Raw genomic sequence first — 144,179 nt, 5'->3', positions numbered from 1 at the left:
CGAATCCACTTGGGTGTCCCAGCACGACTTCAGTAAACTACAAAGCCGCACCACCCACAGCGCACGCAAACACGCACGGAGCAGACAGCGACTGCACAGCGAAACACACCCATAGCCACACTCATTACTCCACGCGGACGAGGAATGGAACGGACGAACCGAAAAAGCGAGCTCAATGTACCTTTCTGAGCCACAACTGAACAACAGAGTCACTGCGAACAACCAACAGTCCAGCGGTCCCAGACAGCACCCTCCCTACATGCCAAAACTGAACAAAGTCCAGAGTCACAGTGAATGCGCCAAACAAAGTCCCACTGACCCATCCAACTGTTGTGTTTCGTTTAAAGTCTGGTGCGGTTTATTTGTGAAAAAAGTTCAAAAATAGACCATTTAATGACAGTGCAGTGCATCTTATAATCCAGAGCGCATAATAGCCCGTAAAATACAGTATGTTTTTGATGACGAAAAACATTCTAACATGACTTAAAGTTCACAAGACTCAATTTTGCATAATATAGGACCTTTAAAAAAACATGCAGCCTCAGTTCAAGATTAAATAATTAAGGCCATTACATTAGCTGTCTGAACCATGTGCTAAACCCTCTCAGAGTATTCATTTATTTACATTTCTTAGCTAATATGAATCTGTCATTTGAATCTTCCAGAATTAGTCTGTTCACTAATGGCATGTTTATGAGTATGTTGTGGGAAGAGAATGTACAGGCACGTGCTCGGAAATGAAAGAAGCGTGGATGCGGTTGGATCACTGCTCGTATATGAGGTCAGATTTGCTGCATTGGAACTGATACGACTACAGCGTCTTCTAATGAGGCTGAATCATGTAGTAATATATGAGTCCATCCGAAGCCCATTTATGACAGAATCAATCTCCATACAGCAGAAAGGCGTAGGCACTTCTTTGTAGATATGTGTATATGTGTGTGTGTGTGTGTCTGTGTGTGTGTGGGATGACGTGACAAGTTCAGTCACCCCTCAGACAAATTTAATAGCGCTGCCTCGCTCTTGTTTGCCACTGAGCCCTCGTCCATATTATTACCGAGCCTTCGAGGAACACGCACCAATCAAGGCAGAGACACAGAGAGGCAGCCAGCCAAAAGAGGAGACTCCCAGCCATGCTCTGTCACATGCAAACAGACAATCACTCTTACTGAAATAGAGAGTGTGCAGTAGGGCTTGGAATCACACGGTTCCTCACGATTCAATACAGCACGATACATGTCACTAGAGCCCGACCGATATGGATTTTGTTGTGGCCGATATGAAACCGTTATAATGGGAGTTGGAGCTGCCGATATAATTGCCGATATATTTAGTGATGTAAAAATTCACTGTAAATGTTGAATTGTTTAAAAAACTTAGGTTTGGCTCTAGTGGATTCTAAATTGGGTTTATTTAGGCAACATTTATTGTTATTCTGACTCTTTACATCATATTTACATACAGTAGATTGGCCTAATGGAATTTTTGCATCACATTCTAGCTACTAGTGATGGGTATTCCAGGTTTTTTTTTTGGAGAACCGGCTCTTTTGGCTGGGCTCACTAAAGCAGCTGGCTTTCGGCTCCCAAGCGACTCTTGAGATTGTTTTGTTGCAAGCAGGACTAAACCAAAACTGAACCAGGACTGAAAAAGGACTAAACCAGGACTAAAACAGATTTAAACCATGTGTAAAACAGGACTAAACCAGAACTGAACCAGGACTGAGTGTCGGGACTCGGTCTCTATCTCTCTCTCGAGCCCATGATTAGTCCTGCTTTATTCATTTTATGCTGAACTACAGCCAAATATGCACTTTTTTTAAATTCTGTGCACACGCATATTTCTGAAAGTTTCGTTTTCAGCCGCTGCTGCTGTCAAACTACGGGTCTACATGCGGCTTGAAGAGAAAAAGTGAGAAAAGAGAAAACACGGCTCCCAATAAGAAACATGCTCCCGTTGTTCGCTTCAAAGAGCCGGCTCTAAGAGCCGCTTTGATCGCGACCGACCCATAACTCCTAAATAGTAAAGAAACTACCGCTATTAGCCTTTAGCCGTAAAAATGTGCGCACCGCGGTAATTAATTATATGCATAAATGTGGATCATTCACACGTCTATTCACAGCTCATTTACATATCAATGCTGGTCCAGTAACAAATGTACCACCAATGTAGTCACTTTACAATAGGCCAATAGAAAACAGCCTGTTTATGTGCGGGAGCTACAGCAGCTAACAGCTAATCACAAATAGCCAAAACTAGCTTCAAAGTCGATGTATTTCCAACACTCACCTGCTCACACAGGCTCCTCCTCACATCACAAGTCTGCACTAATAAATGTCCTTTTAATCCAGAGTCAAACCGATTGTCCGTAAAAAGAAAATAATCTCAGTGTTGCGCACAGCTGCGGGTCTAGGCAAGGCAAGGCAAGGCAAGTTTATTTGTATAGCACAATTCGTACACAAAGTAATTCAAAGTGCTTTACAGAATAAGGAATACATTAAAATCATAATAAAAACAAATCAAAACATAAATAATCATGAAGATTAAAATTAAAAAAGAGAGACATAAATTGGAGAGAAGAGTGCAGAATGAAAACCTTTCAGTTATATGCACAGTTAAACAGAAATGTTTTGAGCCTGGATTTAAACAGCGTCACAGAAGAGGCCTGTCTCACATGTTCAGGAAGACTGTTCCAGGTTTTAGCTGCATGAACCTGAAACGCTGACTCCCTTTGTTTAGTCGTGACTCTGGGCACGAGCAGGAGGCCGGTCCCTGAGGTCCTCAGAGTGCGAGATGGTTCATATGACACTAACATGTCACAGATGTACTTTGGTGCTCGGCCATGGAGAGACTTGTACACAAGCAGAGCTGCTTTAAAGTCTATTCCCTGAGCCACAGGAAGCCAGTGCAGAAACCTGAGCACAGGACTTATGTGCTCGTACTTCCTAGTTCGAGTAAGGACCCGAGCTGCAGCGTTCTGGATGTTCTGCAGCTGTTTCACAGCTCGTTTGGAGAGACCAGTGAGCAGACCATTACAGTAGTCTAATCTACTGGAGACAAACGCATGGATAAGTTTCTCCAAGTCTGCTTTAGACAGTAAACCTTTGATTTTTGCTATGTTTTTTAGATGGTAAAAGGCTGCAGATGTTATTGATTTGATGTGGCTGTTAAAGTTCAAGTCTGAGTCCATTATTACCCCGAGATTTCTTGCCTGATTTGAAGGTTTTAGAGAGAGAGACTGGGTCTAAACAATAGCACTTGAGTGAAGTGGCGTGACTCTGGGGGTGTGTACAGGGACAGTACGGACACACACAGACAAATTACACCGCAAATAAATACTGATGTGGAGCCACATATTAGGACATTTATCTGTCTGTAAATTGGATTAAATGAACATAATGTAGAGCACAGGTGTCAAACATAAGGCCCGGGGGCCAGATCCGGCCCTCCAAGACCTTTAATGTGGCCCTTGGGTGATTTTCTACTAAAATATTTTAATTATATTTTCTATTAAAATATTGGTAATTTTCTGTGGTGTTTATCATAGCAGCATCTCCAGCGTCTATGTACGTGGCCCCTCCCACCAGAGCAGCACAAATGAAGACTTGTCTCTTTCCAAACGCTCTTAAAGGACAATCATTTTGACAGTTGACCGTGACACCCTCATCAGCAAAATGTCCAAAATGAGAAAAGTGCAGCCGAGTGCAGGATTTTCCAAGAAAAACTGACTTATTCCTATTTACATACAAGTTAATGTTAAAACATTGTGTTGAAATTGAATTTTTCTTAAAGTTTCAGGTTGTTCATAATATTATAATATTACAGTAAGAAAGAGTTCATCAATTAAAAAAGATTTCTGTAATAGATTGTATTTCTCTGCACAAATATTTGAACTTATTGTTATTTTTTATTTTATATGCCATGAGTTTTCTGATCCGGCCCCTTTGGGATCATAGTAGGTTGGATACAGCCCCCAGACCAAAATGAGTTTGACACCCCTGATGTAGAGAGTCTAAGCTTTATAATGAGGTATAACATGCTCACATGAAATATCAGCCCATATCAGCAAGCATATCAGCCGATAGCCGATATGTCTCCAGGTGCCCATATCGGCCAGCTGATATCGGTCGGGCTCTACATGTCACATAATACAATATTATCACGATATGGCGATACATGTGATAATCGATGTATTGCACATGATAATGTGCTGCTTTTTAAGAACCAAAGCAACAATATTTCTTTGTTAAACCAACACTTGTGCAAAGTTAATATAAAACACATGTACTACTACTTTACTCATCAAAACAGTGAATATGTCAAGTGCATTGCATAAATAAAGCAGTAAAGTTGCAGTGTCGGCATTAAAAAAAAATAAAATCCCAATTTTACCCAATTTTAATCTGGATTATTTGATCTGAATGTGTTATGTGGATATGTTTTTCTTCTGTTTTTCAGTGTTCATGTTCACATTCTCATATCATTTTATAACACATTTTGAAGCAGAATATATTGCTAAAGAGAAATACTGCAATAAACGATGATTTTGAAACTACTTTATGCCACTAACACAATAACAAAGATGAATAATCCCAGTAAACCATTTAAAAATAGACAGTATGGTTCAAATGCTCTGAGTTGCAGCAAATGAATAACAGATGAACCAATAATTAGCCATAAAAGTTAGTTATTCAACCCAGTACAGCTCAAATCTTATCGTATTACAACTAAAATAACAAAAATCTCCCCACTTTTACAAAGATAATGTGCACACAATACATATTTAGCCCAAAATATATTGTTCCAACTTTTATATATTGAATGATTGTTGAATGATTGTTGAAGTTGATATAGTAATTATCATGACAGGTCTATTCAGAAGCCACAACATCCTATGAACTTATCAGAACTGTAAATAATAAACTAGGACTAAACCAATCAAAAGTATCAATGATCCAGCTGGGTGTATATATGTCTTATATATACACCCAGATATGGGGGCTGGGGCTATAATTTGTCAAAAAAATAAATAAAAAAAAAAAATCTGTGCTTTCGTTAGTTTAACCTCTGTTGAAATAAAATCCCATCAGTCAATATTCTTTTCTATAGAGCCTTACAAAATCTACAGTTAACCTAAGTCTTTTACTAAACTATTTAAAATAACAATTTCCTTTTTTTTTCTTCTTACAACAGCAAAAAATGTAAAAGTCAAACCAGATTTCACACAACCAAAAATCAAATCAGATGAGTGGAGGTCTTTAAGTTCTTTTTTTGTGTCTGCTTCTGACTGAATAATTGCATCTCAAGCACAAGGGGAAAGTAGTGAAGTAGGACATAATGAAAAAGTTGTAACTTGTGCATTCAAATCCATATTAAAAACTTATGTTGTTGTTGTTCGATATCTGCTAAGTCTGTTTTCATTAGAATAGAGCCCAGTTCCAGCAGTCCACTTTTCAGACTTGAGGTTTTCATGTTTACTCTTTATCCAGGTTATTTTTTTTTCTGAAATGTTCCACAATGTTGCATTAAACTCTATTTGGCATTTATTTAACCACAGCTATTTTTCTTATTCTTACAGAGAGCAGGGTTGCCTCGCCACATATCTGACCAGTATGTAACGTGAACCAGTGTCATCATCTGCTTGTCTCCATGGAGATAGAGAAACGTCTTGCCATGCTGTGAAGCTTTACGAATAAAGTTATAACATCGCCCTGGAAACAATTAGGTAGCAGGCCCTCTACCAGGAAAGTAGCACCTGTAACAGGAATGTGGATGTATTGACTTTATTTCACCCTGCCCACTTTTCCCGTAAAAACTCAACCATGCTTTCTTAGTGGTGGCATTTCCATTTATGTGAGATTAATTTCAACTGAGAATGTGGGAAAAGTTTCACCATTAAAATATTAAATAAAGTAGGTTTATTTGTGTAAAACCTTGAACGTTCATATACATCAACAAGTCAACAGTGCACAGATTCTCTGTGAGGCTTTAAATGGCTTTGTAGTCAGGATAGAATTTATTTGCTGTGAGATTGGCAGACCCATGCAAAATAATAAAACCCCAATGACGATGGCGGCACCCACGGGAACTTCCGGAATAAGGTGAATAATCTAGCAAGCAATGAGAATGAGAATATGATGACTGGAATTTAGACATGGAAAGTTCAGGGCTCACGTCACAGCGCCATCAGCTCTGATATTTAGCGTCACTTTTAAGGCCCTATATTACGCAAACTGACTCTTGTGAACTTTGAGCCATGATATGCTGTTATTCCTCAAAACATATCCGGAGTTGTGTTTTGTTTCATTCATACATGTTTGAGTAATCTTTTCTTATTATTCTGTCTGCATTTTGAAACCTCAAAATGCTCTGTTCCACCTTGTGATGTCATTAAGTGACAAGTTAACAGCTACATTTTACATTTAATTTAGTAGAGCTGGGCAGTTCTAGGGCTGAAATCATTCAAAATGATTTCAGTGGAGGTGTATGAAGTTTAAAGCCACAATGGAGCATTTCCAGTATTACCATATGCCATCACACAACGGAACAAAGTGTCTGAGAGAAGAACTCAGACACTTTTATATGTGTGAATGAAACAAAATAATATAGATCAGAAAACAGTGTAATATTGGCCCTTTAATCATGCTGCCTATACTCACAGCTCATTACAATGGAGGTCTAATTGACTTCATGCATTCTGATGGGGTTCAGTTCATTGTGTGAATGACAGGACGATGGAGGCTATAGCTACTGCACATGACAGCTCAAATATGGAGAGTGACTGATGAGAAGAGATGGCACTGGTCTCCTAAATCTAAATCTGGGTCCAAGTGACATAACAAAACATAACAAGAAAAAAGCAGACAGGATTAAAAAACTTTTTTTTTTTTATCTCTTTGCTATTTGAGTTAAAGGTGCAATGCACAACTTTTCTGGCGGAGGGTCCATCACCTGCTTATCTCCATGAAGATGTTATTGCTTTGCCAGGAATGTTCCTATGACATTAAACATGTCTATCTAGCATTTATTTTTTTATATGCAGGTTTTTGTATTGCTCAAAAATACAATAATTCTCTCTGAATACAGTTGCCTCTGTACAGATCTGACCTATAATATAGACTATAGTTGTCTCTCTTGAGATGTATAGGTTCAATCTCTACCATGGAATATTCTAGACAAACCAATAATATCTCCACGAAGACAAAGCAAGTGACAAGAGCGTCCACCAGAAAAGTTTCACTATGCACCTTTAAAGTACAAGGATATACGAATATAGAATTGGATCAAACATTGAAACTCTGTAATAATGGCACTTTTTGTTGTTTTTTTTGTTTTTGTTTTTTTAAAGCACTGTGAAAAGCCTAACTTTTAGTAAGGCAAGTGGTTGATTGTTATCCTCTGGGCATGATGAACAGATGAGCTAGTATTTGTTTCCCCAAAAAAGATTTCAAAATATTGTGTTAAAAATGTGGGCAAAATAAAGACTCCAGTACAGCATCTGCTTTCACTGGATTGTTTTTTGTACAGTCTAGGGTGTAGGAGGCAAAAGAGGTCCCTGTTTTTTGGGGGTTTTGTGTCTGCTGTGGAGGACTGTTTTTGGCTTCATTTCTTAATCCAGTTTTCAGCTTTTTCTCATTTAGCACAAATCACAAACCCACAACTGTACAACATATAAAGGTTAATGTGGGCTAAAAATTCAAGGCGGAGGAAACTAGTGAAAAACATGAATTTGGTCCAAGAAACAGATTCTTCGATTTAGGCAGATTACCTGGGTGTTTTAAATAAATGTTTTTCAAATGTATTATTATTTATTATAGTATTCTTTGTGCTTCCATTGGTGTAGTGATTTACACAGTGAATGCGAATACATGTACATCAATATCCCGGTTACGATCGGGTTTTTAAGAGTATCCCGGTTTAGTCATGGTGCATGTATATGCAGTAACCCGGTTTCAGTATCCCAAATAAAGCAGTATCCCGGTGATGAGAAACCGGGACACTGTAGCTGGTATATTCCGACAGTAACCGGGATACTGTGGCACGTATCCCAGTTACTGCAACATAAAGTTGAGTGCACATGTGTCCAAAAGACGAATACTTTTCAGTCCAATACACAAATAAAGTGACCAACATAAGTAAAGTGACCATACATGAGTGAAATGATTGTGCTAAACCTGCACACGAATATGCACTCGTATGACCTGCACATGTATGATTGCTGAAAAGTTAAACATGAAACTTCTCCTATACAATACACGCACAGGAAAGATTTACCATGATCAGCACATCCTCTGTCACAGAAAAAAAACACATACAATCCACTGAGTCATGTCCTTTAGTCCGACAGAAACTGAACCGCATCAGCGGCCGAAGGAGAACTGTTTTTATCAGCGCTAACAGTTTATGCAAATTAGCCATGCGGTTTTAAGTTTTGTTTCTGTAAAAAGTAAACAATTGTGGCAAAGCTGAATTATATTATCAAACGGGCTGATGTGGTTATGGTTTCTATGTTGTAAAGTTGAGTTTATTTATGCAAAAGATTTTAATAAAAAATCTGCTGTAGTGCTCAGTTTGATCTGTGCAATGGATTGTGGGATACTTCATCGCTCCCTATCCTTACCACTGATAGGATCCTCCCAAGCTTCCTATGCTGAAGGAGCTCATGGCTGTTTGTATTTTACCTGGTTTATTAAATTACATAAAGTTACATTTTTATAAGACTATGTCAATAAACCATGATACTCCTTTTGAACATCCCTGTTTCTCAGCGCGCATGTATACGCAGTATCCCGAATACTGCCATAACCGGGATATGGCTAATACCCGGGATACTGATGTGCATGTATACGCACTCAGTGTCTAAACATTCTGGGCTCCACCTGGAACATAAGCCAAAAGTCTATTGACCTTATGCTGCTCCACCCGCCCACTTTTGCCTCTAAATGGTACTAAACTGCACTTTTGCTGTGGTGGCACTTCCACTTAAGTGGCAATCCCATTCATTTCAATGGAGAATTAAAGAAAAGTTTAACAAAATATGATAAAAAGTATGTTTGTTAATGAGCATGAACACTGAACATTTTACACAAAACTCAACACTCAAAGTCTGAGAGACTTTAAAAAGGCTTTGTAGTCAGTATAAAACTTATTTGCTGTTAAGATCGACTGTCAAAATAACACAACTTACTATTTATAATAAGGATAAACCTCACCCCACTTTACACTGCAACTTTCCTCTCTAACAAAATCTGGAAGCCAAAGTTAATATTTAGACAGAGCCTGTAACACCTGGTAACTTTGAGCTTTCTATTTCTTTTTATTAGTTTGATCTAATTAACTTCACAAAGATATGAGAGTAAATAAAGAGTGATTTTCATTAATAATGCTCTAAATTAAATATCCAGATCCTGTAACTTGGTCTGGTTTCGTCTTCATGAAGATAGAAAGGGTTAATGCCATACTGTGAAACATTCCAGACCAAGCAATAACATTTCCATGAAGAAAAGCATTTGGTGAACCCTCCACCAGAAAGTTAGACAATGCACCTTTAATAATGAATAAATATCCACCAAGGCGAGGCTTGGTGCACCACACAGAGTCTTAAAAACAAGCACAGTGGTGTTTTTCCGCTCTTGACCATTAGCAAACACTTTGTCTTGACGCGCAGATGGAAGTCGCTTATCCAATTTGTGATGTTGCCACAATCCAATTTGTGCTGCAGGAACATTATCTGAACATAATTCCTGTCCGCAACAAATGATTTGCATCACGGACTTTATGCTCATTTCAGACAATTTTACGACTCTCATTCAGCGGCTTTGGCATTTAGCTCATTAAATACTGAAACACACTGCGCTAATGCTCCACCTGGGGCTGCATTAGCTGTTATGACTGGGAGAAATTATTTAGGCGAGTCCAGTCAAAATACCTGCATATCTAAAAATGGTCAAATAAAAACAATGGTGCAGCAAGGGCAAGAGAGGTCTGCCTTAGCTGAGATCCACTAGTTTTTGTCTGATTTAAAAGTTCAGGTTAGTCTTTTTGCCAAGTTTTGAGATAAGCTTGCCTCGTCCCCATTTAGTCCCAGTTTAGTCCCAGTTTAGTTTCAGTTTATTCCCAGTTTATTCCAAGTTTAGTCCCAGTTTATTCCCAGTTTAGAACCCTGAGTAAACCAGGACTGTTCACATTTTAACTCAGTTTCTTACCATTTCAGCCATGCATTCTTTAGTCTTGGTGTAGCTAGAGCAGCTTGATTGTAGAGAAAATAATCATTTCATTTAAATAGTAATTTAAATCATGATTATTCAAACTATTATTTGCTCAAAGTAAAAGGTCAGCATGCTCAAAATTAAGGAAAAAACTGATGAAATGAAAGTGACGTATAACACAGAAATGGACTGCTGTAGCAGACAATATAAATAGAAAAGTACAAGCCGTGTGCAATTTTTCCACAAATGGAAATCTGTGCATTGAGTTAATGTTAGTCATCTCCATTACATGATTTCTGTAAATCAATTAAGGCAATAATCATATTTGTATTTGAAATTTGGTCCTGGTTTGGTCCCAATTTATTTATTTATTTTTCTCATCTTTGAAGACGTTTTTTTGGTTGACGATGACTGCTGTAGTTGATCTTTGAGAGGGGAGGCTAATTGACTAAAACAGTGAGATGTGCCTGGTTGGCTGTTGTGGCTTTCTTCTGTGATAATTAACACGTGACTCTAGACGTCCTCATCGCCGCAACAATAAACAAACCAATTACTGACTCTCCTTCTCTATCCTCCTCCTACATCACTTTGAGAACTGCATCCACTGAAATAATTCTGCACTAATAAATTAGTTGTCATGCATGTTTCTGCCTGAATGTCACAGCTTTCACAGGTAACCATGGCGACTCAATGGTCATGAGTCGTCTCTTTCTATGAGACTTCACAATGCATTCTCCTGAGCAGCAACAACTTATTTTGTCACTTTTCTTTTTATTGAAAAGGAATAAAGCAAAGTTGCATTCATAGGTAGAATCATTTTCCCTAATAAAGTTTGAATTAGAGCCCGACTGATATATCAGTTGGCCGATATTATCGGACCTGCCTTGATATATAAATGAGCTGTGAATAGAGGTGTGAATGATTAAATTTGCACATATAATTAATTACTGTGGTGCACACGCATTTACGGCTAAAGGCTAATAGCGGTAGTTTCATTACTAGCTAGTAGTGATGGGTCGGTCGCGAACGAAACGGCTCTTAGAGCCGGCTCTTTCAAGAGAACGATGGGAGCCTGCTCCTTATTGGGAGCTGTGTTTTCTCTTTCTCTCACTTTTTTTCTTTTCACGCCTCATGCAGACCTGTAGTTTGACAACGGGCAGCGGCTGAAAATGAAACCTTCAGAAATATGCATGTGCATAGGATAGGAAAAACTAAAACAGATCTAAACCATGTGTTAAACAGGACTAAACCAGAACCAGAACCAGGACTGGGTGTCGGGACTCTGTCTCCATCTCTCTTCCTCTCTCAACCCCAAGCTTACTCCTGGTTTATTTATTGTATGCTGAACTACAGCCAAATATGCACGTTTTTCTATCCTATGCACACTCATATTTCTGAAAGTTTAGTTTTCAGCCACTGCCGCTGTCAAACTACCACGAGTCTGCACGCGGCGTGAAGAGAAAAAAAGTGAGAGAAAGAGAAAACACGACTCGCAATAAGGAGCAGGCTCCCATTGTTCGCTTCAAAGAGCCGGCTCTAAAGGCCCGTTCAGACCAAAGCGTCAAAGCGTCCACTTTCTATGTAAAGTCTATGTGGACGCGCGACTAGAGCGTCCTGCGTTTTTGCGGCGCGTTTTCGGCGTCAGCGCGGCGCGAATCTGGCGTCGACGCGGCGCGTCTTGAGCGTTTTGGCGTCAGCGGCCAAGACGCGCGTCCAAAGCGTCAGCGTCAAGAAGTTGAAAATGCTGAACTTTTCGCGTCAGACGCGCCGCGTCAACCAATCAGGGACGAATATCCAGTGACGCAGCGACGTTATTATCAGGAAGCAAGACCCGAGAACCAGAGAGAGAACCACAAACACGAGCGGAGAATAAATATATACGCCACAATCACCGAGCCGATCGCGAGGACTACACCAGGACCGGACCAGGACCGGACCAGGACTAAACCAGGACTAGACCGGGACTAAACAAGGACTAGACCGGGAGTAGGCCGAAACTAGACCGAGACTAGACCGGAACCAAACCAGGACTAGACCGGGACTGATCCAGTGTCATTAGCGAAGTATAAATATATATACGCCCCAGTCGTCGACCCGATCTCCTCCGCTGATGTTTTATGTCATAAAAACACTCTCTCAGTCTGGTCTGACATTGTTTCGGGAAAAGAGCGGGACCGGGCTCTTGTTTCCAGGGCAACGGACGCGCGTCAAGTATTTTTGTCCCGTTCGTCCACGGCGTCAAAGACGCGCGTCGAGGGCGTCTAAACTCAAATGCAAAGGCGTCCAAATAGAGGCGTCAAGGCGTTTTTTGACGCTTTGGTGTGAACGGCCCTTAAGAGCCATTTAGTTCACAACCGACACATCACTACTAGCTACTAAAGAAACTACCGCTATTAGCCTTTAGCCGTAAATATGTGCGCGCAGCGGTAATTAATTATATGTGTAAATGTCATAATTCACACATCTATTCACAGCTCATTTACATATTAATGCAGGTCCAGTAACAAATATATGGCCAATACAGTCACTTTACAATAGGCCAATAGAAGAGAAAACAGTTTATGTGTGGGGGCTACAGCAGCTAATCGCTAACCTATGCGAAAGAACCAAAACTAGTTTCAAAGTCGACACATTTCCAACACTCACCGCTCACACAGGCTCCTCCTCACATCACAAGTCTGCACTAATAAATGTCCTTTTAATTCAGACTCAAACTGACTGTCCATAAAATGACTATAATCTCAGTATTTGGATCTATGTCTGTGGGTGTAAACAAGTGCACGTGAGTTACGTGACTCTGGAGGTGTGTTCAGGGACAGTACGGCCACAGACACATACAAATTACTCAGATAAATACTGATGCGGAGACACATATTAGGACCTTTATCTGTCTGTAAATTGGATTAAATTAACATAATGTAGAGAGTCTAAGCTTTAGGTATAACATGCCCACGTGAAATATCAGCCCATATCAGCAAGATATAGGCCGATCGCCGACATGTTTCCAGGTGCCATATCGGCAGACCGTCGGGCCCTACTGAACACTATTCAGGAAATATTCATCGTTATCTAATTTATTTTTCCCAGTATCGATATTTGTTTAAATACAGTAAGTATCTAGTTTCTATACCAGTTGTACTATTGATTTGTATTTTTTTTTTTGTATTGAGCAATTCCCTGCCATACTATTGTTGAGTAAATTCTTAATTGGAAACACAACACTGATGTATACAAAACACATATTTAATAACAACAACAAAAATTAATACTACATATTGAGGGGCACGCCCTGTAATTCTGGAAAAAAAACAGTAAAACGTTACAAAAAACAAAACAAAAACAAAGCCTACATAACACTTGCAGCTCTAGAAAAAAATATAGGACCACTACAATTTATTCTTTAATCAGACCTGTTCTCCAGGTCTGACAGCCAGTCCAGTCTAGTCTATGAAATATATTGAATTGCCAGGTTCTTGCCATTTCACAGTCCTATAACAAGCACTTCTCTCATACACTTCTATACAAGGATCCACTCTGACCACTGGAAAACCTCACTCTCTCGTCCTAATTAGCCACAAATCAGAAAGTGCATTGGAAAATCATCACTATTACTTTACCAATAAAGAACACCAGTAAAATGAGCGCATCTTCGATTGGAGACTTTAGGGCCTATATGTAAAGTGGGCCACTGAAGTACATTAAGTGATTGTAGAGGTCTTCTATTGGCATAATGTAGTGGTCTTCTATTGACATAATGTGGTGAAAAGAAAGACGCACGTACGAGACAAGGCTGCAGACATGAGCTACGTAATCCTGATCATTGCTTCAGTGCTAAATGATTAGTGCCACTCAAGTAAACGGCTTCTCAGAAATCTAGACTACATGCTCCTCCTTCAACTCTTCAAGGCTGGAAATACTTTCCAGTCAAACCTGATACAGACGTGAGATATTTCAATCTAAAAAAGTGTTGTTTAGGTTTTGAACAATTTTAAAATCAAGCATATGAACTAAAAACTATTTAAAAAGGCTGACTAAAAATGTAAAAGAATATAAACTTTTCAGCGCAATTTTCCTTATTCCTAATTTCTAAACAGATTTTGTTTTTCCATCCATTCATTTGCTGGGCCAACAGCAGGCCTGCATTAGCACAATATCTGGATGGGTCTCTAAAATATTGTTTGAATATCACCATAGAGATAAGTCTAATAAATACTGAGATATTCATTTTGTAACTACAAGGTATGGGTGCATTAGGGGTAATGTAGTATCAGGTTATATATCTCAGGGGACTTTTAAAGACCGGGAGCTCCCAGGGTCACTTTTTTAGTCATTTATGGATACTTCCTTACATTCAGAAGTGAGACCTTTACAGTGTTGAAAACCAGGGGTGTTACAACCAATTATGCTGAACAAATCTCCAGGAGACATAACTGCAAAGATGACAGAGAAAGATACTATATTAGCATAACCATCAGCATGTTTACAGCACATACAGTGATAAGAGCTGTATCCCTCTAATGAACAGATATCAGAAGATGTTCAAGTGCAATTAGCTGGAAACAAGAGGACCTGCAAACATAAGTCTTTATTATTATTGAAGGCACCTCTGGTCTGATAGATACCATCACCGCATTAGACTAATTATAGTGTAGCTCTAAGGGTTAAATAGTTACAGAATATGCCACCTGCTTGTCTCATGGATATACTACAAGTTGGACTAGAATGCTCCACCATATGGCATTGAAGTTTATTCAACTCCAAGGAAAGCATCTAATGCCACCAGGTCAAGTTACAGGATAAATCTGTGGGGATGCGCCTGCTAACCGTAAGATTGCATATTTTTGAGCAATAAATATTAATCAAGTAAATGCAAGTTTTATGTGTAGTGTGGAGCATTTCAGGGGAACCTCAAACCAGAATAGTGACACAGTGCATCTTTAATTATCTTCTTAGACAAAATAAACTATTAGAAGTCTTGCATTAAATATGCTAGAAACATTTTATCATGATGATTGTTAAGTAAATCCAATCAGTAAAAGCAAACAGAACAGACTATAATCAACTAAGCCCGTTTTAACACAAAAGAGCCAACAGCAGCCTCCATTCGTTGCCTGTGTAAACTCCTCTTGACCCGTCACATCTGTCTCCAGTCTCGCTTATGCAACAACAAACAAACAGAGTCGCTCTGGCAGACTGCTAACCGCCAGCAAAGACAGAGGAGGACGCCTTCCCTCAATCTCCAAACCAGAGAATGCGTCTGGCTACTTGATGAATGCTGCAGCTGCGAGCTACATCTAATTGTGAAACGTGGAAGAACACTTCCACCGGGAGCGGAGAGAGTGCATCAGGCCCTCCCCCTCCTGGAGAACAAGGGAGAGGGGTGCACATTGGGCTTCTCCCTGGAGAACTGGACATAGAAACTGGTTTATGGATGAAGCACAGACTTGTATACCAATGTATACTTTGTCAGCCTTCTTCAGCTTCAGCTGTAGAAGTTTGGTGCAATTTTTAGGATAAAACTGTAGATTGTAGGCCATATGTGAGAGTTCAATAACTTTGTAAGGAACAATTCAGTGTATTTCATTCATTTCATGAACATAAACAAGAGGATTGGCTGATGACTCACTTTTTAAAAGACCCAAGATGATTCACTATTTGAAATACCTGGATTTGATAAATAATAATATGAACTGCATAATAGTTTAATAAATAGTTTCATGGGTAGAGTCTGTATTTTGTGGAAGCACAGGAAACTAGTCTACCCCCATCAAGCACCTCCCTGAAGAACTATGAGGTACTAGCGTAAGTGCTAGCGCGAAGTCAGCCATATCTTGCTCCTGCACATACGCCCTGGTGCCCCCCCACTGCCAAGACCTTCATGCAGTTTTGGGGTTCAAATAGTAAATCTGACACACTTAGCTTCTGTATTAGCCATGCACGGACAGCCGGTGGGCAATGCGTCCCATCCTTGGACGTGATTGTAACTGATGACTTGAGGAGATATAAATCACAGTTGAATTGCAGCCCTGAGATGTCAGCCATTAAAATACAGTGCTGGCTAAAGTGGGTAGCAGGAATACATACGAGATGATTGGTAGTCGGCGATGCAGTATGACATCCAGGGATTACCTTATGCAAAGGTAGTCGCCTGAATCTTTAATACATGCTGCTGTTTAAATAGCTGTCACTATGTATTTGAAGTATCGCGCCTATGAGTACCACTGAGGGATATTTTTACTACAGGTTCGAAACAAGGTACGGCACAAAAGTTTTGGTGAGGTGTGTAAAAAGTTGTTAACTATTCCATGGAGAATTTGTATTTCATATTTTGATGTGCTTTGCAGAATTTCTGGAATTTCTGAAAAGGGCACTGTTAAAAATGTAACAAAGCTAATAATACATTTTAGTGAGGATCCAGATGATGTTTGTGTAAAGGATCTTTTAACTATTCAGGAGATGAGGCACAAACTTACTTCATGAGGTTTTGTGACTCAAAGGAAAACTTTTAGTCGTGTATGAGAATGTGTGAATATTTGTTTGTAGACAGTGTCAACAATGTCAACAATGATACTAGGGCATGTTCTATTGTTCATGATCTGTGGTTGTTTGCTTTGGGGGGTTATGAAATTTTAATATCGTGATATGATATGCGCGCACACTACCGCTAACACTAAGAGCCGATTAAATACTGATTGTCGAGGCTGTGCAGATGCTCCCTTTGCAACATTTGTGATGAAGCCACTTTTTTTAAAACACCCAAAATAAGTTAGCATAAATTCTGTCTATTGCCAGTTATATTATCTCTTACATACCGTAATATAGAGGTCATATTGTCTCATAATTCTCTGTTGCTGGCCCCAGACTTTGGAACAAACTGCCCATCATCACAGACTTTGGCCTGTTAAAATCCAGGCTCAAAACTTATCAGTTCAGACTTAACAGCTTAACACCTCAGTAATGCAGTGATACTTTGCACAATATGTTTTATTTATTCATTATGTAATGTTTTGCATGTTTTTATATTGTATTGATTTGAATGTGAAGCACTTTGGTCGCCTTGAATGTTGTACAGGGCTCTATAAACAAAGTTTGATTCATTGATTGACCATGACAAATCTTTCATTGCATATAAAACCCAACACTTGGACAGTACTGTCCTTAGCTTTAAAAAAAAAAAAAAAAAAAAGACTTCCACACCAGGAAAAGCCAAGGCACTGATCGAACAAGTCAGCAAACTGGATTTAGGTGTTTGCAAATAATCGTCTGGCCTTGACTGAAGACAACTGAAAAACTGATTGCTGCAAATCACCAGAGCCAAAAGTCAATTAAAGAGATGGCTAAAAAGCATTTTACATCTAATTAAGGCTCACAAATCGCCCTGGGACAGCACACACGTGTACACTGGAGCCATTTATTTGTGATACCGTGACAGAAGACTTGCGTCTGGGCCATCACAGATTCTATTACTTTCACTGCTTTTCTGTGATATCTTTGCAGCTGATTATAAAAGAGACTCTATACAAAATGATAGTGCTCCTTTGAATGCTGCCAGTGGCTCATTGGATTACACAGGCTCCCAGGGATAAGTGCCCCGAGCCTGCACTGTGCCATTACAAAAATACAGATTTACGCTGTAATACAACTTCTGACTATCCAGACAGTAAATCATGACAGTTCGACAAAATTTACTATAAATCTCAAAGGGTTCTGTCAAAATTCACAATAAGCTGTGAATTTAAAGGGGACATAATTACACTATTTTCTGATCTCTGTTATAATGTAGTTTCCTCATCAAAAACATAGTTGTGTTTTGTTTCATTCACACATTCACATTTACGTGTTTAAAACACACAACCTGCATATTTAGGTTGAGTTCTAAACAGAAAACTTTCCACCTTGTGATGTCATGTGGTAATACAGGGAGTGTTACACTGTGTTACACCTTCACTGGAATCAATTGGGTAATATTAATCCTCTAAGGGCCCATCACTGTTCAACTAAAAGGTAAAAAGAGATGTTGAACTTGAAGAACTTGGAGAACTTGAAAACTACCTTCTCATGAGATCACAAGATGGAACAGAGCATTTTGAGCTTTAGATATGAAGACAGACTAATAATAAAATTATTATTCATATATGTGTGAATGAAACAAAACACAACTCCAGGTATGTTTTTGAGGAGATAATAACATTGTAACAAGGCTTGAATCTCTTAATTAGGGATTGGCATGATTAATCGATTAATCGATAATTGATCATTAAGAATTTCATCGATTACGTTCATTTTAATCGACAAACCGAATTTAAGTTGCTGTGCGTAGCGTAGAGTGACCAAACATCCGTGTCCGGGGACAAACAAGGGTCCGTACATGTAGCTCTGCACTCAGAAGGAGCGAGCAGACACAAACAGTCGGTCAGCCTGCAACGTGCCGAAGCAAAAATGCGTATTTAAAGATGACTTGTAAAAGAAATTCCACGCTTTCCGGTCGGGACAAGTGAGAGGTCATGTGCACAGTGTACAAAGCAGCACATATGTTTCGGTGTCCAGTGGGAAAAAGTTCACCAGGACACTGAAAACATGAAAAAGTTTTGCCAGTTGAGAGTAGCACAATGTCGATGACGAGGCCCCACCTCCCGTACAGGGTCCTGGTTTTGACAAACGCAAATATGGTCACCCTAACCTATATTTCACTGAGTCGTGCCGCGTACAAGAGCTGTTTTTTTTCTCTTTGCTTAGTTTATGCAAATTAGCCATGTAGTTATAAGTTTCGTTTCTTTGAGACTTGCGCAAAGCTGCATTAAACACATTATAAAGTCAAACGGGCTGATGTGGCTCTAGAGTGGTTATGGTTTATATGTTGTAAAGTTGAATTTATTTATGCAGAATAGTAGTGCAGATAGTAATAATAATGATAATTTTAATATAAAATGTTTAATGATTAATCAATAATGGATCGTTAATTGTCTCGACGATTGATAAAGAAAATTTAATCGAATGCCCATCCCATACTCTTAAAGGTTGTATGGAGGATTTTTTTTTTTCAAATTGTCAATGATAGCATTATAGAGATGCAGTAGCCTTGTAATTATGATGACCACAAAAAAGAGAATAAAAATTCATCAACTCTGGACGTGGTGGGGCCAACTAAACATTTGCCAATAGATAACGAGACTGCCTCGTTATCTGTTAGCTGACAGGCTGTCAATCAAACTCCCTACGTTTCTAGCGTAACTGACTTGCCTGCGTGCTGCCATTATGTGGTTTACGTACGTCTGTCACGCAGTCCACAGACGCAAGACGCACAGACGCTGTTTACTCCACCAACGCAACGGTTCTTAGTGGATTTTTTGACCTATATCTTCCTCGCAGTTCGCACAAAGTTTGTTGCAAAGATAGACAAGAATCCAGGAGCAGTTAGCCGCAAAAGCAAGTCCGTTTTTGAGTCGTCGCTGAAAGAAGAAGACAAGGGGAAAAGCAGCGAAGCCAAACTAAGGTGATTCTTGAAGATTCATTCCAGCGATGGCGCGACTGAAGCAGACGAAGGGTCTAAAGACTGACGCACTGGTCGCCAAATTACTCCTGGACAGGTAACTTCTGCTTATTATGAAAACGTACTTTATTTCCAAGAGCTAGACAAACGTTTTTCAGGACACGAATGCGATATCCTATGCCTGAAAACGTAATTTTCAAGGCAAAGAAAGAGTCCGCTTGCTGCTGCGTGTTGTAGCTAGTTCATTCGCACTGAATCTCCGCGCACCCTTCTCTGCACCCTTTCCTGCTCCTGTCCCCGCTGCCCGTTCCGCTCTTCCCCCTGCTCATCACTTCTACTCCGCGCACAGAATCTCCGCGCACCGCTCCCCGCTCCGCTCTTCTCCCTGTTCCTCACTTCTTTTCCGCGCACGAAATGTCCGTGCACCCCCTCCCCCCGCTCCTCACTTCTCCACCTTGCCTAACCAACATTGTAGTTCGTTGTTTACAAGTCATGTGCAGCGCACAGGCTGTAAACAAACCTGTTTCTGGCGTAAGGAGGAGGCGGTAGGAGGCGTTTCTACGTAGGGAGCTGTGGGCAAGGGGGGGTGGTTTCATGCATGCGCAACATTTGAAAAAGGACAAACAGTCGCTGGATTTCTCGTTCCTTGGAAAATCCTCTATACAACCTTTAATAGTCAATTTTGTGTAATATAGGACTTTTAAACATCACTTCCATATTAGGTACAAAAAGCAGCAAGTAAAATTATATAAATGCTAGCCTAATTTCCTAATACCTAGTCACGAACATGTTTGTTATCCTTTGCAGAGAAAGAGGGTCTAAGGTCAGGAGATGCCCGGCAGTTCTCATTCGCCTGTTCTTGTGAACGCTGGTTAAGCTGCTTGCCTGCTATTGACCAATAACTGTTTCACTGTTTGATTTTCTAACTTTCTGTTAGTTAAATCAACAATTTTGTGAAGACCCGCCAGGCGACTGTTGTTGTGATTTTGGAGCTCTACAAAAATACATTGAAATGAATCCTTATTCCTTCAATAGGCGATGGCAAGTACCATTTTCCAGCTGGATACTTTTTACTTCTGGACACAACCATATGTCTTTATTTATCAGTTCTTTGGACTAGCACAAGGTGCAAAACTTACAGTTTTGCATAGCTGAAAGATCAGGATTTTTATTTATGAACACATCTATACCACTGCACATGTGCACACACACATAACACTTGAATATTCAAGACAAGCTCATCCTAACAAACACATCCCCGCCACTCCCTCCCATTTCTCCTTCGCTTTCTTTTCCTTCTCTACATATCTGAAGTACATGATGTAACTGTTCGAAATATAAAATTGTATATTGTTTCACCTGGTGTGGCTTAAATAAAAGGTAAATAAAGGGATTTTTAAGTCTGTTGAATGCCTTCCCCACTCTTTATCTCCAGTTTCACTTAAATTAATATTGTCCTGTTTTGTAACTCTCACAAAATGATCAGAACCAGAAATTAAAACTGTTGCTTGACACATGCTCCAACTTAAACCATTGCAATTACTATTTTATACCACAAATAAAACAACATTATTCCAATAAAAAAATTTAAATATAGAGTATCATTAAAAGGGCATGAATGGCAAAAAAATAAATAGCTAATTAATTCACAAATAAAAAGCAAAATAAAGCAATCATTAGATACAGAATTCACAATTTTTTGTTGTAATGCGCCAACTGAGCTGTAGAAGGTTGAAGGTGGGAGATTTTTGTTAAAGAAAAAGTACTCAAGATAAATACTGAGCCCCTAAATAAATTGTTTCAGCCATCATATATTAGTCGATATAGTAATTATATTGTGACAGGCCTAGTAATGAGCATCACATCTGCTACCAAGATCACTTCTCATTGTGTACTCTGCTTCCACACAAAAGCTCCAAGATGGCGGTTCAGCATTTGAATCCATAATTTGAAACATAAAACAAGGAGTCCTTAATAATATCCTTGTTAATTAAACAATGGAGGCATATTTATTTGACATAACTTAGTAGCATGTTTCCCACTCCTATTTCTGCGTATTGCTGACCTCCTTCCCGTCTTGGCGACTGCAGTTTGCCATTGGCAGAGGCCCCCTATAAAAGCCCTGGCCGTCAGACTCAGCATTCACAATAAAACCCTGCGCTCATTCTGCGGGGCTCAGTGAAAGCCCCAACCCGCCGCACTAATTACACTCCACAGTGCAAATCTAAATGAAGTCTCCCTGAAGGACAATACTTCCATTAGGCATGATAAGTGGGTTACTGTGCTACCATAAAGCCAACAATGGCACGTTAATATTAGGGACCAGGCTTAAAGTGTTACTCGGGGTGGAGCACAGGTAGCTGAAGCTTTGAGGACCGGGTGGAACGTCTCACCTCAAGACAGCTCCTAGTGAAGAATGAGTATGAATGAGCAGACTCTGATAATGATTTTCATAAAGGTTAAATCCATAAGGTCAAAACAGTGTCCCGAAACTGCAATCTTCTTCGATGCTCCTCTTTGCTTTTGTATGAGCGCTAATGGGGGAGACCTGGGCTGTGCTCAGACTACCAACCTACTCATCTGAATAAACAAGACTATACCTCATTTAAGGCTCTTAGAAATCACTGCTTGCATTGATTTTACCACTAACAGCCTAACAGTGTCTGGGCTGGGTCTTTAACGTAGTCCCAGGGAGTGCCGCTGCACTCACTGGCCCCTGGAGCCTCAGAAAATTCTGCCATTTTAACACCGCTCAGCACAGACAGAGAGGGGAGTAAAAAGTTGCACTTAAGAGTCAACTTTTACCTGCTAAAATTATACATGCATATACATGCTATTAGACATGCATTCTGACTATGAATGGGATCACCTCTCCATAGATCTGGCCTGATGTCATCATCTGTTTGTCTCCATGAAGATAAACTATTCTATTGCCATACTATGCAAAATTCCAGGTAAAGCAATAACCTCGTCATGGAGACAAACAGATGGCAAACCCTCCAACAGAAAAGTTATATATATCAACTATTAATTATATCATCTCTTAGATTAGTTTTATCACTGTCAAACATAAAAAGTAGCATTGGATACAGCATACTGACACCACAGTAAACAGAAATGATAAATATGTGCTCACAAATGTAATTTTGTGTCAAAATATAATTTTTGGCCTTTTATTTTCATATTTTATTGTTTTTGTTATCTTGGTAATGGACTCCAGTGAAAGTGCATGAAAACAAATAACAAATCATTTTCTAAACATTTTTCAAAGTGTCTCCATTATCAGCAATGTTTGTGGACCACTCTTCCCACAGTCTCGACCTTATCTAACATGTGCATTTGGCCCAAACTGAGCGCACGTTTCGGAGGCGGCCGCCTGAGTGCTGACAGCTTGCCACTCCAGCTGCTGGTGTTTACAGCCACTCGCTCCTACACGCTGCTTCCCATATTCAGGTTTATGTATAGCTCATGGACACTGCTATTAGCTCCACCTGCACCTCCACAGCACCTGTTCAGCCTCTCGCTCGCTCATCATTCATTCAATCAGTGCATTGTCTCTCTGCTTATTCTTAGTCGACTGTGAGGAGCTGTAGCAGGCCTGAACAACTTTGGACAAATATGAAATTTTTCTGACTCCAGTAAGATTTGCAATTTGTTTTCACATTCGGATTATTTTCAGAGTGCACATTTTAACCTCATGCAGACTGAAATGTGAACTGCTTAACAAGTATAGAGGCCTAAATAACAGAGTTAGCCGGTTTGAATGCTTTTTAAATAAGACTTTTGTTTGTATAAAAGGTATTTGCAAATAGCTTATGGGAATCTTTAAAATGGGAACTTCTGTCACAAGGACTTCACTTTATTATTTAGAAATTATTAGGTTCATAAAAAAAAACATGCGCCTACTAGAGCAATGGTGATCTATTAGATAATGTGAATGAAAATGGCTAATGACTTTCACCGTTGTTCAAATCCTTCATTGTAAAAATGTGATGTTTTTTCTCACAGTAATCTTAACACTAAAATGTGATATTATGACATCCATATTCAGTGGAGGGGAATAGATAATCCATAAAAAACATGCCTCTGGAAGTTGGGAGGAAGCCAGGAGGAACCCAGTGCAGAAACACACACAGGAAGATCAGATGATTTCAGATATAAAAAATATGAGTAGTCCTCCCCCTATTGATTAAACTGTCACACGTGGCCTGGAAGATTGATAAAACTTCGTTCAAACGTGTCATGTGCAACAGAGCAGCGTGAGTGACACAGCAAAAAAAAAAAAAAACAAAAAAAAAAACGTAAACCAGAAGAGGGATTTGACAAAAAGGGCTTATCCACGCTGTCACCTTTGGAGCGAATCTGCATTTGAACGCCTCATGCGAGCACTCGCTATTCTTTTATTCAAGGGCTGAGTGAATTTAGGTCCCCCTTCTTACACATCGCAGAGGCAGCCCCTTGCTTATTATCTGTCAAGAGGCCCCATGGGATAGCTGTATTTACCAAGACGTGTTTGTATAGACCACAGACAGGCATTGTGAGGTGGGTTAAGGTAATAGTACAGCGAGCAAACTTCAGCAGGTACTATTAAAGTCAATGATTCTGGCAATTCTCAGGCAATTTAAAAGCTAATTATAACTTAATTTGTGCCACTACAGACGAACTATTGCAACCAGGAGTCTCACCAGAAAACAGCAAAGGGAACAGATGCGATGGGAGAATTAAACCAGCCAACCACTTTAGAGAATAGACTGTGTATTTTACTTAAACAAATCAAATCAATTATTTAACAAGCATCAAGGTGGTTTCCGAAATTATGCGAGCTAAGGGTGCAGTTTTGTAGATTTTAGGTTATCACAATTGAAATTTAAAACATGAAAAAGGAACCAAAAACCGTGTTGGTGGTTAATGGTTGCTTAGGAACATTAGTGTAATTTGGTTCAGTACTGGGACACAAACCGAGCCAAAATTTGTTTGGCATTTTAAAATGAGGGCACTGTGAAAATGAGTAGCACTGCGTTGATGCCAGGTGGTTAACTAGAAACACGGAAAATTGAAACGTAGTAATTATTGTACAAATGTAAGGTGGGTGGTACTTCGCAGAATGACATCAATTATTTGTTTTCATATTGTGATGTGATTTCATACCTACTTTTCTCCATGGAAATGTTACTGCTTTGTCTAGAATGCTCCACATTAAAAGGTATCCATCTTGCATTATTCAGTTATCATGTGTTTTTATTGGTCAAAAATACCTTTAAAACATGTATTCTTACAGTGGGTCTCCTTGCCTCTCCAAAGATCTGAGACTGTAACTGGTCTCTATGGAAATAAATATATTTTATGTCACATTAGGGGACATTTCATGTAAAGCAATAACATCTCCATGGAGACAGTAGGTGGTAAAATGGACACTCCACCAGAAAACTTGCATAGTGCATCCTAAAAGGAAATCACAAGGCCAAACATAGTAACTTATTCTCTCACATGCACTTCTAAGATGAGTAATTTGCAGAGTTCAAAATGGTTAAGACAAAACTCTTAATAAAACATGGCATATTTGAGCTAAATGTACCATGTAGGGAAAGATTGTGAAATTGACAACTGACATAATGAAATGCAGTCAAACTAGGGTGATCAGACATTAACCCTGGACACACCCAGTTTTGAGCCCTGTGTGACCTGTCCCTGTGGAGTTATCCAAAACCATTGATTTGCCCCAGTTTTACACTAGAAATGTCCCACGCGTCCAGATTTTGGACCAATTTTATACACCCCAACAGTAAAGAGGGGAATATATTGTCATTTGTTCAACTAAAATACAGAAAACTGTGCATGAAAATAAGCCCAAAAAATGCACCGACAATATTATGACGAGAATGCACAATATTGAGCGGTCTTTTCACTATTTTATTTATACCAACAACACCAACCCCGATGTGTCCCAGTTTTGAATTTTGAAATTTTGGTCACCTTAAGTCAGACCAGTCAGTTGCACAGATACTGTACTTACTCACTCACAGATAGGCTGATAGTCCTCTTTGTTGCCCCCGTAGATGTGATGACTTCCTCTTGTAGTTACATATTATATATACACTTCACCTTTCTGCACTTTTATCATGGTTCTTCATTGTGATTGAAGTTCTGAGGCCTGGATGGATAACATTTGCTCAGTTAGTAAAATACAAGTAATAAGGCTACGTGACGTGTTCGCTAAAGGGATGCTTTTTTATTTCCATTAAATTTGCATATACACATACATGCAAATGATTTTAAACATAAATACATGCAAACATATGAACAATATGCAGATTATATTAGTCCAACCCTTTGATACTTTGCAATGACATCAGACTGGGGCTGTCTCCAATGGACACATTAGCTAACACTGCCAAAAAAGATTTAAGATTGTCTGAAAATGCATCAAAATAGATTTAAACAACACATTGATCCATCCAAGCATTCATGATCCTGTTTATCAGTAATAAGGTGAGACTGATGGCCAATATTAGCTAGCTTGTGACTATAATTTTATGGTTTAGACTTGTTTAAGAGCACAAATCAGCTCACCTGTTGTATGTAGAGTCAACTAAGTCAGTTCTTTATGGTCAAATTATGTTAAAATAAAGCTCAGATTAAAGTCCAATTAGATTAAGAGAGCTTCAGATAGAGTAGTACCTTTTCTTAGCATCACATTAGGGTGATCAGACATCCTTTACCAGGGACAGTCCCAGTTTCGAGCCCTGTGTCCCCTGTCCCTGCAAATTTATCCAAAACCAATGATTTGTCCCAGTTTTACACAAGAAATGTCCCAGGTGTCCCTATTCTTGACCAATTTGACACCAGCCAACAGTAAAGAGAGGCCTAAATTGTAATTTGTTAAGGTAAAATACAGAAAAGCTGCTTAAAAACGACCAAAGAAAACGTGACTATACTGACTCACATGTTAGTCATGAAGGGTCTCTGCATAAGTCTTCCTTAATTACGCACTTGTTTCACAATTTTATTATTACCGACCACCAAAAAAGCGGAGATGTCCCAATTTTATTTTGAAATTCTGGTCACCCTAATTAATAGACGAAATGGCTAACAAGATTGACTTAAGTTACATATTATTGCATAGATTGTACATTAGCCATAGTTAGCAAAGTCCATCCAAAGCAAATAACCAAAACAAATGCGATGGGAGCACGTGGTTCGGATTTTTGTCTTTTTTTTTTCTTTATCACGTTCAGACCATGGATTTATTAAAATAAGGTTCAGACACTCGTTCACTCATAAACTGTACACATTAGTTTGCACTCACCCCATGTCTAAGAGTTGGCTCTCTCTCCTTCTTCCAGTGAATCTGTACATTTACAATAGATCCATGAGTAAACACGCCATCTTTTAGCTCATTTATCATTTATTTTAGCACGTGGTCGTCGTTAGCCCGTGACCTTTGTGACCTTTGGCATCACTTTTTTTTTTTTTTTTCAGATTTTCAGATACTATATATGTATATATATAAAAGTATATAATTCACAAGAAAATTAAATAAATGCGTAAAAAACAGTGAATAAAAACATGTTCACATCAAAACAATTTCAAAGTTAAAATTTTAAGGAATAAATTAAAACAATTCAAAAAGGACCTAAGAAAACCAGCCTCGTTTCTCTTAATTAGGCCAAATGAGTTAGCAAAAAGTTTCAGGTCATTCTTCAAGTGTGTTATGTTTGATTTAAACTTTAAAAAAAAAAAATATCTGTGAATAAAATGTTTGCCTAAAATCAATAAATTGTTGATACCAAATATCTTTATAATCTACTAATAACCATTTTCCGTTTTTTTTTTTTTTTTTAAATAATACAAATCCACTTTTTTACTCAAAGTGAATTAAAACCATATGCATTTGTAGCACATTTAACAGCGCCCCCTAGAATATGATATAGAAAGCCAGTCATAATACACCCCAGTAGATGTTGGTAGACTATCTTTTTATCTTTACATGAAGGCACACCAGAAGGAAGGGTAAACACAATTCAATCAGTCAATAGGTTTTAAAATATTTTATTTAGATAATGCAGGCACAATATAAGAAAGTATGCTCTAAAAAGCTCTCAATAATAAAACAATGTTCCACAGCAAAACTGTTATCTCCAGAATAAAACAACACAGGTTAAAATTATCTATAAAAATTGGGGGAAATGGAGATGTTTTGTCTAAATTAGAATGCATTTGTCAAATAGAAACAAATCCTTTGTTCTGGCTCAACATAAACATTGATCCCCAACACAAATCAGTCACGGACATTATCTCACAACCCTTAAGCTAAACGAGCCAAACTAGTCAGCACAAGTAAAAAGCAAATACTTTCCCCCATTTTAAAGCTCCAACACTGCAGCAAGCTCCTGGGTTTTCATAACGATTGTGCACAACATAAGTCTTGATTAGTGTTCAAGCTTCGGGACAAGAACCCAACAATAAAAACAGTTTAAAGTGAATGAAAAGTCAGCCCTCTCTCTCCACCTCTAAGCGGTGGAGACTAAACATATTGATCCCTCATTTAGATGCATTCTAAAGATCGTAGAGGTGTTTTGGTCTCAGTGTTAGTTAATGAAGCTTGTCGGAGCATGGTCTGCTCATTGTTTGGCCCACTGGGTTTTCTCTTCCCACTCTGGATTTGGGACTGACTTGCCAAGTTTTAGACACTTAATGCCTCAAGTGACTTCAAAGTACTGTCTAAAAATCACAAGTCCGATGTTTTTTGATAGTTCACGTTAACATAAAATAGCATTATTACAAGTGTTGTATAATGTATTTGAGCAATCAACTACTGTAAGATCGGGCACATGAAAAAAAAATCTTTTTTATTTTATTGAGGCTGTTATCCCAGTACAAAATATTTTTTTACAGACTAGTTATGAATTTGCATAGTTCAGATCAAACTAAGTGGTGACAGACAATATTATTACTAGACAATGTTAGCAAACCCAAAATTAAAAGGACTCTTGGCAGTTAAAAAAGTACTGTTAAACTGTAAAAAAAAAAAAAAAAAAAAAGTGGAAACATATTTCTGAAATAAATTTTGTCCAGTTCTTCCTAAAACACCCCATTAATGCTACAACAGCAGTTACAGCAATAAGTAATACAACTGAGTGATTTTAATTGGTCTGACAAGCTGTCTACAATAATGAAAAACATTTTACAGTATTGAAAACACTTGTAGAAGCTCTATATAAAATCATTGGTCATATATATGTTCTCTATAGCGTAATACAATATAATGCTTAGATGCTATCCATGGCCTTGAATTCGCTCAGGGCTTGCACAGGGTTGACATGCTTCTTGTGGGACGATCTCTTGACTCTGTTGGTTTGGCCGTCATCCTGCTTCTCTCTCTTCACCAGTGGTTTCTTCTCCGGTGCCTTCATCCTCCAGGAGACAGCGGGCATATTCAGGGCCTCCATTCCTTTGTTCTTCTGGTATTTGGTGGAGGCCACGTAGGAGGCCTTCACTGTAGACACCACAGCGTTCATCAAGTTCTTGGCAGCCTGGATCAGTGACATGGCACTATCCAACTGAAAATGGGAAACAAAAAAAAATATTATTAGCAATGAAAAATTACCAACACAGTGAGATAAAAGAGATTAGGGCTGTCAAAAGCATAGGAAATCAGATACGAAAACTAGTATCCAAAACTAGATATTAGATACTGAAAAAATGCAAACCAGGACGAAACTTTTCTTGAACAATTTCAGAATAATCTTTATTTGAGCTACATGGTAACCAGTAAGTGCCATTTATGATGACATCAGAATTTTTAGTATTGTAACAACACTAGTGATAAGATAAACCCTCTTGAATATAAACACAACTTTCACAATTTGAACCAGAGCTGGCTTTTGCTATAAAGGCACTTAAATAAACCACACACCAGTAATAGAATTACCTCTATTAGAGATCTTACTAGCTTTATTTTGCCAACTATATTTTACTTCAGGGCAAATTTTGCCCTCTGAAACCTTGGCCTGATTTGAACACATGTTAACACTTTTATTAATAATAGTACTCATTTAATTTAGGAACAAGGCTCTAACTTTACCACCACCAGATGATATGATCATTTGTGATAATCTGCAACAATAGACATTTTCATCAACATTGTGAATGAATAGAATTAGCAACATAATTAGTAATACTACAGATTTCTGAAAAATATTTTGGGACAATGTGTCAGATCCACATCCAAAACTGTCTACTTTCTCTGGGTCCAAAACTAAAAAACATCATAAAATTTGACCACTCCCTTTTGAGCAATTTTGCAGAATACTGTGCGATAAAAGGTCCAGCCAACTGAGCGCGCAGAACAGTCTTTGGCAAAGGACAATATTTATGTTTTGTAGGAGGTTCATAGTTTAACATCCAACTGAGCCATGAAGGTCTCAAACAGTAACGAGCCCTCAGAGTCTGGCACAAACAAAGGTGATTTGAGGAATATTGAAAAAGGTCACTCTAATTTAAACTCCAGTGTTTAATGGGCTCTGAGGCTGTAGCTGCCACTGACTGGAGATCAGATGTCAGATGTCCAGTCAAGATTATTCAATAGAACCAATAAGGCTTAAAGGTCCTATATTAGGCAAAATTGACTCTAGAGAGCTTTAAGCAATATTTGTATGTTGTTAACTCATTAAAAACATACCTGGATTTGTGTTTTGTTTCATTCACACATTTTTGACTAATCCTGCATTATTGGTCTGTCTGTGCTGATCTACCTGTTCCTGTATTACATGACAGACCATATTTTCTGTTTGAGAAAAGAATTCAGCCTAAATTTGCAGGGTTTGTGTGTTAAACATGTGTGAATGGAACAAAACACAACTCCAGGTAAGTTTTTAATGAGGAAACATTATACTATAGATCAGAAATTAGCGTAATATGGGTCCTTTAATTAATATGAACAATAGACTTGCGCAAGTTTATCTACACATTTAAGAGATTGTTTCCAGCACAAAAATGCCATTATTTCCCTTATCTCTTTATTGTATACAAACATAAACCTCTAATTGCAATGCACAGTGTGAATTGCTGACTTATCTCTGCCAACAGCCCCCATACTATTAGAGCTTAGTATTTTTCATTTATCTGGAAAACAACAGATAATAGGACTATAATAACAACGTAGCCAGTGCATTTCATCAGATTAATCCCCCCATTTGGAAATGAGAAGTATCCAGCAGAGAGTTCACTGTAAATGGATGCAGTCGTTTTGTTTTCAAATTAAATAGGAACCCGCAGAGTATTAAGTTCTTTACATTATAGTAAATCTAGTGAAGTTTGCCTCTACGGGGCTTTGTTCATTATTTTAACACCGATGTAACTTTCCAGGTGGAGGGTCTACCACAGAGATGTAATTGCTTTGCCGGAAAAGTTCCACTTTATGGCATTAAAAGTCTTGTATTACACAAATCCACTCTTGTGAGCTTTAACTCTTTCCCCAATGAAGACGACATTTGACGACCCCCCCTGTTTCCTTAATGACGACTTTTGACACCTCCGCTGTATCACTAAAGACGTGATTTGATGACCTTTAGAAAAAGATTTTTTTCCGAAGTTAATCGAAGTAGTGACGATGGTAGCTTCCGGAAAAAACACAACACGAAACACGTGCAATGGAAAGATCGCGGCGCTGCGGCGCACAGTTTTAGAAATAATGAGGAGCGGACGTATTTTATGGATAAGTTTAGAGAAAGTGACATTTATTGATTTCAAAGTGATGATGAAGTTGATTATAAAGTGGAAAACTGTGATAGCGACGGACTTACAGAGAGTGAATCTTACGAAGATGAGAATGCCGCTGATGCGTCTGTTCGGATATCGCAGGACTCCATACAAACTATCCGGGCTTTATACTCGATTATGAACCAAAATTGCCCTGAAATCTGGATGTTGCCCAGGCTAGTCCTTTAAAATATTTCAGTCTTTTTTTCCAAGATGCGATGTATAACAGAATCGCTACAGAAAAAACGCTTATGCAGAGCTCTGCACACGAGAAAATAGACAAGATGACAAATACTGGACACCCACTGATGGGGAAGAGTTTTATTATTATATTATTATATTATAATAAGCTGAATTAGTTGAATAAGCTAAATGAGTTGAATAAATTAAATAAGTTGAATAAGCTAAATGGAAAAAATGAATTAGGTGCACACAGGTGTACAACAGGTAAAAACAGGTGCACACTTGGCTATACTGTATCTGGTGATATGAAATCTGTTTAAATACTTTGACAAAGTATATTTTTAATTTTTTTAATGAATATAGTACTCAGAACATGCAGATATCAAATGCTGAATGTAGTTTTTTGTTTTCGATTTTGCACCTGACCAGGTAAACTCTCATTTTTCAGTGAGCTGTTATACACCTATAAATGAGTTGAATCACATTTAAACATCCATAAATGAATAGTTCAGAGTCTAAGGTTTCCAGAGATACCAAATATGTCTGTGTTACAATTAAGTTCATGAGTGTAAAATTAATTCATAATCACTCGTAGAAGTCTGTTTTCTTTTATGCAATTATGCTCTATGGGTAGCCTTAGTAACATATGTATGGGTTGTTCCTAGTAGGCGTCCAGGGGGGAAAGCCATGCTGTAATGCTGTTACCTCTTCAAAGGCATACCCGGAGTTGTGTTTTGTTTCATTCACACATGTTTGAGTTAGGGCTGTCGCAATAACCGCAAAAATGAATCACCGCAGTACTAAGAGGCCCAGGACTAACCCAGGACTAAATCAAGACTGACCCAGGACTAAAGTGCTCCCGCATAGACTGTCTGGTGACCACAGGCAAAAGGACCGGCGCAGAGCTCGGCACCGCACGGAGGCAAGTGCAGCCGTCCCCTGATCACGCTTTGTGGACACTCTGCTCCGTGTGCTTGTGCTAGGGGCTCTCCCTCTTAAGTCCGCGGGTACCCGAGCCGGAGCAGGACTCTGACCTGAGCTGCCACAGTGAGAGCTGGAGAGATGCAGCAGCACTTGTTCCAAAGCCAAATGTTACTTCTCCTACGCTACACATGCTATATCCATGTGACAACCAAGGTACATGTGCATCTTAACAACAAGCCCATCATCGGAGAGTTTTCAGTGCCGCTAACTCCGGGGGATGTGGGGTGTGGGAGGGGCTGCGATATCACCTCATACCGCGGATGTTGAGCCGCTATACTGCACCGCAGGAGAAATTCCCTAACCGCGACAGCCATAGTTTGAGTAATTCTGTCTACATCTCCAAAACTCAAAATACTCTGTTCCACCTTGTGATGTTTTTTATATATTTTAGAGATTGGCAATTCTACTTCTGAAATTATCCAAAGAATTCTAGAGAAGTTTAAATACACAGAGGAGCATTTCCTGTATTACCACATGACATCACAAGGTGGAAGTCTGAGAGAATTCTGCCTAAATGCAGGATTTGTGTGTTAAACATGTGTGAATGACCCAAAATGCAAGTTAGAGGTCAAATGTTCGACTGGTGATTGCACTCACAGTAAGAATGAACGTTTTCCAATATATTTTAACAATAAAAACAAATATGAAATTTAAATGAAAAGTCTAATGCTATACTGTAAAACATTTCAGCATGTAGCATAGTAACATTGTGCAGTCTACTAATGTTTGCTATAGCCTGCTAAAGAATTCAGTCTGGCTAGAATAAAAATTGTAATGCCACCTCTAAACTGCTCCCCTGCCCTTTAAGTTCCTGAGGAGGTGTGCGGAAAGTAAACCAAGGACAAAATGATGGAGGGACTTACTCCGGACACGACCAGCTCTCCTCCCAAGTTCTGGACCTCGGCTTTGACTTTGCTGCAGATGTTGAGCTGGTGGCAGTACAAGGCAATACGCTGTAGGTAGGCCAACAAGTCCTGTTTACAAGTGGAGTCTGGGCACTGAAAGACAAGAGAGGAGAAAGCAGTGAGCGAATGTCTACACAGTTTTAGCAGGTGGTGAATAGATGTATAAATGAAAACAAGATTAAAGATTCTAAATATTATTAGCTGGTGGATCTTTGCAAAGGCACTCTCTTGCAATGACAAAGATAGAATGCTTAAGCCGCTCTCTTCTGGTAGATTCTCGTTTATCCACTGAGCCATAGGACTTATAATTAAGATCAAGATTAAACTTCCTTCTTCCCCTCACAAATGGTACAAAATCCCCACATTCCTTGAAATTGAGTACTATGTTATCCAGTAGGAAATGCCAGATCATCGAAGCAACAAATGTACCAAAAAAAACATTTATCAGTAATTATGAAGTGGAGTGACTTATATTTTTAACTGTTATACATTATTTTATCCTTGGCCCAATTCTGATCTTGGGCAGGACATTAGGGTACTTGCACTGGTACTTATTGGTACTTTCTGGTAATTACTCTGATAGTTAATACCAATACCAGACTGTATTTAAGTCCTTCCGAGTTATCAGTAGGCATGTCAAGATAACAAATTCTGAAGCTTGAAGAATGATATATTGCTACAAATATTGCAATAAATGATAATGCAAAATCTACTTCATGCCTGACACGATTAAAATAAAGCAGGATAATCACATACCATTTTAAATAAACATTATCACTAAAAGGCATGAGCTGCGACAAATAAATAGCAAATAAATGAACCAATAATTAGCCATAGAAGTGACTTATTCAACTCTGTACAGCTCAAATTTTTATTGTATTACAACAAAAATAACTAAAATCTTTCCACATCTGCAAAGAAAATATACCCACGATAAATACTGAGCTCCAAAATATGTAATTCTAGCTTTCATATATTGAAGTCGCTATAGTAATTATTGTAACAGGTCTAGGTACCAGCATTCTGCACAATAGACTGCAAAGAAAATGTCTAATTAATTAGCCTGTTACTATGACGTCTTGTGTTTTTAAAACCCAACAGAGGCGACAATGAATCAACTTTTGTCACTTTTTTCATTTTGTGGCACCACTCAATCTGAATATTTATGCGATTCTACAGTCCCCATGATAGTGCACTTTATCAAGATGAGTTAGGAGCAGTGTGACAGCTAAGGTAGACACCCACATTAGGGACGTGCTCACAGCCAAAATGACAAACACACGCCCACAAGCTAAGAGATTGATCACTCATCTTCTCCGGGTTAAGTGCATTCAAGATGAGCCCAGATGTAAATTTTTATTGGGATTCGACTGTCAATCAGTCTCTCTGGTGAGAAAATGATTTGGTTTGCAATATAAGACGCGAGAACTCCTTTGAGAGGTGGTGTGAATTTGAATAATTAAAACAATATAAACAGTCTCAAATTACTTAAAGCTGATTTTCACACCACAGAAGTAGAAAGTAGGTATTTAAATCGGTCTAGCTCGTCTGTGGCTTTGACAAACCCGTTGTAATAATACTTTTTGGGTGCCTGCATAGCTTTATAGCAGCTTTTTCAGACAGTGAATTGAAACGGGGGTGGAAAGCCCAAACACAATCAGAACACTGCTTTCAGCCCTTAATTCCAGCCCAGGTTGACAGGAATTACTTTTACTTTGTAAATGTAGTCTTATCTAATAATGTTTACGTGATTAGCTACAGACAGTGCTCAGTGGCCACATTTTATCACAAATTGCTGCTTTTGCAGTATAGGAAAACGGAGAGTGCCCCCACTTAAAGTTGACCATACAAAGATAGCAAATACGTCATTTGTGACATGAAATATAACACGTGTGTAAGTCTAAGAGGTTTGTCAAGATAGCAGGAAAAAATATTGAGGCAGTCCACTGTAAAAGCGTCAGACTAAGAATTTTGTCAATATAGAAGAAAACAATATTTTTAAAAAGAGTGAAGTCATATTTTTAAAAAGAGTGAAGCAATAAAACATTGCTTCACTCAGGTACTACATTGACAGTAGCAGTGAAGCAACAACATGTTTAAGAAACTGAATAAATTATCATAAAAAGCTCTTAAAAGCGGCAGGTGGAAGTACCTCCCAAATGCACCTCATTTACAACTGGCACCATTTGAATGTCTAATTATGTATACAGACTTGGGCTCTTCCTTCTGAAAGTGTTTCCAAGCCTTTTCCAGAGGTGTCTAAACAGCCTCCTGCCAGGACACTAATTAGGCCACTGACTGTTCTCTTATCTGCCAGTCATCCAGTTAGGAGCAAACCCCCCCAATACGCCTTACTCACTTAACTATCTCCACCCTAACTGCCTAAATCAGTCAAACACTCTGCGGTGACCATGAGGGTACCAGGCAAACAAAAAAGTCTGAAAAGTGCAAGTTCTGCTGGTGCAGCGCTGTCTAAAGGACGAGTCCTTCGGCAGCTGTTAATTCTGAGAGCAGGGAAAAGGTGAAGCAGAGGTAATGGAAGCCAATCTTTTAATTGATGGTCTGTTCACAGAAGGAGCTGGCCGAGGCAGCTTTGTGCAGTTCTGCAGTACAAGTACAGAGGCTCTCAGAGGCAAATGACACAAACAGTGTAGACTGATCATTTGTACAATCGCCATCACCATATTTATAACAATGCCAGTATGAAGAACTAAGGTGTCATTGGAGACTATAAAATACTTTGTTCTTTTTGTCATTGTTGTTAAAAGGAGTTCAATATGGAAATGAACCAAATAGCTCAGTTAATGTAAAAAAAATCTAACTCCAAACTTGATATGTAATTAATGCTTCATTTTATTAAACCGAACACAAACTGAGTTTTAACCTCAGTGCAACCATTGCCCTGAGTGCAAATGAGAAAAGACTATTTTAATTGTAATGTTATTTCCCCTCTGAAAAGATAATCAGGCTTTTCTTTCCCCAATCCTGCTGGGTCTATTAGGTCTACCTGGGTGAATAGCTGGATCTTAAACATAGAAATTAGCATTTAGAAAGAATTACTAATTACTACAAATACAACTGGAACTAGTATTGAATTATGTACTAGTGGAACAAAACACTTGTAGTACAAAAAGCGCTACATCGAGGCGGCTCTGATTAATAAAAGATGAATGGGCCAAGCGAGCTGATCTATTGAGGACCGTTATGCCAGAAGATGCAGGCTAAAGTAATCATTCATCAGTGAGAATGGGAATAACACATATATGCCCATTTTTTTAAAAGAAGGGTACAAAAAGTAAATTAGAAAAATAAGAAGTTTAAGAAGTGGAGGGGGAGTGGGGAGGAGCGCTTCAGGGGAGCAGTACGGAGCAGTAAATAACATGTCTGAATCCCACTGGGTACAGCAACAGCCTAAGGAGACACAAGAACTGACTATTCGACATCAATGTGTGGGATCTTTAAGCCAGTCACAGCAGCGCGAGGAGACTGAGCGTGCATTAGAAATATATACAATAGGAAAAGGCTGGAGAGATGCTGCCCTAATGCAGTGGTCCATGCTAATGAGGCAGTCCACTGTGAAAGCGTCACTTGTGTCCATACTCAGCTGCACTCAGGAAACCCAGCCACACACGTGAATACATTAGCGGTGCACAGAGGGGACGGTGACATGTTGGACTCTTACTCAAATGGTCAAATTAGTATCAGGCAGTTTCTTAGGGATGCAAGATTAATTGAAATTTGAAATATGACTTTGAATGAATGCAATTACCGTAATAAATTTGCAACCTTTTCCTATTTTATTGTACATAAAAAGTGCTAACCCTGTAGTTTACAAACATGTACAAATATGTTTTGAAATGTGATTCTTGTATTAGTTTGTCTGTTCATATTTCATTCTTTTTTGTCAATTCTTCTGGATGCATTTAAAATTAAAGGTGCATTGTGTAACTTTTCTGGTGGAGGGTCCGTCAAATGCTTTTCTCCATGTAAATGTTACTGCTTTGCCTGGAATGTTTCACAGTATGGTATTAAAATTTTCTATTTTCATGGAAACCAGACCAGACCAAGTCACAGGTCAGATCTGTGGAGAGGCAACCCCACTCACAGTCAGAATGCCTGTTTTTCTAGATATTTTTGAGCAGTAACACCACCTGTGATTGAATAAATGTAAGGTAGAGCTGCTTAATGTCATGCTCTGAACATTCCAGGCAGAGCAATGACACATCCATACAAACCAAAAAGTTACATAGTGAAGTTTGTAACGTATCAAAGCATCAAATGGTACAATGCATATCCAATCGTAAATGCAATGCTTGTCAGAAAAATTGCAACTGTATATATACACGGTAACTGTAATAATTCTTTTCCAAATCATGCAGCCCTAGTCAGTGTTTTTTCATGGTGTTAAAATGTTGTGTGGTTTAAATATGGTAGTATGACCTTTGAAAATTAGCTCATCAGAAGTTTGGATAGAAGCCTGTGTTCTTGATTTTCAGTTAAAATAAATTGCAAGTCCTTGAGCTTGGTGGGGTAGTTATATCAGGGTTTTTTGAACAAAGACATCACACACCTGTTATTTTATTCAGGTACTAAAAATCAACATCTCTGATTTTAGCTGTGTGAGTCTTTTCCAGTTACCTCCTTTACACAGTACTATTTAAATGCCCTCTGGATAACAATGAGCCAATTCAGACATTGAACAATGTTTGAGGATTGTTTCAAGTTAAAATATGAAAAGGGATGAAGCAAATCAAATACTGGCAGCACAAAAAGAAAGTATGTATGCAATGTTTATGTTTAACATTATATATGTGATGGTGACGATGGAAAGGCTAGGCCCCATTATTGCAGAACAAATGCCACAGAGTTCCACTGAATCCCATTATAAGCAGCAGACAGAGCCGATCCGCCTGACTCTGACCTTTCAGGACATTTCACCCCGAGGAAATGCCAATTTCCAATATTTACTGACACGCTGCATTCAGATGGGCTGCTGCCAGTAACCACCGGTGCAACACCAAAAAACAACAAAAACGGATTGTTCAAGAGGAGTGATGCTCTGATATGATATGCTGTTGGGGCCAATATCCAATTTGCCTGTGTGGAAATGGCCAGTGTGAAGGCAGCCTTTTCTGAGAGAGCTGGCTCTGACACTATAGTCCATATCATTTTTTTTTCTAAAGGTACCCATCAAAAATGGAATGAATAATAGTAGGTGGGAGAGGTTTGAAATGCATTGTAAATCTGCACTAAAGGAACAGTACTGTTACTTCAAATAGTTGCAATTACTTATACATCCAGATTATCCCCTTGTATACCAAAGGAAGACACAGTGGCAGTAGCTCAGTTGGTAGTGTGTTTGTCTACGTTTGTCCACTGATCCGAAGGTTGGCAGTTCGAATCCCGCTCTTGACATAAACATCATTGGTTGAGCGGTCAAATCCACTGACCCACAGGTTGGAGGCACAATTCTGGCTCTCACAGATGAATGCTGTCTTTATGTCCCTGGGCGAGACACTTAACCCACCTCGAGTACACTGGTGTGTGTGTGAATGGGTGAGTGGTTCCTTGTTATAAGGGGCTTTGAGTGCCTTGAAGGTGGAAAAGTGTTATATAAAACTGTAAATAATAAAAATAAACAAATAAATAAATAGGTACTTTGCAGGGACATCATGCAGGGGGTGTATTACTATGCATTTCTACGGTGTAATGTTCATCAGTTACCATAGAGACACAATGCACACATTAGCAATAACAACCAAAAAAGTTTTAAGATAGTCTGAAACTCAAGAGTAAATACAAAATGGATTTAGACACATCTTTTCAGAAGCCTGTGATCAATGTGAATGGCCATGGTCCTGTTCACGAGTTTGATTTTCAACAAAAAGTTGAGAGGGACCAACTGAAAAACTGTTTGCTAAACCAGCTCTTTATGGACAGTTTGTGTTAAATAAAGCTCAGATAACTTGAGTAACAGAGCTACAGACAGAGCAAAGCCTACAGTCAGCATCACACCTCCAAGGAATATTGATGGCATCAGCTGCAAAGTATGAAGTAAGTATTACAAGAGCCGAGCAAAATAGCTGAAGATGTTTAATTAAGCTAAGAGTGCATGTTGAAAATACAACAGGAAACCAGTCTAATTTTCTAAGTAGATCCATAACTGCGACTCAGACCTACTAATCATTTGTTTTCCCACCAAAGTGACAAGCCAATTTGTTTTCCTGCTGCCGTTCAGAGACAAAGGCAGACAAAACAACACAATGAAACCTTCATTTAGAGCGCTTTGACAGTGGCTACAAGAGGAACGGCGCACAGATTCAGAGCCCCACTTCAATAGGCATGTTTTAATTTGAGGCCTTACATTCAGGTGTTAACAGGATTTTGTTGCCATGGGGAATTCAGTGCAAATGAGATCTGGGATAGAGATCTAGGAAACTTTATAATGTCATCTTTAGCTTGAATCAAGTCATAGAAATGTGCATTCACCTCCTAGAAAGGGTGTGTGGGGGCGGATACAATATAAAAGCACTGCCACTGCCACCATCTTCAAATACATGTTAGATAGATTGGTTTCTTTCTTTGTGTTATACAGTCCATTCCTTTCAAACAAAAATATGACTTTGAATTTGAAAACGCATAGAAAATTTGTAATAAACCAGCTCTTGACTTTAAGCCGGGAAAGAAAAGGCATGCTTAAAGGTCCTAGATTATGCAAAATTTACTCTTGTGAGTTTAAAACCATGTTAGTATGTTGTTACCTCCTCAAAAACATACCTGGAGTTGTGTTTTTGTTTCCTTCAAAACCAATAAACCAGCTGCTCAGTGGCAGTTAGGTCAAGCATGGTGGGTGGTCTTGCCAAAATGTATGGTGATAAATTAGATGAGCTTTTTTCAAACAATCAAAAATGTGCTCAGATGTCATAAAGGTAACTTTCGCATCAAAAGTGAGTGGGTTGCAAACCTATTCATAACAGTGTGTCTCTGTTTAATCCCCGTCAACCAGGTGTTCTATAGTAAAAATTGCTCATTAACATTTTGCACATTTTTAAAACAAAACTTAAAATATTCTTGCTATTTTAATATGAATATATCACATCCCTGCATACATTTTAAGGAAATCCTCTTTGTTCTACTAAATAAATAATCAACTTAACTTCTCCCTGGACTGATAAATAAACTATTATCTTATACCAAGCACTTAAAAAGTGCAACAGTTTTGCCGATGTCTGCCCACCTCTGTGTGGCGTTAATATTTGAAGGGATTTTGACATAGTGCGAAATGACAGGGGAAATCTGAGCTGAGGGCAAGCCAAAAAGGCTCACTTTAGCGCCAACCACAGGGACCAATTAAATGGCACTCATCAATGTTTAATGTCCGCGTTGCAGCTGTCAGTCAGAGCCGTACTGTAGCACCTGTAAGCAAAACTCAAACCAGTGTGGATAAAGTCATTTTCACTGTGGGGCATGTTTGACATTCACAAATTTGACTTTGTTCACACTAACCTCAATTTTCAACTACATAATTGCTACATGAAAATACAACTGCAATAGTACATTAAAAAGTATAACTTTTATAAAACTGTCAGTACAGTGTATCCTGAAATGCCTTCCTGTTTTGATATTTTGTGCTGTTTTCTGGGTGATAAATGCACCTGATTTATTTTTTCCCCTTCACTTTGGGCACAATGGCCTTGAGGATACTTCAGAGTTCATAGCTGTAGTTTAAGAAGAGGACTATATCATTGCTTTCTGTAAATCTGACTAGCATTAAACGCAGCCAGGGGCATTTTTAAAAATATGCTTCTTATTTAACAGTCATTCTTCATGCGCGAACCCCCTGTAGTACAATCAACTTAGTCGCTGGATAAAATACAGCATTACAAACAATAGTGGCTTCTGATTGATGTTGTGGTGGACTCGGACATGGCATCTCTTACTTGAACTGGACTGTAGTGGACTGAGGGCTGACCCTTGAACTGCTGAGCTGAGAATTTGTGTGCTCCCTGGGTGAGTTTGCTTCTCCACTGCAGTAGGTAATTTACAACCCTGTCTGCTGTAAAGCGTCTAGGGCCGGTGCGGGATTAGACTGACCGGCCACACAGCCCCACGGATCACCATAAATCTCTCCTGATTGAATGCAAATTGGAAAAGTACACTATGTATGTCAGTATACATCATGAGAATAAAGCTCACACTACCAGCACATAGCAAGCACATGGCTCTTCTTTAAATATGCAAGTTTCTGTGCACGTGTTAGCGTGTGCATGGAAACTGTTTATGTGGTGAGCCTGGGAGGCTGTGGAAATTTATGGGCTACACAGTGGCTAACACATTTGCATTATAAATCTCAATTACATAGCATTATTTGTTTACTAGTCGCCCAGATGGAATTCTCATAAGGTGCCCTGCAGAGGAGGTCATAAATTGTTAATAAACTGCAGTGCAGACCTTTGTACGGTCCTGACCTAAATCCTGCAGCTCATCTTCGCGCTACACTCATTGCTTCAAACTTTAATGTGGCTCCATTACACATATTTAACAGATTTTCAGAAATCCCAAACTTGACATTGTCCTCCTGCAGAATCCTGATGGAAAAAGTATGTTGATGCTAAAGTCTACAAAAAGAAGCAGCGCTGAGGCGATGTAGTATCAGACCAAGACCATCTGCCAATGTGTGTTACATGAAGGAGAGAGCCTGCAGGTCCTGCGGGCCACAGGCACACAGCACAAGTGATTAATATGCCTGGGTTAATGAGGAGTCCCAGCATCGCCTCTGCTCATACAACTGTGTCAGAGTGCCAACATCTTGATGATGATTCGCTTAAATATTTCTGCTGCAATATGCAGACCATCCACAAATGCCAGGGCTGTGGGCCTGTGGCGTCTCCTGCTTTGTAACAGTATGGACCTAAATATAAACCACATAAATAAATCATTAAAAAGCTGCCACCTGGCAATTATCGTGCTAATTAAAAGGCGAAGTGCTCATAATGGTTTCATCTCTCAGGAGGTTCATGGGCCCCTTCTTCCTCTTATCACTCCATATCCATCCTTCACTCTCCTCTCTCCCCCTCCCTCCTCTCTTTGCCCCTCACCAGGGTCCTGGTGCTGCTGGCATGTGGTGAGTGTCGCCTGCTCCTCTGTTTGGTCTGTGTTGAGGGAGAAGAGGCTGAGGAGGACAGCTGGATGAGTTTAGAGGATGGAGGGGTCTTTACTCTGGGCAAAGAGTTGTGCTCCAACAGCCAAAGCTCTTCATTTATTCATACTTTGAGTGCTTCAATCCCCAAATTCCCCTAATAGTGCACACACAAACCAGTACCTACAAATAGTGGAGTGGGACAGTGGAGCAAACAGAGCGGTCATACACGTGCAGAGGGAAGATTGAGGCCAGTCTTTAGAGTCTGAAGAGCCCACACCTGCACCGCCGCGCATCTGCTTCCTTTGGGGGGAAAACAGTCTTTTCATGAAGTGAATAAATGTCCTCAAAAAGGCACTGAGGCAGAGAAAAGACTCTAGAACGGCCCATTCCCCATTCAGAAGCAATTAGGTCAGGACAGGTAGGACTTCTGCCGTGTGATCAGAGCATGCCTGTAATATTGAAGATTTGAGGGTAACTTTAAATAAAATATTAGCTGAGCAGGGCAGTTGCTGGCCAGCTGCTCATTATGTCAGAATATGGAGAGACTGCTTCAGCTAAAAGAAGATCCTGCATGTGTTGGCACAAAGTGCAGTAATAGTGGTGCAGTATCTCACAGCAGGACATGTCCAAAAGAATACACACATTTGTAATTTTAGAAATATACACATAAAAGGATCTGGTTAAAGTAGAATCCTGGGCAGGTGTTTCAATGAACTATGAACTAGTTGTAGCTTTTTTTTAAATTTCATTTTAACCATTTACAAAAAAAGTTGCTGGCATGCAGCTTTATTTCTTACAAGAGATTTAAATCTGTTTAAAGCCAGTTGTGGTTACTGAAAAATGTTAACTAATACACATTTTGCATTACTAACATAATGGGTTTTTAAAAAAATAAAAAAAAGTACACGTACACACACACACACCATCTATAAATAAAAAATTACTGTAATATTTGTAAATGACAGCCAGAAATGAGAAGAAGTTCAGCCACATTGCTGTCAAAGCCTGAGTGAGTATTTTGTGATGTTTTCAAAATGGAAGTGTGGATGCCAGGCGTTTTGGAGCCAATCACATCTTCCAGCTACAATTATGAAACTGTCCTCCACTCTTTGTCTACCAAGTGACAGTTTTTTTTTATATAATTACCACCTAGTGCAGGAAAATTAGAGATTATTATAAGACAAAATACAAATTATATTCACAATTTGTCCAAATGTAACAGACTTTTAAATTGTGCCTTGGGTCTGGTCATTACTTTATGCAGTTTTATAGTCAACCAACAGATCTGTTAACACCAGCAGAGCTCAAATGTTTGAGTGCCTGACAATAGCACAAATGCTATCAAAATTGAAATCTAAAGCCAATGCGGCTTTTTCCTGAGCTGGAGCATCAACCACAGAGACAAGCTACATCACAAACAGACCTCAATCTGACAAGTGCGTCCTGTTGCACTTGCAACTCTATCAAAAACAAACTATACAAAATATACAGTATGTACCGTATAGAGACAATAAGTCACAGCTGACTCAGATGGCACTTAAAGTTGTGACATAAATCATGCAGTCTTCCCGTAGAGGCCTACACGACTAGTATTTAAGTGAAATATGAGGCTATGGATAATTGAATGTGTGCTTCCAATGCTGTTCTCTGGAGAAAAGATAGAAGGAAAGATGATGGAATAAGGGTGGAGGCAAAAGAGAGGGGAGATGGTGTTTGATGTGGTGACAAAGTGATTAACATGGGTAAGTGAGAGTCGCTATGAATAAAACAAGTTCTGTGTTGGAAAAGCTGAACTGAGGGAAGTCTCTGTAGAGTCCCATAAAGTGACAAATATATGTTCAGAACAATACTACACTGAGGAAACCATTTCATGTAAAAGAAGACTGGTTTAACTGAACACTGCATGCTATATGTTTAACTCTTTTCTAATGGAACCACATCTCTTCTTTAATGTTGCTCCTCTGTGTTGATAAGATACACATTCAGTCTAAGAAACAATTTCTATAGGAGAATGAATTTAAACACCATTCAATTTGTACTGATACAGATAACAAAAATCAAACCGCGGTTGGGTCTATAATGTAAATCCGAGAGCACATGATGAGATTAACATTACTATAAAAAAGAGTAATCTTTGTAATTACTTCCCAGTCCTATTTCTTCTGTGTTACTCTGCTTACACATAATTCATTAACCTCACCGTGTTGCCTCCATGCCACATTATGTAAGAAGGTCACATGTAAACAGGGCATTCCGCTTTGGGACTTACGTGGTCGGCAATGGTGCGGCCCAGCTTGTCCATCCTGGATCCTGCCTCTGCGATTTTCTTGGCAGCGCTGATGACATCAGAGGTATTCTTCAGCGGGCCTTTCCCCCTGCGGAGGGAAAGTGGAGAGATCAGTCACTGTTCTGATCTGCTGCAGCCTCATTCAAAATGCAAGAGCAACTTCTCAACACAGAGACATGTTTGTTTTGGACTGGTGTTTTTCAGTCACAGCCAGCACAGAAAGACAGCATGATCACAGGAATATTTCATGGAAAAGTCACAAACACAAAGGTGTGCAGTGGAGATGCCCTGACAGCAACAACAACAACACTGGACACAGCAGAGCCAATAGAAAATCACTAACTACTGAGGCTGTTGATACGAGACTCTGAATAAGCACTACTTTATTAGCACATCAAGTACATCTCCATAATAGGCTTTTAAGAAACTCAAAGATTCTCCTGATGCAGCCTCCATAACAAATACATATAATAAATGCATTCTGCTATTTCTTATTAAGCCCGATAAATAAAATGCCCCAGTTTTTAAGCCGCTTTGAAGGGTTTTGTTAGTGGAAGAAAAACAAAATGTTTCATGGTTGAGAAAAACTGGACAGCGTTAAAGACATGACATGCACTACCAGCTTTTCATTTGCAGTCCTTTCATCCAGAAGGAAGAAGAATGGAGGACGATATTAAAAATGTAGCGTGATAAGAGGCCGATATGATTTCAGGCTTTTGGGTTTTGTCCTGACTTTACATATTCATCTCCAGACCCAAAGCTGCGGCCGGCGTGGGTCACTCCAACCCCAACCCGACCCACTGTAAAGCTCCACAACCATCGGCCCCATGAGGGACTTGGGGACACAGTTGGCAAGAGGCACAAATTGGATACAAAGCTGCTCTCTCCAGGCTAAAAAATGAGCTATCCAACCCCGAACAGATGGAATTTTGTGTTGTGTTCTGTGCCTTCCTCTCCCCTCTCACCCTCCCATGGCCCTCCCTCTCCTCCCTCTGTATCTCACCCATGAGGTCCTAGAGGAAGAGGGGGTTTGCATCGCAGTGCAGCCTCCAACAACTCTGGGGACAAAGCAGCCCCACGAGACGGCGCCTCCGGCTTTATGGGAAACAAACATGCATGGGCGATTTACCTTTTCTTTTTTAAAATAGGGTTCACTTTGTCCCAATAAAACTATCTCATCCACACATGCACAGTTACAAGGTACAACACTGGGCTTATTCCTAAAGCAACCACTGCAGGTAGCTCGAACTGATGTTTAATTCATCTGTGTGCTCCCTGCTATCGAGGAGAGCTGCATGATCTAATGTACGCTGTGGAGACCAGCACTGTATTTCCCTACACTTATGTCATAATAAAGTGTGGAGTTGGTATTAAAGTACCTTCAGAAAGCTTTAGTGTAAGTAAACGTCAAATATCTTTACCCTAACTTCCTCTAATGCCACTAATTACATATATAGTATCTTATTTTTTCACAATACAAGACCTTGTTTTCCTACTGTCAGCCCAGCAGCTCCTGTGTTGTTTGTTTGGATGTATTACTGTGAATTTCAGGTCTATGGAGACACTTGGTGATGGCAGTAGACTGCAATAGTCCATGCACTGTGCAGCACACAATGCCCTGAGACAGGTGGCTCCCAAATATGTTGCATATTTCCCATCCTCACATGGGTTATTCATGAGCGCTGCCATACAGCCGTGAGCGATGCACAAGTCAACAAGAGTGCCTCTCTCTCTCTGCAGGTTTGCCAGGATGGAGGTCCAGATCAATTACTTCATACAGCATTAACCTTGGTGAGGCTCTATGCCAGCTCAAGGTTAAGGGGGCGATCATTTAGGCGAACGCTGAATTAGCCGGCCACTGACCTTCCATATGATACGGAGATGGTGTCATATGAAGAACTATATATTATATTCAGTCAGTCCAACACTCACTCTGCTTCAGTGCTGGTGGACAAGATTACAACATGACGACAAATATACACAGTATAGCATTATGACAGTTGACAGTGGCATGAATCTCACACATATTTTCTTAAGTTTCTGCAGGGGTAGCAGTAGTATAACTCTCAGAAGCAATCCAAGGGGGGGCTGCAAGATATGGTGAAATAGGTGCAATTATGAGATTATAATAAGATTTCCTTTGCCAATAACAAAATATCCAGCTGTGTCCATATGCTTTATATTATACTCATTAAACCTATTAGTTCTGAAATTTAGACCTCTGTTGTGAAATGCATTTAATTCTTCTATTAGTTTACCAGTCTTATCTACGGGATGTGTTTAAATTGCACAGTGTGAACTAATCCTGATATTAAAGGAAATCATGGCCATGACACAAACCTTAATGACAGAAAAAAAAAACACAAAATAATAGAAAATGGCCGAGGCACTAAATGTGATCTGAGTTCATGCTGGAGACCTAGAGTCCCTTGCCTGACTCTCATGGCAACCCTGACTGATGTCTTCGTGACATGTTTGACTCCATAGGTTTTTCTTTAACGCCTGGCTGAGGAAAATCAAAGCAGTCATGTAAATAATGGATGCCAGCACCATGCGGCGGTAGTTGCTAGGTGACAACTCCATCAGGTAGGCAACAGAGGAATCTCACAGGCATACATTATGTTTTAACTAGTGTCACACATGGAGAGTTACAGCAAGAACACACTAACAGTGTACTGTGCCGTCACATTCAACAAGTCCAGTGTTAAGATTTTGTGTGGGCAGGGCACGCGTGGGCTATCGGGACAAGGCCACTTAAACTCAGCTCTAACAGAAACGTTTTACTAATGCATAGAGATGTTACAAGGATGTATCCATAGACCAGCTGTGCCATGATGTCTATAAGGAGTGGGAAAGGGCAAAAACTACTTCCTTGAGTTACCTTGGAAAGAATGTTCAAAATTCAAGTTGTATAAAAATAAGGCATTTGAAAGATGACAGTGGGAAGTGGGGAGATTCTATCCAATTCTGGACTTGGGGGAGAAAAAAAGCTGAGATTTGTGTATGTGATAGCAAGCATGTGGCCTGTACCCCTGATTCTAAAGCTGAAGTAGGAATTTTCAATTAAATTAAATGGGGGGGGGGATCCTTTGATCTGCTTTGCATTGTAAAACTGAGGGAGATGCAGCCTTTATGTGGATATAAACATGTCACTGCAATCAATAACCTCTTCACACACACACAGGCACACACACATACACATACGCATACACACGTACACACGTGCGCGTGCCTTAACCATGACACCACAATAAAACACGGATGGTAGAGATTGAGATGGAAGTGCCCTAAGATCCATTGTGTATCATCAATAAGAGTAGGTGGTTATGAATTTTAATGCTTTGGGTTTAGTAGTGGTACTCTAGTTGTATAGCTGGTGATCCTATTTTTACAGACCCATTTCCTGCTGGTAACTGCAAGACAACGGGGAGACTTAAGAAAACAAAGGTGGTTTGGAAGCTTTTCATTATCACTACAGCAGTGACTCACGAGTTGAATTCCCAATGTGCGATGATTAAATTACTTAAATAGAATGCATAGTTTTACAGGTAGCACAAGGTGAAACTACAGCCCACATGATTTATTGACCTGTGCATCACAGATTAAAAGCATTTTATGATATAGGTCAATGGACACTGTACAAAAGATCCATTTCTGTGTTCTTGTTTTCTTCCTTCAACAAAATCATAACGTACCTCTGTGTTGTATTTTCATGGTATTATAGAGCTAGAGCAGAAAGGTCAAATGTTATCAAACAGATGTAGGCCCGGGCTGATTGTGTTTGACATAAGCTGAATATAAATATGTATTTTGTCTTGGAGGCATTTCCCCCGTATTGCGGAACAAAGGCCATTCATATGAGGAGATGGCAGCAGAGACATTAACATTCACAGGCTGGTCGTCGGCGCTGGCAGCCATGGATACTGACCTGGTGAAGTCCGTCATCTCCATCATGATCATGCACATCTGTTTGGCCAGTACGATGATGTCGTTGCCACTATCGTCCCATTGGAAACCTCGGCGTCCAGTTTGCTCTTCTCCTCCTGGAAACTGGCCACTTGTTCAGCGATCTTTGCCTTCTGCTCCTGGGGCAGCTGTGCCATGATGGCCTAAAGGAGGATTTATAGAGACCGTTAAGGGTTAGCGCAACGGACCTCTATATACAGCTAAAGCATGGAACTAGCTTAGTGCCTCAGGGCAGTTCTTTAAAGTGCCTTTAATGGATTCAACTGATGTATGGCAACACAAAAACACAGGTTAATACACTGACCACCTCAAATTGTGAGAGGGGGGCATGTTTTTGAATGTTGTGGGGAATGGAGGGGTGTACTTGAAATTGAAGCACATAATAACTGTAAATATATATAGATAATTTTCAAGCGCAACGCAGTACATCAAAGTCTTTGTGAGGAAAAAAACAAAAACAAGTATCATGTATGTATATCACACTTCATTAATGTGGAATCAGTGACAAAATGGAACATACTCTGAGGGCCTAAAAGATTGTGCAGGACAATCCAAAAGTGACAGGTGGTCACCATGCAGGTTAAACACATTACACTGGATTATGGCAGAATGGTACAGAATTTCAATGTCACTTATGGAAAAAGAAAAGATCCTTTTCATAAATATCAATATTAATTAAGCAAGGATCAAAGTTTATGCCCCACCATATGAGTTGTATGATTTGTAAAAAGAAACTTCTAGAATATGGTGGAGGTTTTGAGCTGTTTACAACTTTACCAAGCACTGAGATGCCTCATAAAATCTAAATGTGTTCCAGTGTAACCTTGTTCCATATCCCTGCAGCATTGTTGTGTGTAATTGCCTTCAGATAATGACCCTCTCCCTGCTGTTTCTGGTGCAAACACAGTGGAGTGAACTTACCCGTGCACTCTGGCCCGCAATGAGCTGGTCGTCCTCTGTCTGCACACTGGTCCTGCTGCGCACATCAAAGTCCTCCGTCTCAAAGTCGGAGTCATCCAGTTCTTCTGGGGTCTGCAGCACAGCAAAAGAGAGACAGCTCTGAGTGTATGAGGGGAATGAACAGGATACAACAGAAGAGAGAAATGGGGGAAATTATATAGACATAATACAACCTTTAGAGTGCCAGTAAATAAGCAACCGGCAGTGCTTACGCCATAAGAAATGCTTTAGTGTTTCCCACCATGACAACGGCTGATAAACTCATTCCTTCCTATACCTCACACACACACAAAAAAAATGTAAACTGAATTTGTAAATCAAGTCTAATGTGCTGCCTTTGCAATTTGAGAGGGAAAATGAAGGGAAGAGTGGCTCTGAAACATATTGGGAGCAAAATGCCTCAGATTCCCATCTGTCGCTGCTATCAGGAGGAGAGGGTGAGGCATGAGTTATGCTCTTCTGGAGTGGCGCTACTTCATCTCTGATCCGGATCCCTGGCTCTGAATGCAAAGCAGACCACAGGAAAAGTTTCCATGAATATTAATAGAGGTGCATTTCTGTCTCAACAAGACACGCCTAAAGCAAAATACAATAGAGAATGACAGGGAAATGTATTGAGCTGCGATATGGGCACAGGGAGATGATGTGGCCAGATAAAGGTGCATTATCACGCCTGCGCCGCTACTTGTGCTCATCCAGCTGTCTCAATACCTCCATCTGTAATGGATTTGGAGCCCTGGACTCTAAAAATAACTGAAGGTCTCAGAACAACCTTATACTTCTTTATGGGATGTGGAGATGCTCCCACTCTCAGGGGAGCAGAGCTATGGTTGGAGATTCAAAGCTGTAGTGACTCAGAGGCGTCTCTTTCAGTGCAGACAATGGCGTGCAGTGGGGCACAGATATCACCTGCCGTGCCTGTGCACCAGATAACCTGTGGATACGGGAGGCTCAGGGACCAGGGCTCAGAACGGGCATTGGCAGTTAAGCTCTGTATCCAACTCTCCACACAAGTCTGCAAATTTAGGCATCAGCGGGACTATGCAGAACACAGTCACTGATAAGAGATGTGTTCACAAGTACACAAGTATTCTGAGGCTGGCCCGACAACCACAACTGACTGTTCCAAGTAATTTAATCAGATAGAACATAATATATTTGAATTGGATTCTTAAATTTTTACTTATTGTGTTTGTAATATCTTAATCAGATTAATTGTCATAATGGGCCTTACTTATACATACACTGCAAGGAAGAGAAAAAGTTCTACGAGAGTACCTAGGGTATTAAAAGAAAAACAAACAAAATCAAACTACTACTTCCAATACATGTCTATATTAATCTCAAGTTATCAATAGTATAATGTATGATTATTACTGTTTATGATACATAAAATGTAATGTGCAATGACACCAAGTTAGTTAATTGCCCTTTAAGAGATGAAACAAATCAAAATGAAATGTGCCTCACCACTTTGTACTCTCACAAGACCTTAAAGCGTCTTTCCCCACCCTACAAGGAGTTTACGAGAGTGACAAGAGGAAAAAAACTTATTTGTGTAGGTATCTGTGGCAGGTGCAGGCAGGGCAGCAGCAAAAGCCTTTTCTATTTGGGTGACAAGCTGCTCGTCATGTTTTTAAGCAGAGAGCAGCCGTCACCCTGGGTTCTGAGGCTCTGCACACTCTGCCACTGCCCCCTGCATCTCTGTCAGGCGCTGTCGGATGTCTGCAGGCATATTCTCAGATGTCACCGGGCTTCAGTCCACCTGTCAAATATCCAGGGGACATGCAACACGCTGCCTGTACACCACTTACAGGGGTTAAAGACATGTCCATCTCACGCTGCCCTAAAACCATACTTGTCTTCTCACATCTACTCAACCATGTGCGTAAGTCAGCATTGACGTCACAGGCTATCAGAGGCTGAAATACTTTACAATTGTCTTTCAAATGTAAATGCCGAAAAGATCATTTTTACCCACAGCCAAATGTGTAGGTACGAGGATACTGCGGTTAGAGCAAGCTGAATGGCCATAAGTACCTGGCTAACAGCTGTGCGATTGTGTTGAATAATCAAAACCTGTGGCAATTACCTTTAACAATAAATCTCACCGAACGACTGAACAGAGAATTATGTTTTCAGACTATAAATTGCTTCCTGACGACGTTAGCAGAGGGGCACGGCTGGATTAAAAAATATAAATCCTCTTATTTTTTAACGTCTTCGCACACCTACAAGCAAACGGCCGGCGAGTCCCAGAGGAGCAGTGGTAACAGCTTAATCAATCTGGATAAAACAGCGGCACGTGAGCTCTGGAGGTAGCTCGCAGTCCGACAAAAAACTGCTAATTAAAAGCTCCATTCTTGAATCAATTGCTTATTACAATACATAGTCAGCATAAAGGCGCCTCTCTCATCTAGAGCTTTGTCTGCGCAGGAACACGAGTATTAATGAGTGAAGCTTAAGTGAGCACCGTCAATACAAATGCACAGGACATGTGACTAAATCCAACTCACAAAAGAGAGCTTATATAGCATTATCTGAAACTAGAGCTGCACAATGGCAGAAAAAAGAAATCTAATTGTTACTTGTCTGACAATTATTGATTAGAGTTGTAGTTTACTAAAAAGAAGGCTTCTGTTTTGTGAACATTGTGAATTACTTGAAGAGCATTTAAATTTGAGAAAACCGAAATACTGATACTTTGCAATGATATCGCATTGGGGGTGTTCTACATGTATCTCTAATGATGGAATGTTTAGGAGTTATAGCTGTTATGGCCACGGCGACACAATGTTGACATTAGCAAACAATGCCAACAAATTTTCAAGATTGTCTCAAAATTAAAAAAAAAGGACAATACATTTTCACGAGCTTGTGTTCAATACAAGTGATCATGGTCCTGATTCAGAGTTTGATTTTCAGTTTGTCATTCTCACCTTTCTATTGACAAACTAATGGCTAATGGTAGTTAGCTGGTGAGAAATGTTATTTGTTTAAAATCATCTCACTTATAGTTTCATCTAAATCTGTTCTTTATGGTCAGATTGTCTTAAAATAAAGCTCTAATTAAACTCTAATAACACCTCAGAGAGAGCAGATCCCACAGTTAGGGTCATACCCCCAGGGAATGTTGGTAACATCAGCTGCATGTAAATAAAAAGAATCACATAAATTATAGAACATTTATTTTGTGTGTAAACAACAAGCTTTGTCATTAAAATACACAATGTTTTGTTCTTTGAAGAGGACATTTCAGTATTCAAATGTGCCTTTGGATTTAATAATTGCATCAAGATAAATTGGAATTTCAATTCAATTGTGATATATTGTGCAGCTCTATCTGGAAATTTATAGAAGGCGCCGCAACAACAAAACACTTAGAAGTACTTGACACGAGCCAAGCATGAGCCTAACATACTACAGATTTCTCATTTTCAGCTCAGTCAATTTGGAAAGCGCTTCTGCTGTGCTCACCCTCCATCTGTCTCCCTTATACCTCCACTCAGGCAGAGGCCATTAACCCAGAGACATCCAAGGCTGTTGTTACACTAGATTGCAAACCTGGTCAATTAGGTTGGCTTATGCCTGAGACAAGTTAATCACTGGCTTGTACGAATCGCACACATGCAGTTTCTTACATACCATTAAAATGGCATCTGCAAGAGGCACCATGGAACATACTGTGTACAAAATAAGTTTATTGCACCTCATTGCAAAAGTCATAAATATGGTGATTTTAATTAAAATTATTACATCAATGCAAGCAAATCAAGACTGTTTTTTCATTGGATTACAAGGTTTTTAAAGATGGTGCTATCACACTACTAAAATGACAAACTATTTTGAGGAATAGACTCAATACTCAATGCTGATTCAGATACCACGCTTTAAACCATAGAATGTGCTTATAAAAATGTAATAGTACTTCTTTTATATTACCATGTAGTCTTATAATGGTGCAATCCCTCTGGTCCAGGTGGGTTCCATAATGCTCCATGGGCTTATACTAAGTGGTCTATGTGGTCAATATGCCCTGATACAGCTCAAGATCATTCTAAAGATATTCAGATAAGGTTAATTTAATGTCCTGTGAATGTGACTTCTTAGTATCAATACCTGCTCAAGTGAGTAGTTTCGATACCAGTTTTAGTATCGATGAGTATCAGATTTTCAATACTCTTGACTAAGGAGTTCAATAAAAAAGCGCATATACGGTAAAGAGAAAGGCTACACAGAGGACGTAAATTTAACATCAGTGACAGCATAGAAAACAGAAAACCATAAGACTCACTCTGATCATGAGCACAGCCTTGCGAATGTCACGAATGCCATCATACACCAGCCGGGACGCATCAATAAATTCGTTCTCATCCACAGGTTGTGTGGGGTTTGCGCTCAAGGCCTCCACCGCAGACTCCACTTGTTCTGTGAAGCGTGGCATGACTAAAGAAAAGAGCAGGAGAAAGATTGAAAGGAACGCACTTGAACATCGGGGAGACAGTTTGGGTCTACTGCAAGATCGTATGAAAAGGGCAAAAATGAAATGATAAACAAGTACAGAAACTATTACTGCCTATAAACCCTAGCAATGGCACTACATATTGGATTTTTTTATTTTAATACTTAATAAATATAGAACAAATGCTAAGAGGAATAGATTGGAGATTTTTCTCCCAATAAAAGATTTTACAAAGCTCTGCCAGGAGACATGCATTTTGTTCTACTGACAGCAGCTCCATAAGTGCTTCTCAGGCACGTCTGCAATAATAGATTTGAAACGCAGTATTTACCATTTCAATATAACTGTTGAGTGAAAGGCAATGGACTTTAAGCAGCCAAACAGTCTAATAAAGATATTCTACTACTAGGCTATGATTCTATTCACTTCATAATCATAATATTTTAACTTCCCTTTGGGTTTCTCTCTTATTGCCACAACAAATCATCTGTCTGCCTTGAATTTAGTCAGAGTTGAGATTTGTGTGCAAGAGGAGCACCCAAACCTTTAGGCTTTTAAGTTTGTATTTCTTTTCTATTAATAATATATTTTTTTGTTGATTAACAATAACAATGTAAAACAGGCACTAGAAAATTAAGTGCATCAGTTTTAAAATTATAATAAACAATTGTTGCAAGACACAAAAAAGCAGGAATAACCTGTGTCTGTGAGCAGTTTGGTGGCCTCCAGCACCTTCTCGGTGTACACTCCCGGTTCGTAATTGTCCATTTCGGAGGTGACCACGTGAACGACCCGAGCAGCACGGCCCCGGATGGCCCCGGCTGTGCGATCCAAACCGTCCACGTCCTTCTCTTGCAGAGCAATCACACACTTGTTCACATCCTCCAAAATGTGGTTCTCTGAACAGGGAACAGTGGTTTGATTATAAGAGTGGTATTTTACACAAACGACAAATCGATAAATTTGACATATTATGCCATGTATTCTTGTGTTATGTGAAAACTTGAGGTTTTCCATTTGGCGAAAATTATTCACATTTTAAAATAAATGTGTCTAGTGTGTATAGTGTTTATTTAAATCCATGTTGACAACAGGGGTATTTGAAGCAGTTGTGATGTCATGTGGCTCAATAGTACAGCTGCAGCGCTCCTGCAGGGCTAAACTACAGCATACTGGGAGTTCAAGACCCCTCTTAGACAACAATTGTTATAGAATAAAAAAAATAATGCAAAGCTGTTTTGTATAAAATCAGGTTCTTTGCAGCCTGCTGTAAGACAAATTCTGAAGCAGTTTATTATTGGATAGCCTGTAAAATGCTAATGTCCAGTGTATAAATTACGGTGTGTCCTTGGCTGGAGGTGAGAGGAGTCACTCTGCTTAATGCCTGATGAGAACTCTTTAAGACGACGCCTGACAAACCGTTTGTGTACTTTAACACATGTGACAGGATGTCAATTTCAGAGCTGATGCGTCTGCTGTCTTCACCTTTTTCTCGATCAAAGGGAAAACACAACTAGCTCTGAGATGTACCGCCCTCCTCAGAAAAAAAGGTTCTGAAATGCTCCATCTTGTGTATAAAGGCCTCTAACACAAAGCAGACCTGAATCTGCAGGTGTACTCGGGTAATATTCGCATTTATTTAAACAAAAACTCTTGGCAAGGACACGGTAATAAGAAGTACTCACCTGACACACAAAGGAAGTCATCGATGGAAGTGATGTCGTCAACAGCGTCCGTGAGGACGCGGACCTGCTTCTCCCATTGGTCCTTGAACAAATCCATATTGTCCTGGGCCACCTTACTGTTGGGCTTGGCAGCCAGGGCTAACGCTGCATTAATCACCTGTAATCACCCAATTAAAGCTATTAAAGCCCCATTACGGCAGAGCCCTCAGCCACAATATTAGCATAGGCTGATTGCATGAAGCCAGTCCCACCCACCACAATAACTGACACGGGAAGCCAATTCAGTCCTGGGACCTGATTAAAGATACTGAGAGATTGGTGAAATAAATAAATGGATGAAATAAAACTAATAGCTACTTGTTTTCCAAGAGGAAACATCTGTGGGCTTCAAAGCTCAGAATAAATGAAGTCATTAGATGCAATTAAGGAGAGCACTGGCAGCACAGAGATAAAGCCGATAGGGCTCAAATGTATTAAAAGCTGCTCTCAATATCTGTATGAAAGGAGATATTAGCAATTGTTGTTTTTCACTACATTTGACTCCATCGTTGGGCTGATAATGAAAAACTAGCCCACAGATCAGAACCAGCATGTTTAGTCTATTCTATTAATGATTTCATGATGCAAAACAGCAGAGTACCTGAGGGCACAGCGTCTCCAGCTGTGATGCAGCCATGCGTACCAGCTTCACTCCTTCCTCATTGTTCGAAATGGAGCACGCCAGGTTGGCCACCTGAATACAAACCAAAAGAAGTTAGAGTTAGAGAAGAAAAGGGGCAGATCACAGTTGCATAATTATCATAGATACATTCATTATGGGACTTAAGGGATGCACCTCCATCAGAAATAGACCAGCTTTGCACTACTACTAATCTCTAAGGGATACAAACCCACTGCTGAGGATTAATTTATAAACTGCTAAAAAATACTATTTTGGTGGCATAGAAAAGGCAGCAGTAGGGAGTAAACAACTGCTAAACTGTTGAATGAAAGGGTCTCCCGAAAACACCCCAATGAGCTGTTTTAAAGGAGAGCACAGGCTCCAGAAAATGACTAAATAAGGACGCTGCCAGATTACCATCACACCCCTGAAATCAGAGTGGCAAATATTCCTGACACTTTCACACACCGAGCAGCCAAGGCTGAAATGGAGTGCTGAGCTAAGCACCTCGCTGCTCACGGCTGCCAACACCCACAGACTCATACCAATATTTTCTTGTACTGACCAAGAAAGCCACCACAGCTTTTCCTATGCACATGCATGATTTTTTTTTTTTTTTTAGAGGAGGAAACAAATATTTAGGTCAGAGTCTTTAAAATTCCCATATGCTGATACAGAGAAGCTGGCAACAATGAGGCTTGCCTGGAATATCAGCAGTGGAGCCAAAACAGGATTATCCAGCAGAGATAATGTGCTAAATGTTAACAGTTAACCAGGCAAAAGTCTGCCCTGGCTGCACTACTTTTAATTTTAATTCATAATTCACTTGCCACTTTCACTACTGAGATGTAGATCAGAGTCACGTGCAGAGATGAGCACATGATGTAGCAAAATAACCAGAGACTAACTCTTACTTACTCAATATGAAAGGAGAAAATATATCCAAATAGGTTATAGACACACACACACACACACACACACACTACACAATAGGAGACATTGTTGTTGAAATGCATGCCGTCTCGGCTAAAAGCCACTTGTACTTTATGCATTTCATATAGAAAAGCTTTCCTAATAGTAAACAAAGACATCTCAAGTGTCAGACAAGATATAAAAAGGATCAATTTGTTGTGCTAATACAAGCATTGATTTTTGCCTTTAAAGCTGCACAGGTGAACCAGTGCACTGTGACACTATTCACAAAAAACAACATAAAGAAAATATGTTTGGTCCTTTGGGAATCATTCAATAACAGAGGTTCATGAGGGAGCAGACACATAAAGATAAAGTGCAGCTCAACTCAGAGACCTGTGGTTTTATTTCCATGACATTTCACATAAGATTGCCTAGTCTGACAGTGGCACCACCGAGAGTGGCTATTCCAACATAATGGGACTATGGGGAGGACAAATAAAGACACTGCACTTTCACATTAACCAGTGTGCCATTCTGCTTACATAACATTTACATTGTCAAATTAATCACTCTTACCACTAGAGAATATTACCATATTAAGTAAATGGTAGTACCAGGTATAGCGATTACACATACAAGTCTCTGTCTGGGGATAAAATTATGCCTCTTACACTTTTGTATTCAGGTTGTACCGAGTTGACACAACTGTCTCACGCACAAATTTGCGGTGTTATATTTAGTTCTAATTCTTTCCATTTTGACACAACAGATTAAAAATGTTCAGGAACAAAGGTGGTTTGATAAACAATAGTCTGTTCACTTTAAAGGAGACACTCTTAAATGCACAGCCTTGAGGTTATAATAAAGCAAATCCACTATATTTAAAAATTGTTGAAAATAGAGTAGATTTATCCACTTTCAGAGTTCAAGATAAGAAGTTCATAAATGGGTTAGTAGACCAATACTCTACTCAGGCAGTGAATGCCATAGTGAAGAATGGTGCTTTGCCAAACAAGGCTAAAGTCAGTGGTTAAAGGGGGCGACAAGTGAATATGGGTCAGTCATTATGCTCTTTTCAAAACAAGTGTGTGAACTAATGGACAATGTGCCTTAGGCCTCCTCCACAGCACCTCACCACACAAAGGAAGCTCATGGCCACTCAGGGCACTTGACTGTTCCTCTGTTACAAAGCCAAATATACTTTTTATTTAGAAAGAGTAACTTGCACTGGAAAGATGCCAAATAAAAAAAATAAACTGTAGGTGAAACGGGTGCATACAGCTTCAAATACAAGGTCCATAGGATTAAACTGAAACAAAATCGCAATTTTGATTAGTCTTAATCTGTATAACTCTGTATTTTCTATCTGAACAAACGTATCCTTGTATTAGTTTATTAGTTTATCAGTTTGTCAATTGCAATACTTGTTAGAAAAAATAGCATTTTTTCCCAAACCATTAAGCCCTATTCCTACCAACTAGATTACTTTTCTATATTTTTCTTGGTTATATCATTTGAGAGATCTGTATTCCCCATGCGGCATTAGCAGTACACTGGTGACACTGCTGGAGGTAGAGCAGATCCAAGTCATGCTCTGATGCCAGTTTTGACACATGAGCTGCAGGAGATACTTAAGGCTGTCCTCGGTGCAGCTGGGCCTTTCCTCTCTGATGCTTCAGCACTTTCTACACAGCGACGACTCCACTGCACCAGCCAATCAAGACACACTCATGCTCATGTGCCCACAGGGACAGGTCACTTTCAAATGTCAGCGAGGTTTTGACGCAAGTTTTACAGAAAATGGACCAAACACAGGAGCATTTCACTGTCACTACACTCTTTTAGTAGTTTAATTAAACATTTGACTAAAGTCCTTTATTCTATGTGGTTTTGGTCTATAAGTGGGTTTCACTTAAAAACAACCAAGGGGAAAAAGACTTTACTTAAATGACATTTGGAGATAGTTTAACAGTTCATTGTTTAAGAGACCTTAAAAAATCCAGATCTCATTGTTATATGCAACTATTGTATTATGTCTAACATGGCATTTTTAAGTAAGTGGTGTTGAATGAGGTCCTGTCTAAATGATATTATTCAGATTAAAATATCAGATTGTCAGTAATTAATACTGGTATCATTTCATGGCATCAATACTGAAAAATTAGCTGGATTAAATATCGGCTTCCAAATATACTGGTTGGACATATGGCCCAGAAAGTCCAGTGATGTTTGAATTTTTATTTAAACAATGCAGTTCTGTATTTACTTTAGCAATAAATAACGGCTACATGACACATATGGAGGAGTTTTGTCTTATTTCTTTCATCGGGTATTGGCATACACTTAAAGCTATAGTATCAAAGTCTGTATCGTAACTGAAGAAGCAGGACCAGTGCATCCCTAATCTGCAGTGTCGGTCAGGACACTGGCCCAATCTAGTCACTACACTCAATCCATTTCCATATGATAAAATTGCTTACAATGACCCCAATACTGATCTCTGGATTGGGACAACTATCTCCAATAAACTGAAAATAATAAACATGCAGTTCCCAGGGCATTGGTCAATTGAAGGGGGTATAAAGTTTTTTTTTGTTTTTTTTATGAAATTTATCTTTGTAAGTGGCACTCAAAGCACACATGAAGTTTGTGAGGATAAATCTGCTCTGGCAAGGACAGAATTTCCCAGAGGAAGCACTAATCCTTGAGTTGGGCCTGTTTCACTAGTTTGGTTACACTTAAAATTTTGATTTGTAGCTTTGACCGCACAGAGCAATATTGTAGTTTCCCGCTCAATACAGCAGCTGCACTGTGTCCGATTAAAATCAGCTTTGGGGGAACAAACCTGAGGCAGACAGAGCAACATCATTTCAATGTTGGACATTGTTTTCACTGGGGAAAAAGATGCCACAGATTTTTTATTTATTTCTTTTCTGTGATCTGAGGTTTCACTTGGGAAAAACTACAAGCTTCTATTTAATGCTTAACTAAGGCAGTCTGCGGGTCACAAGCCATAAAGGACTTTTTGTCATTTCACTGACATGGAAAAAGCATCCTGTTCATTTGAAGGTAATAGGAACAAGTATGGCACCATTTCAAAAGAAAAATGGCAATTTGTAATTAGATGTGCAACATGTTTTTAAATTAGTAGTTAAACTTAACTGTTAAGCAGATTTTAGACATTGGAAACATATTATAAAATGCTTTGTACTCAAAATATGTCCTCTGTCTGCTGTCTACATCTAATTATAAAGAGTTTTATTGTCCATTAACCATGAAGTGCATAAGTAGCATGGAGTTGTTGTAAGCTTTACCCCGAATTCACACCAGGAGCTGCAGCAGCGCTTAACGTAGGCGGAGCTGCGCGTACGCGTAAATTTCAAAGTTTCAATTCACACCAGAACGTCAGAGATGCTCCTGCTAAGCAGCCTGCACATCTTCTCACTGTTTTCAGACATCACATTTTGTACTTGCTTTTTATCATTTATTTTATGTTAAAGTGTATTAAGTTAGAATGTGTATTAAGTGTATTATGAATTAAATGTACAACTGCAACGCTTTTGCGTTTAATGAGGTTTAAATCTATTAGCACGCACATTAAACACCTCAGTTTTTTTTTCCCTTAATAAGGTAAAATCACGTATAATTAACATACATTATGAGTGTGATTAAAATCATATGTCCGTCCAGGTAATAAGGCCGATACGTTTATATGTTGATACAGAGTCCTGCACCGATGATTAGTCGCTGAAACGGGCGAGTTTTAACGTTCTGGAATTTTAAGGGCGTTGTTTACATCGCTGTCTTGACTTTGGTTAAATTATTTTGAAAGGGTATCGGAAGTTTATTTTGACACCGCGTGTTTATTTCCTGTCTTTCCCCTGCTAAAAACCTTGGAGACGCGCCGTTGACGCTGCAAAATTAGAACTCCAACCTATCTCGAGCAGCACGTCAGCGTCAGACGGTCGTTGGACGCGCGTATGACACTGTCGGTGTACACTGTCAGACCGGTTAAAATGGAGTTCTAGCAGCGCGTCTGCTGCTCGTGTGCTGTGCTGCTGCGCTTACAGGCCGTTGCGCTTTGGTGTGAATTGGGGGTTACTGTCACAGCTATGGTTTCTGAAAGTTGTGAAAAGCGCTTAAAAACTTATCGCCTTGAATAAATTCTTACAATTCAAGGTAAGTGAGGAATAACTTTGGACCACTGCAAACTGTTTAAAATGAACTGGTTTAGATTTTCATTTTTTTAAGGCATTAAAAATGTGAAGAACAACTTTGTATGAATAATAAATCAAACCTTGTGAGATTTTCGATGAAAAATTTTCATAATCGGATTGGTGTATTCCTACTAATAAACCTACTAATCTGACTAAAGCAAATCTCTGCTTGCTATAAAAAGGCAGGTGATTTGCTGTTCCCAGTCTCTGATAGGTAAAGGTCAAAATGAAAGAGGCATCTGTATGAAGCTAACCCTGTGTGATTAGGATTCACATTGACAGTTACCTCGATCAGCTTGTTGGCGTGCTCCCGGAACACGTGCGCGTACTCCTTCACTTCTTTCTCATTTCCATTCTTGGCAGCTTCGATGAGGACCAGAAGGGGAACGTTGGTCTCCAGGAAGGAGTCAGAAACATGGTCCATTACGGCTTTGCGCAGCTGTGAAGTTAGGACACAGTTAAAACTCAGCCCTTTAGTTAATCCCGATGGAGCACCCACATGGGAACATTACAAGAACAAACCAAAATAATAAATAAATAAATAAAACATTTTATTATTTATAAAGCGCTTTTCTAAACACTTAAAAAGTTACTAGTAAAAGAATAGTAAAAAATGCAAGAGAATTAGAACTACACTTGCCTGGAAGAATCCAGACTCATCGCTGTACCAAATACAGAGAAATATCCTTCTGGATTTCCAGGCAAGAACTAGACTAGAATCAGAATAAAATTGGAATCAGAGTCCAAAATAAAAATAGGAATATAACCTGTCGGCGAAGGTCTCTGGTCTTCTTGGTCATCCGGTCAATGGCAGTGTTGAGAGCATCACTTTTGTCCTTTCTTCCAGCCTAAAATACAGAAAAATCAAACGTCACCAGTGCTCTTCATATAAGCCTTAAAATGAACGAGTTAAAAAAATAAAATGAAGTTTCATTGAAGAGATGGGCTTATTTTTGTGACATAAAAGGCAAAGTTAAAAAAGTCACATTGAAATGCAAGAGGCGTACATTGAAATCTCTGCGGCTCTTTTTGAATGACAAAAGCTACACTAAAATCAAACCCCAAAGAGAATCCAATATAAACACAAAGCTGCGGCAATGGCAGAAAGGCACAGCTGCTTTTGGTGCAAAACGCATAATTTGCATTCAAATCTCTGCTATCAATTTGAGACAACATACCCTTTTAATTAATTAAGCAAACAGTACAAACAGTGAATACCCATTTCAGCACAGCTCTTAGTTCTGTCATCTCATACAGTGTGTTTAACAAGGATACTACAGCACATTGCATCATGGTTCACAAGACATCAAGGATACAGTTTTCTAGTGATTTTTATATTGCGCTACAATGAATGCTAGAAAATAAAATGGTTGCTGTTTATAAAGAGATGGCAATGTAAATTATGTACAGTCTCATAGTAACATCAATGGCAGTGGTGGCACAGCTACCACACACGAGGGATGTCAAAGCCCCGACCACAGTTTCCCGCTGAGAGCGGAGAGATGTTCAGTCACATTGTGCAAACTGTTGGAGCGTACAGTGAATAACTAAAACTTTCAGGAGGATAAGGAGATGGGGGGTGGCAGAGAGAGGCGACCGGATACACAGCGCTGTAATCACAGGGAAATTAGAGCCACTGCGGACAGCCACGAGAAAAACAGCAAACCAAAGATGCACTGGCACTGAAGGCTGTCTGTCAACTTTAGAGGAGTCAAATTAGCCCCAGCACAACAGAGTGTGGTGGCAGCACTGACCCGTACCATCCCCCACCGGCCCTGGTGCACTGGGGGCTGTGTGCATAGTCAGGGGCCATGGGGCTTCAACAGCACTAATCTCCTATGATTTTGTGCCGGTTGGAGGCTCTGCTGTGGTAGGGCTTTACAGCGCTCTGCCCCTACTTCTCAATCCTATTTCATTCATGCCTGGCCAATATTTCATTTCCACGCTAGAGGCTTCCAAAGCACTTCTTCAGGTGCTTATTATGGAGGCAGTTTCTCTGCAGAATCTTTTATGATTCTCCAGAGTCTCTATCCATCTCCTTCAGGACAGATTAAGGAGCATCCTGGTTCCACTAAAACACAAGTCTTCAAGAAAATTTGTCAACAAAAAATGTGCAAAATAACATCTTTCAAGATGTTTTGTGAATGCATTCATCTGATCACAACAACCAGTATTGCATATTTCTCACAAACATGGTCCTCACACATTTGTAATTTGAAATGCAGAAGCTGCAAACCTGGGGGATATCCATTCTGCCCTGGAGAATTGAGCATCTTTACCCTTGTTTTTCTCACACATCCTGCATAGGAATCCCAGAGGGAGATGTAGTCTAGCACAATAAATGTGCCGACTGACAGCCGTATGCCGGTCAGGTAGGAGGATGTCAAAGCTAGAGGCAGGACATGTCGAAAAACCATAGAATTATATAATAACATTAAGAAGTAATGACCATTTTATAAGGCTTCTTTTCAGCTCACTGAATATGTGGCACATGTAACTACAGCCTACAGTGACAGAGAGTAGTTTATTTAACACCACTATCTCATAGAAAAACATTAAATCACTGTCATTTTGGCAAATAACCTGTACAGACAGCCTAACAAAACCAAAAGCATCAATACACAAAAATACACAAGCTGCAATGTCCATCTGTATTAGTTAGCATATGTGGTTCAAGGGAAGATATCATTTACAATTTGTTTTCTATATTATTAAAAACAGGTCTGCACTCATTTTGGTATTTATAGCTCAAAGAGTTCTTCTCCTTACACATGTTCAAAGTTTAATTTTATCACAGAGCAGCTGGCCATACATCACATGTCATTGCTCAAAAATTAAAGCGCGGCACTCAGAATATTTAAATTATGAATAAAAGCCAGACACCCTATGCTTCCATAACCTCCTCACTTCTGCCCAGATACAAGCATACAGCACCTTCCTTCTGCCATTGTTGACATTTTCCAGAAACAGTTGTTATGAAATATATTTGCTTTGTAATGTTTGTTTATTTATGTGTGTCATGTACATTCATATACATTTCCTGCAAAACAAGGCAGGATTCAAGATTTACAGCAGTGGTTAATTTCACTGGTGAGCTGCTGCAACACATTCAAGTTATCAATATTCTGATGGTGAGGAGCTTTAGGGGGAGGAGGGGGAGGGAAAAGAAGACTGGAGGTGCACACAAGTAGTGCGTATGAGACAAAAAGCAAGTGACTGAGGCATGGAGCGAGCGGCCGGCTGTTTGTGTGGGAGAGCGGAGGAGAGAGAGAAATGGTAGTGATGATCGACGCCAGGCTGCCACCACTCTGTAGCACTGAGTGGCTGCAACAAAAAGCACAGAATAACATCCCTGACTCCCCGCTCTGCTTTTTTCTCTCTCCCTGCGTCTCCGCTAGCAGACGGGCTCCGCTCACAGCTCTGCAGAGGCAATGCTGAGAGTCTCCACCGGCATCGGGAGCATCGCGCCTGCCTAACATCAACAAGTTAGGGCTTCAAGGACCGTGATAAACCAGAGGGGGACCATTCGACTCCAATTAAGCGACGGAGGTGACAGGCACCGCGGTTGAGAGGAAACAAATAAGAGAAAAAGAAGGAGCAGCAGGAGGGGGGAGCCTGATCACCGGAGTCATTTTGGATGCAACTGATTAACTTGAGAAAATATAGAAATATACGTCTGAAGGATTTTGGCAAGAGGGAAAATGAAGCTTGGACATTCTGAACTTGGAATTTAATGGGCACAAAGACAAGGATTAAAAAGCTTGGGACATGGAATTTCATATTTTGTTTCAGTTGTGTGGGCTCCGAATTGCTTTATTCCCAAAGAGGCTGATTCCTTTTGTGCTTAATCAAAAGGGTTTTATCCCTTTGGATTCTTCTTCCATCTGGTTGCTCCAAGAGTCTGCGGAAAAGGACAGTTGAATGCAGCCTCCGATGTGCACAAAAGAATGGGTAAGTTAGCCCCTTTTATATTGCAGGTCTGGACATGAATAGGATATGCAAGTAAGGGAGAGGGAGGCTAAGCACTAAAAGCTCCTCAGCCTTGTCCATTTACTGCGACTGTCCTTCATTTTTCCTCCGTCACAAGTTGAAAATTTGACATGATTTCAATGACATCTGGCATAAGTTTTTGTTCTACTGATTAAAACTGGTAAAGTTGATAAAAGACAAAATATGACAAACAGCAAATTGGAGAGAAATCTGATAAATCATGTAAAATTTGTCAAAAGCTGCTCATGAAGCTGCATTCAAATGCTAAAACAGAGCCTGTATTGAGAAGAGCTATTATTAAACAGCCTCTAAGACCATGTCTGGCATTGAAACATATTTAGACATTCATTGTAGCCTAAAAGTTATTTGTTCATGTGAATGGCATAAAAGCCATAGTTCAAAGAACACATGTTCACATGTAACATCAAAGTTGCCCATGCTGTACCAAAGCCAGTGTGCACAGAGAGAAAAAAATGAAAGCACAGAGAAAGCCGGATCATCACCATGAATAAGTAATAAGTGCTCTGCAGAGATTAGCTTTCCCGCCCCATAGTTCATTTTCTTATCTTTCAACCCACCCAGGTTTCCATTCAAGGTGGCCATTGGTGGGACCAGCACCAGCGGCTGTGTGTGCGTGTGTGATCAGCATGCTCCTCGTGTGTCTGCTGCCTCCTGCAACATGCACAACCTGCCCTCAGAAATGCCGCTGTGAGGACCTGCAGTTCTACTGCGACACCCAGGGGCTCCAGGCCCCCCCAGATGGTGTGGACAAGGGTGCTCTGGGGCTGTCCCTGCGCCACAACAGCATCACCGAGCTCAGCCCCGACCAGTTCTATGGCTTCAGCCAACTCACGTGGCTCCATCTTGATCACAACCAGATCACCACCGTACAAGAGGACGCATTTCAAGGGCTGTACAAGCTCAAGGACCTCAATCTGAGCTCCAATCGAATCACCAAGTTGCCCAACACAACCTTCATCCACCTCATCAACCTGCAGATCCTGGACCTGTCCTTCAACCAGATGACTTCCCTAGAGCCTGAACTGTTCCACGGTTTGAGGAAGCTTCAGATTCTCCACCTTCGCTCCAACCTACTCCGCACCACTCCTGTCCGGGCTTTCTGGGACTGTCGCAGCCTGGAATATCTGGGTCTCAGCAGCAACCGTCTACGGAGCTTGGCCCGGAATGGATTTGCTGGGCTCATTAAACTTAAAGAGCTCCACTTGGAGCATAATCAACTGACCAAGATCAACTTGGCCCATTTCCCGCGCCTTGTTGCCCTACAGTTTCTATATCTGCAGTGGAATAAGATCAACAATGTGACGTGTGGCATGGAGTGGACCTGGACCACTTTAGAAAAGTTGGACCTCACAGGAAATGAGATCAGAGTCCTGACACCTGATGTGTTTCAAACGCTGCCAAATTTGAAGATTTTACTTCTGGATAACAACAAACTAAGCAGCCTGGATCCTCAAGTCTTGGATATGTGGCAGTCTCTAGGTACTATTGGGCTGTCTAGCAACCTTTGGGAATGTACCAAAAGGATTTGCTCCCTAGCCACTTGGCTAAGCACCTTTAGGGGAAGGTGGGAACATTCCATTCTCTGCCATAGTCCTGAGTACGCCCAGGGAGAGGAGATACTGGATGCAGTTTATGGATTCCAGCTTTGTCAGAATTTTTCAGCTCCGGTTGTTCAAACCGCAAGCACGACCACAGATGCTACTACAGCTGCCGAAATCACAAGCTCTTTGTTTGGAATTATGCAGCCGACCCCCACGCAGGACTATGCAGAGGAATATGTGAGCTTTTCCACAGCCACGACCACAACATTTACAACACCGATACCAGGCACTGCTCAAGCTACAACCACTACATCGGAAGAGGCAGCAGTAACGGATGACTTCTCGGCTATGGACAACACTGTTATGACTCATAGGGTAATCATTGGAACTATGGCCCTGCTCTTTTCATTCTTTTTCATCATTTTCGTTGTGTATATCTCACGGAAGTGCTGCCCCCCTACCCTGCGCCGGATACGCCACTGTTCAGCTATCCAAAACCGCAGACAAATGAGGACCCAGCAAAGGCAACCTATGGCAGACCTAGCCACACAGGTGCCATATAATGAGTACGAGCCTAGCCACGAGGAGGGGGCACTTGTCATCATCAATGGCTATGGGCAGTGCAAATGTCAGCAACTGCCTTACAAAGAGTGTGAAGTATAAACTCTTATTTATTCCTAAAGCATATGGTTTGCCATTCAACCATTTCAGATGATACAGGGTTTGCTTTTATGGTTTTCTTTTTCAATTTCTGTAAAAAGATTTATTTCTACAAGTGAGATTTAAGAAAAAGAGAAAATTTAAATGCTACAATGACAGAGGGTAAATTTGAAAGAATAGGGATGATGTAGAGATAGTCACAAATTTATTTTTATATGAATGCAAGGTTGTGTAAGGCAGGGGCAATCATTTTAAATGAGAAAATTGTAAACTGTGAGATTTGTCTCCACATTGTCTCTATATTCTGCAGCACAGAAAATATTTGGGCCAAAGGTCCACTGCTAACAGAATACAGTCAGTGGAGAAATGTGATGTACATTTTTTCTTTTCAAGTGAATTTTGAACTCCTGTTTTTTAACTGCACCACAGTAACTGTATGCCCATCACTTAATCACAGAGGCAATTGAATTGGACAACTTTATCACAATGTTTTGCTTTGTAGCTTCACTGTTTTGGGGAACCTATGATACATTAAAGACCATTATTACAAAACTCTATTCTGAGTTCTATCTGGAAAACATGCGTGTGTCATTATGCTACAAATAAAAGGACAACAACTGTTCATGGAAGAGCAAAATTGTATTATTATTAATGAAATTCATTCCCTAAAAAAATCTAAATACTAACTTTTAGTTGAAGGGATTTGTAAAAATATTAAATGAATTGGCAAAGAAAGTATGACTTTTAAACTGTGCAAACACACGGAGCTGCTACTCCATTACTATTAATATGTCACTGTTACTGCCAAGTGAAAACAGATGGGTGTCTTCCATATATTGGACACAGAGTATATGAGTTGTTGTCTATGGTTTTTACAACTCCTAAAGTGCCACACAGAGACCATTTATTGGCGGTATTTGATTTACTTTTTAAGAGAAATGTTTTATATTGTGATAGTAGAGCAATGAGTCCTGAATGGTGCAGACAGCCGATAGGGGGCTATTTCACTCTGAAGTAAAACCATTCCAGTGGCCTAGCTTTTTTACTCCTCAAACTAATCAGGAGTGACAGGCTCAAGATTGAACCAATTAAGACGCAGCAAAAAGAATCTAATATTCTGTCAACCACACCAGTGACCCAGCAACATTTTGCTTGTTCAGTGACTCAAAACTGTTTCAGGGGTATTCCTCCTTCAGACCACTAAAACAACAAGGACATTTCTGTTTAAGTTTCCTAGGGAAATAGACACAGGTGCTGTTTACACCAAGTAAAGGGGGTTAGGGAAAAGAATATGCACCCGATTTTCACGTCTGACAGCCACACGTGTCAAGTTAAACTGTGGTCAATACCCCAGAGCAAATGGAGATCCAGTGATAAGCGCACAGCGAGCCTGGGTCAGGACACATTGGTATGCAGCAGGGAGAGGATGTGCATTACCATCAGACTAAAGCTGCTGCTGCCGCAGCCCCGCGCTGCTTTGTGTTCACTTTGGTGGTGGGGGCAGGGTGAACAGAGATTGAGGCTAAGTGATGGGACGATAGGCTAATGTCCTTGTCTCCTAAAAGAGCATCTTTTTGGCCGAGCACTGATGGAGACACAAGTACTTACAGGATACATCCGAGTTTTGACGACACAAATAATTAAATCATGAGTCAACAAATGACAGTGACGGTGCAAAACAAGAAAAAGTGACTAAGCAGTATGTTTTGGTTCAAAAAGTAAGAGGGAGAGTGCACGACAACATGTAGCCTGGTGCCATCACTATGAATTCAGCTTAAGATCGTAATGCTTGTGTATTTCAGCTCATGCTCCTAGGAATCTTTAAAAACTTATGACATGTGTGTAAACCAAAAATCTTTTAATCTCAACATTTCAATAGGGTATTATATAATGTTACACAGTCAACAACCACTTTATGCATTTCAGTTGGAATTTTTTATTAATTGGCACTACCCAATTTTGTAGAGACTCACATTTTGACAAGAGAGGATGTGTGTAACATTTCTTAGAAGTTGTCTATCATCTGACATCTCACTGTCTAAACTTGTACCAAGTGATATCAGAAATTCCACTGAATTTGTAGAAATATGCACCCTTTGCACTCTGGCTCTTTGTAAACTGTTTTGTTTCTTCTTGTCATCCTCTTGCTCTAACTTTTGTCCTGCCAACAAAATAAAAACACAAAAAAGTGACGCAACCCCCAATCTTTTACAAGCTCTTTTTGCAAAATGAATGCTTTTCTCTTCCCCCTTTCTTTTCTATTGTAAATGTACAATTTCATATGTGTAAAGTGGATAAGATGTGCCAAAGTGAAAAAATACAATTGCCCTAAAACCATTTATATTTTTAAATAAATCTGATACAGCATAAAAGTGGTTTTCTAAATGGAGAAGATTTCAATCTTTCATGAAGTGATTATAAATATATACATTTTAGTGTTTCCCATTACTAGAAGAGACTATGGTGGCCTCCAATGGTCTGAAAAGATAAGACTTTGCTTTAAAATGTCACTTTGTTGCTTTATACATAACATAAAAAGTGAACACTGTTCAAAAAGACTGCTAGAATATGAAATACAGGCAATAAGTGACATTTAAACTCCACAAACTATGAAAGAAAATTATGAATGCCGATGGTATTTGAGCCACCATAGTCTGGACCAAATCTAAGGGAAACACTGTATTTTAGGTACATTTATTTTAACAATAACCCAAGATGATTCTGGGAATGCAGCTAGTGATGTATTTTAGGCTATATCTGCCAATCAACTTCAACACAATTAGGTATAAATAAATTCAAAACATTGGTTCGGTATAACCATAATCTTGTAATGCTCAGTAATTAATGATAACTTTGCTAATGGGAAGCTTTACTTGACAGCCATTTAACCAAAGTGCATCAATGAATAAGATATATTTTTATATATCACATACAGTATCATATCAATTATTAATTGTCACAAACAACTTACATACATTACGTATTACTTATTTAAAAGGTGCACTGTTTAACTTTTCTGGTGGAGGGTCCGTCAAATGCTTTTTTGTTGAGATGTTATTGCTATGTCTGGAATGTTTCACAGTATGGTATTAAACCTTTCTACCTCCATGGAAACCCAACCAGTTCAAGTTACAAGTCAGATCTGTGGAGAGGCAACCCCGGTTACAGTCAGAATGCCTGTTTTTCTAGGTATTTTTGAGCTATAAAACCACCTGTGATTAAATAAATGCATGGTAGAGCTGTTTAATGTCATACTGTGGAGCATTCTAGTCAGAGCACTAACATATCCACAGAAACAAGCAAGTGACAGACCCCTAACCAAAAAGGTACATAAGGCACCTTTCACTCTGCTGGATTTAGTCTGGACTCTATATGTCTAAAACAAGCTAGCCTTTCCAGAGATGCCAACACGTCAAAATAAGAGACAGGGTGATCGCACTGGGAGAGGTGTTTTCATTTTAACAGCCCTTTTTTGATGAGTGCAACAGAAAACCTGCTTTAGTAATTAAGGTGCGGGGGGGGCAGGTGGGAGAGGTGGGTTTAGTAGTCTGCTGGGTTCAAGGACTCAGCACTTGTATACTTTAGGTGCTTATTACAAGGCCAACCATAAATCTAAAAAATGCTTAGTAGGACGTACATATTGATCGAGACTGGAAGCAAAAACACAATTTTAATGTATTTATTGCTCAACATATGATGCAATCTTTACATTCTTTTGCATAACCCAAAAACTACCAAGTCAGTGGATTATTATTCGGGTTGGTGTATAAAATGAAGGTTTGTGCTTTTGTGAAAGCCTACTTCTAAATAGACAGTTTATAATGTCAGTAAGTAGATTATTTTTGAAAAGGTATCAAGAAAATTTACAGAATCTATGTATTCCAATAATATTAGCAAAGTTTATGAAAATTTATTTTTGGGATCTCTCAAGGCTATGCATAATGTAAAGTGGGTAATATCTAATATAACCAAATAAATAGACAAGAGTGCTGACGTGTCGGCCAAGTTCTTAAGTCATCACAAAAACTTCAGATCGTTCCAATAAGCTTTGAGTGAAAATGCTTGCATGAACAAAATGAATCAGTATACTTTGTTATACTTGTACCTGACAGGTCTATGTGATGAAGTACTTAATGGCACCTTGGCCAATAGCTGTTGTTATAGCAATATCTCCCTGCCATTCAGCTGTGTTTAAAGTTATTTTCCATTCTTGTGATGCATTGTTCCCAGTTGTAAAACAGCCAACTGGGAGCAATCCCAACACTCCAGATGGTCAGTCCACTACTGGTGTCTCTAAACCAGAAAGCACTGCACAAGATTTATGGCAAAACATTTAACACAAGACCCATAACCTTACCAAAAATAACAAATCAAATTATATCAGCTAATAAAATCATTAAAAATAGTAGGTCAAGCAACAAATAATTTGAAACAAAAAATCTTTACAAATTCCAGTGCAACAGGTGACTGATTTGTTGAATTTTCAAGGTCTAATAAATGGCTGCATTTGCAATGTCGACTCTAACCAAGTCCTATATTTTGTGAACATTTGTCTAAGAATGAAGGTTTAATGATGGTGAAGGGTAAAAAAGATCAGTTCATTTAACTTGATTCAACCCAAAGCACAGTCTGGCGACTCCAACCACAGCAAGGTGTAAAACTGTCTTCAGGCACAATTGAGTGCTAAAATGCATGTGTGTTACATTCAAATTGGCTTAGTCACATTTTATATTTGGTGCCAGGAGAAGATAAAATCAAAGGGTACACCACCATCATTCTAGGCAAAACAATAACATCTCCAAGGAGAGGTGCAGGTGTCACCCGTCCACCAAAAATGTTGCACAGTGCACCTTCACATTTTGGCAGGGCTGCATATAGGTTTTGATAATAATTTTTAACTTTAGGAATATTACTGGGAGTAACAAAATGAGAAATAATTCAGTAGTGATGATATTTCCAAAAGTGGATATTCTGCAGATATGTTACACTGAGATTTTTTCTAAATACCCCCCAGTATCTGTGTGGTCATGTGTCACTCCCAGTTCGTAATACTGCAAAAGATGGAGAGAAGATCCAGGTCCATGTCTGAAAAGGTGCCTGACTGGCTCTCACTGACAGAACAGTGTTTTATGGAGGCTGTAAATATGGGAAAGGCCTTGGGGACACTAAATCTTTCTGTGTTACATTGTGTGGAGAGTAATTTGTTTTAATTATGCATTTAGATGAGATTACAACTAGATAAATTGAACTGCTTTTGCGCTTGTCTCAAATTAGGTTTAGCCCCTTTGAACCTTTTGCTTCCCCTCAAAAGCATCAAAAGCTCATTCATTTACATAATCTGGCCTCTTCTCGCATCAGCCCTGTTTGAGAATAATAGCATGCACAATATGGTTTGGTTAACACATACAGCTACAGATAACAGTGTTTAGCCAAGCCACTCACTTTAAATGACAGTTAGTAAAAAGTTCAAGGTGTAAAGGGTGAAATGTGGTTTAAAATTTAGGTGTAAAACACACTATAACAGCCACCTATTGTTTTTATGGGGTAGGAGGGAGAGACACAGTGGCTGATCTCTTCATCGAAACCAGAGTGATAATGCATCACTCCTTAAATGTCAGTGACTTAATATGTCAGCGCAACCTCACATCACCCTGTCGGTGAACCAAATTCTGTAAACACTTGTGTGTCAATCTGAGACACGACCAGGCTCAGTACAATACCTGCTGTCTTATGATACCTCAGTTCTTTTATAAAGCTTCTTCAGACAGAGGCAAATATGTCATGCAATTACAATAAATGAACATTAGGGCTGCACAAAAAAATATTCAAATTAGTAGTAGTCATTGGGATTGTACTTTGATTTGCAATCAAATTTTTAAAAATAGGATTCTATTCAGAATGCACATAAACTAATACAAGAATCCCATGAATTTTTAAAATATGTTTGTAGAGGTCTAAACTGCAGGTACACCGATATTTATTCTATAAAAGGAGTATCTAAAAGGAGAACTGCAGTATCTATCACAATCTATTAATTGAACCAAATCAGTTTTGATTTTGATTGCAATATACTATGCAGCCCTAATTTTTTATGGAAGCTCAAAGCGGGCCATGACATCAAGGATCTGTTGTGCTCGTGTCATTTGATCAAATAAAGAGCAGTCGCCATCCTACCCCCTGCCCACCAGTGTGCTGCTGCACACTGCACCTCTGCTGATCATTTGAGAGGTGTGCAAAGTCCGGTGATGTAGAAAACCGGTTCTGAAGCAGACCAGGGAAACCTGCATGATGTGTGCAGATTTAAAATAATGTGGCAGTGGCCTGAATGAGCAATAACAGGAGCATGGCCATAACAGGCAGAGAACAAGTAAACTTAGGTGACATCTGACTCCTGTGTTGTGGGTCACAGTTCAGGACAGATTATGCAATGATCCAAATGAATTTCAAGGCATCTTTCTATTTAAACAACAATGCCAAGTTAAGTATGCACTTTCTGAAACCAGTGACTGTTCTGAATTCAATTAAGATTTAAGATTTGCCCACTGAAGCCAAGCCACTCTCACAACCTGAAACAGCAGCAGTGCAGACAAACAGTCAAGGTGACTACCTTAAAACAGTGTTGTTTATCAAATGCCAAAATATATCAATATAATATTGGCAAGGCATTTTCAGATTGTCCTCTAAATAATAAGCTTGGGCTAGTGACAAGCCAATTGGCCACACACACAAACTGAGAAGTGCAGTAACTTTGCAGTGACTGTGAGAAAAGAGGAAAAGTGCTGCAGTTCTGGATCATAGGTGGTCATAAATAAGACATTAATACAATTCAAGTGAACATTGGCTCACTCTGAGACGATGCCTGCATACAGAGTGAAACAGGTGAATGTAGCAGCTGTTGGAAGGCAAAGCAAATAGAAAATATGGAAACTGGGGACATCACATCATTAACAGTAAAGTAGTGTCATTGAATATTAGACACATCTTTAAATCATTCAGTGTGTCAAGTGTTAACACAAACACAATGAAGTAACTGTTCTTTTTATTTGTAATTAAAGACTATGGCCTTTATCCGAGTGAACCTGAGAATATCAGGTCAAAATGACTGCTACACGGGGAAAGACAATGAGGAAAGTCACAACATATTTTTAAATGCTATTACCACCCGGTCATGTAATTTGAGAAAAGTTGTTCAGAGGCAACACTGTCATCCAATTTATGAAATCCCAGCAGACAATAGCTCTCCAGTGGACCACATCAATCTCCGCAGTTGAAAATAAAGGGCCTACTCCTACTATAATAAAAAACACATTCAATCAGCCACAGAGAGCTTAGCAGTCACATAGGCAATTAACTTTCCCAGAGTGGCTCCTCAGACGTATTTGTGCTCCAGTACCTACTGCTCCATTTCTATTTATTCATTTGTAGCATTGCCTGTGACTAACATAAGCTATACATTAACCCTTAAATGGCAATGGTCCATCGCCTTAAACGCCAAGGTCTAACAGACTCAACTGTGTGGAAAACATGGTGAAGATAAAGTAGTGGCTACACTAGGAAAGAGAATTTCAAGTAGGAAATGGTACAGCCATGTTACAATAATAATTCAAGATTCAATTCAACAATCCTATAGTATAATCCTAGTAAACCATTTTTTAAATATGCAGTGTCATTTAAAAGAATGATTTGCCACAAATAAATAGTAGAATGAACTTATAATCACCCATAGAAGTTATTTATTCTACCCTCTAAAGCTTAAAACCCATGATATTGCATAAAAATGGCAAAAATCACTGCATTAAGGCAAAGAAATTCTGCACACAATAAATATTGAGGCCCAAATCTATATTGTTCCAGCTTTTATAAATTTTACAATAAGTAAATATAGTATTTATCATGACAGGTCTATTATTGAACAATAATTTGATATAGTAATGTGATGTGTGTGATATGTCTAATCAAAAGTAACTTGCAGACCTCTGAGCAATGTGTGTATGATCATGGACAGGGCACAGTAATGGCGGAAGAGACACTTACATTGCCCATGTACTCTGTGAGCAGGTCCTGCAGAGCTTGGCGCACAGAGTTACACTCAGCTACGATGCGCTCCCTGCGGTCATCGCGCGTGCATGAGGAGTCGGCCATCAGCGCCGCTCCGCTGATGATGCTCTCGAGGCGCTCCTCCAGAGAGGGACGGAAGCGCTCCTCACTAAACGCCAGGGGGTCCACAATGATGTGTTTCTGTGGAAAAGAGCCAGACAGGAAATTACATACAGAGTAAAAAGACATCATGTTATTATACTGTGCTATCCTGAGATCATTACAAAAAAACTGACAGGAACGCAAAGATCTGCTTTGTCAGAAACAGAGTGAACAGCATTCAAAAGAACACTCTGTAACTTTTGACAAGCATAATTTTATTGCAAAAGTATAAAAGCCCAATTAATAAGAAAAGTGTAAGTTTAAAGGGAAGTACTACTCGTGCATTGGTTAAAAAAGAAAAAAAAAAAGGTCAAGTGCATTGTCATCACACTGTTTTTCTAAATATATTTATAGCCATCAAATTATTTGGCCATGCAAGTGAAATGAAGTAACAGAAAGTCTTGATTAGCTGATTAGACAGTCAATGAATATGTAATTTACCTTTTTAAGTGTCTTGGTTTCAACAATACTTCAGGGTTATAAAGTGCTACAGTACCTCAATGTGCGTTCTCTTGTATGTGAGAGGTGGAGAGACACTAAATGTTCGCATTGACAGGGCACCTGCTGAGAGGGGAAGTAGTTGGCATGCTGTCGAGGCAATGCAGAGGCTTAAGGTACCACTCGGTTTGGTGGCTTCAAGAGAAATCCTACTTCCCCTTTGACAAAGCACTTCGGGGCCTTTATTCTCCCTCTAAATATGCAATTCGAATGCGAGAAGTGAGGTTTATTAGGCATGCTGTCGTCTAGCACGGCCACCTCCACTACCCTTTCTATCTCATCTGACCTCCTCTGCTTGCGTGTTGTATCGCCATGGCAACAAGCACACGATAGACGAAGGGAAACCAAGAGAAAAGAGAGGGAGAGAGGCAGAATGAATTGCAAGGGGGTTGACTCATTTGCTAATTTTGCCGCGCTCTTGAAGCAGCGGATGAGAAAGGAGCAGGTCTGGAAAGGCAAACAAACAGTCAGTGGGAGGGTGCTCATGGTGTCATAATGAATCAAATTAACATCTGATCAGCCTCAGCTTTACTACTGTCCACTATGTTTATTCATAAGACTGTATGCTTATGTGCAGCTACACCTACAAAGTCTGTCATAGCAGGTACATAGCAAATGAATAGAAAAGTTTTAAGTTAGATAGGAAAATTAAATGACTTTTGCTTTCTGATAAACTCAAACCCTATCCTCACTGGTGCCCTTATTTATAAAGAACTGTTAAGACTAGAGCCCAACCTATATATCGGTTGGCCGTTATTATCGGCTGATATGGGCACCTGGAAGCATGTCGGCGATCGGCCTAAATCTTGCCGATATGGGCCGATATTTCACGTGGGCATGCTGTACCTCGTTATAAAGCTTAGACTCTCTACATTATGTTCATTTAATCCAATTTACAGACAGATAAATGTCCTAATATGTGTCTCCGCATCAGTATTTACCTATGGAGTCATTTGTCTGTGTCTGTGGCCATACTGTCCCTGAACACACCCCCAGAGTCACATCACTCACATGCGATTGTTAACACCCAGAGCCATAGATCCAAACACTGAGATTATATTCTTTTTACGGACAATCGGTTTAAGTCTGCATTAAAAAGACATTTATTAGTGCAGACTTGTGATGTGAGGAGGAGCCTGTGTGAGCGCTGAGTGTTGGAAGTGTTGGAATTGTCGATTTTGAAGCTGGTTTTGGTCATTTCTCATTGGTTAGCTATTAGCTGCTGTAGCCCCCACACATAAACAGGCTGTTTTCTCTTCTCTAAAGGCTAATAGCGGTAGTTTACTTTTTTTACTAGCTAGTAGTGATGGGTCAGTCGCGAACGAAGCAGCTCTTAGAGCCGGATCTTTGTAGCAAATGACGGGAGCCTGCTCCTTATTGGGAACTGTGTTTTCTCTTTCTCTCACTGGTTTTCTCTTCACGCCACGTGCAGACTCGTGGTAGTTTGACAGCGGGCAGTGGCTGAAAACAAAACTTTCAGAAATATGCATGTGCATAGGATAGAAAAAATGTGCATATTTGGCTACACTTCAGAATAAAATAAATAAACCAGGACTAATCTTGGGCTCGAGAGAGGGAGATAGATGGAGACTGAGTCCTGACACTCCTGGTTCAGTTCTGGTTTAGTCCTGCAACAAAACAACCTGAAGAGCCACTTGGGAGCCAAAAGAGACAGCTGCTTTTAGTGAGCCGAGCCAAAAGAGCCGGTTCTCTAAAAAAAACTGGAACACCCATCACTAGTAGCTAGAATGTGATGCAAAAATGCCATTAGGCCAAACTACTGTCTGTAAATATGACGTAAAGAGGCAGAATAATAATAAATTTTAAACCCAAAAATCCACCAGAGCCAAACCTAAGTTTTTTAAACAATTCAAGATTTACAGTGAATTTTTAAATCATTAAATATTAGAGCCCGACCGATATATCGGTTGACCGATATTATCGGCGGATATGGGCAACTTTAGGCATATCGGCTATCGGCCTGCTTGCTGATAGGGGCCGATATTTCACGTGGGCATGTTACACCTCATTATAAAGCTTAGACTCTCTACATTCTGTTCATTTAATCCAATTTACAGACAGATAAATGTCCTAATATGTGGCTCCACATCAGTATTTATCTACGGAGTCATTTGTCAGTGTGTGTGTCCGTACTGTCCCTGAACACACCACAGAGTCGCGTCACTCACGTGTGTTTGTTTACGCCTGCAGACACAGATCCAAACACTGAGATTATATTCTTTTTACGGACAATCGGTTTGAGTCTGGATTAAAAGGACATTTATTAGTGCAGATTTGTGATGTGAGGAGGAGCCTGTATGAGCGGTGAGTGTTGGAAATATGTCGACTCTGAAGCTAGTTTTTGTCATTTGTTATGTGTTAGCTGCTGTAGCTCCCGCACATAAACAGACTGTTTTCTATTGGTCTGTTCTAAAGTGACTATATTGGCCGTATATTTGCTACTGGACCTGCACTGATATGTAAATGAGCTGTGAATAGACGTGTGAATTATGACATTTGCGCATATATTAATTACCGCGGCGCGCACGTATTTACGGCTAAAGGCTAATAGCGCTACTTTCTTTACTAGTTATGGGTCCGTCGCGAACGAAATGACTCTTAGAACCGGCTCTTTGAAGGGAACGACGGCAGCCTGATCCTTATTGAGAGCCGTGTTTTCTCTTTCTCTCACTTTTTTTCCTCTTCACGCCGCGTGCAGATTCGTGGTTTGACAGCGGCAGCGGCTCAAAACGAAACTTTGAGAAATTTGCTTGTACGTAGGCTTAAAAAAAATAAAAATTAAAAAACGAGCATATTTGACTGTAGTTTAGCATAAATAAATAAGTCCCGGTTTAGTCCTTTTTCAGTCCTGGTTTAGACCTGGTTCAGTCCTGATTCAGTCCTGCTTTAGACGTGCTTTAGTCCTGCTTGCAACAAAACAATCTGAAGAGCCACTTGGGAGCCAAAAGAACCAGCAGCTTTTAGTGAGCCGAGCCAAAAGAGCCGGTTCTCTAAAAAGAACTGGAATACCCATCACTAGTGTCTAGAATGTGATGCAAAAATGCCAACCTACTGTCTGTAATTATGATGTAAAGAGGCAGAATAACAATAAATGTTGCCTAAATAAACCCAATTTAAAATCCACCAGAGCCAAACCTAAGTTTTTTAAACAATTCAACATTTACAGTGAATTTTTACATCACTAAATATATCGGCGATTATATCGGCTATCGGCAGCTCCAACTTCCATTATATCGGTATCATATCGGCCACAACAAAATCCATATCGGTCAGGCCCTAGTTAAGACGGCACTAAGACATATATTTTGGTTTGGCCATATGATTTTCCTTGTAAAGTTCAATTTCATTCATTTTAATCCAGTTATTTCTTAAATTTAAGCTTTAAGACATATTATAATGCTATCACCTCATCAGAACCTGGAGTTGTGTTTTGTTTCATTCACACATGTTTAAGTAACCCTACATTTGAAGGCTATCTACATCTCTAAAGATTAAAATACTCTGTCTTACCTTTTGATGTCACAGAGCTGTAGTTTAGGTTAACAGCTACATTTTACCTTTTATTCAGTAGAGACTGACAATTTCAGGGCTGAAATGATCCAAATGATTCTAGTGAAAGTGTATGGAGTTTAAAAGTGCAGTGGTGCACTTCTGTTTCACCACGTGACATCACAAGCTGTAACAGAGTGTTTTACTTTTGAGAGAAGAATCTACCGTAGAAATGCAGGGTTTGTGTGTTAACTAGTGTGAATGAAACAAAACTCAATTACAGGTATGTTTGTGATGATGAAACAACATTATAAAATAGATCAGAAAATAGCACAACATGGGCCCTTTAAGTGAGGTTTGTAAAAATTAGTATCACAGCTTTCAGACTAAACTACTCACACACCATAACAAATGTGATGTCTCCACCTGAAGGTAAAGTCACTTGAGAAAACGCATAATCATCTTTGCATTCACGGCACGAGAGAGCATTAGTCTGATTAGCTGCACCTTTTATCCAGCTGTTATTATGATGATATTGTGTGACAACATTACAGACTGCTTTACATTTATATACCACCATCTTTTAAATTAACCACACTGCAAAAACCATGAATATTAAAGACTGGGTGGAGCCCATGCCTAAATGCTCTTTTTGTGATGCGTGTGTCCATCGTTCACCTGGAGATACAGTGACACAGGGTAACAGTCAGCATGTCTCCAAGCTGTGCCCTAATTTGTCCACACAACTCAGCCATGATTTACATCTTGACCCTGCGCCCTCCAATTTTCTTTCCTATTAGTCATTCTGTGTCCAGACTTCTTTGTGTTGATGACTATTTTATGTTACTTAATATTTAAAATCTGTCACAAGTAAAAGATCAGGACCAGTGCAGAGAGGTCACACCAAGTGCAGTTGACTCATCACCAAAACTTACGTCGAAGTTGTTGATCGCGATGGCCAGTTCTCCACCCACCGCTGGCTGGTTGAGGGCGGAGTCTTCGGAGGCAGTGGCCTGGGCGGCGTTGGAGATGCCTGAGACAGCGTGCTGCAGCTGCTTGTAGATGAGGTCACGGTTGGCCTTGTATGCTGCCACATCAGGGTGCTGGAGACAGGCTCGGGATGCAGTGTACAGCATGGGGATGTTCCTCTGCAGGACCCCGCGAGCTGCTGCCATTTGGTCTTTGTGCTGCACGTCCTTCAGCTCCTGATCAGACAGATCAGACACTACAGTTACATAAATGCTAGGAAAAACAGATCATTGGTCTCGTCAAATTTAAATGTTACACTATTCATGGAGATATTAATGCTTTGTCTGGAAGGTTTCACAGCATTGCAATACACTTATCTATCTCCAAGGAAACAAATGGATGACACCACTAAGTTAAGTGACAGATCAGCTCTATTAGAAGGGAATAATCTTTATTTCGAGCTATGTCATAGCAGAACGAAACAAAGTGGTACAAAGATTAATGCAATCTGAGTCTAAGATTGACTCATGCAATGAAAGACTGATCTTCGAAATGGAGTGGGAAGAAGTAAGATTTATTTTAACCCACCAGTGACCCAACTCATAGAAAGAATGCATGTTTTTTAAAGTATTTTTGCACAACAAAACACAAACATAATTAAGTAAGGGTGACATAGATATGTTTACCACACTGTGAAACATTCAAGGCAACCAACATCTCCATGTAGAGCAGCATGTTACATAGTGCATCTTTAAACTGAATTTTTAAGACACCTGTAACCCTAGAATCTACAACTGAATGCCTCATAGCCCCCTGCTCACACCCATTCGCTTTTTGACCAGCATGTAGATTGGGACAAGAATGCTCTGATTGTTTTTTGACACAAAGATGAATTCAATTTGGTTATTTATAGTTCACTGGAAGTTCTATGGGCTCAATGAGAGAAAGACAGGAGCAACAAGGTGAACGAGGGGTGAACAGACTGCATTGTACATAGAGAGGACGGCTGCTATAACGTACTTAGATTCAAAATGAGTCTGTCACGGTCTTGTGAAGACTGGAAGTGTGGCAGAGTTTGTTTTAGATGACCCAGATTTATTCCTGTCCCCTGCGGTAACACAGCACACTCATAATCAGCCCATTAGAATGTGCCTTAGCAATTTAATGTGCGGGGATTCAGATGTGATCGCAGTTACATTATAAAGGGAAGGGAGAAGATGGTAGAGCATTTATTAAATTGAACAAAAACAGCCTGCAAAAATAAAGAAATTCAAACTGGTGATTTTCTTGAAAATAATTATCAGTGTTCACCTTTAATCAAAGCGGAACAATAAGGAAATTACTAGTAGTTCCCACTCAAAATCATCTACGATCACAGGAAAATTAGCACTTAGAAAATGGACGCATTAAAATGAAAACCTGCAATGAATAAAGATTGTGTTAAAATTAGCATCTACCATAATCATTCATGTTTCTGTTTGAGCTAATGTATGCCTATGATGATGCATATTAAACCATTAGCCGTTTCATTATCTAATCTTGTACATATATTCTGTAATAATACATTCCTGTCCATTTCCCTGTGTGGTCTGTTGTGATGATGTTTCAGATTTGCTTTCACCATGAGGCACTTCAAAATGACCTTGCAGCTAGTCCCCATTACCTGCTGTCTCTTGGCAGCCATTGCATTCAGCTTGTCCACCTCTGGCTTCAAAGCCTTGTATTGGATCCCAAGGTCCTGCTCAGTTCCTGCATTACGCACTTTAACCAGACTTTCCTCCACCTGTGGACAAACATTAGAAAGATTAACAACAAATAATAAAATAACAAAATATGTGAGACAGGTTTTTTTTTTTTTTCCCTACCAATTTGAGTTGCAGAAGAAGCCTGTAGACATCAGCCATGTCAGCCAGCACCAGCAAGTGTGTGACAGCCGAAAGAAGGGCCCGGGCAGCTCGTACCATGTTCCCCCTCTTAACAGAAGAGCAAGGGTCCTCCGCAAACTCGCCAGAGGCAATCCTCATAGATTCTCCTAGAAATAAGAAAATAATAATTCAACAACAACTTCTACATTTGTTTTCCTCTGCTTCTCCAGTATTGTGGCAAAAGGTTCTAGTGGTGATTTATTTTATTTGTTTTTTTATTTAGCCTATAACTTATTTTAGTCTTGGCTGAATGCAAGTTTTGACAAGCTAATAAAAAGGACATATTATGTACCTCAGCTTTATATTATTGAGCTTACAATCAAAATATCAGCAATGCACAACTCACTACATCATTGCATACCAGGGGAACTACAGGCCTACTGAAAGGGATTGAGATGGTGACTTAAAAATGGCAGAAACTAGGGTTACAAGGGAAAAATTTATCCAAAAAAATAATAATTATGTTAAAATGTTTTTTGAGATGAGCAAAATTATAATAGAATTTAGTCTCTAATAACAATTGAGATATTTAAAAAGCCCATATTACAGTATTTTCTATTTTATAATGTTGTTTCTTCATCACAAACATACCTTTAGTTCTACTTTGTTTCATTCACACATGTTTAACATGCAAATCCTGCATATTTAGGTTGTGTTCTTCTCTCAAACAGAAAACACTCTTTTCTACCTTGAGAAGCCATATGGTAATATGGGAAATGTTCCACTGTGTTTTTAAACTGCATGCACCTACATTAGAATCATATGGATGATTTCAGTCCTGGATTTACCCTGTCTTTATTGAACTAAATGTAAAAGGAAGGCGTTACCTTGAAAACTACCAGTACATAACATCACATGGTGGCACAGCGCATTTTGAGCTTTGGAGATATAGACAGTCTACAAGTGCAGGGGTACTTAAACAAGTGTGAATAAAAGAAAACTCAACTTCAGGTATGCTTTTGATGAGGTAACAACAGTCTAACAATGCTTAAAGATCACAAGTCAATTTTACATAACAGAGGACCTTTAATATCTGTCAGTAATGGACCACAGGTATCTATGGAGACATCTATTGCTCAAACATCCAACAGCAATACCACATTTTGTTGTTTGTCCAGTCTTTAGAGTCCACTGACTGCCAACACAGACTGACTGAAGAATCATGCCTTGGCCACTGGATGATCATTCACCATTTCTAGCTCTGTTGTGGTCACTGCTGCTGGGATGATTGTGTTCACGTAAACCATTTTGCGACCATGATACCCTGTCCATCTTCATATACGAGCCATGACACAGACAAATGACACCCTTCAGGTTTGTCCAGATAGGACCATCAAACACTGCAGTGGATTCACAATATCACCACCACAGTAAATCTGTAAATGGCTGACTTCAGGGGAAACGCAGCCAAATTTAACCTCAAATTTAAAACTGCATTAAGTATCTTTGCAGTGGTGACTCCCTGCCAGCATACATATAATTCCTCCTCATGTTGTTTGTATATTCAAAAAGGCAAATGTTTATTAAACCGGTTTGACCCACTGTCCACTCAAATCAAGTCTGATGTAAATCAAGTTGACTCAGATTCTTTTTCACTTCGAATAGACTTGCTATAAGATGTGTTCAGCCAAGTAAGACTATTAGTTTAACAAACACTTGTAGTTAAATTAGAAGTGTATTACAAAAAGCTGGAGGAGCAAATATTAAAAGGGTATTATGAATAACCAAACACTGTTCCTTTTGTGTGGGGATGATGTCATTTATTTAAGGGGAGGCTAATGTCAGGGCCGAGACAGTAAAATAGCAGCCTGCAGAAGAGATACTCACAGGGGCCAGTCTGACAACGTGAGAACTGCTGACAGAGGCAGCTTTTGAGTTATTATAAATTAGAGTCACTGAACACCCATGGTGTCCCCCCAAGTAATAACACTTTATGTTTTTGCCTAACGCATGCTGATCACAAAACCTACCCCTGGAAAGTGAAAAAACATAAAAGAAGCCTTAAATGGGATTTAATATATTTGTCTTTACAGATTTGATTGCGGATTAATAGATCAAAGAGTAAAAAGAAAAAAAAACAACATCACAAATTGAGTGGGTATGGGTCCATTTTGTTTGAACTGTGATGCGGGAGTCTGTCAAATCGACCAAAAAGTGCTTTGAGTGTGAGGCAGAGGTGCCTGTGGCTTTTTGTGGTGCCGCATCAGCAGCAACTGTCATCATAAAATATTATATGTAATGAAATACACAGCTCCTCGCAAGAACGCCTCGTGTACGGGCGGCAACTGATAGTTTTTCATTACCAAACTAAATTAGAGAAATACTCTTGTCAAATGTCAGAAAATAAAATTAAAATGTTAATCATAATTTCAGAAATGGTGAGTTTGAATGGATGATGTAGCAATTTTACGACTCTCAAGACATTAAAGTTGGACTGAAATGAAAAAAGATGTTCTTGTTAAATGGTTTATGCTCTCTGACAAAGCAAATCAAAAACCTTTTTAGTGGATGAGTAATGGCTTGCTGGTTAAAGCAGAGCAAATATTACACTTTACAGAACATAACAGGATAACAATTACACAAATCAATCTCCAAAACAAAGATCTAACGCCGATTCTGTCGCCAGCAGCGCAGTGAAGCAGTTTGTGCAAATGATCGACAACACACACAACTCAAAAACACAATGCGCTCCCCCCCACGGACAAAATCAATAAGGCCATTTTCAGGGGGCAGATAGCGATCAGCGCGCCTTTAATAAACTCTCATCCATCTAAGGCTTACCTGCGGCCCACCAAGAGAACACAGAAATGATTAAAATGTATATCACACAATGAGGCGAGCGGGCAGGCGGGCAGCGGGACAACAGAGACACAGACAGGAGGAAGGGCAGCAGCGAGAGCAAGGACAAGAGCGCACTGAAGTGGCCCAAGAGTGTACACTCACCATTAGAAAAACAGTAGATAACAGGTATCGAATAAATGGATAAAAGATTAGTTTTTATTACAATCAAACAGTGAGTGGTATGGCTGCGATCAGTATTCTCTTTAAAAACAGCTGATGAGCCACAGCTGGGTGAAGTGCTCTCTCTGTGCAGGGGGTGGGGTGTGTGCCTTCTCAATAGCCGTATTATAAGTCCAAGCACGCGCCACTGAGCAGCTTGGCATTGCTGACAGCCAGGCCTAGGCACCAGCTAACAACGCAGTGAATTCCAGCCCAGTGGAAGCTTTAGCCCAACTACAGTGGATTCCCCGGGCCCGGAGCTCTGTGCGGGCTATCTGCTGACATGTCATCCAGCTCCACTCCTCACACATCGAACTGCGCGGGCACCAGGGGGAGCAGTGCGCTGACACCGGTGATAACAGCCATCCTGCAGTCACAACTCCCTAGTCTCTGTGGCCCTCCAGTGTGTCAGACCAGCCACAGATATCAGTGAAGCACAAAGGAATAAATGAAACTTGTTACATGATGAAACCTGCCATTGCAAGACAAATGGTAATTCCACTGGCAGCTGATTTGACCGAGGAATCCTGACTCTTGTGGGAGGCATGAAATTGAATTGGAAATTGACTATGTATGGTTTGATTCCCACAAGACACAAGGGTATTTAAATATATCTGAACCGTCTGTGACATCTGAACGGCTTTCACATCAATCACACACACGCTACAAACAAATGGAAGTAATTTAGTTATCACTGCGGAATAAAAGCATCATTTGTATGTTTAGCACACAGCTACGAATCTTCCGTGGAACAACAGAAAGTCACACAATGTGTCTTTTAGCATTCCTGTCTAGGCTCGCCATTTCCTTTTGCTTGAGAACAAACAATACAATTACATTTTGGTAAACTAACAACTGAAAACAACATGGTTTTGTCTCAGCTTGAACCATAATGATTATTTTGACTACTTTAATGAAGATGGAAAACAATATTGTCTAAACTGCAGCAGTATGATGATTAAATCAGCTCCACATCCATCGCAGGGAAAACTGATTTACAAAAGTGGGAGCCATAGAGGAAGTGTGATCTGAAATGCTTCACTGGGCATGTTGCGACAAAGAAGAAATCTGATCACACTACCAAAGCAACATGCCATTTAAAACAACAAACAAGTTCCACTGAACACATCAATAACCCAAAACCGGTACAGAGCAGCACCATTTGAAAACAGAACATGTCTGACCTTTTTCAAACAGCAAGGAGTGTTAACAGCTCAGTGGCACACCATCACCGAGTGGGACTGAAAACATGCAAAAATACAAAAGCGGCTCGGTCTGATTTGTTTGGGGATAATTAAATCAGATCAAATGTTACCTTAATTTGTATAAAGACAAATTAATGAAGCCATGTTGTGCACAGGGTTGCGGTTTTCAGTTAAAAGGATGATAAAATTATAATTTCTTGTAAATATCTTATTTTTCATCTTAGTTTTAATTGCCTTTTATTACTATTTGCACTTAATACCAGCTGCCATGACAAGTGAATCTCCAACGTGAAATCAATTAGGTTCAATCTTATTTGTAGCTGCTGTTAATGTCTAGTACAAAATTATAAAGTTGTATGTTTGTTTTGTACTTCAAACTGAGAGAGAAGTCAGTCAGTAGAAATAAGAAGTCACACTGAGAACAGACAGTGGACAAATAACTATTTAGATTCTTTACTCTTTCACTAAAAAGAATCAATGCACTTCAGGGTCGAGGCATGCTTAAATTGAATCCCAACAGAAAGCGAGACACCAGCAGCCTAATTCATCAAATGAATGTGAAACGTCTACCCAGAGCTAAAATGAATCTATTACTGGGCTGCCCAAACATCCAATACCAAACAAATCTGTCATTCACAAAGCATTTTTTTTATTTTAAGGCTGTTCACAGAGGCAGATGATATGTAGATAGGAGAAATCATACATAACTTGTAAGCTATCTTAAGAGGCACTCAGTACAGCCTGTGAAGTACAGACAATGCTGCAATAAGTGTGTTTTCAATATACCTTGCTTGCGGACATCTTCCACAGCAGCAGTTAGCTCATCTTTGAGAAACTGGCTCTCCTTTGCAATCTTCTCTCCTTTCTCCAAAAAGTTCTGGGTTGCAGTTTCCACAGAAGCAGCCAATACGTGGGCCTTTTTGGAGCGGCCCTTCTTCTTGTTGGATGGGCCTTTGTTGCTGGAGTTAACCAACGTTGTGACCTAAAGCCAGAACACAATTACATAATTTAATAAAGATGAGACAAAAGGTACATACTGAGACTTGATAGTTCACTGTCTGGTCAAACGTTTATTCTGTTTTATCTTCAAAGTCAACATCAAGTGAGAAATTTCTGTCAACATTGGCCATTGACATTATTTCAAAATGTAGTTACTAGTAAAATCATATTTAATATAAAACGGATATGCTTTCTTATCACACAATGTTATACAGATTAGTTTCACCTGAGTGACTAAGGGCTCCAGCAGCCTCTCCACTGCTAGAGTGCGGATTTCCAAGCTCTTTGGATCCCACTTGAAGTTGATGTTTGCTGTGTTGATGGTTGACATTGTGGCTGTTACAACCCTGTAACAAAACAGAGGAAAGATATCAGTTACTCTACTATTTTCAACAGTAGCCTTAAGACACATCATCATGCAACAGAAACTGTCCTGTCGATAAACGCTGCCCAGCAAGCTCAGTACCCAGAGGCACAATTCACCCAAGCTGAATAATGCTGGTGAATGAGACTTCAGGCCTGAAGCTCAATATTTATATAATATAAATAAAAATGAAAAAGACACATCTTCAATATGTGCTTCTATGTGGATTGTATTTTTTTTAGAAAAAATATTGGTCAATTAACTACTGCACTTCAAAAATTATTTCCTGCTTTCAAAGGCATGATTTTCCCTACAGCGTGTGGTGGTGATGCTATTTTTCTGTCTTTATAGTTTTGAGTAACATAGAGGCATAAGCTTCAGACATAATGACCAGAGGCAGAGCCCTTCTGGCCTGTCCTCACAGAATAATGGTGCGTGGCAGAGCACAGTTACACACTGGCCTACATTCGATTTCTCTTTTCACACTGAGACTGCAACTCCATTGATTACCTATCAAACACAGAGGGGCAGGGATAATCAGCAGGCCCCTAGGGCTTCACTGCTTCAGAGGCAAAGTTAGGATTTGGTGAACAATACATTGGTTTGAGTTTAGCTTGTTATGCAGTAAAGTGAAGAAAGAAATTGAGGGTACAGGCTGAGGGCTGAGTGAGTGATGATGACACTTTTGCAATCACTACTGCAGACTTTTGGTTTCATGTTTACTACAGATGAAAAGCATAGGTACATACATAGGTAACTGTAAATACGCTCTATTGTAAACAGAAACACATGGTTAAAATAAACTTGATTTTGAGAAAGTCTGCTGGATAAAAGCCCAAACTGACCTAAAAATCTCACCCAGCTGATTACTTTTCACATTTTGTTGACCATGGGATAGACTGACATCGAGATTACACTGACATGTTTCTTGATTTGACAATGTTAGTTTGACAATGGAAGCTAAATAGATGTGATAGGGCACACTGTATAAAATCATCCCGATATGCAACAAGTGTCAAGCTATAAGAAACAGCCGTAGTATAATTAAAAAGTAAAAGTATAAAGATAAATCACAAAAGATAACAGGTTACGTGATGGCGAACACCATGTTACCAAGGGCGGGTCCACACCTGTTGAGGTACGGTGCTAACTTCAGTGTTAGCCTTATTGGGATTGTGAATCCATAAATTGTTTACCCAAGGTAAAAACGAAACACGCAAATATTGTACACAATCAATGCAAATTTGGCATACGCTGACGAAAACGAGTGGATCTTTATCCGAACGAGTCTAGTAGCCTACTGTAAGTGGGAGGCTAAAGCTAATGCTAACCCACACAACATTGCTCCGATAGCCGAGATAAGCCATTTACCACCTAGTCACAAGATCTATCGAGATTACTACCTTTCGCACGATCACTGAGTACATTTAACAACCGGACAAGATATAACTCACCACAAAACAAATGATAAAAAGTTGAGTTTAAAAGTTCAAAATGGAGGAGTGGAACTATGGAATTCCTCAAAAGTTTTCCACCCTTTTTGTTTCTCCGCTACTTCCGCTATTCCTTTGTCCCAGGACGATCCACACATCCCAGTGAAAAACTCTTTGCACCAAATTACCAGTGACTAGAAGTCTGGATTGTGAACAGATTAATTACCTCAGAAGTTTCGGTAAAGTCCTGTTTCGATGTCGCAGTCTCTTTCCCAACAATGGATGACACGCACGGAGGAGGGGGGCTGGGGCGGGCGGACTTCCTGGCTGCAGCGGCCACAGGACACAACAAGGCCGTGAGCGGGAGGTGCGCAGGGCGTGTCGCTCACTGTGGGCGCTCCATATATGGACTAATGGTAGATTCCTTAGAAGCTGGGTCAGGACAGCTGTAAGGCTAAGTTTAACTGTACAAAAACACTAAAGTTATAGTAGAGAACGAAAGAGGAATTCAAAAGTCTGTGTGCTGGGTGAAATAGGTCATAATTGTGCTGTGGGCTACAGACAGTGCAAAACTAGTGTTTACTTTTTGCTGACCCATTTTCTACTTCCAAACTGATACGAATAAACAAAGTAAAATAAGTGTATATTTATTAATTTATTACGTAATTGTTCCATTTTCTTACTGAATTAGAAAACAATTAGAAAAAGTGAGGTGCACTTGTTCACTGATGTGAGTGGACACATTGTAGGATTAGGTCTAAAATAGCCAAGGGCAGTGTGTGTATGTCATTTAATATGGTGCAGACTTCAATGATTTCCAGACAGAATCATGCTATTTTCATAAGTTCTGGCACATCCAACATTCCAGTACAGTCTCTTATTGTATTTTGGTGGAGTAGGCTCAATCATATTGATGTCAATAGACAACTGTAATTGGTTATGGTCATACACAATTATAATTGGGCTGCCACAATGAGCATATTCTACTTTTACTAACCGTATTCTCTGTTTGAAGTAGGCTTATTATCATCTGTCTGTGTTCAGTTAAAGCAGTGTGTTGTGTCTAGGTCTGTATTTGTGAATTCAGTTAAATGGATGACACTCTACTATTGTAAATATTTTATGAACTCTTGAATGGGTTTTATGTTGAGAGGCACTCATCAATTTGCTCCAAAAAGCTGTTTTAGAGATTATGTCAAACCTCTATTGTTAACCCGGCTATGAAACTCATACCTACTACTGTATTCAGATCACACCAATGACCTGTCTTACATTATAAAGGGCTTTTTGCTAAATTAATTCAAGCTTTGTCCCGACGCAGCATCAGATGCAAAGAGAGAGTCCCACTTTGTTGTATTGTATTATTGTGGCGGTCCATAATAATTCATAGCCGCTCTGACATTTCAAATAATGCTTTTGTTCAGATTTTCCGACAGGGTTTTGTAGATGTCACATATCTACAATCTCAAGGTCGAGGAACATTATGTAAGCAGCAGTGTTTGGGTGCGCGCCGTCGTACCGAGATGTGCCCTGTTATTGCTGTGTGTTGCAGCTGTGTGACTGATAACTCCCAGACACTTGATAAACACGTTCAAGAGGAAAGTATTTTAGTGTTGAGCATAATGAAGTGTGAAAGCCATAAATAGATTATATCTGGAGAGCCAGGTGCCACAGAGTGCAAGAACAACATCGGCTCTGTCTTTAAATGGATGTAACAGTGTTGACTTTGAGTCCAGAAAGCAGAAAGATGTTTGGAAACTTGCTGATTAATTTTTTACATCAACATTCTCTATGCAACACTCAGAGAAACTAAAAAAAATTAAATAAAATTGACTAGCACATCACAGAAGCAATGGGAGTAGAAACTGGGGGAAATGCATGGGCCAGCATTTGGACAGTGTTTGCCCAGCTCATTGCTAATATTTATCGGCATTAGATGTGTTGTCATAGCAAGCTCTTTTGCTGTATCTGTTTATTTATGTTGCTCTAACGTCGCTGCAGTCAAGATTTGAATTAGCAAAATGTAGACCTATTAAACACACTTACCTGAATTTGAAGAACAGGCAATTAACGTAGTGCATTTGCATTTTAGGCCATATTTTAAGAACTGGATTCTGGCATTGTGTTTCTTACTCTGTTGAAGTTATGTACAGTTTATTTTCCTCTTTATCTGTGCTGCTTTGGTTGTAGTTTTACACTGGATGCTCTTCCCATTATCAGGTTTTACATTTCTTTGAGACTCCTATGTCAGGATAAACAATGTTGCACCATTATTTGAATACTGAATCATAACCACTTAACTCTAAAGTGTTTATATAAATGGACAGAGCTGGCACATTCCAAACAGAAAGTGAGCATGAGGGGGCTTCCGGTTGCATTGACTCTGGCTCCAATTGGCTTTATTTTGAAAAATTGTCACCCCTCTGTCTGTAACTGCTGCTGTAAGCTGAATACTATGGGTGATGTCCACTTCTTCAGACACTCTTGGTTTATAACCCAGTAAATACAGTTGTGAGACAGATTTGCAGTACTCAGCATAGGGCCAAATATAATACTGGATACAACAGATGTTTTGTTTTGCAAGCGGGTTCCCACTACAATCTGTCTATAATGCATTTGTATGTCTTGGCTTGAGTAAGTATTAATTAAGAAGCTCTACCAGTGTTGTGGCGCTGAGTAGAGAAAGAGGCTACAAATCTCTTCATGAGCCTCTTAATGGAGAACTCAGAATGCAATTATCTTTCAGAAAGACACTTGGGCATATTTTTTGCGTCATAATAATTAGGAAACTAATTGTTTTCTGATGTTTTTGTTCCATGCTGAGAAGGTGCAGTGCAAATGGTTGAATTAAAATGCAAGCAGGGGACCTATAGCAGTACACTGTAAGATTTACAAAGACTGACATGGCCCTGAAAAATAAATGAATATAGGGGGACTGAGCTCATTCTCAAAGAGGCTCCTATACAGCTTTGCTCAAACAGTGAGAGATACAGGACTTCATTCATACCATTCATACTCCATACAACTGTACAACAACTCACCCTTATATAATAGATAACACAATGTCATGTCAGTCACTACTTCATCTGCAGTTTCTCCTTACTACCTCTTGTATGTATATAGCTGAGATATATTTATGTAACTGTATTTCTATATGTTTTATTTTTACATTTATATTTTAAAAATGTTTACTTTATGCCTTATTTGACAACCTTCTCTTATTATTTTTGCTGCTTACTTTGCATTTATTATTACCATTTATATTTTTGCTCTTTGTTGTTACAGTATATTGTGATGTGAGAGCTATGGCCCCCAAATCATTTCCCTTGTAGATCAACACAGTTTGTCTAAGGCTAAATCTAAGTCTAAGAATGTGAATACATTTGAAGTGGTGAATGATGCATGTTTGTCCAGGTAACAGCTTGCAGAGAAGTTTGGGTGCCCTTGAACAGGGTCTTTTTGTACCTGTTGGACTGGATGGATGATAAGAGCACAGCATGATATAAATAATTCCCTCTCATTAAAGGGGAGTGCACATGTTTGTCACACGCTGCATGTATAATTGAGCACATGCAAATGGCTCTGTGGTATTGGTCAAATTTACCATGTGCACTCGTGGCAATAAGTCAATAAATCTCTATGTTTTATTGAGTCCTCTATAAATATGTTAAGTGCTTCAGTGATTAGTGTGAATAACTATGGTGGGGTTCATTTCACACAAAGGTCAATAGGTCAATGACGTTATCCCACGTTTAGATTCAAAGATACAAACTCAATTACAATGGGTTAGTGTCAGTGTGTGAGGTCTGAGGGCATTGTCTAAGACCTCAGAAGAGATTCAGATGAAGTAGGCATTAAAGATCCTATATTAAAAATTAAAATTTATTCTTGTGAGCTTTGGTCATATTAGAATGCAGTTAACTCCTCTTAAACAAACTCATAGTTGTTTTGTTTCATTCACACATGTTTGACTAATCCTTTATTATTAGTCAGTCTACATTTCCAAACTGCTCTGTTCCCCCTTGTGATGTCATGAAGTGTTAGTTTTCAATTAAGAGCTACCTTTTAGCTTTTGTTTAGTAGAGAATGGCAATTCCAGGGATGATGTGATCCAAATGATTCTAGTAAAAGTGCATGGAGTTTAAAAACACAGAGGAGCATTTCCAATATTAACACATGGTGTTTTCTGTTGGAGAGAAGAACTCAATATGCAGGGTTTGTGTGTTAAACATGTATAAATAAAACCAAACACAGCTTCTGTTTTTGATGAGGAAACAACATTATAACATAGATCAGAAAATAGCCCTTTAATTGCCCTGTAATAGTGCATGTTTAGTTCCCCCTTTGAAAAGTCATGGTAATGAGGAAGGCCAGTTCTGCTTACCAGTTATTTTAGTCATAACAAAGAGTGTTACAGATGTGGCTGTACACATAAAGAGAAGTACTATTAAAAGCTGTGTTAAACAGACATCATAAGAAAGTGTTTGGGTATATACTATTTTATTCTTCTTTGTCAAACTGAAGTTTAAACCATGGTTGTGAATTATAATACTTTGCAATAACCAAATTGCTAATTTTGTACTGTTTATCTGTTTGAAATCTGTATGGGTTATTTGAAAATGCAATACAAAATGTTTAAAGTCCATGAACTGTGTTTCCGTGAATAGGACCTTTGAAGCAAACACAAAATTGCTTTTATTCCAAGTTCTGTTGTGTTTTAAATAACTCACTGAAAGCATGCATATGTTTTCATTACTCTTTCATTATGATTCTGTGTTTCTGCTTTCTGCTCATTTGGTCAATGCAGAAAATAAAGACCCTTTAACCTATGAACCTTGAAATAAATTAAAGCCTAAAATGATGACCAATGCATGACTAATTGCATGTTTTATGGGAATGTTCTGATAAAGCTCCACACACTACTTAGTTAGGTCAGTGTATTTATGTTGTTTTGTTATTTTTTCAACAATTAGATTTCTTTTATTGGATGCGTTATGTTTGCAGCTGCAATTTACCAGATAGTAAAACCCATTAAAAAGTAATGGGCAATGAGTTTGGTTTGCTTGGGAGCCTCTTGCACCCATACCTTATAGCTTATACCTGTAGCTTCACTTTAACTGATTTAACACTATAATTCCACTTTAAAATGCAGATATTGTCCTACATTCCCATTTTAATAGCAGCCCTGGCCCTGCTTCATACTGATACAGTAGCACACTTCCTCATAAATATAGGCACAGATAAGCTGCTCTCACCATGCTTGGCTGTATTGTTTATACAATCCATATGCAGGCACCAGGTCCCTGTAGCTCCCTGTCACACCATCTCCTCACTCACTCTGACGAACAGTGATTTGGACACCCCCCCCTTATCCCACCCTTCACCCCCTCCTCCCCTCCTCCTCCCCCTGCACCACAGGACAATTTAGCTCTTTGACATACAGGACAACAGCAGTCTGCCCACATGCACCTGAGTCAGACCGACAGCTGTCCAGGAAGTCTAATGATGTCATCCAAGCCCCCCGCCCAAAACAAGACCTTCACTATGCCTAATATGCAGTCATGTATACGCGAGTGTGTGTGTGTGTGTGTGTGTAAGTGTGTGTAAGTGTGTGTGTGTGTGTCTTGAGGTTGGAGTGACTATAGTGTCACACCTGATTATCCTTGACAGCGGCAGCAGCATCTGTGACATTCGAGAAAAGGTGAAAGGAAACATATATTATTTGTATTTATTATTTGAGTGAATTAAAGCAAAGTCGTTGAGGAGGACATATTGGACATGTTTATAGTCAAATGTGACCCAGGTTTATTGTCATAGAACCATGTGATCTGATTGGACGCTCCAGCTCATTTTGTGCATGAGTCAATTGGGGCAAATTTATTCCACCTACATGTGAACCTCCATTGGGGATGTCAGTGGCAAACAGTACTATTAAGTAACATATTATGTATGGAGAAAAGTAGAGTTAATGAAAGAACAAATGAATAATATCTTTGTGTTTTTGCCATTGCATAGTTTAATGATTTATTTACTTTAACAAGTTTTTGTTTAAATAAGTTTAACAGCTGGTGGAAAATAAAATAAACTTAAAATATATAGTACCCTCACAACATATTTACATAGTTTTGAATAATTTATGAATAATCAAGGTAATGTGCTTGATGGAACCCTGTTGGGAAGTGATTGCACCAGTGACAATGGCCTTTGATAGAGAAAGCGGGAGAGAGAGAGAGAAATACTTTATTGATCCCAAAGGAATTTCAAGTTTTGCTGCAGCAACATTTACACTGTGCTTCTCAGTCGCCTTTGTGTCTCAGTTAAAGGTCAGACCAGTTTAAGGAGAATAAAAAGTGCCCCTCCAGTGTGTCCTGCACTATTACAGCATGTGTTCAAGGGGCGCCAGGTGAACACAACGGAAAAAGCCTCACTCTTACTCCACGGTGTTGTGTTGGTTAGTGATGAAATTCCCAAAAGTATTTCTTTTGGAAGGTCTCGGAGTATTTCCTCTGGAAGATCTTCTGCCACATTTGCAGCCACATATGGTGTAAAAAGCCTGTAGCTTCTCCAATATCCATAGCATACTCCTTAGATAGCCTCTTGCACGGTCTCCATTTGTTTAAAAGTTAAACAAATTATATTTTGAGGTTATGATTCAGAAAATGATGAGTAATTAAATAAGTAATTAAGTAAGAGTGTTACCCTTGCAAAACTGACAGATTAAGAAATTGCCGTATTGGTATTAATATTAGTAGTATTTGTAGTAGCAATAACAGAAACAAAAATCTAACCAAAGTCTCCTTGACTTGTAAATACCAGAATGTTCGGTGTGCCTTGTCTGCACTGCGTACTCTTTCCGAGTGTACCATTTTGGTCTGTTCTTATAAAATGGACTTGAAGCGCCTGGAGCATGAAGAATAATACATTTATTCCTTGAACTCTCAAAGTCAAATAGTTTTTCTGTGACGCATGTTCTGCTGCTGTAGGTGATGTTGACAGCGGCTGTTGACAATCTGAAGTGCACAGCGTTTACCTTTTGCCTTCCCCTGCTCTCTTTTCATTGTGATCCCATTACCTCCACACTCAGATATGTTTCACTGATGCGGGAACAATAGAATATTCATTATCATTTTTATACAATCAGTGATTACGGCGTGAAATGCAATTACCGGCGAAGCCCTGACAGCAAACATCTTTGTCATTCAAGCTGCACACAGTAATAGGTCCACAACTACTATCACCACTAATGTCATACGAGTGCTTAGACAACTGCCACCAATCACATGAACGTTATACTCGGCTATTGGTTGTTCCTCCAGATGGGGAGCAAGAGACAGTTTTTCCTATTGATTATACTGTACTTTGCCATGAAATACTGGAAAGGTAAATTCCCAAATATGGAACATGATCATTTTTATTACTGACTATAACCAAAGCCATGGTACATTACAACAAAAATCTGAGGTGAACAATATGAATTTTAGCTGCCCTCCCATGTGTGTTAAAGATGCACTATGTAGCTTTTCAATTGGGGGTTCGTCACCTTCTTGTTTCGATGGATATGTCATTGCTCTGCTTTGAATGTTCCACAGTATGACATTAAACAGCTCTACCTTCTATTTATTTAATCACAGGTGGTTTTATTGCTCAAAAATACCTGGAAAATATTAAATTTTTACTTGTACATATACATTTGTATAATTATGCCTTATTTGACACCAAACTCTTGCTACCGTGTCCAAATTACTTCGCTTGTGGATCAAAAAAGTTTGTCTAAGTCTAAGTCTAATGATGTTGTAACTGCTTATTTTGGTTGCCTACTTAAACCACACAGCTACTACAGTATATGAAAGTGACTGATTGGTTTTCAGAGGGGCAGATGGCACAGAGTCTTGCATCAATACACAGATGCAGAATATACCACCACCATGTAAAGAGAGTGTATGAATGATGCACAAAATTGTAAAGCAATCTGGGTGTCTGGAAAAGCACCATAACACAAATTTTTATCATTACCTTCATTATTGTGCTACCACGACAATGTTTTTTGCCAGGTGCTTAGTTGCAATTAGTACTATTGACTATCATAGCTGTTATCATTAGGCCTACTACTCTAGAAATATGACTCTCATTTCTGCTACACTCTCTACTCCAGAAACCTTGTTCTGGTCCCACAGTCCCCTGGAGAGATTGTGCCCTGATTTTTTTTTTTTTTTTTTTGCTTTCCAGTGGGGACCTGGCTAAAAGGAAGGTGAAATATGTGGAGAAAGCACCAAATGAAATATAATGCTTTTCAAAGAACCAATGAGTCACAGGTTCAAGCCTCCTCTAAAGCGAATGAACCAAGCATCGCAGAGGTGTGCCACAGAATGGGTCCGATCAGGACAAGGTCATGCTGGCTACATGCTGGTATACTGAGTGGAAATCATCAGATATAGCAAACACTGGTGCTATTACAACTACAGTAGCCCCTAATATACTTCTTCTTTGAAAGTTTCTCACACCTGAAGTTAGTTTTGCTATCCCAGGTCACTGTTGAAAATTAAATAAGGAAGAAAGGAAAATAAATCAATAAAAAAACATTGTTTGTTCACTTTTTTTTTTTTTTTTTTTTTTTACTTTTAGGCTCAAATCTTGGCTTAAAACAAACCAATACTGTACACACATGTAAATAGTGTGAGAATGAATGAAGGAAGGAAATGAATGAGTGCTTAAAATCTATCATTGCACTGCTGTATTTACATAGATGAATAATATTCTTAAGGATTTTGGATTGTGTCTTGTATTATGTATTTTAGTGCAGAAAAACTCAACCATGGATGGGAGTTGAAAATGAGCACTTGCTATACTGTTTACCTGGCCAGCCAGAACCACATGCTTTAACAAAACACAAAGACAAGCTGATTTGGAGCCGTATCCTGTCTCCCCGATTTCAGAGAGCATGATTGACAAGTGGATTAACCAATCAGAGAGACAAAGCACCAGACTATTACTTATCTCTGGTAAAATAACTTATATAATTTGTTCTCAGTATTATGGGAATTTTTGAGAGGAGATGTATTTCGCATTTCAGAGACACGTGATTCAGCTGTGGGTGCACTGTCTCAAGTTTGGACAGAGTTTTTTTTACGCTCTGTGGTCCCATTCCAGACCCTTGGATTCAAACAGAATGTAGAATGGACTGGCTGGTCTATATGCATCACATTGGTTGCAAGCTTTGCTTTGTAATTATGTCTGAATGTACTGTCCCTGCCAAATATATAAATAAATAAAATAAATATAAACAATAACTTAGTATGCAACTATTACTTTTGCTGTTGTCCTGTCAGTGTTACTATTTCAAAGTGAAACAAATCATGGGTAAAAAATCTCTCATCCTTAGAAATAATTATAACAGTAAAACAATTCTAAAAACAGATTTTATAATTGTACGCAATCTCATTAACGCATTGGAATCTGAAATAATTAATGGCTCTTATATAGTGATATTATTAGCTGTTTGGAAGTAAATAGATTGTCCAAGTTGCCTGGATAGAATAAAACCTACACCACCCACTCAATCTGTACATTATATTTTATGGCTACATCTCCTGCCTACTTATTTGAATAGACAGTGCATAAAGTAAGTCGGCACACATGTAAAACAGCATGGACAGTGATGGAGAGATGCTATTGGCTGTAAATCACCACAGTCAGTTGGCAGAGCGGAGCCTGGTACATTTCACCGCGCAGCCCAAGTGCTTCATGGAAACAATAAAAGCAGCAGTCAGCTAATTTCCACTGGAGTTTTATGGCGGCTTTAGGTAGCCCTTTTTCCCAGACAAATAGTAAGAATGACCCAAGCAGTCTAGTGGCAAATTGGAAATTGAACCCGGCCTGTGATAGACAGAGATGTTCAAGTGGGGGAAATGACCTCTCAATATTAATGATGCGGAGAGCTGTGACATCACCAGGAGCTGATTGTGCGACCAGGGCTGTTATCTGAGATTCAGCACTGTTCATGGCGTACTTAGTGAGGTAAAATTTATCAAAGCTCCACTCTCTAGGCTAGAGTCACGTCTAATTGAATGCTGTGGTGTAATTTAACAAGCTCTTACATTCAGTATTCAGTATGTGAAGGCCGACAAAGAGGTGGAACTTAGAATGAGTACTTTTAATTATTACACAGTCCCTTGAAGAAATGATGTTGGAGAAACAATGCCAATATTTGGAATTACTATAAAATGCTTACTAAATTACCTAATTGCTAATTGCACATATTCTACACTTCAACTGCTACGTGTACTCAGTATACATGTAAATGGACAGAGCTAACCTGCTAGACACTGTGTTTCAAATACGAAGTGAGCATGGGCCCACTTCTGGCTCCATCAGTTCTGATTCCAATTGATTTTATGATGAAAAAGTGTCATCCCTCTCTCTAACTGCTGCAGTGAGCCACGTCATTTTGGTCTTAAAATGTTCGTATTAACCTTCTCTACATGATCCTTGCATTTATATTTCACTATTTTGTGCGTAAATAAATTCCCATTCCTAATATGGAACTAGCTCCAAATACACTCTTCATTTAACTGGAGCTGAACACTATGGGTTACATCTCACTCTGTTAGTCCACTTCTTTATAAAGTATATGCTTGTATCATAATGCCACAATAGATTACTCTGATTGTAGTAGTACAATTTTAAAGAGGCTCATTTTGGTCTTTCAATATTATTTCCAAATAAAGGCTATTTTTAACAGACCAGTGTGTTGTTTACATCCACCTTGACGTGTTTTGGATGCCTCCTACAGCTTTCTTCAGAAGGGTCAGGTGATGTTACAGTGGCATGTGTTGACAGATGTTTTACACAGATTTTGCAACCATTCTCCTCTCTACATTAGTAGATATGAGATGCTTCAGTGTCACAGGTCCTTGAAAGTTGATAGGCTCCCTTGTCTCTGTTTACTGTCCTGTGGGCTTGTTTCTGGATCTCACTAGCCTAATAACATTATTGCAATTACATTATTAATTTCAGGAAAAAAAAGTTTTATTGCCATTCTCAGTGCAGACATTTCTCAAACTAGGTACCTGCTTTGGTGGTATAGTGCAACATAAAACAATGAATGATAACAATTTAATATAATAAAACAAAAGCGTGCATAAAATGTGTTAAAGACAAATAGAAATATGCATAATGAATAACGAATGTAATGTAATTGAAACTGAAATGAAATGCACTGAAGCTCCTTTGAAAGAAAATCCTTCTGGTTCACCTTTTATTAACCTTTTCAAAACCATCCTATTAAATATTTAAAAACCACTACGCTCTGCTCCTCTCTAGCGTGCTGATATGTCATGTGTCGTCTGGTGGAAATAAACTTTTGTGCTTTTTCCCCTTTTGTGCTGTGTCCCTCTCCTCTCCTCTCAATCAACACCTGTCATCTTTGTTGTCTCCCGTACAACACAATCAGACGCACTTCAACCACACAGCGCCCCAAGTCCTCCTCCCCTGCTCTTCCTTCACCGCGAGAAAGGGAGTTGAAGTAATTTTGATCTATCTGTGTAGTCAGCCGTGCCTGTTTTTTGATACAGTGCAACGCATGGGTCATTGGATGTATCAAAATTTCGCACATCTCTGTAAACGGGCCACGGGAAGGCGTGGGGATGACATTGATTCTTTCCGAAGTACGAGTTTGCGCCAAGAAGGATGCGTACTACATTCCACATAGATCCCTTTATCTGGGGTTGTTGTCATTCACTCTCACCTGATTGATTTGAATGAATAATCAGGTCCAAAGTTGAGTGAATGTAGGTGTTTACTGTAAAGCTTTAGGAGCATTGATGTGTTGATAATGACTACAGGAGCAATATGTAAATAAATAGAATGCAAATGCAGTGATCGTGGTAACAGTTTTAGTTGTAGCCTAGTAGTGTAAGTAGTAATGATTGTAGTAGTGGTAATGGTAGTAGTGGCAGTAGTGTAGTTCTAGTAAAAGTAGTAGTAACAGTTGTAGTAGCAGTAGTGCTAGTTGTAGTGGTAGAAGTAGTATTAATAGCAGAAGTAGATGTAGCAATACTATTAATAGTAGCAGTACTAGTAGTAGCATAGTGCTCATAGCAGTACTAGTAGTAGAAGAAGTAGTAGTAGGATTGCTGCTAGTAGTGCCAGTAGTAGTAATAGTAGTAGTAGTAGCATAGTGCTAGTAGCAGTAACAGTAGTAGTAGAAGTATCAGCAGTAGTAGTTTTAGTGCTTGAAACAGTAGTAGCAGTGTTAGTGCTAGTAGTAGTGATTGTAGTAGTAGTAGTAGTGGCAGTAGTGGTAGTTCTAGTAATAGAAGTAAAAATAGATGTAGTAGCAGAAGTAGTAGTACTAGCAGATGTAGCTAGAGCAATACTATGCTATACTAGTAGTAGTGGGAGAAGTAGTAGTAGTAACAGAAGTAAATGTAGCAATACTATAAATAGTAGCAGTACTAGTAGTAGTATAGTTCTAGTAGTAGTAGTAGTAGAAGTAGTAGCTGTAGTAGTATTAGTGCTAAAAACAGTAGTAGTAGTACTACTAGTAGTAGTAGTGCCGGTAATAGTGATAGTAATAGTAGTAATAGTAGTAGTAGTAGTAGTAGTAGTAGTAGTAGTATAGTATAGTACTGAGTATAGTATAGTATATTACTGAGAAGTACTTTAACATTTGCATCTGCAGTGAATCTGGTTTGAATATTTTACCTTTGATTTCCCAATACTTTCATGGTAAACAGCAATTTCCAAGCTAAAAGCACTCATGAAACCAATGGGGAATTCAGCAAAATCCTTCAAAGTGCTATGTTTAATTACCCATAAATTACAGTAACATACCTGGAACTGCCAGCATCAATGGGAGAGAGAGTAAAACGTGAAAGAGCAAAGGCTCAGTGCTGAGAAGCAGGCTGCTTTCGGGGGTCTCTAAGGAAACAGACACAAAGTTGAAATACGACAGAGCCATAAACAGCGGCTGGTTGGAGGGTCCAGCACAGTAAACAATCCCAGTGGATCTGTCAGCTCAGTGTCCTATCAATCATCGGCATGTGTCCACTTTAATGCACTGTCGCCTGGGCTTTATGGATCACTGTTTTGACGTGTCAATGCTGCCAATAACAACCATTTCCCTGGCGACGATTATCAAAATTTAATGACACTTAGCGAGCAAAGATGTGGTCCAGTGAAGCATACCAGAGGGGAAAAGATTTTAAAGACACAAGTGGGAAAAGAGGTATGAGGACCAATATTTTACAAAGTAATCTTTATGAGCAAAGACTTCATGGTAAATACAATACTTAAAGCTTCATTGTGTAACTTTTCTGGTGGAGTGTCAGATGCTTTTCTCCATGGAGACGTCATTGCTTTGTCTGGCATTAAACATTTCTGTCATCATGTAGTCCAAACCAGACCAAGTTACAGGTCAGATCTGTGGAGAGGCAACCCCACTCACAGTCAGAATGCTTCTTTTTGTGGGTATTTATGACCTATAAAACCACTGTAAACAACCCTGTAATTTAAGCTGTTTAATGTCATACTGTGGAACATTCTTGGCAGACCAATGACATATCTATTGAAACAAGCAGGTGATGCTCCGATCAAAGTTACAGAGTGCACCTTTAATTTAAGATGTCTAACCTCTTTTAAAAACACTTTTAGCTGCCTGTTTTAATGTACTATAGTACTTAAAAATAACCAGACGCTTCACTCGTGGATGAATGAGTGGTTACACAGACTTCTTGTCAATTAACCTTAATCTAGTTTGATGTGTATTTCTTATTAAATTAATAATATAGCATAACTGTTGTTTAAGAAAGTACTTTTGAATGATTCTGCATGATTCAATGAAAATAGAAAGTTAAAAGCATATTATATTTTGGGACATTCTAGGTGAGGATGGGTTGATAAGTTCTGGGTCATAATGGGGAAATTATAAATTGTGGAGATGCAAGCCCAGTCAGAGTCAGGATGCACGTTTTACAATGCAATAGAAACAACCAAAATCAGCAGCAAATATATTATAGATGGCTGCACCTGTTAGGCCCCAGGGTTTTGGTAACAATCCATCAATGTGCAATGTAATATATGAGGATATATACATAAATAATAACATTGTGACAGATTTTATTAAATAAAAACATCTATCATTATTTAATGGGTTTCACTATGTATCATTTTGTATTAAATTTTCTAATTTTACAATATATGCTTGTATGCTGCATTTTTTCTCCTAGTCATATTGGCTGACAACAGCACAGTTTTATATGCCCCTCAGTCGTAAACATGTAACTAAAACAGTAAAATAATCAAAGGCCTGGTTTACATTGATGTCCTGTTGATGTATAATAAATTAAACATGATGCATGGAATAAATAAAGCTTTTGTATCTCCAGCTTTCATTAAAGTAAAGACAATAGTGAGGGGTGTCGAGCAGCTGCTTCTCTGCTCACATAAAGGTCACACGTCAAGAAGGACATCATTTACTCTATGTCTGTGGAAATGAGCAGGGCAGAGAATATGATCAGTCTATATGAGTAGTGTATATAAAAAAATATAGGTCATTTTTGGTGATGCTGCATACATTTGGTTTGATGTTTTAAAACACCTGGCAAAAGTGGCACCACCCCAGAACATGTATATTTAATGAAATAATAAATAAACATCAAGCTTTTTATTTCTGGGTTCATTTCCACATCAGTGGGACATATGTTGTTATTGTTGTTGTTGTTGTTGTTGTTGTTGTTTTCATCTGATGCCCTCTCTCACTGAAGCCTATCCATTTTAACTAGGAAAATGTTTTGTTACTGTTATTATCTATCCCTGAATGTTAATGTTATTAAGCTTCTCTCAAACCGAAAACACAGATGCCTCTCAACTGAATTAAAGGTAAAAGGTACCATACCATTACAAGACATCAGTGGGTGGAACAAACATTTTGTGTTTTGGAGATAATAATAACGGGTCACTCAAACATGTGTGAATGAAACAAAACACAACCCCAGATATGTTTGTTTGAGGAGGTATCAACATTATAACACGGTTTAAAGCTCATGAGTCAATTTCATGTATTATAGGACCTTTAAAATCAAACAGAGCAGCAGACTAGATTTTGGTATGGACAGTCTGTCAAACTAAGCAGCACCATGTAGTCATATTACTGTTTTTCTGGGAGGTCTAAGTCTCCTGTATTGCAGCTGAGATTTCCCACCGCTGCAGTTTCTCCGGTGGTACTGTAAAATGTCTTTTTTTGTGCTGTCCCTTGAAGAGGTGCAGTTTGGCCCCATTCAGTCGTCTGGTCTTTGGAGGGTCTCGCCGGTGCCCGTGGCCTTGAGTTACTGGAGATGCTTCTGACAAGGCCTATCCTGCTTGTTATCTCGGAGCTGTCTTCTTTAGTCTGTCCCCTCACCAGGATATAGGCCCATCACACAGTCACCACTCTGCACGGCCGGGGAGGGGGACACGACTGCAGGCTCAATCCATTTATGTCCACGGTGCAATAGAACTGTATGCTATTTGATACTGAGGTTTCCCAGATAACTGCCCTAAGCTTAGACTATATTGGAGAATTTTATAGTTTTCTACCCAACAATGTGAAGTGAAGCAGTATACATCAAATCTTTAAAGCAGACCTGTTGTGCAAAATCGACTTTTTAGAGCTTTTACCTCTGTTATAGTTGTTTCTCCTCATCTTTTACTCACTCAAAGTTGTATTTGGAGTGATTTGTGCATATTTGAGCAATCTTCAAGCACTTATTTTCAAGAAGCTCCTCGTCATCTCCAGTTTTCATTGTCCCCAGCATACGCCTTACTCTGTTCTCTTTTATTAAGTTGTTTTAGATCAATATTACAATTTAAAATGTCCAAAGTATAACATAATGATCCACGGGTGTCACATTTTACTACATAGCAGACACGAGCACAGTAAGTCTTCTTTAAGCATTTTAAAACGTTAAACAAAGGCAATTATTATGATTTTCTCTTTTAAAGGTGCAGATTGACCACTTGATTGTCTTCAAGGAAATGTTATTGTCTTGCCTAGAATATTTCAAAGTAGCATTAAACTTATCTGTCTTACATTTATTCTGTTCACTGTAATGTATTCATTTATTTTTTGCTCAAAAATACCTTGAAAAACATGCATTCTTACTGTGAGCAAGGTCCCCTGCGCACAGATCTGACCTGTAACATGGTCTGGTGCCACTACCTGCATCTCTAAAAAAAATCTAAAGGTTTAATGTCATACTGTGGAACATGCCAAGCAAAGCAAGGACATTGCCATGGAAACTGAAGTGGTGTACGTACATCCACCAGAAAAGTTACTTAGGGCACCTTTAATATATTTTAAATTTTCTAGAAATTGATTGTTTGTTACCAAAGTGAATCAAAAGCAAACAGAGATGAAATGAAATTGGGGTATATGAAATATTTCATAAATCTTAAATATGGATTCTATTATTAAAAAAATATTAAATCATATTATATTTGTTGCACTCATGGGTCTGCTTGTTCAACACTCACATTGAGCCAGCAGAGAAGTAAATGGAAGAATATATTTTATTGATACTACATTAAATTAGATCAGATAGGTTTTTCTGTATTTATGTAATGAAAGCTTTTTTAATACATTGATTCACTGACAGTTATATGCTTTAAGATTCCTCATCTATCTACTTTTGGCATCCGCCTACATGCTATTCAAATTAACAGAGAAGATAAAACTCTTTTTTATGGCAAACAACAAGAAATGACGTCCAGGCCTCACATTAAATGTCTTGTGCACTGCCAAGCCTTATAGCAAAGAGATGGTAATATTATTCAAATCACCTGTCAGTGTTCATTATGGTATATATGATGTATGGTGCATGTAAGTGTTAGATTTACATATAGGTTTGTCATCTGCAGAGGCACAGCAAATACAACATAATTGAGGGTGTCACATAAGTCTGTGTGCCAGTGAAAGGGCCTGGATTGTTTCTGTCAAAATCCTCACTGATAAAACACAGAACAATTAGCCTCATCTGAATGGGACATTTCACACACATTGCATTTGGTTTATAAAATAGTGATTTATGTCAAAGGTGAAAGTTTATAGAATCTGTCAAAGTACATAATGAAATGAAAAAAATGCACATTTTAAAGAGCCCATATTGTGCTATTTTGTGTTATAATGTTTACTCATCAAAAACATACCTGGAGTTATGTTTTGTATCATTCACATACGTTTAACACACGGACCCTGCATGTTTAGGTTCTTTTCACGAACAGGAAACACTTGTGATGTCATGTGGTAATACATGAACCTGTGAGGGTTTCTTTCTGCCCCTCCTACCCCTCCTTTCCCTGCTACCTCTTCCCTTCTCTCACCTTATTTGGTTTTTCCTGGGCGGGTCCCCAAATCATCTCACCTGCTCCACTCCTGATCCTCATCAGTAATCATCTCCGGCAATAAAAGACCTGCTGACCTGCTCTCCAGTGCCAGATCGTTCCATCAACCAAGTGGTGAACAACTCAGGCTTTTTGTGTTTTTGAGCATTTCAGAAGAATTTTGACTCTTACCTGTTTTCTTTTATCCGTTCCCCAGTTCTTCCGTTTTGGAGCCAGCCTCATCCCATACCCACCAGTTTCTGTAAGCCTCCGGTCAGCCTCCATCTCCACAGACCTCCCACCTGCAGCCAACCCGGACCCGTTCTGCCTCCCCTGGAATCTTTCCCCCCGCCAAGACTATTCTTGTGAAATAAATACTTTTTTCGCTCTGCATATTTGGGTCCAACCAGTGATTCTTTAACAGAACCACCAAACACACTGAAATCATTTGGACAATTGCCAATCTCTACTGAACAAAAGCAAAGGTAACTCTTGACTTGAAAAGCACTAATAACTAACTAATAATGCAGGATTACACAAACATGTGTGAATAAAAACAGGTACTCCAAGTATGGTTCTGATGAGGAAAAACATAACATAGATCAGAAAATAGTGCAACAGGGAACCTTTAATTAATATAGATCAACTTTTTATGTTTATTTTTGTTATTTTAGTTCATACCCCCCCCCCCCCCCCCCCCAAACACACAAAAAACAAAACAAAAAAAGAAACGTGTCAGATAACACTGAGTCAAAGTAGTCTCCACTTCCTTACACTTGGATGTGTCTGACCTGACCCTGGGCATGGAAGATTTATGTGGGAGAAAAGTGATCATCGTCTGTCAGTTTACATCCATCATGACACTCACAGCAGAACAGGCACCAGGCGTCTCAAACTGCTAATCCCGGGTCAACCAAAGCTCACCACAGCTCCTCTGACATGTCTTTGAAAACACACAAAAAGACCGATAATAAAAGACGCTTGACACATTGCAATTTCTCCAGCAAAAGAACTATTGTGGCTCCATTTAACAAAGCAAGGTTATCTGCTGACAGGAGACACGACTCATGACAGATACAATGTGGCTTATCCCAAAAAGTGCCCACTCTTATAAGTATAATAAGACCATCGCAGCCGAGAGAGTGTGATAATAATAATAATACAAGAAAAAAATGACCCAGATATGGTTTAGCACAATGACAAAGTACCAAATGAGAAATGGGGCTGATCAAAGAAGAAGGATAAGTGAGAAGCCAAGGAAACGGTTTGATTTGGACTTGACCTGGCGGGGAGAAATGAGAGTGATACTGAGCAGGTCTCAGAAATCACGTGAGGCCGACGTAAAGGATTTCATATAAACAAATATTGAAAAACCATATCAGCCATGCAAATAAGGGTGAATGCAAATGAGGCGATAGTGGCACAGTAGTTAGAGGAGTGGACCCACAACCCTAAGGTCAGATGATCGATTCATGCTCGGGTCAAGTTCTGTCGTTGTGTCCTTCGGCAGACACTAAGAAACTTCACATGGAAGCGTGTGCATGATGCAGATAGGCAGCCTCGCTTCTGTCAGTCTGCCCCTGGGCAGCTGTTGCCACAATGGGAGCTTGCCACCAGCGAGTCTGGAGTGAATGAATAATGACTATTACTAATAGTCTATATTGGTGCTTTATTTCTGGATTAATAAAATACAAATGCATCTTCATACCACAAGATGGAGTTGTGAGAACGGCATGACCATATTAGTCTGAAATGGCTCGACATTACCTCACACAACAGGACTGTTACAAAATGAGATTCCCATTAATCCATCTTGTACACTCTCCCACTCAACATTTGGTTCATTATCAGAAAAAAAAGTATTCTCAGAAAAGAAATTGTTCAGAAGGTGCAAATGATGCTTCACATTTATTAATACAAAATGTTTTATTTTTGTACATTTTATTTATCGCACATAGGCTGAAACTCTGCTAAAAATCTTTATCTTTTAATCCTTTAAGTGAGTGATTCAAATGAGTGCCATTTCAGATCAATAAAACTTAAAATGCCAGTCTAGATTTTGCCATTGCAAAAATATCATATTGTTATACTATTCATATATAGGTAACATTTTATTATATATTTATATCATAATTCTTGATGTTTTACATGTAAGAAGCCAGTATAACTACCTGGTTCTTCTGTTTACACTTCACTACAATTGATAAAATCTGTCGTGTGCGTTAGCCAATATAAATATGCAAATATCTTTCCAAAGGTTTTGTATTTCATTATTTCAGGTTCAATATCCTGATAAATGCGGATGAATTTCCATTTGCAATTGAGTGGAAAGTCGACTTGTTTCCCCCTTGTTTCCAAATGTCTGTGAAATGGGGCGTCTCAGGCCTCAGTTGCAGTGAGCTGTAGTACTTGGTGCAGTCACTCGAGCGGTGTCCAGGGGGAGCTGTTGAGTCCAAGCACAGGCTCTCCTCTGGATGTACTGACTCTCTCTTCAACTCAACAATTTGTGCATCTCCTTCACATCAGAACTAAACCAGGATTTACAAGAGTTCTTCATTATCAGCCAAAGCAACTATCTCACTGATTTGATTACCGCTCATGAAGTTATTAGTTTCCTTCCTGTGTGTATTGTTTTCGTAAGATAAAAAACTCAAAAAGGATTTAGTAAAATCTCACCATTGTACAAGTGAAGGATATTGTTTCCTGCCACAGAGGGGTCACCAAACATTTTGTATACTATTTAGAACCTTTAAAGGTGCACTGTGTAACTTTTCTGATGGAGATTCCGCCACCTGAGATATTGTCTGGAATGTTCCACAGTAAGACATTACACTTATTTATCTCTACAAAAACAAAAGGTGACACCACCAGGCCAAGTTACATTGTGATCTGTGGAGGGGCAAGCCCACTCACAGTAAGAAGGGATGCTTTTAGCTCAATAAAAACCCAAGTTATAGATTATGGATACATTTAAAAGCATACTACTACATTCCAGACAAAACAATAACATCTTCACGGAGACAAGCAGTTGGCAGATCCTCCACCAGAAAAGTTACACAGTGCATCTTTAACCCTAAATATCTCCAGTTTGATAAATCTTTATTCTAAAACACAAAATGTACTCAAATACTGTATGTATGTTGTGCTTATTTTAGACCAAATCACTTTTTTTTCCCCAAACAAAACAAATATATAACCTGTACTGTCAATGCCACTGTCCTGGTTCTTTGAATTTGGACATGGTGATGGTTTTGTCTTCTTTTTTTTTCTTTTTTTTTGCTCTCTCAGAACTTGCCAAATTTGTAACTTATTCATGAATGATTCCATAAAATCAATTAAAACTTTTGTTCAAAGCACACCAGGCAATACCTCAAGGCACACTAGTGTTTCTGCCTGGCACCGGTTCAAAATCCAGATCTTATTTGATTTGACACTACTAAAAGGGTACAAACATCTTGCCATTAAAGAGTCATACAGAGTTGCTTGAGCTTGGGCAGTGGTTGCATGCGGATGTGAGTTCTTTTTCCACACGCAGGTCTTCTCCAAGCTCAGTGCTAAGCTTGGTTTCACTGATTGTGGTGAATGTTTGATGCCCTGACAGCGGGGGGTATGCCCACGAGGAGAGAGGGGTCATCAAACATTTATCCTTAACAGATGTCTGGGTCTGCCTCTCCTGCCACATAGCGCCCCTCACACACACCAACAGGGAACTGATTACGCACATAGACTGGCGTGTACAGGGCAAGAGTTTAGCATGGCATCATAAGGAATTAATACTAGGATTTAAAAGCACTAGTTTTCATTAATTTCATTTTTATTTTATTTTAGCAATTTGTTTCACAGTGTAACACAAACAAAACATTTTTGAAATGAATAGTACAGAAAAAAATGTGAAAAACAGAACTAGTTAATTTTAAATGGGTCGCAGTGGGGCAAAGTTATCCCTCACTTACCTCATTAATTCAGCTCATCAGTTTGTAAGCACTTTTCACTCCAAAGCGGAGTTTTGCGTCACAGTGAAGCTAGCAATAACTAGCATGCGGACAAGCACTTCCTGTTACTCTGACAATAAAAAAAGCTTTATAATTAGATGCATATAGAAGACTTATTTTGACCTCAAGAGTTGCTTATACAGTATAGTATTTCTACCAGTTTTACTCAAATACATGATAAGGATAAAAAAGGATCTTTAATAGAAGTGAATTAGGTGGAGTAATAATAATACAATGCTTACATGCTAAAATGTACTCTTTTATGTTATATATGTAACTAGATAGATTTACTCAGACAAAGAGAGACGGGTTTCTGCAGCAACTGTTGAATAAAATGAAATGGCCACAATTTACAACCTTTCAGTACATTTTTAATAGCACCAATTTCGCATGTGTCAGTTGAAGCCTTTTTAACATTATGTTGCAGTAGGTGAATTTGCAGTGAAAGTAAGCAAAGTGTAGAGGCAAAGTGGTTTGAAAAAGTCTCAAGTTTGATTCCCTGGGTTGGCTGTCTTGTGGTTTTCTCCAGTTTCCCCCTTTCAGCCTGAAACATGAATAAATAAAACCCAAACAAAATAAGTAATAAGGCTTATCCTTAAACTACTCTGGTCACAGTGAAGGATGGGTCACTGCAGTTTCAATTGGTGATGACACAAGACTTGTTAAAAGTGTCACAGTGGATAATTATCAAAACAAATAGATAATTTTCTCTCATCATTCAGCACAAAAGAATGAAGCAGAATGAAAGTCTTTATATGTTGATCTACATGAATATACATATGATCAAGAGAAAGAAGCTAAAACTAGCACACGTTTGTGTCAATGTAAATAATTACTTAAGTGATTCAAGAAGTCTCCATCAAGAGCAGTTATGTACTTCACTTGAGTCGTTCTGAGGGGGAACCTCCTGTAAAGTGCATATTCACTTACCCTCAAATCTCTGCCATGGTTGATACCTCACTTGCTTTAAAATGCAAAGAGTCCAACTTAAACATCGTAATGACAATAAGCAGTAACAAGCAAAGAAAAAACATCAATTACATAAAATCATTTACATTTGTCATTATGCTCCCAGACTGCCCTTTCACTGGTTGTCTATAGATCGTCTGTGTGGATTAAAATGTAAACAAATCGATGCCTTATGGGCCACGTCTGGAAAAATCCTTGGAAATAATAAACATTAAATATATGGTGAGTTTAAATGAACTGTGTTTCATTCACCAATAAATTATATTGCATGTTCATTTAGATAAAAGGGCAAAATAAATTTCCTGGTTTGCTTTGGTGGTGTTGACAGGCACCAGCAATAACTTTACATCAGCTTCCACACCTGCAGTAATGTACAGAATAAATCATACATATGGCAACTGAACTTTTGAGCACCAACACAACTGTGGTAACACATTCACTTTATAATAACTGGAATTGATTAATAAAGAAACAGAAAGTCACTAGTCAATTATTGAATATTTACCAATGCTAATACAGACATTAAATGTCTGTATTACAGGTACAGGTACAGGTAACAAGTAAATCAGGTGCTAATCGCGAGACCAACAACAGTGTTGCTAGGTGTGCAGTTTTCTCACAGAATTGGGCGGTTTTTCAAGATACATGGCAGCCCTGTAATGTGTACAACTTAGGGTGAATCACTTATATATGTATGTATCTAATATCTGTATTTAATTTTAATGTATAGTTCGAGCTGGGATGGAGCAAAGATAATGATAGCCAAGACATAGTTCTTTATAAAAGGATTTCAATGCATTTTAATTCAAAACACAATGATATCAGCATCAGATCACTATTGCGTATCTTGCCATAGTAGTAGTGGACTTGGTGTCGGATTGCCTATTCTGAAATAAATGTATGTTATTAAGCACATGTCATCATCTCTTTATTCTAAAAGATTATTATTTTTTCCCAATAAAAAGTATAGATCTTTAATTTCTCATTCTATTATGTTAATGTGTTACATCTTTGATGTCTCTGTTTTAATTGCCATAATGGTAGAATGTAAAAAATTTGTTTCAGTTCTGTGGTGCCACTTTTCTCACTTCTGACCTGACGCTCGAACAGGAAAGACTTATTTCAAAAGCTCAGAGCAACTTTACTGAAAACCTTTGCAGACCAATGCTTTATAAATACTGCACTCTCAAAGCAGATGTACAGTCTTATACTGCACTTGGACCAGAAATTAAGATGGCTGCTGCCCCAAACTACTGCACGTCTACAGCCTAGAAGAACACCCTGGCTCAAGTTTGACAAGTGATTTATGTAAAACTACTTGTGCCATACTTGTGTCATACAACTCTTTTGTAACTATATTTAAAGGTTTTACCACTTAAATGATCAGAGATGAAGCAACTGTATGTACTTAACAAGCATATATAACTCATAAAGAGAGCACAAAAAGTAAAACTCATGAAAAAAGCTTTTACTTTTGTCCAAAGTAAACACATACACAATCAGCGAAGGTGAGTCTCAAACCCCAGTCTTCACATTCAAACCCAATGCCTTACCTGATGAACTATCCCTCCACTTGTTCATCAGTGCTGAACTTTGACATTTACACTGGGAAAACACCACTCTGAAGTGTTTTTAGTTTTCAGCCAAGTCAACAGTAAAAAAACAACAACAAACAAAAAACACTGTTGCTGCAAAGAAAACACACACCACACGAGGTGCTTCTTCTTGAAAGTCTGAAACTGAAGGGTGGGCTCAAGTTTCTCACTCAAGTTTAATAAGCTAAAACTACACCAACACTTACTCTGGTAGTGTTAATTCTTCTGAGTTCAGTGTTAGATTATCTCTGGGCGGTGTCAATTACAAGTTGCACTGGAATATCAACACTGGAGGATTTGCATTTTTTCATTTTTCCATATTAACCATAGGAGTCCTGACCAAACTCAAAATAGAATTAGTAGCAGTATAAGCAACTATAGTAGGAGCCAATTCTTTCAACAATGATATTTTACACCATTTCCCCTCAAATCATTTCTGCTACTAATACTAATACTACAGCATGGACATATGACTTAAAGGTTGTGCATTTAGAGTCAAGCAGCCAATATTTTACCTTTATGTGACCAATTACGTAATATTTCTTTGCCCTAGCTGTATGAGAGTCAACAATGAGGGGCCATAATGGATTGAATGGGCAGACAAAGCATATATGAACACGTGTATGAAAGACATTACCATTTTTTACAAGCTTCAGTATAATGGCAGTGTGCCTACAGATACAAAGTCAACACATTTCTCTTCGTAAGTGCCCTTCAGCAGATGCCTCTTTCCATATAGAAGGATGAGGCGCTGGCTAATCTCTTAATGAGAAAGTAGCACATTTAATACTCTGGAGTTATTTCATTATTTTGGGTCCTTTGTTGTGTTTCAGAAAGTTAAAGTTAGAATATATCATTGCAAAGTTTTTTTTAGTCATGCTGATCCAAAGCTGTCTCCAACTTCACGAACTATTGATTTTGTGCAACACATCAGAACATTTTGAAGACTTTAGACAACACAAATCACAAACACTTCCTCCTTTGAATGCTCGATCAGAACTTTAACTACAGCAAAAACAGTGATCACAGCAAGAATCACAATCCACTGAAATTGCTGCTTTTGGGCACGACTCATTCCTCCGTTTAAAAAATACAAGCTAAATTTAGATCATGCCAATATGCGAACAATTTTATTTTAGCATGAGTCAGAGCTGTGTCAGAACAACCACTCTCGTAAACCTGATTTGCAGTGATGCTTCAGAGGCAGAAGGTAATACTGAATACACACAGGGACCCGTGTTTGACAAAGGATGTGACATGAAAATGGATTCTGGTGCGGATAGCATCAATCCAACCTATAATGAAGTCATCTTTCTCCATTCAATTGGGACTATGTTTTACACAATTTACACTTTATTACATCTTCAAGGGCCTGTAGCAAACTTTATCTTGCCCCAGTACAGACATACAGTATGAGCAGCTCTTGGGATCAAAATATCTGCATCCAATTATAAAGTTTTTTATTGTAAAGTTATTAGGATGTGTGTTAGCATGCTAGTTGTTGGCTTTGCTGTACTTTACAGTAAAAGTATGTGAATACTCAATGATATCCTTAATGCCCCAAACCACAAAGATATCAACTCCACAAGAGTTATTATTATGTGTTTTGTTTGAAAAAAAAAAAATAAAAAATAAAAAATTAAAGGTTGAGGTCCTTTTTACTACCCAGGCTGGCGCCACCTAGCGCCTCTGCTCAGTTTAATTTATCTCCAGCAACTAGGTCAGGAATCTGAATACACTAGAAGGTTTGGAAGAACCCCAGAAGTGGGAGTCCAGGCACGAGCCAGTCAGCACAGAGCCATATATTCTGTGTTGGCAACGATTTCTGAGATCGAGGATTTAAAGCCAAAACAAAGAGAATGTTTGAATTTTATCAAGGGGAAATATGTTATTGCTCTTCTTCCTACGGGATTTGGGAAAAGCTTAATATACCAGTTAGATCTGTTAGAGGTGCATTACATACGTCACGACCAAATAGCAGCAATTGGTTAAATAAAAAAAAGTACCCACCTACTGTCAAGCAAACGAATCATAATGCTGCAAGGTCAAACGGTTTCCATAAAGTGAAACCCAGCTGATGAATCAAGCTACCTTTTTACACCAATGACCACAACTTTTTTTCACTTCTAGGTCATATTTGGCTTCTTGGACAACATTTTAAGGAATATAATGTTCTGCCTGGTAAAACCTCTACATCTGTAGATTGCTGCTCAATGACTTTTACTTTTACTGCCATGTTCGTGACATAAGAATTTCCAAACCTGTGTCTCCATTTTACCTTGTGCATTTATAAGAAGAAGATTGACACATACAGCACTAAACTGTCTTGTTATGATTCATATTCCCACCAGCTGAAAATGGTGTCTTTTGAAATGTTAGCACCAGAAGCACTCAGCCCTCACTAGCCCCCAGTGTCCTTTTCATGCTATATATATAAGTATATTTTACCTCTCAAATCTTCACAAAGAATAGTACATTATTTCACATACAAAGACAAAATCTTGCCCAAAGAAATGTCATGAAAACACGCACAATGAAAGGCAATGGCTCTCAATCAATTTACTGGGCTTGAGTTACACCGGTCCACTTGTTCATAAAATGTCCTTGGCAAACCCGATAGGTGGTTAAAAAAGCCTGCTCTGGAGTGTGATTATTTGCACTATATTGTGGCCAGTCTTTCAGCTTTATTGGACTTCACAAGTGACTCATAGTTAGCGCCGGGTCAGATTCCTGCTGATTGGAATTGATTTAGCCTTTTCTGTCTCCCATAGTGTGTTTCTCCTGATTGAAGTTTATGCACGCCAGTTATAGCGTTTAAATAAGAGGAGAAAGTGCTTTGACATCACAGAATTCATCTTGTATTAATTATCAGCAGTGCCATTAACTGGGCTAGAAAATGTAATAGGGATAATTAAACATTATTAAAGTGCGTATAATCATTGAGGCTATATGGGTCTAAGCTTGTTCTCTCTGCAAAGGGCCTGGCTGGAAGCTTACTCCCCATTGAGAAAGTGAACTTTGGACTACATACACAATGGTGCAATCCTTTCTGGTAGCTACAGTTTCTATTATTTAATCTTGCAGAAATATTCACTTTTTGGATTAACTTTCAAATTGATTTCCTTGCTTGTAAGAGAGATGCACACCTATAGGTAAAGGTGTTAAAGTAAAGGCTGGGAATGGGAGCTTAAAATTATGCACTATACAGTTTCAGTTTTAAGCAGCTAAAACAGACTTCTTTGACTATGTTTAAACCCAAGTTTAAAACACTTCTGTTTAACTGTGGATATATCTATAAGGTTTTATTCCACACTCTTTTAACGTTAATTTTATGATGATTATTTATGTTTTGATTTGTTTGTGTTGTGATTTTCATGCCCTTCTTATTCTGTAAAGCAATTTGAATTAATTTGTGTACGAACTGAGCTATAAATAAACTCACTTTGGCTTGCTTATGCCTGATTGCATTGTCCCTGTTAAATAAATAGTTTCAGAATACATATTTATAATAATACTTGCTTAGCACTCAAAATTGTTGATGCAAAATGACTTCATTCCCATTCATTCATTCTTATGTTATGACTTACAACAGAAACAGTCTGTCTGCACCAATGGCCTCACCGATCAATACCAACCACCAGACACATTCATATTTAGACCATGTGGGTGAAGTGTTTTGCCCAAGGACAAAACGGTAGTAGTAGCTGGGTTTGAACTGCCAACACTCTGGCTATAAGGTAGCCGTCACTTTATTACTTCTACTTTATAAGATAGTCTTAGACAAAATTTATTGAACTACAAGGGACATTATTTGGACACAGTAGCTCACATGGCACAATATATCATAATAACAGAAAGCAAAAAAATACAGTTGTTATGAATAAATTCAAAATAAGCAAGAGGCTGGTGTCAAATAAGGCATAATTATATACATGTATATGTAAAAATAAAATAAAATATAGACATATAGTAATACAAATGTATATTGGCTTAAAACAAGAGGTCATATATAAGATGCAATGTACACTAAGTAAACCATTTTGAAGAAACCCACAACTCTGCTAATACAGATTTAATATTCTAAACTCTATAAACTTTGAACAAACAAAAACTTTCTCTCCTCTTAGATTTCACTGCATACCCAAAAGAGCACTTTGACTGGAGTCTGGAGGAGGCGCTTTGACTCTAGTTCTGTCTGCAAAGTGGCTGGAGGGTCCGGAAGTGCTAGCCACAGTGAAATACAAAGTTGTTAATGGTAGTGTGTGGCTAATGTTGAGCAGAGGGGAGCAGAGTTCATATGTAAATCTGAATGCTCCAGGTTCTGTTTGAGTGGGAGAGAGCAGTACTTCGGTCAGGCCTTGTTAGTGGGAACAAGATGCAGCTACAACATGGGCAGCGGCTGTGAAACTGATCTATACATGCAACAAGTGAAGAGATATTGACTCTGATCTAGAATGTAGCCTCATTATTTGAAATGTAATGAGAATTAAGCTGAAAATGCATTTAAAAAGTTAAAAGTAAACAAAGAGGAAGCATGTGGAGATATATGGAGTATGTGGTTGATAAGACAGGGCTATTTTTGTATATTTATTAAAACTAAAAAATGTTTTCTTGGCATTTGGTACTTTGACAAGCTAATTAATCATAAATAAAAGATTGATGAAGGACGAAATTATGCTTTATTTGACACCAGTCTCTTGCTATTTTTGCTACTTACTTTGACTTTATTATCACTAATTATATTCTTGCTCTTTATTATTATATTTAGTGTGATGTATGAGCTACTATGTTCAAATAATGTCCCTTATGGATCAATAAAGTTTGTCTAAATCTAAGTCTAAGATATAAGCGAATTTTCTTGGGTTATGGGACGACTGGGGATTACACAGACATTGAGAGATAGGACTAATCTCTTGGTCTCTTCTTGCTAAATTAGATGTAGCTAAAGACAAATTGTCTAAACAACACAGAATTAATCATTTAAATTACATTGAAGGTGCATTATGTCGCTTTTCTGGTGGAGGGTCTATTAAACCATTCTATCCTCATGGGGAGCAAAGCAGGCAAAGTTACAGGTCAGATCTGTGGAGAGGCGACCCCATTCAGAGTCCGAATGACTGAATGTTTTTGAGCTATAAAAAACATTTGTAATTGAATAAGTGTAAGGTAGAGCTGTTTAATGTCCATTCTAGACAGAGCAATGACATCTGAAGAAACAAGCAGGTAATGGACTCCCTAAAAGATTTATGGTGCACCTTTAAAAAATCTAAATTAAAAACACACTTGCTCTGATAGACAAGTTGAGCATATTTTAGAAAAGGCTCATCAATCAATAAAAACATATTACTTGTAATAGAGGACATGAATAAATAATATAGTTAATTGTGGTTGTCATGCATAAACAAAATGTTGTTCTGCTTCGACACCTGCACCTCAAATCACATTAGTATAGCTGTTGTGCATTCCATTATGCAATTGGGAAATAATTATAGACTGATAGAAACTATGCACCGCTGAAAATGAACACACAACTCCAACTATGAGTACTGAACAAGTCTATGCGGCTGTGTTCTAAACAGAGGAAGTATAATGGTGAACAGTCCTCAGTAGGTTAGTATTTAAAGGTGCACTGTGTAACTTTTTGGTTGGGGGTCCGTCACCTTCTTCTTTCCTTGGGTATGTCATTGCTCTGATGAATGTTTCACAGTATGGCACAGATGTTTTTATTGCTCAAAAATACCTAGAAAAACAAGCATTCTGACTGATGGCGAGGTCGCTTCTCCACAGCTCTGACCTATAACATGGCCAGGTTTGGTCTTCATGAAGATAGAAAGTTTTAATGCCATACTCTGAAACATTCCAGACAAAGGAATAACATCTATAAAGAAAAGCATTTGACAGACCCTCCACTAGAAAAGTTACCCAATGCACCTTTAAAGTCAAATTTTAATTACATTAGCAGGTCATGGTCAGTGCCCATTTGCTGCATATGGCCCATTTACACCAGGTGCTTAAGGGTCCTGTTTAACAACAACAACAACAAAAAAAATCTCATCTCTAAAGTAGAAAAATGCCCTATTCCACCTTGTGATGTCATGAAGCGGTGGTTTTCATGTTAACAGCTCCTTTTACCATTTATTAGTTTGTGTTTGTGATTGGCAGTTCCAAAGCTGAAACTATCCAAATGATTCTAGTGAAGATGTATGGAGTTAAAAAAAAACACAACACTTCCTGTATTACCACATGACATCACAAGGTGGAATATAGTGTTTTCGGCTTGAGAGAAGAACACAGCAAACACACAAAGTTGCAGGGTTTGTGTGTTGATGAGAAAACATCAGCAAATAACATAGTACCGGCTCTTAAAATAGTTTCACATGCAATCAATTCAAATACAAATAATTAATGAGAGATACAACTATATAAAATAAAAGAACGAAAAATTTAAGTTGATTAAAATGGTATTAAAACAGTTTCAATAGTAACTTTTCAGGATTTTATATTTAATGATCCACTTTGTCTTCAATGGTTCACAGTAGAAATAAATCCGGTGTTTGTTATAATACTCTCTGAAGACCTACATAGACTGCAAGAAAAAAAAAAAAAAAAAACACAAATAAAATGCATAAACATCTCCCAGATTCACATTCTCTTTAATGACAGTGGTAGATTTCCCCCACTTTCTTTGTTTCAGACTTTATTTAACATTGGCGTCTTTAACCTACAGCTTAAAACCACTCTTGCAAAAGTACCATCTAAAAGACAGTCAAAGGCAAATCACCCATCACTCACTTTCTTCTCAGCTTTGTGTGTCAATCATAACCATGTTTAGCCCCATTTGCCTTACTACCAAGTGTTTTATACCTGCAGCTTCTAACGTATGGAGGAGTGTGAGTGGAGAGGATATCACTGCACTGCTATTCACGGTAATACACTGGTAATTGTAAATAAATGGTCAGTCTTAAAGCCATTTGAACACAAGGAGGATGCAGCACAGGTAATAACTGCAATCATACGGCATTGTGAGTCATAGATTTTTCCCATTGACACAAAAATAGATCTGACTTCCTATATCAAGGGAGAACAAAGTAAATGGATTTTGAACCTGTATTTGAACAATTATGGAATGATTAACTAAAAAAAGCATGTATGTGTTATTGGCAGGGTTTAAAGGTGCAATGTTCAACTTTTCTGGTGGAAGGACTGTCACCTGTTTGTCTCATGGAGATGTTTTTGCTTCGCTCAGAATGCTTTGATTGATGCTTGCTTTGATTTCATTATCACTGCTTCACTGCTCAGAAACTTTGAGTAGGCTTGCTTCTTCACAGATATGAACCGTAACTTGGGCTGGTGGTGTCACATACTTGTATTTATGGAGGTAGATTAGTTTAATGCCATATTGTTACATAGTTCACCTTTAATGTAATCTCAGTGTGAACAAACCAAGCACTATAATATTGCTACTTTGAGGTATAAGTATAAGATGCAGTATAAGTCATGATCAAACTAAAGCAATGTATCACACAGTGGCACATAATATGATAAATGGGATGCAAATGGCTACATAAATATTAATTTGTTGAGTTATTTCAGTCAAACAAACAAGTGCTCTTATATTTCAAGTGCACCATTTAACCTTTTGGGTGTAGGATATGTTGCTTGTCTCTATGGAGTTGTTAGCTCCATAAATGTTCTACAGTGTGGCAGTAAATTTCTTCATCCAGATGTTAAACAGGCACCACAAGGAAAAGTTATGGATCAGATCTGTGGAGAGGTGAGGACATTCACATATAAATAATTACAGAAAGTTTCCTTCTCTCTTTTTTGGCAATAAAACACACAACATAAATGTACCCTGTTTCCAGACATATTCTATAAGCAGCTCTTAAGGTCAAAATATGTCAGCTACATGTATTTACTTATAAAGCATTTTGTGTCAGATAGTCAGGAAGTGTGCATTAGCATGTTAGTTGTTGTTGACTTCACAGTCATGACAAAACTCCACTAAGGTCTCTGAGAATTGTGAAAAGTGTCTATAAGATTCAAGATTCAAGATTCAGATTCAAGATTCAAGATTCAAGATTCAAGTTTCAAGATTCAAGATTCAGATTCAAGTTTCAGATTCAGATTCAAGATCCAAGATTCAGAGCCAAGATTCAGATTCAAGATTCAAGATTCAAGATTCAAGATTCAAGATTCAGATTCAAGATTCAGATTCAAGTTTAAATTTCAGATTCAAGATCCAAGGTTCAGCTTCAGATTCCAGATTCCAGATTCAGATCCAAGATTCAGATTCAGGATAAAATATTCAAGATTCAAGATTCAAGATTCAAGATTCAGATTCAAGATTCAGATTCAAGATTCAAGTTTAAAATTCAGATTCAAGATCCAAGGTTCAGCTTCAGATTCCAGATTCCAGATTCAGATTCAAGATTCAGATTCAGGATAAAATATTCAAGATTCAGATTCAAAACTTGAATCTTGAATTTTGAATCTGAATCTTGAATATTTTATCCTGAATCTGAATCTTGAATCAAGATTCAGATTCAAGATTCAGATTCAAGTTTCAAATTCAGATTCAAGATCCAAGGTTCAGCTTCAGATTCCAGATTCCAGATTCAGATTCAAGATTCAGATTCAGGATAAAATATTCAAGATTCAGATTCAAAATTCAAGATTCAAGTTTCAAGATTCAAGATTCAAGATTCAAGATTCAGATTCAAGTTTCAAGATTCAGATTCAAAATTCAAAATTCAAGAGTCAAGATTCACGATTCAAGATTTAAGATTCAGATTCAAGATCCAAGGTTCAGCTTCAGATTCCAGATTCAGATTCAAGATTCAGATTCAGGATAAAATATTCAAGATTCAGATTCAAAATTCAAGATTCAAGTTTCAAGATTCAAGATTCAAGATTCAAGATTCAGATTCAAGTTTCAAGATTCAGATTCAAAATTCTAAATTCAAGAGTCAAGATTCACGATTCAAGATTTAAGATTCAGATTCAAGATCCAAGGTTCAGCTTCAGATTCCAGATTCCAGATTCAGATTCAAGATTCAGATTCAGGATAAAATATTCAAGATTCAGATTCAAAATTCAAGATTCAAGTTTCAAGATTCAAGATTCAAGATTCAAGATTCAGATTCAAGTTTCAAGATTCAGATTCAAAATTCAAGATTCAAGATTCAAGATTCAAGATTCAAGATTTAAGATTCAGATTCAAGATACAAGATTCAGATTCAAAATTCAAGATTCAGAGTCAAGATTCAAGATTCAAGATTTAAGATTCAGATTCAAGATACAAGATTCAGATTTAAGATTCAAGATTTTAGTGCCATTGTTAGAAAAATAACATAATTAATTTAAAAAAAAAAAAAAAAAAAAAAAAAGAAAAAAGAAAAATAACATAATTAAGTTAGGAATCAAACACTGCACAGTTCTGATAGTTTTGAAAGTGCAATACCAAAGAGGCATGACCCCATATGAACTTATATTAGGATGAATATATAAGGTATGTGAGGAATACATTTGGACCACTGCAAACCATTTAAAATGAACTAGTTCTGTTTTTCTAATTTTGCCGTGCAGCACATTTAAATAAAGTAGATATATATTGCAGGCAAAGCAATAACAGAAAAGTTATATAGTTCATTTTATAAGGATATTTTCAATGAAGCAGTCAGCTAATATTATTTTCAAATCAAAAGTGTTACCACTGGGTCTTCTATGCATTTAAGATTTCATACTGTGAAAGCTCAAATTGCTCATAGGAAATAACGTGCTATTTAACACTGCAGAGTCTAATTGGCCTGTTGACTCACTGGGCTGCGTTTGATTGCCTTTGTGACTCAGACAAGCTCGATCACAAATCTTATGTCCTACCTGGAAGTGACTAGTCTAAAATAAATCTGCTTTTTTCACAGCATGAGCCTAACCCACACCCAGAAACACCGAGCATATACGGATAGTGAAATTCCCAGCATGCTCTGTCATGATTTCATTCCCAGTAATTGCCTTGTGAAAGACCCTGGCTCTATTCAGCTGACCGTATAAACAGCAAGAGGTTAAGAATAATTTTCAATAGAATGCAGGAAATATCCGATCGGTGTGGAGCTGTATTGTAGTTACGGACAAGAATTCAATACAAATGGTCTTGTAATACCTCAGATACCTTGGAACCATTTAAACACAGGAAATAGTACAAATTTGACAGTTGTTGTGAATGAAAAAAGTATAAAGAGAGGGCAGAGAGGGTAGAGATAACAGTTAGAAAAATGTGTTTTAGTACTAAGAATTCTAAAAAATCATGAACTGAAAGATCATAATAAAATGAAAAAAGAAAGCACATAAAATTTTATTTTTAAATACACTTTTTTACAATATAGTCACCAAAAAGCTTGAAGGTCAAACATATCTAGTCCAGTTACGAGAGGTCAGTATTTTAAAATGTACCAGTATAAGGCACAGATAGCTTTTAGGGCATTTATCCCCAAACTAAGCCATTTTTCAGGTTCATATATGATTTGTAACAATCAAATGTGTGGAGGGCCTTTTAAATTGCATTGATGAAATCTGTCTATGACATTTGACCCATCCTTCACTTCTTCTGGGGTACCTCCAGGACCAAAAGGACACGCAGAGTACCCAGATCTTTGGCCATGGTGTTTTGTTGGTAATATTTGTGAAATGCACAGAAACGGTCCAGATTAAAAGTTCAGAAGTGATGTAAGTATAACAATTTATCATGATCGCTGAAGCTCACAAGAATTCTCACCTTTAAGGCAGAGACTTGGGCTGAATCTGAACTAAACATTTGGACAGGACTGCTGCAAAGTCAAAAGTCTAAAAAGTTATATGCTGTCATCCTCTCAGTTGAGACATTTTACTTTGCAGTGCCATATTCATCCATTATAGTCTTTTTTTTTTTTTTTTTTTTTTTTTAGAGACTTTTAGACTGAGTGCCCTGAAGCTCCATCCAGAGGGCAAAGAGGTGAGGTGTTCCTGTAGTGGCGGAGTGGAGTCCAATGTCCCTGTTGTTAAAGGTCAGGTATTACGTACAATTGACTCTTGTGAGATTTTAGCTATGTTGGAATGTTTTTACCTACTTAAAAACGCCCCTGGAGTTGTGTTTTGTTTTATTCACACATGTTTGAGTAATCCTGCAGCTGTCTACATCTCCAAAGCTCAAAATGCTCTGTTCTATCATGTGATGTCATGAAGTGATTTACTTCAGTAGAGATTGGCGATTCTAGTGAAGCTATATGGAGTTTAAAAGCACACTGGAGCACTTGCTGTATTTCCATATGACATCACAAGTTTTTTTCAGTTTGTGTGAAGAACTCAGCATAAATACACAGGGTTTGAGTGTTAAACATGTGTGACTGAAACAAAACACAACTCCAGGTCAGTTTTTTGTGAGGAAACAGCATTATAACATAGATCAGATAATAGTGTAATATTGTGGGCCCTGTTGGGTGTGATTTTAACAACTGTGTGTGTTAGCTTTATTTTCTAACTGTGAGAGACTAAATAGGCTACTACTACTACTTTACACTACTCCTACTAATGTACTAGTCTTATATAGAGCTTTCCTAGACACAATGGCCTCTTGACAACCATCATACTAAATTCCAACTCGGCACGGTGGTAGGGATGTAACGATATCCAAATCTCACAGTACGATATTACCACAATATGCATCTCATGGTACGATATTTATTGCGATATTTTGAAGAGGCTAATATAATTGTAGATGGGACATATTTTTGCTTTTAAAATACCTTGACCAGATTTTGGTGTGAATTATTTCCTCCATAATACCAAGAATTCGAGTAAAAAACATATTACTTCATGTTGTCTGCACTGAAATGAATCATGGGATATGTAGTCCCCCATGTTTAGAAGCTGCTGCTACTGTAAAACCATGCATTTAAGCAAAGGAACTTGTGATTCAATATACTGTGACAGCCCACGATATTATTCTAAGACTTGACGATGCAATATCACAATATTTCAATTTTTGTTACATAGTATACAAATAGAAATAGAAAGCCTTTATTGTCATTATACTGTATAATGAATTTGAGAGCTGCTCAGTCAAAGTGCAAGAATTAAACAAAATAAATAAAACAAATGAACAGTTTTCATGTCAGTAGTGACAGCTATGGGGAAGAAGCTGTCCCTGAGTCTATTGGTCCTAGCTGGAATTGACCTGAAGCGCCTGCCAGATCCCTACAAGGTGGGTGTGTGCCATGCCTAAAAACACAACAGCAGCATGCACTATTTTATTTATTCATTTATTTATTTTGCACATATAACATGACAATAAAAAGAAACACACTAGATAAAAAGTAGGTGCCGGAAGATGCAAAAACCCAATAGGGCTTATATTAAAGCCTCCACCTTATGATTACATAAAAAATTTTACATTGCTCATTACACATCATTGTGCATAAAAATATATATCTATAGAAAAATGACATTTAAACACCATGGATTAAATTCTTTTGATTCAAAAATGGATTAAAACACAATGAAATATCCACAATTGAAAGATTATCAAACATTAGCATGAAATATCAAACATTTCCTCAAACTCTTTTTAAACAATGCCTCTGATCTGCCATCACTAACCAGATAAGAAAACTGTCTCCAGAATTTACAGCCTCTGTATCGTAAGCAAAACTGAGCTCATGATGTGACAAATTTTGGAACATGAAAATTATGAATTTGATGACATTTTGTATCTATGAATCTCTGCATTGGTTTTAAAATAAAATGTGAAATGTTCGGGGATTGTTGTTGAATTGTAAAGAATTTTATACATAAAAATACAAATTTGATAAATATTAATCCTATAAATATTAAGAATGTTAAGTTTAGTGAATAAATGAGCAGACAATGTTAGTGGCATAGAATGAGTCGCAATTCGAACTAAATGTTTTTGCACCAATAATATTTTGTTCACTAGAGTCACTGCAGCCCTGTTACTGCAACGGTTCTAAGTCCTAACCAGGCCCAACTCTGCTTACCTTTTGGGATCATACCAGATCAGGCTTTCTCAAGGTGACATGACCACACTTTTATCCACATTTTTAGTATCTCTGTGAACTTGTCAGGAGAGTGCACATTGACATGATAAGTTTGCACTATTAGCCTGTTCTTGGCTGAAACCCTCTCTCTTAGCCATTCTTCTATAGGAGCCCTCATGAAGATGTGGCATGTCATAACTCACACAGTCACCCATGCTTTTCACCAGCCCCAGATCTTCTACTGAGGAGATTGCAGCCTGAACGCTTCAAGAAACATTTGCTATCCCTAACACTTGTCTCCGGTACTGTCATAACAAAAACATGAACGCAATATTATACGGAGATAGAGGAAATTGCTTATATACAAACAAATTACATATCACGCACTTATGTTGTCTACACTAGAATGGCCTGGAAAATGGGACAAGCCATGATTTTAGAGTTCTTAGGCTTATAGAAATTTAGAGAAAAAATATAAAAATAAATCAGATTCTAATAATAAACAAAAATTTGCCCTTGGACTGGAAAAATCTGTAATTCTTTATTGTAACATGATTATTTGTGAGGAAAAAATCTTCTATTGAGAGATTACAAATGATGAACATCTGCTGAAGGTTGGTCATCAAGTAAAGCTATTGTAGCAAAACATTTTCACAAAAAAAAAAAACCCCCATTAATTTAAAAAATGCATATAAATGACACTGAAAAAATATTAAACAGAGGCAGAGGACGCTACCAGCACCAGCTTGTCTCCATGAACATGTTATTGCATTTCTTGGAGTGTTCCTCAGTATGGCATTATACTTGTGTATATGAATGCAGGCAAGCAAGCGCTGTCACCAGACTAGGTTCAAGTCAGGTCTGTGGAGAGGCGCTCACTGTAAGAATGCATGTTTTGTTTTTTTTAGCAATAAAAAATAAAAACTGCAATTGAATATAGGCCAGATAAGTATTTGAATGCCATAGTGTGGAACATCTCCAAGACAAGTAGTGCATCTTTTATTAGTGTCATGAAGCACCCATTGAGTAAGCATTTATGATTAAATGATGTTAAGAGTGTCTAAAGGGCCTGTATTACGCTAATTTGTTATCCTGTTGTTTCCTCATCACAAACATTCCTGGAGTTGTGTTTTGTTTCATTCACACATATTTAACACCAACACAACATGTTTAGGCTGTGTTATCTCTCAAACTGTTCCACCTTGTGATGTCATGTGGTAATACAGGAAGTGCTTCATTGCGTTTTTAAATGCCATACACCTTCACTGGAGTAACTTAAATAATTCAGCCCTGGAATTGCAAATCACATCTGAACTAAAGGTAAACTTGTAAACTGTTAACTTGAAAACTGCCTCTACCTCTAAGGTTACGTTCAGACTGCAGGGCTTAATGCTCAATTCTGACTTTTTTGTGAAATCCGGTCGTTCACATTTCCAATTAAATGCGACTTGTATGTGAACTCCAGTGTGAACTTTAAATGGCCCGAAAGTGTCCCCCATGCGCATTGGAGGACACGATGACATCAACCGCAGCGAGCGTGCTCTGTGTTTACGGAAGTTGTCCAAACATGGATGCAATCATTGAGCACCTGGCGAAAAAAGTTAAAGTTCCTCTCGTACCGGAGCCAGAACATGAACAACTTACTTGTTTTAGGGAAGAGATTGAGAAGGATGAGGTTTTTGGCTGTGGTGTTTCGTTGGACAGCGGCAGCAGTGTTCGTTGAAAGGAACGTGTGGATGCGCAGACGTAGACAAGAGTGGTGAGTGGTGATGTGCTTCACTTCAGTGACACGGAGTTCATTAACAATTTTCGCCTACTTCAGCGCAGAATAGTGACGTTTGTTGCTTGTTGATAACGTGTAGGTCGGATGAATGTGCATTCACCGTTCAGACTGAAGTCGCATGTCAAAAGATCGGATATGTAGCTGTTTTAGGAGCACATATCCAAGTGACCTGGGTCGCATTTGAAAAAATCAGATCTGTGTCGTTCAGTCATTAAAAGATCAGATACAGGTCACATAGAGGTCAAAAAAACTGGATTTGGGTCACTTCAGGCTGCAGTCTGAACGCAGCATAAATGCCATCACAAGGTGGAACATAGCATTTTGAGCTTTGGACATGTAGCTATACTAATAATAAAGAGTTACTCAAACATGTGAATGAAACAAAACACAGCTCTGGGTATGGTTTTTGAGAAAGTAACAACATTAAAACATGGCTTAAAGCTCACAGGAATCCAATTTGTGTAACATAGGACCTTTAATGCCAAACTGTAGAACATCTCTATGGCGACAAGACCTTTTATTAATGTTATAAAGCACCCACTGAGTAAACATTTGTGATAAAATGATGTTAAGAGTGTTTAAACTGCAATTATTTATTTGATTTTGTATTACCATTTCCAGAAGGTCACTAGAATTTAGAAAACGATAGAAAATAGCCTGAATCCAGCCCAGGTGTCTTCTCTGTTTCACCAAAACCATGTGTGCTATTACATTTGAATATATCTGCAAGAGCTCTCTCAGAAACACAAATTACATACATGGAGATAGGAGCACGTTATCTGCACCAGAATGCCACTGCAGGAACTGTAATAGAACATGAAAAGATCCACCTACTCGTCTGTTCTGAATATTCCATCAGCGATCAGTGCAGAGACACGGGCCCGCTAAATTAAATCCAGTCTGATGAGAATAAAGCTATTTTTACCACTGCCATCCTGAGACGAAGGAGAGGAGAGGAGCTGTAAAAACCAAAGCCAAGCAATCTCAGGTTTTTCAAATGCTTCTGAACGCTCAATCAGCACCACACTGCACACTGCAATGATAATACAGTCCGAGTAATGTTCTGCTGACCACATGGTAAAGATGGGAACTCTGCTTTGTAGGAGAGGTTTTCTATGTGTTTTGTAGTCTGGAATTGTTGTTTAGAAGATAAAATGTGAATTATTACGTTATCTGTAATTAAAGTTCCTATATTCACTTCTATGGATATGTCATTACTGGCAATGTGGAATGTTTCACAGTATGACATTAAACAGCTCGATCTAATATTTATCCAATAACAGGTGGTTTTAAAGCTCAAAAATACCTAGAAAAACAGGCATTCTGATGAGGAGCGGGGTCGCCTCTCCTCAGATCGAACCAGTAACTTCGTCTGGTTTGGTGTCCATGAAGATAGAAAGGTTTAATGTCATACTGTGAAACATCCTGGACAAAGCAATAACATCTTTATGAAGAAAAGCATTTCATGGACTCTACACCAAAAAACTTATGCAATGCATCTTTAACCAACAACAGTAAGTTGTGATTTTGTGATTTTCTGATGGATGACATAAATATAATTGGTATAATAAGTAAAAGATTTTTTTTGTCAATATTGGCCAGTGTTTATGGTACAATGATGGAAAGCTCAAATTAACTGAATGAATGAATTTAACATTTTGTATAATTTATGTATAATAGTAGATTTTGTTTTATTATAGCTTTGTTTTACTTTTGCTTTACAGAAGACTTTACATGTAAGTCCAGGTTTGGGCACAATTGACAGCAGTTTTGAGTCACCAAAATGCTTGTAAATATTAAAATGTTGAGCTTTTTGTGTTGCATTTACTCAGCGTTCAATAAAAAAATAAAAATAAAATAAAATTAATAAAATAAAAATACTGACACTGTTTCAATCAATTATGCTTGGTCCATTTTATTGCAAACCTTTTCCACTTTCAAAAGCAGCCACATCAAATGAAACGGTAGAAAATATAATGCAGTATTACTTCAAACCACAAGAGGGGGAGGCACCACCTATTTTATCCTCAGGAGTGAGAGATCAGAGCATGGAGATGACAAGCTCGATGTCAAAGACTTTACACAACTGTGATGCTTCTGTGCCTATGTTGCTGGGGAATTTGCTGCACGGATCAAAATGGCAGGAATTGGACAAATTACATGCAAAGAGAGAGGAGCGAGAGAGACAGGAAGAGAAACACAAATCTTCTCAGGCCTGAACCAGCTTGTTTTTATAACCAGCTATAAACCCGCAGCACTCCGGGATACGCTCCACTGACTGCAATCCATTATATAAATATGCCTGGGTTTTACACGCATGTCTCCTATCTGTCCGGATCTCTATTTTGAAGCAGTAATTTAGATTTGTATCGCAGGAGCAGAGAATCAAAGGAGAGGGCGAGGGGTGCAGTGGCGCCTCTTGAACAGTAGGGGGAAACGCATGCATATTAAGTGGGTGATGCGGAGCCAGAGAGATTGCACTGCAGTGGGAGAGGGCGAGGAGGAAATGGCTGATTTCTATTGAGATGGATAAGGGTTTATAGCACTGGCTTGTATCATTGGGGTTGAGCAGAGGTGTGTAGAATAGCCAAAAAGTAACATTAGTTTAAAATAATAAGTAGAAGTACAAAGTAGAAGTTATTACTCAATTAAAAGTCAAATAGTATTATGGGGAAACTACTACTCAAGAGTGATTGATAGATTCTTGACTGTCTGGACATAAATTCTGATTCCATTGAAAAGGACAAAGCCATAAAGTGCACACACATTTGGTATTTTCAAAGGATGGACCACAAAAATGAGAAACTAAATCCTAAAGGAGTGGTGCAAGAAATATGAGTGTTCAAATCTTCAATTTAACTGTCAACATAAAGACTTTGTCTCATTTTTGAAAGACTAATTAAACCTTGTACTCAAGTAAGGAAACGCCAAACAAAATATGACTCGAATGAATGAATGACTCTTTAAAATGAAGTTAAGTAACTACCCCTCTGGGATGAAATACAAAAAGCCATGCAAACAGCCAAGCCATGGATGGACTGAAGCAAAATAACCTGACCAAGATAAACCTGAAGACTTTGTAATATTAAACCATGAATACAATTTGCAATGATTCATTACTGAAGGGTCCGTATTAGACTATTTGTTGAAATGTTGTTTTTGTTTTATTTGCACAAGTTTAACACACAAACCCTGCATATTTATGCTGAGTTTCTCTGAGTTTCTCTCAAACAGAAAAACAGAAACATCAGAGAAACACTCTGTTCCACCTTGTGATACAGAACTTGTAATACAGGAAGTGCTCCACTGTGTTTTGAAACTCTACACCTTCAGTAGAATCCATCCATCCATTTTCTTCCGCTTATCCGGGGCCGGATTGTGGGGGCAGCAGTCTAAGCAGGGACTCCCAGACTTCCTTCACCCCAGACACGTCCTCCAGCTCCTCCGGGGGAACCCCGAGGCGTTCCCAGGCCCGCCGAGAGACATAGTCCCTCCAGCGTGTCCTGTGTCTTTCCCGGGGCCTCCTTCCAGTGGGACAGGCCCGGAACACCTCCCACCTCCCTGCCCAGGAGGCATCCGGAACAAATGCCTGAGCCACCTGAGCTGGCTCCTGTCGACGTGGAGGAGCAACGGCTCTACTCTGAGCTCCTCCTGTGTGACTGAGCTCCTCACATTATCTCTAAGGGAGCGCCCAGCCACCCTGCGAAGGAAACTCATTTCGAGCGCTTGTATTCGCGATCTTGTCCTTTTGGTCATTACCCAAAGCTCATGACCATAGGTGAGAGTAGGAACGAAGATTGACCGGTAAATCGAGAGCCCTCTTCGCCACAAGAATTCGATACAGCGACGCTGCACCGATCCGCCTGTCAATCTCATGTTCCGTCCTCCCCTCACTTCAGTAGAATCATTTGAATAATTTTAGCTTTGGAATTGCCAGTTTACTGAACTAAAGGTAAAAGGTAGCTGTTAACTTGAAAACTACAATTACATGACATCACAAGGTGGAACAAAGCATTCTGAATTTTGCAAATTAGATAGACTAATGAAACATAACACAACTCCACGTACATTTTTGACCTTAAAGCTCACAGGAGCCAATTTTGTGTAATATAGGACCTTTAATACTTTTGGCTCCAATTGCAATGTGTGCAATTATCCATTTTGTACAAACAGGGAAAAGCAAGGTAGAGCAGAAAGCAGTAAGCCGCTACTTCCTAAGTTTGAAAATAAAAATGTAAGCAGACAGTTCTAAATCAATACTTTAATTAAACAGGAAATCGTGTGTGTATTGTTGCATTATACAAACACTATTATAATATTATTCATATTACTCTACTCTGTCTGCAAGCGCTGTGTTTTTTCAATGATTAAATCCATGAGTTTTAAGATAGAAATTGTGCCATTGCAATTTTGGGGAATAACTCTAACCTGGTCCAATTTATTTGCCCAATTTCACATCAACACAGCATATCTGCTTCTAAATTAACTAGAAATTGTTTTGTTATGAGAGATTCTGGAACAATGACAATAATAACTTCTTATTTTTTAAAACTTACCACTCAAACTCAATGCCTCCCTTACTTTTCCTGCAGTCCATGACCTTCTCTGACCCCACTCTGTCGCTGTGAAGATAGAGGTGTTTGCTGGTACCACTGGATTCACTATTTGCACACACTTTAGAAATGCAGAACATAACCTTGACCAAGTATTGGCAAAACCATTTAAGATGTTTTTCAAGAAAAACAATCTTTGTAGATAATAAATGTTCAGTTTTAACTTGGCTTAAAAGAGTTGTGTTTTGTTTCATTCACACGTGTTTGATACATCCTTTATTATTAGCCTGTCTACATCTCCAAAGCTCAAAATGCTCAAGTTAACAGTTCTCTTTTACCTTTATGATATGGACCCTTTAATAAATCAGTGAATGGTCATTGCAGATGATGTTATTTTGATAGTAAAAACATGAAAACAAGTTCAAGGATGCCTTAGCGCGTAAAGATAAGCGTGTATCTGATGGAGTTTATGACGTATGAAGCACTTTGAGGTTTAAACTGATGAAGCAACACTGTTATCTGCTAAACCTTGGATGGACAAATGTGTCTCATTTTAAGAGTGGAACATAAAAAGCGATTATGTTGTCAGCTTTAGAGCACTTATCCAGAGAGATGGCACTTTCCATGCTTGAATTACAAAATCAATTTTCAGACTTAAATAAACTTTTATATAGTTTAATATTAAGTTCAAGGTAGATAACAGTAAAGAACCACTGAAAATCTGAAGTGCAAGATATAAAAGCTGCCATTATATTTCTATAGCTCCTGTTTGAGTTGAACACTTTGCTTGTCCTTCACTTTGTGATTGCATGAATAAACAAATGAATGAATGAATAAATAAATAAAACATGACATACATACAATAAGGGGGAAAACATAGAGTGTATAAAGATGTGGATTAAGTAAGTGCGACGTCACCCATTGCATTTGGTTCCAGTCAAATGGAATGCACAATTCTGGCAGTTATAGGAGCAAATTTGGAGCTGAGTTCCGCATCAGGAATAGCAATTAATTTATAGACAAAATATATAAATAAATAAAAACATCAATATCATGTAGGGCGGGTTAATATGAACATTTTAAAACCAAAATGAGGCTCACAGCAGCAGTTACAGGGAGAGGAGTGGCAATTTCTCAGTGTATAAACACTTTCTGTTTAGAACGATGCGGCTGGCTGGTTAGATATGTCCATTTATATATATAGTCTATGGGGCCAAACAAATGAATGAATAAAAAAAACCAAAAACATGACATATATACATTGGGGGCCAAATGAATGAATGAATGAATGAATGAATGAAGAAAACATGAAATACAAACAGTGGGGGCCATGGCACATAGTGGAGATTGCTCTGATGAATCCTGATGCATGCTGGGATATGTAGTCTTGTAGTATGGAGGAAACAGAAAGGTGTGAGCTCCCACTGAGGACATGCTGCATTCATTCATAAACTTCAGTGAGCACAGCACGATTCACTCTACAGGTTCCCCGCACCTCACAGTCAAACAGTCCACTCTCTATTCTGATGTGCCACTTTTATTTAAAGTACAGCCAAGTGTATTTTATGTAAACAAAAAGGTATTGCATATTTATTTTGTATTACTTTGTACCAGTATCTCAGCATTGATAATATAATTGGAGGTAATATTGGTAAAATCATGTTCTATCTAATCCAGGGGTCTCAAACTCACAGCTCGTGGAATAGATATTTTGCACTGACAGAGGAAGGTGCAGAACAGTGCCCCTGCAGATTCACAACCGTAGATTCACAAACATTACATATCAAACTCAACTTTCAGCAGTTGTGAAGCTATGAGCAGAGACGGCGCTACCATTCGGCAAAAGTAGGCAGCCACCTAGGACCCCTAAACCTGGAGGGGCCCCTAACCAATTGCCCTCCATGCCACTAATGACCGGGGCCTCAGAGCAATTATATTTTCTCTCAATAAGACATCAAGCATGAGAGTAGTTTACTTTTAAACAAGAAAGCACCACCAAAATAGTATCTGATTGTCAAATCTATCTTAACTGTCAAAGCATCCCCCCTTTCACGTTAGAATAGACTAGTCCAAGAGAGCGCGCTGAGTGGGAAGGGCCATGTTGACACTGTATAGTTTCAAAGATGTTTTTGACATCAGACTATTGAATGATTGCAATTGGACTTATTCTGGCTCTTTGGAGTGGCGTGAGGATGTCTGTGTGCTGAGGTAGGCAAGAAATCACTGCTGACTGTACTTTTCTAGCTTTATTTTCACTTAACACACAGCTCCTCATCAGAAAGTCTGAACACATATGAACTGATGATGAATTATTTTCATATTAATTGTGGTATTTGTGTGTAGATGACCTGCATCCAAAATATCATACTTGTGCTTATTGTTCATACCTACATAATAACTGGGTCAGGAGGCAGGGAGGCAACAAGCTGCCTAACCCTACGCACAGAAAAATAGTCCCAAACAAATACTATTTTGATTTTTAATTTGCCCCACCACAGAGTTTCAGCCCTCATATTGACTTGAGCTCATTCATGTGGATCTGCCCTTCTCTGTCTTAGTGCCTCTTTTCCGGAGCCAGCGGCATCAGTCTTTATTTATTTATTTTCTCCCAAACTCTTCATTTTTGCCGCAGGACCCCATACCACCTCTCTCTTGCCATACCTTTCCAATTCTGTCAGACCTACTCCCTATGGGGTCAGAGGGTTGCCTCACTGATGATGGAGCCATACTGTTCAGCACCCCCCTCAGGGTCAAGGTGTGACCACGAACAAGGTCCACTGTCCTAAGCTGTACTGACACTATCTGGCAGGAAAAAAAAATGGGGCAAAGGAATAACTGAATAAATAAATAAATATTAACAAAGGAATGAAAGGAAAGGAAGGAACAAAGGAACAAAGAGGTAATGAAAGTGAGGAAGGAGAAGGAACAGGGAAAGTAAGAAAAGAAAGGGAGACAAGGATAAAAAAGAATGATCATTAATTACAAGGATAATTATTTTTGTCCTTTTTCTTATTTTTTATTCTTTTGTTTTGTTCTCCCTCCCACACTGTTGCCCTCTTACATCTCTTCTGTTTTTATTGCATGTATACTCACACACACACACACTTTACTGTTTGTATCTAAGCAGAATGTGGTCCTTACTTAATAATGAAAAAAATGGCAAGGTTCAAACTCAAGGCAACCTTATAGGAAAGTGACAGTGTCCGTGAGAAAACCCTCCTTTGAGCAATCCACATTCTCTGTCCACATTTTCTGTCCAGGGCGTTAAGGTCTGGAGCTCCTTAAGCCTTGAGCTGAAACTGGACGTAAACAAGGGTGGTTTTAAACATGAGCTTAAATGTGTTTTAAAGAGTAGTCAGACGTGTAATCACAGATAAATAATCAGTGAGGACCTGCTTTTGCCTTTGTGTACTGTCAATGTTTCTGCTGTCTAGAGAAGCTGTATTTAAAGCACTTCTTCCCGGCCCACACTCTATAGGAGATGGTAGCAGTAATGCTCCTTCAGTTGAGTGATAACTGCCACAAAAGAAGAAGAAGAAAGACAGTATACCAAAAGAAAAGAAGAGAGCACAGATGAGTCTGAACAAAGGCCAGGTGAGGCTGGAGGTGGGGACTGGTTTCACATTTGCCATCTACTAGTAAGAAAAAGTAATAAACATTAAAAATCAAGTAAAATTACAGATGGCAATTTTAAGGAGTTGTAATAATCCTGTTTTCAGTTGTACCTTACACAGGTTAATCACACCACATGCAGTTTATGGTCATTTTACAGCCACAACAGGACACAAGCAGTTATGTTCAGTAGTATTCCTCTAAATCCCTGCCCACGGATATTACAAACATTGTTATTCCTAAGGATTTTATTGAACCATTGCAATAAAATTATATGAGCATGTGTTTATCTGTTTAAGCTTTTATGTGATCTAAATTGAGCACTTTTTGTACTGTGTTGTGATCTGTATGTATTAAATGTTTTATGATGCTGACCCCTGTAAGATGTCAAAATAAAAGCCTATGAGAAATTTAATAAAAACTTGGGAACTCCCAGAAACCCATTTAGTGAATCTTGTTTATTCCATGCTCTGTAGTTTTATATTAATGCTGAAATGCTTGTTAACCACCACTGGTACAAGCTGTGGGTCAGGAGGGCGTCTGGGCACAACAGACCACAACTCTTCCATAATTAACACTTCTCACAATACAAAATGGCGGCATTATTCTCTGCAGAAGACAGTGGACCGTACTGATGTGCAGATAGGCGTATCATTTGTGTGGTATAATGGCAGGCGTTAAAGATTTAATCAAGACGCCCTGAGTGAGTGTGGCATGCATAATTGCCCTTTGATAATGTACGTTGTTTGAATGAAGACAAGCGCCTCTGTCCTCACATGGCTTCATAAGGACTAATCAGGTGAGCACAGGGCTGCACATCTGGCCCTGTAAACAAACACAAGGAGGAGCACTTTAGATGATGTGCTGATTGTACTTGCAGGTGCACAGCTCTTTCCTCCTTTTGGTTTCGTTGATTGTGTTTGTTATAGGCGTGGAATATAAAATAGGATTTGCATCGAGTTTTTGTTCATCACTCATTAAGAACGTTGGTTACTTTTTTCACACGCATCAAAAGGTATGGACTGTTTATTTTTCCTTTGGTGGTGAGCTACAAAATGCATAAAACATGGGAACTTGGCATAGAAAAGATAGTTAAAAAGTTAATTCCACAATTCACAACTCTTCTGTATTTGTATTTGTTATATTGCGGCTAACAGTTGCTGCAACATTTCCACTGCGCATCTCGCCTTTGTGTCTCAGTCAAAGGTCTCAGTGCAGTTTAATAGGGGGACTGGTCAGTTAGGGTCAGCAGATCCTGTGTCAGGGCAGTTTTGAGGAGAGGAAGAGCCAAAATTGTCCCTCCTGTGTGTCCTGCAGCATCACAGCAGTGTCCAGGAGGAGCCAGGTGAACACAACAGGAAAGGCCTTGTTCTTACAGCTCTGGTGATTCAGTTGTTGACAAAATGGTCCATTCCCACAAGGTATTTCCTCTAGAAGATCTTCTGCCACATTTGCTAAAACATATGGTGTAAAAAAACTGTAGCAACTCAAATGGCCACAGCCAGCGCCTTAGTGAACTCCTTAGCTAGCCTCTTGCATGGTCTCCAATAAAATAAAAAAGAGTAATCCTGCATTATTACGCTGTCTATATTTCCAGAGCTCAAAATTCTCTGTTTCACCTTGTGATGTCATGAAGCTGTAGTTTTCAAGTGTTGCCAGCAACCTTTTACCATAATTTCAGAGGAGAGACATGGATTTAAATGATTCATTTGAAGGTGTATGGAGTTTAAAAATGTAGCAGAGAACTTAACAAACTACAGAACTTAATGAGTGTTTTCTCTTTGAGAGAAAAACGCAGCCTAAATATGAAGGGTTTGTGTGTTAAACATTTGTAAATGAAACAAGGCACAAGTCCAGGTATGTTTCTAATGAGGAAACATTGTAATATAGATTAAAAAAAAACAGTGTAATATAGGCTCTTTAAATCAGGCATTCTCAAGGTGGTATGGACTATTGTTTTTACATCTGCTTTTTCACTTGTATTCATTATTGTTATCTCTTCATTGTTTCATTTTTGTGAAGAAAAAACAGTGGAAATGGTTGAGTCACATTTAACAGTTTTACAGAAAATAGCACTTGTCAAGCATGTTTATCAATGTAGAATAATGCACGCAGTCTACATTCATGTAACTGACTAAAATGATCCTTTTGCCGCAGAGGCGGGCAGCAGAAGGTGAATAATTAGCACAGAAGCTAATAACTTGTTTACAAGTGAATTTAACACTTTACAACCTCCAGCAACAGCCTCCAAAATGTGGTGTTTATGTTAACGAGAACAGACAGAGATTAGTTTTACTGTTTATGCTTCTGTTGTTACCAGTGATAGAATGTAACGAAGTAAAAGTAATAAAGTACTGTACTTAAAGGTGCATTGTGTAACTTTTCTGGTGGATGGTCAGTCAAATGCTTTTTTCCATGCAGATGTTGTTACTTTATGTATCTGTACTTTACTTTAGTACAGTTTACAGTGTACACTTTTTACTTTCACTACATCTGAGCGCAGGTCTGTACTTTCTACTTCATGATATTTTTTAACTGGACTAAAAAGTTAAAGTATTTTCATAAACAAACAAAAATACACAAATAATAACAGCAAAAAAAAAAAAAAAAAAAAAGAAGAAGAAAGATTGATTGAATTGTTTCTATTAAACAAAATTCAGCACAAATCTTTAAAAAAATAACTAAATTTAAAGTTTTATTGAGTAGTTTTTTCATGTGATATTTTTAGTTGAGTATTTCTTTGCTCCAGTATCTGTACTTTTACTTAAAGGTGCACTGTGTAATATTTTCCTTTGAGGGTCCACTACCTGTTTGTCTATATTGAAATGTTATTGTTGAATCACACATTATTCTTACTGCAAAATGAATTTGTCACAAGGGAGACAAGCAGGTTACAGCACTGCGCTACATTACAAGTCAGATCTGTGGAGAGAAGCCCCTATTCACAGAAGGAATTCATGTATTTTTGAGCAATAGAAACACCTGTAATGAAGATCTGCAAAATTGTGTAATTCTTCCACCACTGTTTGGTACATGTATGCGCAATAAAACAATAACTATGAAGATAGATTCGTCAACAGCATAGAACTAGAAACTCTATGCCTTGAAATTCTTGCGTCCTTAAATGTCACCTGTTTCTACTCAAAGCTTTCAAATCAGAGGTGCATACAGTCCCATTGAGAATACGATGCGGAGGGATTTCTCATATCAAAATGTCTATTCACGACTGCAAGTATCTCTTTGACAACACAGACTTCATTGCCTTGAGAAGCCAAACAGTTTTTATTTCATGTTATTATGAGTTTTAAAGGGTGTAATTTCAGTCTTCTCTTCAGGCTCTGGAGGGGGCTGCTTTCGTCAAAGACATCAAAGTTAGAGACATGAGAGAGCCCCTTTGGTGTAGTTAATATGCACAGTTCATATCAGGATGTGTTCTCTAATAACAACAGTGAGGAAGTACATCTCCTTCAAATCAGTACTGAAGTAAAAGTACTGAGCAACTACTTTTACTTGTCTACAAAAGTACAGTTTCTTTATTATACTGTTTCTGCTACTACTGTGTTAACTACTACCATACTACAAATACTACTAGCATCATTTTGCTCTTTCCTATTTCCTTATAACATGGCTTAAAGCTCACCAGAGTTAAATTTGTGTAATGTAGGACCTTTAAATAATTGCAAAATAATTGGAAAAAATTATTTATAGGATGCTCTTTATTTTGTATGTGTTTTTTTTATGATAATAGTGTAAACGTATGCTTTTCCATTTCCATTGCATCTCACAAGTTTAAAAGACACATCTAATGCAGTGTAGAAAAACTGGGGATGACTCCTACTCACATACTGTTATATAAGAAAACATCTATGTGAATAGTGTTTTGTTTTGTTTTTTTAGAGATTGACATAAACCATTACTTACTTACTCTCTGGCTTGTAACACCACTTGAGTTGTGTGGTCACCCGTTGTCCTTTATGTTATGGTTTATTTATTTTATTTATTCATTCATATGGGTCTATTTACTATTGTCTTGATTTGTTCTGACTTTGCTGTTTTTATTATGTTTTTTTATTGTATTAAATGGTAGATTTTTTATGTCTGAAATGTGCTATAGAGATGAAGTGGACTGGATTAGATCAGGGGTCTCAAACTCAACTTACCTGGGGGCCACTGGAGGTGGAGTCTGGGTGAGGCTGGGCCGTATCAAGTAAGCTATTTGATAAAATGGGGTTTCAGGTATTAAAAAAACACACATCTGTTCAATCTTCTCAATCTTTAATAATAACCGTTCAGAACATTCCTTCAGAATATAAGTTTAAACTACTACTACCTTTACTTCTTTTATCTACTCCTTGCTGCCTGAGACCTGCGCTCCCTCTTGCTGAGACATATTTGGCCTGAAGGAAGAAACAAATGAGCTCCTCAGTATAGCTTGAAGATGTTCATCATTGAGTTTGGAAGTAAACTTTGACTTATTCATTCATGGTGGAGAAAAGCTTTTCACACAGATTTGTGCACTCAATAAAGCACATGATCCGACTGAACTTCTTAGAAAGCTCAACTGAGCTGATATTCAAAGCACGGGTCTGACTCAACGGCACTGTCCCTGTGCCTCCTGCTCCCCATGTCTCCAGCTCCCCATCTCCCCCGCTCCCCATCTCTCCCGCTCCCCATCTCTCCCGCTCCCCATGTCTCCAGCTCCCTGTCTCTTACGCTCGCTCCCCATGTCTCCAGCTCCCTGTCTCTTACGCTCGCTCCCCATGTCTCCAGCTCCCTGTCTCTTACGCTCGCTCCCCATGTCTCCAGCTTGCTGTCTCTCCCACTCCCGTAAAGATCCAGATCAAACTAAACTGTAGCAGCGCTGAGCAGATACAGGGAGCGGGGGAGGGGAGGGCTGCACTCTGCAGCGGGAAGCGAGTGTGTGGGAGGGCATCCGGATAGCGCATGTAAACACATCGTGAAGGAGATGCATTGAGCAGGTAAACATGCTTTTAGAGACTTTTTTCTTACTTATCACCCCCAAATGTCGCATACTTATGAATGAGGGATTCTTGTCGGCACCTCCCTTGTGCTGTAGGCAAGGCCTGTAATACCCTGATACTGTAGCTGCGGAAGCAAAATCAGGCAGGGCGTGAGGAGAAGGTCAGAAAATGGTCGATAATTAATCATGTAAAAATGGGCAAGGTACAAGGCAGGAGTCTACCAACCTGTAGCTCTCCACAAGCTTGTCAAGGGATTTCTGAATTAGAGGTTTTATACACTGAATAACTCAAGTTTGGTTAATTAAATTCCTATTACCATTGTAAATGTATCATTTTGATGACTAAATTTATGCACTAATAAATGGATAATGGTTTATCTAAATGTACCCCATCTAAGGCTGTGGCTCACTCAATTTCTTGAGCCTGCGAAAATGAGTATCTCTGGCATTTTGGTTTTGTAAAGGAGCTCACTAGAGGGGAGTTTGGAGACCCCTGCCTGACAGGCTCCTTGTGTGATGGAGCTCACTGCTCTGACATTTATATATCCATCTAAATTTACAAAATTTAATAACATTTAAATATAAAGGAGGCATAAAATGTAAAATTTACTTTTAGGGACTTTTCTTTTGTTATAATTTTCTTTCATCATTATCTTAGTTAAAATTATATTTCAGTTTATTCCTGCATATCCTCCATTGCAGAGTATGATGAAATAGAGTCTTATTGAGCAACACATGTAAGCCAGTGGTTCCCAACCTTTTTCTCCTATGGACAAGTACAGTCACAAGATTTAGTTTCAGGGACATGTTGAAAGGGGCAAAGCCAGTAGCAACAGAGCAAAATGTGTACAACCCTTTATCCTATATATTTTAAATGCCTTACCTATCATTTTTGCTGTTTATTTGGTTGATGGATTCTATATTTTCATAGTCAACAAAGTGATATAGCATTAGACTATAAAACTAAAATAAACTCTATTTTAAAAGATGGATAATAATTTCCTCTGAGGCCCACGGTATGGTTTTGAGTCACAGACGTGTGGTTGAGGACCCCTGACATAAGCCACATTGAAGCAATGCAGTGTGTGAATGATTCTATTAGTGATGGTCGGCGTCAGAGAGGCAAACAACACAGCTTGACTGCCATGTTTCCTTCCTACAGTCTCACATAGTCTGAGGTAGTCTTGGGGCATATGCAGTGCCTGGAGAGTGTTTGGTCCCTCTCCATCTTGCACATCTAAATATAAACTCATTATTGTTGTGCTGTTTTACCACTTGTTGATAAAACAATGAGCTACTGTGGGATGCAGATGTACACTCCAATTAAAAAGTCATATTTCTAAACACCAGAAGGTATCATTGGTCTTTACAGGTGCACTGTGTAACGTTTCTGGTACAGGGTCTGCCATCTGCTTGATTCCATGTAGGTAATGTTAATGTTTTTCACCGGAATGTTCTACAAGATGGCATTTAATCTAACTACGCCCATGGAGACAACCAGGCCACAACACAAGGCCAAGTTACAGGTCAGATCTGTGAAGAAGTGTACCCTCTCACAGTAATAATGCATAGTTTTACTGCAGTTTTGAAAAATAAAAATGCCTGTAATTTAATAGATTCAAGAAAGAAACAGAAATGTCACAAAGCATTGAGTTCTCATTACATTCACATGCTCCACATACAAAAGTACATTAAGGTCCTATATGTGCCCCTTATTTTCACGCCTTTTTAAAATGTATAATTTAATTCAGAAAGATGAGGCCGAGCACATCATTCTATTTTTGCATGTGTTCTCGTTCATGAGTCATAAATAAACAAGACGAAGTTAGATCTCTGCGTCTGTGGGTCTGAATGCAACTTCTCACGATTTTCAGATCTCTGTTCAACACTCTATTAAACAGATATTTTTCATTTATTAAAAAAAAAATAAAATCAAGTAGATGTAACTACAATGGAGCCCATTAAAGACTGCTTGTATTCAGGGCCCAGAATTTTGTGCTTATACCTCTTCTGTCACTGTTTTGTATCATTACATTTGATCATTTGAATAAAATTAAAGTAGGTCTGAGTGAAAAGTTTTTCATTTTTTTTGATTTGAAATTTGCTCTAGTAGCAAACAATGGATGGGGATGGTGTAATACATATTTAGACTGGACAGTGTTATTTGAA

At 38.8% G+C, this 144,179-nt stretch overlaps 2 protein-coding genes across 2 annotated transcripts; one reads left to right on the top strand and one right to left on the bottom strand.

Annotated features, from left to right (window-relative positions):
* Positions 1–27,731: 27,731 nt before the first annotated feature.
* ctnna1 (catenin (cadherin-associated protein), alpha 1) lies at positions 27,732–90,499 on the bottom strand. The gene is given in 19 exon segments (XM_055159001.1): positions 27,732–29,258; positions 33,489–33,623; positions 44,942–45,047; positions 48,888–48,969; positions 48,972–49,068; positions 49,847–49,957; positions 54,180–54,331; positions 55,046–55,246; positions 56,033–56,189; positions 56,673–56,765; positions 62,112–62,264; positions 62,593–62,673; positions 76,072–76,275; positions 81,180–81,449; positions 82,877–82,996; positions 83,079–83,245; positions 88,130–88,325; positions 88,569–88,689; positions 90,366–90,499. Coding segments are annotated over 18 exon segments (2,721 nt in total). The 5' UTR covers positions 88,674–88,689; positions 90,366–90,499; the 3' UTR covers positions 27,732–28,967.
* On the top strand, positions 65,773–68,040 carry lrrtm2 (leucine rich repeat transmembrane neuronal 2). Its single transcript, XM_055159551.1, has 2 exons — positions 65,773–65,776; positions 66,398–68,040. Exons 1-2 carry the CDS (start codon positions 65,773–65,775, stop codon positions 68,038–68,040), a joined length of 1,647 nt encoding a protein of 548 aa, XP_055015526.1.
* Positions 90,500–144,179: the final 53,680 nt, after the last annotated feature.

Source organism: Boleophthalmus pectinirostris, unplaced genomic scaffold, assembly GCF_026225935.1.
Source record: "Boleophthalmus pectinirostris isolate CB_2022bp ecotype Guang Dong unplaced genomic scaffold, ASM2622593v1 HiC_scaffold_23, whole genome shotgun sequence".
Lineage (NCBI taxonomy): Eukaryota > Metazoa > Chordata > Actinopteri > Gobiiformes > Gobiidae > Boleophthalmus > Boleophthalmus pectinirostris.
The sequence above is the reverse complement of the archived record's forward strand: the minus strand, read 5'-3'. Positions and strand labels throughout refer to the sequence as shown.